Below are 144,179 nucleotides of genomic sequence, written 5' to 3'. Positions count from 1 at the left end.
TGTGAATGTACCATGACTAGATGATTGTGTTTAATAGGCAGCACATGAAGAAAAATCACCAACAACGGTTGCTTGACAGCAGTAACCAGCCCACTCGTTACACTGGAGAGCACTGGGAGAGTCACTGAGTCATTCAACATCCAGACATGTGTTTTACAAACTGGTTTCATTTTTATGTGGCAAGCCCCAGATGGATTTGTATCCCTTTATCTGGCTGCATCCAGATTTGGTCACACATTAAGTTGATCTCTGCATAGTGCATGAATCCAGGGTGTAAGAAGTGCCATACAATCCCTTTAATGCCGGTCTGCACTGCTAAACTTTCCACTGATGGTGTATCTCACCCTTAAAGACAGAAATAAGTGTTTTTGGTCAACCTGACACATGGGGAAATCATCACCGATGATGGCTCACACTGCCGCGGAGAATTGGCAACCGCGTTTCGCCCCACAAATTATACACTTTAAAATATATTCCTTATAGCGCTTTGAGATGTCTCAACATCATGATAAGGCGCTGTATCAAATGTAAGGATTACAAGCCAGTACTTAGAATCTGGGTTCAGGAACAAGTTCACATATCCAGGAGTTGGAAGCCACCTTGTTTGACATGCGGAGAGATAAGCATTCGCACTTTCAAATAGTGTAACCACCGCTTAATGTTCAGGGACGCGTGCCTGAGCTGCGGACGGGAGGCTGGGGGTAATTCTCTGATGTATTTCATGCTGAGCTGTGCTCGCAGGAGTTCCTGCCACCTGCCATTTATCGAGTATGGGCTCAAACCTGCACTGGCCAAATGTCAAGCAACCAACTGGTAAGTCTCTCCTTGGTGGAGATGTTCTTCAGGACTTCTCCTTTTACTCCCATTATGACAATCTTTGTGTTCGTGAACTCTTATTTTTCACGATTCATTTTCTCAAACCCTTTAATTATCTTAAACAGCTCCATCATATCACCCACCCCTCAACCTTCTCTGCTCTAAAAGGGGAAGAGTTCTGATTTTTCTAGCCTCTCTTCATCGATATATCCTTTCATCTCCGGTATCATTCATGTGAACCTACGATGCACACTCTCTATAGTTATAACATTCTTTTCTACAATGTAGAGCCCAAAACTGCACACAAAATTTTAGCTGTAATCTCACTGATGTCTTACACTCCAGGCTCCATGACCCCAATCACCTCACCCTCGTCCGGCTCCACTGGCTCCCCATCCCCCAGAGGATAGAGTTCAAAATCCTTGTCCTTGCCTTCAAGGCCCTCCAAGGCCTTGTCCCTTGTCCAATGCCTCTGTGACCTGTTAACCTCATATGAACTGTTCACTCTCTCCGCTCAGCGGACTCCGGCCTGTTCCACAATCCTCGCCCAGTCCCTCTGCTTGGGTCCAAATCCCTGACTGTCCAGTGCCTTGGGACGTCCTCCCGACATGAAAGGCGCTATATAAATGTAATGTTGTATTGTATTGTATTATACAGATTTATCATCCCTTCCTTACTTTTGTATTCAGTTTTCTATCTGGCTCCCATTTTTAATAGACTGTGTATCTGTATTTCCAGCCCCCTCGATTTTGATCTAATGATTATTTTTTCTGAATAACAACTATGTCTAATTTCTGAAGCCCGAACGGGTAGAGTGGTCCGAGCTGGACAAGCAGCGAGAACGTTTACCAGACAGTGATATCAAAGGCAAGCTTGTGTGGTTTTAGCTGGTCAGTCTCCAGCAGTTATTCCAACGCACGCTCTGGGGTTCCCGAGCCTTGGCTCTTGCCGACCTGCGCCTAATACTTTCCGGAATTAGGTAAGTAGGAAGTGTCCCTCCAGGGAGAGAGAGTGCACCCTACCCATTAGGGCTTTGGCTTGCGGGGTTAACAGGAGCTGAGTGGGATGTCTCTTCGCTGGGTGACTAGTCTGCCGTTCCAGGTACTTCCGATGACCCAGCCTTGGTGTGTTGACATCGGCAGTGCCCTGGAACACTGTAGACCTGTCTGGTTGTCTACGTCAGTGCCAAACTCCTGCCTGTTGCAATCTATCGCAACACGGATCATCAAAGTGAGTTTGGCGGCTCTCGGTGGGGGGGGGGGGTGCGTTGGAGACACTTTTGTAAGAAGATGTCCCGTTTAACATCTCCACTGATCGTGTTGCGGGTTCTCGTGTATCGGTCTCACCGCTCCCTCTAGTGGTCAAACGGAAAAAAAGCCGCAATACTTTTCCTTTTTACGAAAAAAAGACCTTTGTAGGTGATTTAACAGTTTCATTATTCAAAATGCAAAACTTCAAGACCTGCAGACGTTGTGGGGGGTAGGGCCGGGGGTGGGGGGTGGGGTGAGGGAGGGTCAAATAAGTTCAAATCCTTGTGTGCGGTGAGTTAGCTCCTCTCGCTCGTTTTCAAATCCCTCTGTGTCCCCCATCGCACCTCCCAATCGATCCGATCTGCTTATCGCTCACTCCACCACCCGCTCGCTGCCCCCTGCTCGGCCGGCTCTGGCCTCCTGTTTGTCCCTCCCTCGTCCCTGTTGTTGGTGTCTTAGTCGAGGCAGCAGTTGAGATAAAACATTAGCCTGAATGACCCAGGACGATGGGGCGGGAGGGTGAACCCACTGAAAAGTGAGACGCAGGGATCCAAACTCCTATTTTAGCGGCTGATCTCATCCTTTTGTGCACTCGTGATGCTTTCTCCTTTCTCTTTCCTACCCTTTTGTTTTCTTCTTCCGAGCCATGGCAGACCCACGGCGTTCTTCTTCGACACTCAACTGTCCTTTAAACCCCACATCCCTGCTCTGACCCATTCAGCCTTCTCCCACCTCCGCAATATTGCTCGCTCCAGCCATTGCCTCTCCCCCTCATGCTTTTATCACATCCAGGCTAGACTATGCTTACTCCCTGCTCACCGGACTTCCCTCCACAAACTGCAATCCATCCAGAAAGTCACCATATCAATGCACATTATTATTGCTTATTATGCTGAAGGCGGATGCCAGCCAGATAGCTGATGAGGAAATTCTGAGGCTTGGGGAGACAGCTGCTGGAAGGTGTTATCGGGAGTCCAAGATTGTGAACACACGTTCGTACGTCCAGTGCCTGGAATCCCCTCGATTGGCCTGAGGAAAGGCCAGCAGCTGCTGCTTAGACTCCGCACTTCCAGTTGGTGGAACCATCGCTCAATGTGCCCGAGCTGCGGATAAGAAAGACGGTGGCAATTCTCTCACGTATTTCATGCTGAGGTGTGCCGCTCGCCGGGAAGCTCACAGGGAGTTCCTGGTATCTACCATCCACCTATTGAGGGCTAAAATTCACGCTTGTTGGATGTTGAACAACCAACTAGTGACTATCCTCCTTGGGTGGGGGTGGGGGAGGAAAGTAGAGTCTCCTTGGATCTGAACTGGCTCCAGGTGACATGCCTGGCAATGGATTGTCGGAATCAATCCAACTCTCTGTGGCGGTCTCGGTAGTCTGGTTTTTGAGCCAAGCGGATCCACAGTATAATAATAATAATAATCCTTGCATTTGATATAGCGCTTTTCACGTCGGGAGGATGTCCCAAAGCGCTTCACAGAATATACTGTAAAGTGAATTGACTGTATATTTGTGGGCAAACGCGGCAGCCAATTGCACACAGCAATGTCCCACAAACAGTCGTAGATTGAAAATGACCAATTTATTATTGTTTTTGGTTTTGGAGGGATTATTATTAGGCTCTGTGTGGAGTAAGGAAACTTGCCCAAGGTTTCGCCCTCTGCCTGGAATTGAACTCAGGTCTCTCACTTGCAAAGCGAGTGCTCTAACCACTGAGCTACAGGACTCCACACACCTCTGTTTACCAAGCAGTAAGTAGGAACCCGGTTGTTAGTTGATGATGTAGTGATAATTCCCCAGACCAAATATTAAATAAAGTGGTCACTCAATCCACGACTGTTTGTGGGACACTGTGGTGCACAAATGGCTGCCGTGCTTTGCCCACAAAATACAGTCAATCCACTTTACTGGATATTCTCTGAAGCGCTTTGAGATGTCTCAATTATGTGATAAAGCGCTGTATCAAATGCAAGGATTATTATTATTTTTATTATTATTAAGAGATAGCAGAAGAATCTTGAGCCTTGGAAGAGACCCAAACTTCTGGGTTTTGAAAATCTAACTGGTGCCTTCATCTCCCCTCTCGACTCTCTACCCCCTCTTCGCTCCCTCCCTTCCCTCCCCTCACCCTGACCATTTCCCCCCAATGCTCGTGTCCTGACCCAATTGTCCAGCGCCTTGGGATGTCCTCCTGAAGTGAAAGGCGCTCCAAAAATGCAATCTTGTTGTTGTGGTGGTGGTGGTGTCTGTCCTGAAATCGCCCTTTGCAACCCTAAACCTGGGTCCTCTCGTTCTACCATTTTGGTATATCCTGAATTGCTTACTTGTTCAATCGAATTTTTTTACGGTTAAGTTGGAAGTTGGTCAAACAAAGTTTGTTTATTCTCACTTTGAGGTGGTGGGTGAGTCCTACATTGTCAGAAAGCGCGATTCATTTTAGCAAACTGGTTAGATCCAACGTACCGTTAACAATTTAGTAGTGGAAGTGTATTCCTCTGCATAGGGTGAATCGAGTGGGTAACTAAACAATGAAACTAGTCACTGTCAGTGGGGGTGGCGGACAACAATGTTAGCTATCGGATTTTTCCACAGGATCCACACAGGAGCTGTTCATTACTTCAGCCAGTCAACCAATATCGTCCTCGTTGTAACTTAGCTCTTTGCTTCAAAGCAAAATATATTTTCATTTGCTTTATTTGCTTTTGGTGATTCTAGTTTGACTCCTCTGACATCCTTTCCCACATAGACTTTATTAATGTCAACAAGCCCACCTTAACGTGAGCCCTTTGCCCTTCCTTTATATATTTTTCATTAAAACTGGTAGGATTCTTACATATATATTATGGATTTAGTGTATCTTGTGTATTTAGTCTGGCAAGCGCTCCGGGACGCATGAAGGGCATTATATAAATGCGAGTTGTTGCTGTTGTTAGTCTGGCAAATTGTTTACTCTCACTGTTTCTCTTCTGCTCCACATTCTTTACCTCATGTGCAAGTGGGAGTCCGTAAGATGTCGTCCATAGATGGTTCTTGGGTGTGCAAAGTCCAGGAACAAGAGGCGAGTTGGATTTGTGGTGGGGTGAAAGCGCTTGGGTTGGTGAAGGGGTGGGGGCCGATTGCCCAGGGAAAACACGGATCTGCGGCCTCACTCCCTCACACAAACACATGATGAGGAAAGGAGGACTCTGATCTACATAGACTATTGCACAACACCTTGGAAGTGGAGTCGGCTGCACATTAACTTGCAAAACAACTTGCATTTATATAGTGCCCCTCACACAGCGTAGGGTCGCAGAGCACTTGCCCCTTACATGAAGAACTGTATTTTGCCCACAAAATATACAGTCAATTCACTTTACGGTATATTCTGTGAAGCGCTTTGAGACGTCGCAAAGACGTGATAAGGCGCTATATCAAATGCAAGGATTATTATTATTATTATTGGATTAATCAGTTGGTGTTAAGTAAACCTGGTCCTGTGACATTGGACCTGAACATCAAGCTGTCCTGTAAAGATCCTCCATTGCACCGAAGAACAGATTACAACAACAACTTGCATTTATATAGCGTCCCTCAGGCGGGGTAGCGTCCCAGAGCGCTTGACAGTGGTGGAGTCTGACACCGAGCCGGGGGGGAGGAAGAGGCGGGGGAGGTGACGAAAAAGTACGATCGAAAAAGGAAGGTCTTTAGGTGGGATTTGAAGGTGGGGATGGAGGGGGCAAGACTGAGGAATTGAGGGAGTTCCAGAGCTTTGGGGCACAGCGGCAGAAGGCACGGTGTCTGGCAAATAGCTGATGAGGAAACTCTGAGGTCCAGACAACAGCTGCTGGAAGGTGTTACTTAGCGTCCGGGTTTGCGAACGACGTTTTCATACATCCAGGACTTGAGGCAAGTTTCCTTAACCCACACGCCTCTGCTGACCCTAGCGGTGAGTCGAAACCCTGTTAAAAAAAAGTGGTCACTTCAGTCCACGACTGTTTGCGGGACGCTGCTGCGCGCAGTTGGCTGCCGCGCTTCGTCCCACAAAACACACGGTCGCTACACTTTACAGTATATTCCGCGAAGCGCTTTGAGACGTCTCAATGACGTGATCAGATCAGGCTGGTGAGGATGATGATGATTATTATTAATGCTTTGATTGGTTTGCCAAAGGGGGCACAGAAGCAGCAGCTGCTGCTGAAGTGCCAACACTTTGTTTGATTGATTGCATTGATTGCATTGATTGAATTGATTGATTGATTGATTGATTGATTGATTGATGCATTGCATTGCATTGCATTGGTTGGTTGGTTGATTGATTGCATTGATTGAATTGGTTGAATTGATTGATTGCTTTGATTGACTGATTGATTGATTGCATTGATTGACTGATTGCATTGATTGATTGCATTGATTGAATTGATTGAATTGATGGATTGCATTGACTTGGCTGTGACCTCCGCAGCTCTGCCGTACAACAAGATGGCCGCGCCCTCTGGGGACGGGGGGAGTGGTCTCAGCGCGTCGAGAGGCGAGGCTTCCGGTGACGCGCATTGACCTTTGGCCTCGCGCTCCCCCCCCCCCACGCCCCGCCTCCTTCCCTCTCCCTTTCCGGTGACGTCGGCGAGCAGGTATGGCGCCGGTGGGAGAGCGCAGTCGGTGTCTGTGTGAAAAAAAACACAACCCCTTCCTCCCAATCCGCCTCCATCCGCGCCCCACACCGACCGCTGGGCCCGCGCTGCCCCCGGGGGCGGCTCGACCGGGTCCCGATGGCTGACGGGGCGGGTGTATTGCGCGGTGTCTCCGGTCGGGATCGAGGGCAGAGCGGCGCCAGTCCCCGGGCCCCCCCCACAGGGCCTGTGTGAGGGCCTCACTGCCCCCCCCCACAGGGCCTGTGTGAGGGCCTCACTGCCCCCCCCCCCCCCACAGGGCCTGTGTGAGGGCCTCACTGCCCCCCCCCCCCCCCCCCACAGGGCCTGTGTGAGGGCCTCACTGCCCCCCCCCCCCCCCCCCCCCACAGGCCTGTGTGAGGGCCTCACTGCCCCCCCCCCCACACAGCGCTGTGTGAGGGCCTCACTGCCCCCCCCCACAGGGCCTGTGTGAGGGCCTCACTGCCCCCCCCCCCCCCCCCCCCCACAGGGCCTGTGTGAGGGCCTCACTGCCCCCCCCCCCCCCCCCAGGACCTGTGTGAGGGCCTCACTGACCCCCCCACAGGGCCTGTGTGAGGGCCTCACTGCCCCCCCCCCCCCCCCCCCGCCTCTCGTTGCTTGTTTTGTATATATGGGGGTTGGGGGAGGCAGTGAGGGGGTGATCCCGGAGATCTGTATTTCCCCCCCACCGGGCAAACCTCCCCCCTCCCCCCCCCCCTCTCTCCTCCCCACCCCCCCAGTCACACAGTGGGTACAGTCCCAAGTTCCTCGTCTTCGCCTTCAAAGCCCCTCCGTGGCCTTTGCTCCTTCCTTACCCCACAGACCTGCTAACCCCGTATATCAACCCCCCCCTCCCGCTCGGCCCCGGCTCGGTCCTCCCAACCGTCGGCAGGTCAGGCCTTCAGTCTCCCTGTCCCCGCTCTTTGGGACATTTCCATCCCACGTTCCCTTCGCCTCGCTCCCCCTCCCCCCCCGCCGCCACCTCCTTCGAGGCCCGTCTCAAGATCCTCCCCTCCGAGCATGCCTTCGGCCGCCCTCCTACCCCTACACCCCCCACGCTCCCTGATTCCAACCCCCAGCTCGAGTCCAAGTCCCCGACTGTCCAGGGCCTTGGGGCGTCCTCTTGGCGTGAAAGGCGCTGTACAAATGTCATTTTGTATTGCACTGTGAAGTGTAGTGACTGCATTTTAGGGGAACCCGCTCGCCAGTTTACACACAGCAGCGACCGGCAAACAGCCAATGGAGTGAGTGACCAATTTATCTGAGCCAGGAATACTAGGAGGAACTCCTGTCTCTTCGATTTGTGCCGTAGGATCTTTTCACATCCAGCTTGACGGGTAGATGGGACCTCGGTGTAACGCGTCCTTGCCATGGATGGTACCTCAGATAATGCAGCACTGCAGTTGAGCGTAGATCTGGAATATGAGCTCACAACGTAGTCAGACAACAGCATAATATAACCATAGAAGTGATCACAATTATGTGGAGAACAGGAATGCCTGAACGGGATATAGAGTAACACAACTCCCCAGATTTTTTTTTGACGAAACAGTTTTCTTTTCTGTACTATAACTTGTCATGCTGTTGTAGCTCTTTCAGCGGGTAACTATTAGCTGAACTATTCTTAACTCTTCTTCTGTTCTATAAATTCTCTAAGTTGCATTAGAGACGATTTTACTATGGTGTTCTCTAGGCAATTGTGTGGTGGGTTAACTCAGGATAAAATTTGTGTGATACAAAACCGCATTGGTTTTATACATTGAATATGTCTTGTTTCATTTCAGACATAAAAGATGGTTCAGCGCCTGACGTACCGTCGTAGGTTGTCCTACAACACAGCCTCCAACAAGAAAAGACTGTAAGCCTTGCAAATGTTTCTTTTTTTAAAAGCAGTTTGTGTTTTTTTTTTGGACAGCGCAGTAACCCTTTTATCCCTTTATTGTAAAGGTCCCGTACCCCTGGTAATCGCATTGTGTTTCTGTACACCAAGAAGGTTGGCAAGGCCCCAAAGTCTGCATGTGGTATTTGTCCTGGAAGACTCCGGGGTGTAAGTACCGACATTTTCCTGCCCTACATTTCCAAAGATGTTGACTCCTTGATGTGCTGTGGTTCGTCTGATAGCTCTCAGTCCCACTCTGTTATTTCGCCTCCTTGATAGTATTTGTATTTGAGTGTTATTGGTGAATATTGGCAATCTGATTGTCCATGTTGGGCATCATATCCAATTCTATCCCGGCCATTTGTCTAATCTGTACTGTGGCTGCTATTTGAAGTGGAATATCACTTTTGTTCATTCTGCCTGATAAATTTAAAAATGGTGAGAAACATGAGGTTAAATACAGTATAAGGTGTGTTAGAAGATGACAGGAACACTACAGTGAAAGCATTATTGATGCCAAAGCATAGGACTAACCTCAGAGAGTTTGATCCATGTGTTTCTGCTGCACTGCCAGCAGGAGGAAGCGAGGTCATAGCATCTATCACTAAAGTGAAGACTTTATTGTCTACAACTATATGCTCCTGGTTTTGGAACACATTCTAAAACAAAAAATAACCAAGACTTTTGCAAATTTTTTTTAGAAATAAGCTTAAGATTTTAATGGAGGTGTGCATAAAAAATGATTTTATTGTTACAATCCTGGAAATTGATTGAAAAAGCTACCAATTCACGGTGTCATGAAGCGTGAAGCTTGTTGGCAATGTTCGGCTATTGGGTGAGGTAGAAAATGTTGTTTTGTTCCTTATTTTATTAATAGTTGTGCTTTCGATATAATAGGCATATTGGTACATATGGTATTAGAAGCATTCCAGAGATTTAAATGTTAAATGGAGTCCTGTAGCTCAGTGGTTAGAGCACTCGCTTTGCAAGTGAGAGACCTGAGTTCAATTCCAGGCAGGGCGAAACCTTGGGCAAGTTTCCTTACTCCACACAGAGCCTAATAATAATCCCTCCAAAAACCAAAAATCAATAATAAATTGGTCATTTTCAATCCACGACTGTTTGTGGGACATTGCTGTGCGCAATTGGCTGCCGCGTTCGCCCACAAATATACAGTCAATTCACTTTACAGTATATTCTGTGAAGCGCTTTGGGACGTCCTCCCGACGTGAAAAAGCGCTATATCAAATGCAAGGATTATTATTATTATTATTATTATTATTATTATTATTATTAAATAACGGATGTTTGTACAGCCACTTGCTTTAGAGAAATCATCCTATTTTTTTCTTCTCAAAGCCTCTATTGGCTGGTTTAGGTTTAAGTCACTGGCAGCTTAGTACTGTAGTAGTACTATAACATCCGGTGGAACTTTTTTTTACAGTGGCACTGGTGCCATTTTGTATTTTACATTAAGTTTTTATCCGCAAAGAGTAAGCCCATCTCATATTAGTGCAGATAATTGTAAGTTAGCTGCCGGTCTTCATCCACAAAAAATACACCTTTGCATCATTTTGCAGTATATCCTGTGAAGTACTTTGAGATGTCTCGACAGCATGATAAGGAGCTATATCAACTGTTAGGATAATTATTATAATTGGCTCTATACTCTATTCCCAATTTTCTGCTGTTTCCCCATATCTTTTTATACTGTTCTGCTTCAAACATTTTTCCTATTCTCTTACATGTTATGGTCTCAGCCTCAATAGCCACTTTGGGAACATTTCTGATAGATGTTTTTCAAAATAATTTTGGTGTGTGTTTTTGCCCGGTGCTGAGGTTTCAATTTAGTCTGATTTCTAAATCACATTTATAACCTAGTTTTTAGCAAAAACAAGGAGATGTAATGAAAATTAGAGTTAAACTGATTAAAATTAAAATCAGAAAACGTGTCTTCCAAAGGGTTATGAGAATGTGGAATGCACTGTCCTCCTCAGTGCAGTTTTGATTGGAATATTTAAAAGGGAGGTGGGTATACGTTTGGCAATAAAATGGGATAAATAAGATACGGCACAGGCTGGGGGAGGGGGAGAGTGTTTGAATGGCCTCCTATTCATTACTTAAAAGCTTCTTTATAATGCTCCCAAGATATTGTATGTTTAAATCATTAAACTGGCTTGGATGATCCAAGATGATCACAATTGATCACAAGAGTTGTCTATGTAAAGAGAATTTCTGGTAGTATTTAGAAGCCTGCATTACAATTGCCTTTTTTAATTAAAAAAAACATTTTTACAGCTCTTTATGAAAATGCCACTTTGATATCCTAACTGTAGTCAAATTAAATTAAAATTCACCTCCCTGAATATGTAAATGCATGTACTGGGACTGGTGCCATGTTTTTCAAGCTGTAGACTTAAAAACAGTTAACTTAATAATTGAATCTTTCAATTTTACATAGATCCGTGCAGTTAGACCGAAGGTCCTGATGAGGCTGTCAAAGACCAAGAAACACGTCAGCAGGGCTTATGGTGGATCCATGTGTGCCAAATGTGTGCGCGACAGGTAATCTAAATCATCAGCTTGGTGGGATTCACCTTCTATTGCTTTTATTTGTTTCCAAGTTGCAGACTAACTACAATATTTGTCATTCTTAGGAAAGTTAGTTGCTCAAGCTCCGCGTCCCTCTGGGTACACTAATTAACCATTTTAGTTATGTGCTGAAAGCATTAAGATACTTTCGCTTTGGCTGTCTTGATATTGAACGATGCCCACCTGAGAATTTGAATTGCACAGTGCTTAGTGTAGCTGTTACCTAACCCAGAACAAATGACATTGGATATTCTTTCACCAGCCAATTTCTTCCCTTCCCTCTCCTAAAGACAGATTCATTCTGAGTTATGGTTTGGCAGTTGTTGGTTGCCCTTCAGTAACTTGCCCAAGTGGCCATTCCTCATGCATGAACCTAGAGTATAGTGATATCATTCTTTTTTTTCGGTCGGCTAGATGTTTGACATGTGCAAATGGAGTATACACTCTTGCCCTTGGAGAAAGATTCCTGCTTACGGTATTCCGGAGAGTATCGGGTTCAGGTTGGCAAGAACCAAGGCTTGGGTACCCCAGAATGTATCTTGGGGTATTGCTGGAATCTAACCAGGCTAAAACCCACATAGCTTACCATTGAAAGTTCTGTGACAAGCTTTCGCTCTACGTGCCAAGCTGGGACCACCGATCCTAGAGCTTTGGTTTGCAGGGTTAATGGGAGCTGAGTGGGAAGAGACCCTGCTACCTGCCCCTCCCAAATCCTGCTGATGAGCCAGGATGGCTGTGCTGTCATCTGCAGTGGCCCGGAGGACTGCGGACCCATTTGGCTCAGGAACTGGACGAGGGACTGTCCAGGAGCGTGAGCTCAATTCTAACCTCAGTCACCTCAGTCGAGTCAGTTCAGTTCCAAAGGGGACCCTACGTGTGGGAGCCAACATGTGTGTGCCACAAGTGTACTGCACTCCCAATATTGCTTCAGATGTATACCAAATATGTGTGTTCTAGTGGGATCCAGCTGTGCGTGTGTTATAACATATGTATTTAATATGCAATTTATGCTTTCCAGAATTAAACGTGCATTCCTCATTGAGGAACAGAAGATTGTTGTGAAGGTTCTGAAGGCACAAGCACAAAGCCAGAAGTCAAAGTGAATTGTCTAAATTTATTTGTACTCTTGGAAATAAAGAACTCACTATATTTTGCTTGAGTTGGTATAAATATTTCTACAAAATATGTAAGGTTGTACAATACATTTGCTGACTTGAATTTAGTGCACATACGTAATTTGCCACGTTTATACTGTCGAGTTTGATTCGGTTCCATTACTGCTAAGCGGTAGGAACTTGTCAGTTTGTGTGCCACAAAAGTTATCCTTGCATTTTATACAGTGCCGTATCATTTCAAAGTAAGAGTTTTTTTCTGAAGTGTTGTGACTGCGTTTGTCGGTGAACGGGGCAAGCAATTTGCACGCAGCGATGCCCCACAAATAGCCGTGAAGTGAATGACCCAAGTATTTATCTGCCGTGAGTTGTTGGCTGGGACATTTGGAGGAGTTCCCCTCTTGGAATAGTATCATGGTTCGATAATGATCCTTGCATTTCGTACAGCACCTTAGATCATCGAACCTTAAGTCCTTCACAAGATTGACTAGTGTCTGTGCATTTGTAGATTAAGCTGGCAGCAGGCTTTTGCAGCACTGTTTTGCAAATAGCTGTGAAGTGAATTACTAATTTTAACTGGAAGATTGTTAGTCAACAGGTCCGAAAAAATAAGGACTATTCTGTGTAGTTAAGAATCTATGCCACACGCTATAAATCCACTCTGCGATTTCAAATGTCCAGCAGCCCCCACGATGCCCACAGCTTGCCCCTGGTTGGTTTAGCTGTGGGCATCAACAGCTGTCACGCGTGAGTACTGAACAATTTTTTAAAATTTATCTGAATTCATTTTTAACGTCAAGAAAATAAAGAGTAAATCTCGAACCACTTTGGAATTCAGTACCCTACAGTACTGAAGCACTGCCGGATATCAGCTCAAGTTGGATTGAAAATAATATGAAGTATAAAAATGTTGAAGTGGACTGTCGAATTCCTGTTCCATGTTTTGGAGCTGGGGCTATGCCGAAGTCATATGTGGTAAATACAGTTGCGTGGGGGGGTTTATTTGGAAAAGAGAGTTGATTGTTGTAGAAACCACTATCATAATTTCTTGCCTTAAATTAATGCGGTCTCTTTTGGGGACTTTTTAAAAAAAGATATTTTAAAAATGCATTATTTTGACCTGTGCATTTCTCAACAACACATTTGAGTGGTATTTACAGTGACAGCAACAAAGCGGCTTATGGTGTTGAAAACGTATATGCCCGAAGTACCTTCATTTTTTAAACAAATTCTTTACCTGGTTAGTTAGTAAATGTTCCGAGTCTTTGTTGTAATGCACCGAATCATCCTTAGACTTTCTTTGGGTGTCCACTTTGGTGGTTTCAGTTTATGCATTGAAACCAGCATAGGCATAATAAAGCAAACCAAATATCAGTCGTTACTTTCTTTAATATCCCATTGTATTTAATATCCTTCTCCTCTCTCCCCCGACCCCCAGCTCGGATCTGAAATGCTGTACACCGTCCAGCACCTTGGGACATCATCCCGATATGAAAGGCGCTATACAAATGTAATCTTGTATCTTTCTTAATTTGGGAATTTTTTAAAATCTTACCTCGACATCTCATTTCTCCGGACAGAAAGGAACATTAATCAGAAGTCTCAAAAGGACAGCAGTTTGCATGAGCCGTTGAGTCAATGTATGAGCCGTTGAGTCAATGGTCCACACGTGGAGGCGAACACAATATGGTGTATGAAGGTCCCAGATTTGCTGGTATGTGCTGAGACTGCAAGAGATCCCAAATTTGCCTCTGTCCTCGGGTTAGCGGAAAATTCAACTGGATCACTCCTGGAGAATACATATTTTCATATTGCTCCCCCACCACCCCATCCTTTACTAGTTCGCTAATTCACTGGATTGTGGCAGCGAGAACTGAAAAGCAAATGAATTATTTTTGGTGTATAGGAGGAATTACTTATTTTGAGATCAGATAACGAAACACTGAGATGGTGCACGTGAATTACCGTATTGTAACTTTCCCTAGTTTGAAACTATTTCTCCATTGCTCACTGACTGGGCTGTTTACTCTGGGCCTGCGTTGTAAGTTTCTAAAGTGGTAGGTTGCGTTTCCCTAATCTCAGTCCGCAGAAAGAAGCTTGTACGTTCGCTGCGTAAGTCGTCTTAACCTCAATAGCAACTACAAATAGCTACTTGCGATTTAGATGCGTACAAAGCATTACACCGCAAGGCAAGCCAAGGCTGGCAATTTGTTACCCGAGTCTAGCCTGAATATTAAATGTTCTCCATATTCTGCCATAGAATCATGGAAAAAGAATCTTAAAACAATAAGTATGTGTTGATCTTCCTAATTTTTTTTAAATCAATATCCCTTTCCAAAAATATTTCAGCAGCAGCACATTCTTTAACCAAGCCTCCAGCTGATGCCTTGATGTATTAAGATAAATTGACCAGACATCAGACTACTCACATCACATTTAGAATCTTATTAATGTCTCCAATTTTTAAAAATTCACTGTCTTGGACTCCACTTGAGTGGAGTCCTGTAGCTCAGTGGTTAGAGCACTCACTTTGCAAGCGAGAGACCTGAGTTCAATTCCAGGCAGAGGGCGAAATCTTGGGCAAGTTTCCTTACTCCACACAGAACCTAATAATCCCTCCAAAACAATAATAAATTGGTCATTTTCAATCTATGACTGTGGGACATTGCTGTGCGCAATTGGCTGCCGCGTTCGCCCACAAAAATAGTCAATTCACTTAGTGTGTTCTGTGAAGCGCTTTGGGACGTCCTCCCGACGTGAAAAGCGCTATATCAAATGCAAGGATTATTATTATTAAAGAAAAATAATTGTGTGGAATGTTCTAGTTGTCTTGGACTTAAATGTTGAGTAAGAGACCCAGCTCATTGGTCTGTCTAGGGCTGAGTCCCAGGTTCAAATCCCAAACGAGCTGAGTTTAAAACTATCGTTAGAGAATTATCTCCTGATTGGAGATTATAGGCAGGAGCAATATAAAGGATTCACTTAGTTTTTTTTTATTAAAATCTGATGCCTATTGGGGATAAGGCATGGCATGTAAATAGGACCGACAGGATTACTCTTAGAAAAAGCCAGCAAACACAATGGGACAAATAAATTTCCCGGCCTATCATTGGAGGTTACTGGATCCGGGACTTTTCCCACTGGAACGAAGAATGTTGAGGTCTTAGAGGTCTTTAAAATGATGAGGGGTTTTGATAGTCAATAAGAAGGCATTTCTAGTCGGTCACTAACTGTAGGGCATCAATTTAAAATTAGTGTCGCGCAAATTGGGAGAGTTCTCCTTGGGAGAGTTTTCCCCAAAGAGTAGATAGGAAATGAAGTGCCCTATCAGGAGCAGTGGTTGAGGCAGAATCCATATTGGGCTTCAATAGAAAACATGACAAATGTATTGGGTCAGTTTCGGGGGAAAGGGTAGGTAAATGAGACGGAAAGATTGCTCTCGAGGGAGGTGACATAGAAACGATGAGCCAAATTGTGACGTAAATTTCTGTGGTCCTGGGTTCAGATATGTAATCTTGAGGATCTCGGATCCCAATGAAGACACTGTTAAGAACATCAGTCATCAGGGTTTCAGATTGTCTCACTGAACACTCACTTTTACATCCAACGGTGATTTGACAGACAGCATAATTTAAGGAAAAAGTGAACTGGCGAGGTTCAGTTTTAGTACACATGTAGTTAGCCAACAAAATGCTTTGATCAGTCACCAATAAATTCTCACAAAACAATCCTACAACTGTTATCCAGTCAAAATGTATTCAAGCGAACCCAAAATAAAACAAACAAATCCTCAAATGTCAAACAAGAGTGACACAAATCAGCATTTCACTGGCCCATCCAGTAATCCAAGTTTTCATGAGCTGTTGAAACATTTAGCAGGTGATCACATTGTGGAGTTTTAACAAAATCAAATAGGAGCCAGGTCAGTTTTAAAACCCAACAGAAAACCATAATAAAAAAGTAAACTTTAATCACAAATTAAAAATACTAAAGGAATTTCAATCACATTTGCCTTCATACGGTCAATTTGTTTTTATACAACTTGTATTCAATTGACAATGTTGGAAGAAGTCAGGAGAAGTAATACGAAGTAATAAGACACTACACAGCAGTTGTTCAACTAGCGAATAAGTTCCATGGAGCAAGCTTAAAGCTCACCATTAATGCTAGTTACAGATGTTTGTGTGGTGGTGATCTTGCCTACATTTTAAAGTTACATCAGCCCACTAGCGTTTTAATACATGCAAGCACTCTTCCTTCAGGCTGCACAAGCAATTCATACTGGACTACTTCTCTTCACACCACTGATTTTCCTTGCGTACCTGAGGAAAGGATTCAAAAAATTGTAATCAACATAAAGTGGAATTACTTTCATCATCCCTAGACCTGATTTCTTAATTTCTTAAACATTGTCCTCACCAGGTCCCCAGTTCCCTCTTCAAACAAGCTCCAGCTCATGTAGAAGTGATACCAATTCCCATCCTCACCAAGCTTCATTGGTTCTTTGTTCATCAGGAGATCTTTGTCTCAAGATCTTTGTCCTGATTTCAAATCCTTTCTTACTTTCATCCCAGTTCTGAAATCACCAACCCCACCATCTCCACTAATTCAGGCCTACTGCACACTCTGTTCCATCATCAGCAAATCAAGCACTATGGAATATGTCTGTCCTGCTATCCCTATAAGCACTTGGAGACGTTAATATTGATATAAGTTGTCCTAAATCAAAGCTATTGCTCTACAAGTGCTTGTTTTCAAGTGAATATTGATGAGCCATACTTCAAATCTATGTCTGTATAAGACTTTTGCAAATTTTGGACACTTACAACTGCTTTCTATCTGGACTGAAACTCTGCCAAATCATTTGCGTACAGACAATGCACATTTGGTGAGTGAGAGGGGGGAGGGGGGGGGGAGGAAGACAAAACAAAAATGAATACTAATATCTACTCTTGATTTTTACCCATTGCAATAATAGATGCCGAGATTGCAAATTAAAAATGCACATTTCAAGAAGCAAATCTGCACTTTGAAATAAATTTTCCAAATGAACAGCTGACCATTCAAAAAATAATCATCCAGTACCTGTGCTTCCTCTTCCTCAGTGAAGTCATTTTTTATGTTGAAAGTTTTGCGAATTTCTTCAGGAGTCTTTCCTTTAATCATATTCGCCACGGTTTTGCAAGTTACATCTAACAAACCCTTTATATCCAAGTAGTTTGCTGCCTATTTAAAAAGGAGGAAATCATTGAAAGTGAATTAATAATAATAATCTTGGCATTTGATATGGCGCCTTATCGTGTCTTTGAGACATTTCAAAGCGCTTCACAGGATATAATGTGAAGTGAATTGACTGTAGATTTTATATGCAAAATTAAATAGCGTGAACGATTAACTAAAATATAAAAACTTTTTTGGTTCTCCAATAAAATGTGTACAACTTGAAAACAAGCTCAAATATTATCCAGTTCAAGTTCCACACAACAGTAAGAACATACGTCTTTCCCTCAGCACCTCTGATTCCAATCTATATTGTGGTGATAAACTACAATAGCATACTAAACCGTGGTAGACACAACGTTAGAATTCCAGCGTTGCATCACCTAGGACTTTTTAAGGCACAGTTTGTTTTGAGGTCTAAATTACCACAACATTCAGATACATGTGGTTAATTCACTTTTTGAATGGGGGGGGGGGTGGGGTAGGGGGGAGAGAGAGAAAAAGGAGAAGAAACAATAATTTATCTTGTTTTATAGCTATACCCAGGAAGCTCTTAGCACAGATAAATGGTCCAACTTGCAAACTCTACTGACAAGCAGGTAGTCCAATGAGAGTGTAGGATAGGTTGATGTACAGGTGAATGGTTCAATATGAGCGCATATTCACTGAAGTTATTAAAAGTTGGGTAACTATAAAAGGTTGAGGTTTCCACAATAAAAATCAAGGCCTGCAATTTTCTTACAGGCTTATGAATGCATTAAAGTCTCAACAGAGGGAATTAGTAAACTATTTGACATTGACAGACATTCTGTTCTCACCTAACACCACCAACGAGCATGCAATTGTCTTGCAATGATTTCTAGATCGAAGCCAGGAGCAGGAACTCTATTCAGATAGGGCACCAGGACCAATTATAACAATTATACAGGATGGCCAAAAAGTTTTATTTTTCAACTACCCTATTATCCAAAAAATACATATGATCATTTCTTTAAGACCGTAATATTAGACATTGTAATGGCATCATTACTTTTCGGTCACCATGTAGATGATATCAACAAACAGCAAAAATGTAATTTGTTGGTAAAAGTCTTCAATGATGACGCCATAATTTAACCGTCAATCAAAAATTGTCAGGGCCAGCTTTCAAAATGATAAATGTCAATAACTCAAATTAGCCAAAAAACAAAAGATCTACTGAAGGTCATGCAACCTTAAGAATGCAAAGGATTGAAATGAATACTAACCAGAATTAGTTCAAAGAGAGTACCCTGGTCCACCTTGAGAAACTCTTGATCCCACACAGGTATATCATCGGTTCTCTTCTCTTTGTTTTCATCATCTTCTGGTGGAGGAGGATCATCTCTGTGATGTGTGCACCACTGGATCACCTAAAGCAAAAAAAAAGTTAAGATTAATTCATAGTCAATTTCGTACTGCGGCTGAACGATATTACTCTACTATATTACCAAGAAGCTACCAGATCACCTGTCAAATAATTGCTTTGGTGGAGCACAAGAAATTCCAATTTGACAGGCCTGCTTTAGCTTTGCAAACGTACCTTTTTTAGGATTGCAGCATTTACATTTGGTAATGGTACCGGATCATCATCGCCTTCATCATCCATTCCTAGATCTGATTTGAAGAGCATGAAAGGACATCATTAGAATTGATATTACATACAGCGCAGATTTACCAGCATCATTCAGATTTTAAAAAAAAGAACCATTTAATTCAAAGTCCTTGTTCCTGCTAAGGTAGTAATCTTTCGCAATTGAAGAAGAGTTCATAGATCACAAATCAGTCACTAAATGTATCAATTTCTGTTGTCCTGCCTGGGATTGAACCCAGGTCTCTCGCCTGAATGTAGGCAGGGGTGAACTGACTGCCACTTCAGCAGAACCATTTTCCCTGAACAATATTTGGTACTGATAAATGATTCAGCGGCAAAAGGGCTTTACTTGGAGGCCTCGCTATTGTGATTGTCTGTGTGTGCGTGAGTGTGTCTGCGTGTCGCTCTCTCTATGCGTTTGTGAGTATCCGTGTCTGTCTCTCTCTCTATGCTTTTGTGTGTGTCTCTGTTTGCAAATGTGTCTCTCGGTTTGTGAGTGTGTGTGTGTCTCTCTCTGTCTGTCTCTGTAGGCGATGATGGATCCTGAGAGCTTCTGTAGCCTTGCTGGTGGCGTACCCCCTCCCCCAAAAAATAGGCCACCCAGTTTTTTGTTAAAGAAGCAATTCATCTTTTTTTCCCCCACAGTCTAATATGGTTTATTTCCTCATATTTAGATTTTATCGATAATAAAGTGAACAAAATAATAGTTTGACAGTAAAATGTACCTCAATAGCCCCAGTCAAACCCCCACATGTTCTGAGACATTTGTCAAAAATCTCCCTGCATCTCACCACAAAAATTGCAAATCTCCCCACAATTTTGGGGAGATATTTCGCACTTTTCTATTGGTTATTACTCCCCACCCCCTCACCCAACAAGTAAAACAAACCCTCAGAAAGACACGTGCATGTATTAAAAGATTGTTCATGATGTTCTTATTTATAAACTGATTCTCATGTTACATTTGAATATTGAAAGAGTTTCTTACTCCAAAACAGCAGTCGAGGCATATTTAGCTTATTCATTATGCAATCATATTATTCCATTGAATACACGCCAGGTCTATCAATAGTATCCATGATGGCAATGCACCCTGATAATCCCTTGCCGCATTTAGCATTGCATCAGCAAAATAAATGCTTTTCCCTGGTCATTGTAAAATGTAAAGAGCAATACTTTTTTTAAAATTCTAATTTTCTAATTAGAAAATAAAGAGGATTTGTAAGCACTTTGTCCAATAAAACACAGTCACTATGCCTTCCAGTAAATCCTGTGAAGCATTTTGAGATGCCCATTTGACTTCAATGGCGCCATATCAAATGCAAGGCTTATTAGAGTAAAGGAAAACATATGCATGATATACTGCAAAATATATACATACACATGTATTTATCAACATAGGAAAACAGCAACAATAAATCGTTCAAAATCTCTCCATCTCCTATGAAATCGTCAACTTGCAAAATATCCTATACAGGAAGCATACAGGTCACATAAAGAGTGAATAAAACAATCTGAATTCATATAGGTCTCTTCACACAAGGTAACATCTCAGAGTAGTTGAAAGATTAATTTCTCTCAACAACATACATGGTAAGTAACTTAAATTATTGACATTTTATACACTATCCATTTTACTAAAGGACAACTAATTAGGCTTAAAAGTCTAAAATAATAAGACTATTTAATATCAGGAGGGAAAAATAATAGAATTGAGGATATCGGTCTAAAAATCACGCGTCATCCCAGATTCCTCTCATTAACTAACCTTCCAACATAGTCTTGATTGTGATGGATTGCTTTGCTATTTCTACATCCACTTCAAAGATTTCTCCATCTGAACTCTGCAGTTTAATGACTGGCATCTTCTAAAATTTTGTAAAAAAAAATTAAATGTGAGTAGACTAAAACATTCATACTACAACTTATTTGGAATATACACCCTCACAAGAATTCAATTGTCTAAAGTATCTTATTTTGTTTACAAATTGGCTCTGGTGCAACAGTAGAAATGTGAACATAACCTCATTGGAAGTCATGCCACTTAGCTTATGCATGGATAGGGGCATGGATAGGGAAAAATATAAAATTTATTGGGAGAAAAACATTTGACCATGATCCAGCTCAGCTCAACTGCATCTCCTCCCAACAAATCGTTGTTGAGCATGTAGGGAAGGGGCGTGGTGCATTAAGGGCAATTTTGAAGATTGCGAAGAGTTTTTATGCATTCTGAAATGACAGAAATCACAAAATGAAGCTTCGGCAATCTTTTAAATGAACTTTCCTAGGTCACCAGAAACCCTCGTGGGAGTTCCAGCGGCTCAAGGAATCAACAGCAAAAAAAACGATAAAGCAACAAAAATCAATATCCAGCTCTGCAACTCCCCCACCACCTTCAACACTTGCCTACTGCAGCACTTAGAAATAAATCACAAAGAGCATTTTCCTACCGGCAGCCCTCGTCCCTAAGGGCAATTTTGTCACCCAGGATTCCCCTGGCAGTGAAAGGCAGGAAAGATATATTGGCCCAGGAGGGGGCACAGGGCAATTACCAGAATGATACCAGGGCTTCAAGGGTTAAATCATGAGGACACATTGCATAAACTTGGTCTCTATTCCCTTGAGTTCAGAAGGTTCAGAGGTGTTTTTAAAATAATAAAGGGATTTGATAGGTTAGGTTCAGACAAACTATTTCCAGGCCATTTAGAAGTGAAATCAGGAGGCAGTTGTACCACCCAAAGGCTCAGTGGTACATCTGGACCTCCCTGTCCCCCCCAAAGGGCTGTGGACGCTGGATCCAGTCACATCAAGGCTGAGGCGGACAGATATTTGTGAGGTCGGGGTGTCGAGGGGATACGGGGGCAAAAGGGCAGCCATCTGGGAGTTGAGGTACAGATCAGCCATGACCTTACAGGATGGCAGAACTGGCTCGATGGGGTGAAAGGTCAACTCCTGGTCCCATGTTCCCCACCACCTTTTCCTTTGGGCAAGTGCGCACGCGCGGGAAGGAGGGGGGGGGGGAGAGGGGGAGAGGAGGAGAGCAAGCGGGGCGACGACCAGGCCGGCGCGCACGCATTGATTGTGACGCGGCGCGCACCCATTGTGACGCCGACGCCTCTCACCCTGTGGTGGCGCCGCCGCCGCCGCCTTCTGTTCCCCTTCTTGCTTCGCGCTCGTGCCGACCGACCGACCGCGAGACCCTCGCGCCGCCGCCGCCGCCTCCTGTTTGTGACCAGCCACCCAACCGCCGCAGTGACGTCATAAGCGGGCGCTGCGCAAACACTGACACCTCCCCCCACTCCCTCCCGTCGCTAAAAAAAACCTTTCTGCGAATCACCCACCGCCTGAAAAACATGTCATCACATCATATGCACACATACACCCCCTCTCCCCATACACACACACACAGCAAAACAAAACAAACACCGACCCCTACCCCCTCCCGCACTCACACCCGGCCTGGCCTCCGCAAGCCGCACGCTTGCGTTTTCTTAAAAAATAAAGCAAACAACAGCTTCGCTTCACACAATAAAACCGACACGACTGCCTCCTCCCTCCCACACCCCGAGAAGGATATCACCCGACAGCGTCTGGGTGGGTGTGGGTGGAGGCCATTTCTTTTTAGGCAAAGCTGCGAAAACACCGATTTAACAGGCGGCAATGGTCCGGCGGACGCCGTGTGGCCCGTGTGTGTGTGTGTGGGGGGTGGAGGGGGGGGGGGGGGAACTTTCCTCACCAAATCCAAATCAACCCTCGTCACGCACCTCCACACAACACACACGCAAACGCGGTGTAAGTGGAGTAAAGAGGTACCTTCACAACGAGATAGATGGCGGCTGAAAGCAGCTTCCGAAAATTGTCTGTCTGCCTGACAGCCGCGGGTCAAACCGGTCGAGTCAGTTGGGGCCGCGCGGAGTGACAGACGCGGACAGCGGCGTTGGCGGGGCGGGCGGGCGGGCGGCAAGGAGACGTTGCCTGTCACGTGACTGAACGCTGGGCGTGCGCAATGGCCGAAGCCGCACCCGCCGACTCTCCAGCTCGCACGTCACTTAACTGAAAGGGGGCGGGTGGAGAGCGCGAATGCGGGGTGGTCGCTCGCACGCACGCGCGCACGCGGCACGCACGCTCTGACGCACGCACGCGGCAGCTGTTGCTCAGGGCGACACAAGGGGCCGCGGCCACGCACGCGCTGCCAACCCCCCCCCCCCCCCCCAAAAAAAAATTCAAACCTCCGCGTGCCGGGTGGGGCGGTTGGTGACGTACCCGTTGCCCATGGTGACGGGGGAGAGGGGGCATGCGCACCAGGCCTCGCGTTAGCTCAGGGAAGGGGAGGCGGACATCTCCCTCGAGCCACATGAGCAGCTTCCATAAGGACTATGGACGGGGACTGGCCGCAGGTTGGCCAGAGCCAAGGCTTGCGGACCCGGCTGGCTCCGAGGAGCCCGACTGGAGGCCATCGCCGGGCTCCGAGACGCCGTCCGGGCGCGAAGGACGTTAGATAAAACACAAGTTGGTGTTGTGCTATCAGGGGGATATTGAGAAGCTGGAGAGATTTTACACTGTGATTGCTCAAAATTGTTATGCTCTCGTTTCCGTAGATTTTCTATTGACCTACAGCAAAAATCAACTCTTTGCTGTGATGGTTGGTTGTATATTGGAAAGCTGCAGTGCAGGAGGAGGACGTTGGACCTATTAAGCCTCCACCGGCTAACGTTGATTAACTAACTAACGTTAGTTTTTTTTTTAGTTGTTTATTATAATTCATCTCTTTTGCATCCACTTGGTGTATGATTGCTAAATGTAGCTGTGAGGGAGGTACTACGTACTAAAATGATAATCCCTCCAAAACCCAAAGCAATAATAAATTGGTCTTTTTTTCAATCCACGACTGTTTGTGGGACATTGCTGTGCGCAATTGGCCGCCGCGTTCGCCCACAAATATACAGTCAATTCACTTTACAGTGTGTTCTGTGAAGCGCTTTGGGACGTCCTCCCGACGTGAAAAGCGCTATATCAAATGCAAGGATTATTATTATTATTGCATACAATGCAGAAGAAACAATTTAACGTTGGCCAAAGCTACCTTTGCCTTTGGTACTTGTCTCAGTATTCATTCCTAAAATCTATTAGAAAAGGATCGAGGGAGCTAGGGAAATGTTTTAACGTTTTGCAAGGAGTTTTCCCAACAATAGTTGCCGAACAACAAACACCTCTGGAGGCGTGGTTCGGAGATGTTAGTAAGTGAAGCCGGGTGTGTCCTTTCAGGAACAAAATTGCACATCCCATCCCATCCCATGCACAGGGAATTTTTCATGCCTCGGTGGCCATGGTGGATTCCATTCCTGCTGCTGCGAGGAGGTTGGCCTATATTTGCATGTCATTGAGGCACTGCTGATGACAGGACGAACGCGTGCATGAGTGTTTCGGCTGCGTTTGGGGTACGGTATGGTCAGTAGCCGAGGTGAAGGAAAGCACTGCTTTCCGAGTTAAAACATACTGATGAAGGATTATAGCAAAAAGCCATGGCGCGAGTGACCAATTTTATTTCGGGGATTGGTAGCAAGGTACCAGAAGAAACTCAATTCGTTTTTCAATTTGTGCCATTGGACCTTTAAAGTCAACCGAGACAGGCAGACAGGGTTTCACATCTTATCCAAAGGATGGCACCTCCAACGATGTAGCACACCCTCAGCACTGCATTGGAGTGTCAACCTAGACTATGAATTCCAAGTCCTGATGTGGGACTTACATCCACAACCTTCTGACTCGAGGCGAGAGTCCTACCAACTGAGCCAGGCTGACATAGCCAGTTTTTCTTAGTATCCTGGCCCATAACTGTCCTATTAAAGTTGACTTCATAAATGATTGCGAGACAGTGCTGTGTGCATATTGACTGTTGAGCTGCCCACCAAATTCACAAATTCAAACATTTGCACTTTACAGTATATACCATGAAGCGCTTTGAGGTGTCCTCCCTGCCTTAAAAGGTGCTGTATCAATTATAAGGATTATTATTAATAATAAAAAAACCTTGATGTCAGTATATTTCTTGACCTTCAAATCTGCCTTGAAGAATTGCTTTTTGAAGCATGTTTAAGCAAAGCGCCGAGGAGATCCTGCTTATTGTCCTCCACAGTCCTGACCCAAACCGGCCCTGGGATATTTTTAGGCATCATACTGATTGATGTGGAAAGAGTGAATTCAAACAAAGAATCTTCCAGCCTCAATTCAACTTGACCAAGCTTTCTTTGTTGTTCTAGGATAGAAACTAGAGAATAGGAACTCGTGGAATCAATAGAAGTTATTATGGCCTTTTGTGCGTTCACTTAAACACTTGGAAATAACTGCCACTTGTTGGTTGTGATTTCAGCCAGGTGTCTTGACACATGCAGAAATCAATCGAGTTAATAATAATAATCCTTGCATTTGATATAGCGCTTTTCACGTCTTCTAGACGTCCCAAAGCGCTTCACAGAATATACTGTAAAGTGAATTGACTGTATATTTGTGGGCAAACGCGGCAGCCAATTGCGCACAGCAATGTCCCACAAACAGTCATGGATTGAAAATGACCAATTTATTATTGTTTTGTTTTTTTGGAGGGACTATTATTAGGCTCTGTGTGGAGTAAGGAAACTTGCCCGAGGTTTCGCCCTCTGCCTGGAATTGAACTCCGGTCTCTCACTTGCAAAGCGAGTGCTCCTGACGTGAAAGGCGCTTTATAAATGGAATCTTGTTGTTGTTGTTGTTGCTCCAACCACTGAGCCTACAGGACTCCATGTATCCCACCTACACATGGAAATTCTCAAGATATTTATTGCAATGTGCACTTTCTCCCTGGAAGGATTGAACCTGCTAATCTAATTCCAGAGAGTACGAGGCGAAGGCTGTCAAGAGCCAAGGCTTGGGGACCTCATTATTACAGGGACCCCAGTGTGTGCATTGGGGTAATGCTGGAGTTCAATTAGCTTGCCACTGAAAGCACAGTTTTGAGATGTTCTTCCAACAAGTTAAGGCGCTATACCAAATGCAAAGATTATTATTACAAGCTTTCCCGCTGCTTGTCCAGCTAGTTCCACTTTTTTTTGTTAGGGCTTTGGCTTACAGAGTTAACAGGAGTTGAGTGGGAGGATTCCCTGCCACCAGTCACTACTCTACCCTTCCAAGTCCTGCCGGTGAGCCAAGCTGGCAGATCTGTCAATAGCAGTGCCCTGGAGTATTGCAGAACCGCCTGGCTCAGGAACCGGACTGCTGTGACCACAGAAGGTTGTCAAACATCTGAGAGCATAAGAATTAGGAGCAGGAGTAGGCCATTCGGCCCCTCCAGCCTGCCCCGTCATTCAATAAGATCATGGCTGATCTCACTCCACCTACCCGCCTTATCCCCATATCCCTAAATCCCTTAATCCACAAGAAATCTATCCATCTCAGTCTTGAATATGTTCAAGGACTGAGCATCTACAGCCCTTTGGGGTAGAGAATTCCATAAATTCACTACCCTCTGAGTAAAGAAGTTTTTCGTCAACTCAGTGCGAAAGGGCTTACCCTTAATTTTAAGACTGTGGCCCCTGGTTACAGTTTCCAACCAGGGGAAAAATTCTGACGTGCCCCTTAATAATCTTATAGGTTTCTATAAGATCACACCTCATTCTTCTATATTCTAGAGAATATAGGCCTAAATGTCTCAACCTATCCTCATAACTCATCCCCCTCATCCCTGGTACCAACCTAGTGAATCTACGCTGTACCCCCTCCAAGGCGAGTTGCACGTCCCCTATGTACCTTGCGGCCAAGGAGACCCTGCCTTACCTTACCCCACCCCAGGAATAGTCAGGAGTTGGCTCGTTTGTCATCCCACAAGCGCAGGTTTGAGGCCTCTCGCTCGGCAGGTACCAGGTACGCCCTGCGAGCTTCCTGCTAATGAAGCACAAAGTGTGTGAGTGTGAGAGCATTGCCAAAATCCAAGCCTTCCTTGCCCACAGCGTGGAGTCCTGTAGCTCAGTGGTTAGAGCACTCGCTTTGCAACCGAGAGACCTGAGTTCAATTCCGGGCAGAGGGCGAAACCTTGGGCAAGTTTCCTTACTCCACACACAGCCCTAATAATAATCCCTCCAAAACCAAAAACAATAATAAATTGGTCATTTTCAATCCACGACTGTTTGTGGGACACTGCTGTGCGCAATCGGCTGCCGCGTTCGCCCACAAACATACAGTCTTTACAGTGGGTTCCGTGAAGGCGCTTTGGGACGTCCTCCCGACGCGAAAAGCGCTACGTCAAACGCAAGGATTATTATGAGTATTATTATTAGCTCAGACACACATCCCTTCCCATTGAGCGATGGCTGCCCAGTTGGAGGAGGTGGAGCAGTCACGATGGGGATGGGGTGGAGCACTGCATTCTGCGTTGTATGTACCTGAGGCTACATAGCTCGACTGTCTCTGCCCCGTGTGGGGCTCGGGGGGGGAGAGGGAGGAGCTAACGGCAGGGCCCTGGGCGGACGGCCCAGTCAGTGTGAGTGCGTGAGAGACAGACAGACAGACAGACAGACATGTTGTGAGGGCGGTACAGTACAGCACAGCGGCGGCGGCGGAGTGTCAGTCAGTCTGTGCTGGAATGTGAGCCCTGAGCTCGCGCTCTCATCGAGGCCTGAGCGGGGCGGCGGCGGCGCGGCGGCCTCGGGCAGCTTCAGCGGGTGAGGAGAGCCGAGCCGAGGCGAGGCCGCCGCTCTGTGCCGGGGCTGTGGGCCGGGCCCGGGCTGGGCCGGGGACCCCGGGCTCTGACCTTGCGGCTGGGGACACGGGGCGTGGGGTGGGGTGGGGTGGGTTGGTGGGGTAGGGGCGGGGGGTGTGGGAGAGTCGTGCGGCTCGGCCCGGCCCGGCCCGCGAGCCTCGGCCGTGGGTCCCCCTCGGGCCCGAGCCACAAAATGGTTTTTCACTGCAAATTCCCCCACAGCGGGAAGTGAAGGAGTTCGAAGCGACAGAGAAGGGGGGAAGTCAACAACAAACAGTGACCAAACCACATCAGTCAGTGCCAGAGCCCTGCGCCCTCCCTCCCCCCCTCTCCCTCCCCCTCTCCCCCTCTCCAGGACCAAACCGTTTTAAAGAAGTTTTAAAAAAAAAGTTTTGGGTGTTCGCTTCGGGTGAGAACGGGTAACTTTCTCCCCCTCCTCTCCCCCCTCCTCTCCCCCTCTCTTCCCCCTCTTCTGCGCTCTCAACGCAGATCCTGCAGCAAAGGGCAGCACTTCGGTATTTCAGTAAAATGGCTGCAAGCACATTTCTTCTTGGGAACTCCTGTAAATGTTTGGAACTTTTCACCAGGAATATCTTCCTCCCCACACACCCCACACCCTCTCCCCCCCCCCCCCCCCCCCCCCCCCCCCCCCCCCCCACACCCAAAAAGAAAAAAAAACCCCGCCCGAGGTGGCGAGGTTCAAGCCACCACCCCCTCCCTTCCCCCCCCCCGTCCCGTTTACGCGCAATTTATAATATGTCCCCGGGCGTTAATCCGCTTTCTCAAAGCAAAAAAATGTGATTGCGCCGTTGTCTTTTATTTTTCAGGTGAATTTCAAAGCGCTCCCTTCCTTCTTGTCAGTCTCGGTGCCATGCGGAAACGGCGGTGACGGCAGACACTGACTGACGCAAACGTTGAGCTGGAAGTTTGAGATCCAGAGCTTTCACAGACGCTGCGCTCGGCTTAACCGGGGTGTCAAATCCTGGTAAATATTGCTAACGCCGAGACGATTTCATTATTTTGTCGCGGATGGCGTCCATGAATATTTGCGGTTAAGTAAATTGTTTTTTTTTCATAGGCACCATCGTTCTCTTCAGATCGTTAAAGATGGCTGCACAAGTCCTGGAACAGTCCAGTGGAACCAGTATGTTTTCTGCCTCAAACATTGGAGTATCATCAAACGAGATTTGTGGCCTCAATTACCTCTCCAAGGGTGACCTGTCAGCAGCGCCACAGCTAGTTATGTTAGCAAACGTTGCTTTAACTGGTGACATTGGGTGCTACGATTGTCAGGAGGACCGTCTGATGGCTGAACTGAAAACTGTAGATGATACTTTATCAGACAACGGAGAAGAATTGGGAGCTGATCTGCCTGATGTTTTACAATCTGAGAGGCGAAACACGGAAAACCAAGCCATGCCAAGAAATGAAAATAAAGATGAATCTTTGACTGTTTCTCAGAACATTTGTGACTCAAATATTAATTCATCAGAAGTCGTGACACCAGAGTGCTCGGTTGATAAAGGAAAAAAGTCCAAACCGTTTCGTTGCCGGCCCTGTCAGTACGAAGCAGAGTCTGAAGAGCAGTTTGTGCATCACATCAAAGTACATAGTGCCAAAAAATTCATTGTGGAAGAAAATGCAGAAAAGAAAAACAAATCCAAAGTTGTAACTGTTGATTCTGAAGAGATTGACATTTCTAAAGGGCCTATTCGCTGCGATAGGTGTGGATATAACACCAACCGATACGATCATTATCTGGCACATCTAAAGCACCATGAAAAAGTTGGAGATAATGAGAGAGTTTATAAATGCACCATCTGCACATACACTACAGTCAGTGAATACCACTGGAAAAAACATCTGCGGAACCATTTTCCTCGGAAGGTTTACACATGTTCGCAGTGCTCCTATTTCTCTGATCGGAAAAACAATTACGTGCAACACATGAGAACACATACAGGTATGAGATTGTTTGGTTGATTCGGATGAAGGCAATTTGAAGCGCTCTGAGATGCCGTCCGGCGTGGAGGGCGCTATATAAATCCAAGTTGCATTAAGTGCGCATGCAGCGACAGGTCATGGATACATTTCCCATTAATCCTGGAGCCAGTGGATGCGGGAGTAATGGAGGGTAGGGGAGCAGTGTTACAAGTTAGGAAGTGATTAATAGGAGTAGTGCAAAGAAATCTGTAAGCGATTTTGATAGGAAACTGAATGGGACTCAGGTGAATGTACCAATAAGGTGATTATACAATTTATAAAGATAAGACTCATGCGAGGTTTACTGTATTGCAACCTATTTTTAAGTTTCAAATACTTGCGAGCGGATTGATAAGCAAGTGGTAAGACATGTATGTTAAAACTATCTAGGCACCTTGTATACTCTCCGAGCAGTGCACATCTGTAATCAGATTTCTTACAAATAAAGGGTCTGAGAAATTTAAGGGGATGAGTTGAGGCATTTTATCGAAAGATTGTTGGGTGCATGTGCGTGAGGGTGCCAGGGCAGCTTAATTTGTTTCACTTGGAGCATGGAACTTTGCGATGTGCACAACTGGATTTAAAATGGGATAGGCGCTCCATCGTGAAAACCACTGGGCAGGGCATCCTCTGAAAATAAATTATTTCCATTTGCTTTTTTTTATAAATGAATTTTATTCAGGAAAATTTGTATGAGCAATTTACTTTGAGCAAAACAAAATTATTTTTGGCCCCATGTGAAGTATTTTGGATTTCTAATCTGCCGTTTATAACTTTTAATGATCCTTACTCAGGTTACACAATTTGAACTCAATAGTACAGTAAACAGCCCAATCAATATCTCTACTAATTGATTGGCCTATTACAGATAGTAATAAAGTGGAAAATTCATTTGTTGGGCGTGTATCTCTTTTTCTTTCTTTGCCTCCAACATCTTGCATTATCTGCTGAATGGGTGCTGCTCTTAGCACTGCCACATCCTGGTGCATTTAAATTATGATCCTGGGACTCCTGTGCATGCATGCAATGTAAAAACTTTTTGTTTCCACAAAATGAACAGTCAATTCACTTGACAGTATATTCTGTGAAGCGCTTCCAGATGTTTCAAAGACATAAGGCGCTATATCAAATGCAAAGATTATTATTATTATTATTTATTATACAAATGTCCTGATTTTAGACTATGTTGTATGAAAGTCCACAGCAGAAGAAGGGCAAAAAAGTTACTCTTCAAGCAATTGTTCGAGGGGAGTTTTATTTAAAAAAAAGTTTCATAATAATCCTTGCATTTGATGTAGCGTCTTATCACGTCATTGAGATGTCTCAAAGCTCTTCACAAAATATACTGTAAAGTGAATTGACTCCATAATTTTAGAAAAATAAGAGCCAGTTAGTTGTACATGTCAATTGTAGGTAGGCTACTTGAGAATATTCGGAAAAGATGGAACTGATAACGGGAGGATCATGGCTGACTAATTTGAATTGATTCTTTGAAGAAGAAATATGGATAAGGGAGATGCAGCAGATTTGGATTTTAGGAATGTGGGCAATACGATACAACAGAAGAAGCTTTTGACCAAAATGAAGACTCGCAGAACCGATAAAAAGACAGCAAAGTGAATAGAGGAGTAGTTGAATGGCAGAGTGGGAATTGAGGGATATTTTTCCGGTTGAAAGAGAGTAGTTAGTGTTGGTTCCTCAGAGATTGGGGTTATGACCTCTCTGTATCCTCTGTGCACAGGGTAACTTCATATAATATGGCTCTCTAAGTCCAGTATTTTGGAGGCAGAACTGTAAAAAAAAAATTGCTGACCTACAGAAGATCATTGTTGTCACCAATTCCTGAGTGTCGCATGCAGCACATGAGATCAGTGACGCTCGCTGTGCGTAGTGCATATGTGTGCAACATGTAGGAAAATTATGTTAGTGACTTAGATACAGGCCATTTTTTTAGAAGCCAGGTTTTGGTTAACATGAGTCCACAGGACACCAGCACTGTAAGCAAAGCCATGAATATTATATGGGGGTGATGTACTAGGGTTGCCCCTATTAATGATCTGGATGGCAGGTCGAGAGACTTGTAATTTCCAGATTACAACAGGAGGTATTGTCAAACGATGAAGAATGCAGGAAGGACGCTATTGGAGATTAATTATTAAGAGATTAATGGATTGGGCAGATTTGTGGAAATTGGAGTTAAAATTTAAATATGTGAAATGTTGCATTTTGAGAGAAAGAATAGGGAAGCAGAATTATAGTGGAGGCACAGAGGGATCAGGGGAGGTAAGCGCGATTCTGGGCTTATTTTCACACAGATACATTGGATCCAAAAGTAAAGAAAATGATGAATCTGTATCAAAACATTGGTGAGGCCACAGCTGGAATATTGTGTGCATTTTGGACGCCACGTGTATAGAAATGATATTGGAGTTATTGAGAGGGTGGAATGTAGGATCACAAGTAAAATACTGGAACTGAAAGCATACAATTAGGAGAGGCGAGAGAGATTAGGATTCCTTTTGGTGGAACATAGATATTTTAGAGGCGTTACGATACTTGAAAATGTTTGAAAAAATGAATCACAAAAAAACTCTTTCCTGCAGCAGGGGATTTGAGAACAAGAGAGAATTAATTCAACATTGAGACTAGAGGAGTAAAATGAGAGGTTCGAACAAACACTCTCTCTTGAGCATTGACAGGGTAAGGAATGAATTGGCCGGAGAATTGATTAGGGGCATTTAATAGAGAATTGGGACAAGCACATGCAGAGAAGAGTATTGGAGGAAACTGGGAAAGTACAGGGCATTGGCACTTGGATGGATGGATGGATGGCTCGGAGGAACAAATACTGAGGAAAAAATGCGCTATTCAGAGTTTCCTCTGGTGTCCTGTTCGAAAATCCTCCAGATGAAATTATGATTAACGTCATAGCTGTTTGTGGGACATTGCTGTGCATAAATTGACTGCCGCTTTGCCTATAAAATCCTCAGTCCCCACATTCCATAGTAAAATCCTTTGAAGTGCTTTTTGACATATCTTAATATTGTGATTAAAATGCTATGTCAAATGCAAGGATTTCCCTGCTCCTTTTCACCAAATCCTTTGATAACCTTGCCTACCAATTCTTCTCCTCCAATATCTCACTTGACGCAATATTTTAATCTTCTGGATAACTTTCTCCTGTTGAATATTGACGAGACAAAGGCTCTCCCGCTTGGCTCCGGTCAGGACTTTCTCACCTCGGGCGCTGACAGCATCAAGCTGCATGGGCGTCACTTCACCTCGCACAGCCTCTGCGGAACCTCGGTATCTTGTTTAAATCTCACGGTCCTTAAAACTCACATCTGTGCCCCCGCCCCAGGGGATCCGTGCCCTGGCTATCTTACGGGCTACCGCCCCCACCTCCCTTGTCTTGCGAGCCACGACTCTCCCTCCCAGACCAACCCGCCAGCCCTGTGCCCCCCCCACCCCACTCTGGCCGCTTGTGGATCCAAATCTAGGTGTCAGGCTGGCTCAGTTGGTTGTACTCCTGTCTCCAGATCATTGATCCAAACTCCAATCCCGTTCCTGACGACTATTGCATTGCCAGAGGTGTCGTCTATCGGATGAGTTGTTAGTTCCATGTGCCTGCTTGTGTGGACGTTAAAGAATACCTGATACTGTTCAAAAAGAGAGGGGCGTTTCTGCTGATGTCCTCCAGTTAAATTCGTCATTCGCCTCCTGGTGACTGGTGCAATTCTATGTGAAAATTGGCTGCTGTGTTTGCCTACACATATCTCACTGGACTTTACAGAAAACTGTGAAGTACTTTGTGACGTTTTGATGTGATAGGTACTTTTTCAAATGCAATTCAATAACCGCTATTTGATAAGAATTTAGCACAGCTAACGGAAGAGAATGAGCAGAACTATAATAATAATAATCTTTGCATTTGGTATAGCACATCATGTCTTCGAGACGTCTCAAAGCGCTTCATAGAATATACTGAACAGTGAATTAACTGTATATTTTGTGGGCGAAATGCAGCAGCCAATTGTGTACAGCAGTGTCCCGCAGTCATGAGTTGAGTGACCAAATTATTATCATTATTTTTATTTTTCTGAAAGGATTATTAACCCCGGAAAAGCAATCCACCAATCAACTAACAACCAGGTTCCTACTTACTGCTAGGTGAACAGAGGCATATGGAGTAAGGAAATTTGGCCAACGTTTCACCCTGGGTGGGAATCGAACCCAGGTCCTCTCGCTTGCGAGACTTGTGCTCTAACCACTAAGCTACAGGACTCCACTTGAAGGATTGCTTGAAGAACTCATGGTGCCACTATTAGTCCAAACTTATAGTGGTACAACTGCCAAAATGTGCTTCAAAATATTCAGTTTGATGTAGAATAATTGAACTTTCCACCTTCTTAAATGTAATACTTTTCAATATTGTAATTGTACTTCACAGGTGAACGGCCTTACCAATGCCCTCAGTGCCCTTACTCAAGTTCACAGAAAACTCATCTGACAAGGCATATGCGCACACATTCAGGTTGGTATTATCAGTATTAAGGGAGGTGAAAGAGTCATGTTAATGTTATAGAAGTTGCTTTACAGTAGAACCTCACAATGCTTATTTTCCGATACAATAATATGCTTCAATAATGTTGCTAGTTGTGTTAAATTTCCATGAGAAAAGTTACTTTTTCAGTGATTTTGACTCATGTAATGCAACACTTGAAAGTAGACCTAGAATGGAAAATAATAATAATCCTTGCATTTGATATAGCGCCTTATTACATTTTCGAGACGTTTCAAAGCGCTTCACAGAATATTCTGTAAAGTGAATTGACTGTATATTTGTGGGCAAAGCGCAGCTGCCAATTACGCACAGCAGTGTCCCTGCTTTGTGCAGGGACGAATGAAATCCTTCCTGCCATAAATAGCGTAGGGCAATGTTATAAACACATCTGTTCTTTGGATGAGACGTTAAACCGATGTCCCGTTTTCCTGTTCAGCTGGACATTAAAGATCCCATGGCACTATTCAAAAAGAGAATGGGGTGTCTCCTGGTCTCCTGGCCAACAATCCCCCAAATAAAATTGTTCATTTATTTTATACCTGTTTATGGAAAATGTGGTGCACAAAATTGTCTGTCGCTTTCACCCACAAATGCACAGTCACTCAATTTGGGACGTTCTTTCCCCACGCGAAAGGCACTATTCCCAATGCAAGAATTCTTCTTATTAGTAGAAAATTATTATTTGCCCGAATAGAGCATTTTAAAGCCTTTTTTACAGACGTATTTTCAAAATTCCCCTTTTAGCCTCAGAGTGATTTGTGAAGCACAGATGGATGGGGATGCGGTGGCATGGACGATCCTCCCTCTGCCTCACCGTGATTGTGATTGAATTATATTGAATTAATATTGATATTTTCTGTCTTTCACTTGGCTGCATTGTTGGCATTTCAGATCATAATTTAAAGTTGATAATTTACAATGAGCCTACAGTTGAAGGTATAGCTTTTCAGCCAGACCCACTGGTCCCATCCCTCAGAAGTGAACATCTCTTTGCTCATTCACATCCCCACCCTGCTATCAACTCTCCAGGACACTCTTAAGTCTCTTCCACATCGCTCTCCAACATGTCCACTCTTTCTAATAAAAGCTGTCTCACCATCCACAACCTCATCCTAGATTAAAACATCGACATTCTCTGTGTCATTGAAACTGTCTTACGTTTGAATACACCTTCCCCCTCACTGAGCTCACCACCCAACACCTCATACTTTTTTCATTATCCACCTCAACTTACCTTCACTTTCCTCTCCGACCCCCCCCACCACCCACTGCCTGCTCTTGGCTGGCTCTAGCCTCCTGTTTGTCCCTCGTTCCCTCCACAGTAGTGAACCAGCACTGGGCCTTTATTTAATCATCTTTGAAAGAGCTATCAACTAGTACCACTCCCCCGTTCTTACTCCATAACCCTTTTTCTTTTGTAAGTGCCCATCCAGTACCCTTTTGAAAGTTATTATCAAATCTGCTTTCACCAGCCTTTCAGGCAGTGCATTCCAGACCATAACAACTATGGGTTAAAAAACAAAGTTTCCTTGTCTCCCCTCTGGTTCTTTTGCCAATTATCTTAAATCTGTGTCCTCTGTTTACCCACCCACCTGCCAGAGGGAACAGTTTCTTCTATCTATTCTATCAAAACCCCTCATAATTTTGGAAACCCCTATTATATCTCCCCTCAACCTTCTCTACTCTAAGAGGAATAATGCCAGTCTCTCAAGTCTCTCCACGTAATTGTAGTCCCTCATCTCTGGTATCATTCTTGCAAATCTCCTCTGCACCCTCTCCAAGGTCCTGACATCCTTCTTGAAGTGCAGTGCCCAGAATTTGACGCAATATTCCAGCTGAGGCCGAACCAGCGATCTGTAAAGGTTAAACATAACCTCCTTGCTCTTATACACCATGCCTCTATTTATAAAGCCAAGGATCCCATATGCTTTTTTTTAACAGCTTTGTCAACTTGTCCTGCCACCTTCAAAGATTTGTGTATGTGAACCCCCAGATCTCTCTGTTCCTGCACACCCTTTAAAATTGTACCATTTATATTGCCTCTCCTCATTCCTCCTCCCAAAATGCGTCAGTTCCCACTTCTCTACATTAAATTCCATCTGCCATGTGTCTGCCCACTTCACCAGCCTGTCTATGTCCTACAGCTCAGAGCAAAATATGTTCTGATTGGTACCGGACTGGTGAGTATGTCATCCGTTATGGTGTGAAGCTGTATCAAAGCACCAAGGTTCATCCAGCTGAAACCTTCATGAGTTACTTTCTCTTAGTTAATAATTGTCTGATTTGCACTAATATCTCTGATTTGGGTGACCTTTACATAAATATTTGAGTTAATGTTTCTGTGTAAGATTATTGGCCTCGTGCCCATTATGGTTAAATTTGTAGCAATGTCATAATGAAGAGAAAAGGTAGACCTTTTTTGTATTATGTGTATTTGATGTTTGTCTGACTCGAGTGCTTAAGGCTACTATTCATAAAATATTGATTTCCATTTTTCTACAATGCCTTCATTGGACCAGATGTCTTATGATTCCATACTGTTATGGCAAGTGTTTTCTGGTCAGTATCGGTAGGTATCAGTATTTAGTTTATAATAATGATTATCTGGCATGGTATGTTTTTTAAACTGTCAGATTTTCATATGCAACCAGATATCAGAATATCCAACATACAAAGATCAATTTAACAGCAAGTGTATTACACTAATGTAAAATTTGTTATATTTTAAGTATGGATGGCAGTTTGAATATGAGATAGTAATGCTAAAGAGTACAAAAACTTTTTTTGTAAAGAAAAAGGCACATGCACACAATTAATAAGTGATTCAAATATTCCAAGCGACCTGGTTGGTTTGAATCTGGTGGGTCCAACTGACATATGAATACCCTGAGGCGAGGAGGGGGAAGGGAGTGGAAGAATTATAGGAGCAGCTCCGATAATATGTCTCAGTCCAGAATGCCCAATGTGTAAGTGAACTAACCAATCCTGCAAAATCCCACATTCATTCATGCCTTTGAGCTGCATTAGATGATTGAATCGGGATACCTTCAGGGGAGCTGGAATAACTCACAACTCCCTGGGTTTGGAAGTGGGCAAAATCATCCAAGGTTTACTTGATTGTCATTGAGTGACTTCCTTTAGGAGGTCTGTGTGGGATGTCAGGCTGGAGTAAGATGTTCCTTCATGGTCGTATACCAGGTGCTGACACTTACTGTGAAAAGTGACCACTTTGGTGCCTGGAGGCAGTGGTGATTTAAAAAAAATACATGTGTTGGTCTTCCCCCTCCCCCCCACCCCCCCCACCACTGAATCTAAACTTAAGAGATACTTTAGAGCAGTAACATGCTAAAATATTTTGCAACCACTTAAAAATTAAGGACCAGTAGTAACTGGACAGCAAATAGCACGTGAAAAAATTGAGCTCCATCTATCGTTCTTTTCATTTAAAATAAATCCTTTTCGATGTATTTTTAACAGGGGTCTGGCAGACAAATTTTAATTGTGCAGACATACATTTAAAAAAAGTGTAATATTTTTATAAACTTTAACTTCAGTGACCCCATTGTATTGCTGTGAGAGACACTGACTGATATTTAATTTTCTTCCCTCCGTGCATCGTGATGTAATGATGATCAATCGATATATATTATGTGTATTGCCAGTGAAATAGTATGTGTGTTTCAGTGTGAGTTGGACAACATGTGTAGACAGCTTTTTATTCCTGTTACCAGCGGAGTCTTGTAAGTTTTATTCTCTTATGTAGTTTCACATTATTCTCCCATTTTATCTTGAAATTCTGTAATATCTTAGTATGGGCATAAAAATGGGGTCAATTTCTAGAACAGAAAACCTGTAGTAAAAGTAAAATCACACACCTGTGAGGTATTTCATGGGTCTCTGTTTGTTTCTATATTTGTGCGTATGTGTTTGTCTCTCTCTGCTTCTCTAACTGTATCTGTGTGTGTGTGTGTGTCTGTCTGACAAGCGCTCCGAGACACTGCCCCATGTGAAGGGCACTGTATAAATGCAAGTTGTTGTTGTCTGTCTCCTGTGTCCTCCACTTTTCTGCTGGGTGGGATCTGTTTTTCATGCTGTTGGTAAGTTCTCCATTTAAATTACAGTCCTGGACCTTGCATGCATGCATGTACACAACTTTTTAAAAAAAAACAATTTCCAACTTCAGAGCCTCATGTGGTGTAACCAGATTCCACACCAGCATATCGACTACAATGAAGGTTCTTATGGTACATACTTAAGCTGCAATGTATAGTAAACTAAAGCAAGGAAAATGCAGTAATACACTTGAATTTATTTTTTTAGAGAGTGAATTAGGAGCACTAGGCCATTTGTGTAACTGTCTGGTAGATCAATGGACATTTTATGTGGCATATTGTACAGTAATTAAGCATTTTCTATTCATATATTTTTAATAGGTGAGAAACCATTTAAATGTGATCAATGCAACTATGTTGCGTCAAACCAGCATGAAGTGACTCGGCATGCCAGACAAGTTCACAATGGACCCAAACCGTTAACTTGCCCTCACTGTGAATACAGAACAGCTGACCGAAGCAACTTCAAAAAGCATGTTGAGCTCCACGTCAATCCACGTCAATTTTTGTGTCCTGTCTGTAAATACGCAGCTTCCAAAAAATGCAACTTGCAGTATCATATAAAGTCCAAGCACCCTCATAGCAGTGATATTACCATGGATGTGTCCAAGGTTAAACTACGCACCAAACGACTTGAAAATGACATCCCTTGTGCCAAAGTGAGCAAGAAAATGTCAGAAAAGCAGCCACTGAAAGTAAGTGAAACTCTAGCTGACAAAATTACTACCAAGGTTGAAAAAAATACGCCCGCTTCAAAAGAGAAAAGCTTGAAGAGTTGGAGGATGAAAACCCGAAATTATGTTTTAAATGGCAAAGTTTTAAAAAGAAAAAGGGAAAATGACGTGGAAAAATTAGTAAAATTCAAAAGTGGCAAAAGAAGGAGATGCTCAACAGTGATGGCGTCGAGCTCACTGCTGGAACCAGCAAATGAGACTCGTACAAAAATAAAAAGGAAGAAAATTCAGAAAGCGAAAGAATTAGCTGACCCAGAAAAACAGCGGGGGAAAATTGAGTTGAAACCCTCAAACAATAAGTACCTTAAAACCAAACAAAAGAAGAAGAAAGACAAGAAAAACAAAAAAATTAAGGACACGATTGTACTTTCTGCTGGTTGTAGTTCGAATGAGGATACGAAATGTAACCACGCAGAGGAACAACCAACTGTGGATTTGCAGAGAAAGGAGGAGTGTTCCAGAAAATCTTCACGTCGTGTGCCTTCTGAGGATGTGGGCAGAAGTCAAAACCTGACTTCAGAAGCCTTCACAAATGCTGTGATCGGTGAAAGTCAGGTTGAAGCTGTTGAACAAAATGAAAATCCTCTGGTGTTGAGGTCTCCAGAAACATCCTTTGCGGTGCCAATAGTGCCAATCGGAATGGGCGAGACCCAGAGATCTTCCGACCAGGTAATGAGTTCTGAATCTGAGGAACAAACAACTCACAAGGTTGCAAACAAACTTGAGAAGTTGCCTTGTGTAGGAAAAACTGCTAAAACATGCATAGAACAACAAACTGAGGTACCGGATGGTAGCTTAGAGAAAGCAGAGTGTCCGATTTCACTGGCGATCTGTGAAGACCTAAAATATTCAGATGCAGTGGAGGTGGATGGCGAAATTGGCGTCGCATCTGTTGTTGAACAAGCAAGATCTTCTCAGGTGAGTGATACTGAACTGATTTCGGAGCCCTCTCGATCAAAAAGTCCAAATAACTTCCAGGATGATAAAGGCAAGGATGAAGATAACAAAAAACAGGAAAAGGACCAAGCCAAGAATGACAAGGACCAAGGCAAGGAAGACACAATGGAAATAGATGAAGATGAAGGCATTCACAGCCATGATGGTAGTGATATTAGTGATGATGTTTCAGAAGGAAGTGATGACTCTGGTTTGAATGGAGCAAAATCCACTGCAGGTGACAAGATCAGGAAAAGAACACTTGATGAAGGTGTGATTAATGCTCCAGAGAGTTTTGTCTGTATATTCTGTGATCGGGTATTCAGTGAGAAAGGAGACTATACCAAGCACCTTAATCGCCATTTAGTGAACGTATACTATCTTGAGGAAGCAGCAAAAAGCCAGGAGTGAGTAAAATCTCATCAAATGTAATGGTATCTGTTACAAGTGACACCAATCACACAAATGTGATGTGACATGGAGCTTCCATTGATTCTGCCTTTGTTTCTCAGAGCTATTTGTTGCTAACTGCTTGTATTCTTCACTGACTTCAGTTTCTTATTTCTATCGCGAGGTTGTTTATCACACGTGAGGCTTGGTAGCGGTTTAACCAACCACTGGTTTTGAATTTTCATTGCACTATTATTGAAGAGAATATTTGTCTACTACAGCAGTTCCATTTCTGTTTCATCTTAACTGTAAATATTTTGTTACACTGGAACACAGACTTTTTTTTTTCTTTGTAAATGATCCAGGGTTTAAGCTGACCTACGCTAATTAAACTTTTTCACCCCTAAAACCCTAAGCTAACCAGTCATCCTATGAAAGAAATCAAACGCATGATTTGGAATGTTTTGCTTCAGCAAAACTGAGAGGCAGAAAATCCATTTTGAGTTGATGAGCTTTCTTTAACGGGCATTTGATCCTCTTGTGCTCAAGTTGTGTGTTATCTTGATGCGCAGTGCATGAGATTTTAGCCCACTTTCATCTATTTATGTTTTAGACAGTACTTCATTGAAAATTAGCGATTTTATTTTTTAATCTTATACGGACAGCATTTTCTGCAAAACTGCTTCAAGATTTTTAGACGACTTTTGTAAAGGTTGATATATCCTGCTTTTGCTTCGAATCACAGAAGTGAGCACTTTGCAAAATACCTATTCATCACACCTCCAGTAACTACTGTTACAATCCCATGATACCTATTTAGGAGAATATATAGCAAATATTTCCTGGTAGCCACACTTCTGTTTCAAGAAGAAACTGTTCAGTATGATGGTGCTTAAAGAGCTTATAAGATTGCACGATTTATAGGTGATCAACTATGCAATTTAGTAATTACTGTAGCTGTAGATTTGTTTTTTTTTCTGTATTTTATATTATTGTGTTCACCAGCAGATTAGGATTTGACACTTAACTGAACCACTGTGCAGCAAAATGTAACTAATTCAGGAGTTTCTCTATGTACAGAAAAAATAAATGTTATACCATCTGTTCTAAACCGTGACAGTTTTTACACCTCCAAATAAGCCGAGGTGCAACGATCCTTGTCTTTATCCACTTTAGTTTAAGGGTGATCTAGAGTAGGTGCTCGTACGTCAGGCGAGTACTACTGTGCACTAATGTGTATATCCTCTAGTGATCCAGGATTTCCCAGCAGTCATATAGACTTGTGTATCGAACTGTTTGGACACAATTTGTATCCTTAATTTGTCTCTAATCGGCGTTTTGGCCATTTTTTCATGTTAAGATTTTCATGTAAGATTCTACAGTAGTGGATGCTACTAAAATGCATCCTGGATACTTGCTAACAAATGATTTGAATGCAAGGCTTTGAAAGATTTGCTCACATCTTAAAGCTTTAGCTAGGGAGTTGGTATGGCCAAAGAACGTAAATTACTGTGATTTTTAGTTTTATTTTTCCCTTTGACTTTGTTTTGCCTTTTTGACTCGTGTTCAGTATGCTTTGACAATCATGTTGGGAAACTCAATGTACATTTATGATGAAATTAAAACTCATGTTTACGTGGATGTGGATTTTTAACTAATTTTCTCAACTATAGATTCTGGTGCCCTTTTATTAGTCTGAATATTTCTGCAGTAAATTATATTACACTGTTGCATTACAGTTAAAATCTCTTGACAATACACTTTAGTTAAACACCGTAAACGATCCGGAAATCATTGCTTCGTGAAGCAGGCTTGTGCTTTTTTTTTTCAGTTCTTAAGTATGAATGAATACGCAGCATTTATATAAGCTTTCGCTACTAAATTTTTTAAATGGCTACACCAGCAGTACTGCATTTTCATAGATTAGATACCGCACAATTATCGAGTGAATTTTAAAAACAAAATTTTGATTTTATTTTAGGAAGTGGCATGCGTTCTATATTTCAGCGTTTCACCATTTTCTAAAAATGAGGCTTAAAACCTCTGTGGGAAATAAGTTAGGTTTCTCAGTTTATACATGACTTTGCATTTTATTGCAAACTTCTGTTTGGTGCGACGACAGCAATACACCTTTTCGTGAAACAAGGATGGAATTGTTGCTGTCACCAGTTAGCATTGAATTTTTTGTTCAATTTGTTTTTGACCTGCTGTCTAGTGATGAGAACCAGTCTAAAATAACCCAGCAATTGTGCTGTAACTTTTCATTTATGGTGTTGTCACACTTACCAGCACCATAAACTGGCAACAAAATCAAAGTCATGACAACATATGAAAACAGCATTGAATGAAATTGGTAACACAAAATACCGCTAAACTTCTAAACCTGTTTTAAATCATGCTATGTGGCCGTGTGTTTAAAAACTAACTTCCCATATTCTATGTAAAATATTGTTGATTAACCAAAAGTATCTTTCCATCATACTTCATATTTCAGTTTATATTTTAAACATAGCCCTTGTTCGGCTGAACATTCTCTATATATCACCACAGCAAATTTGCAGAACTTTATCTTTATCAAAAGATTCAAGACCTGCAGGCTAAATAGTTGTTTTGAATGTTTTTTTTTAAAAAACAAATTATTAAAATTATCATAGCATGCAAACATTTACATTTTTTAACTGGATTTTTTTTTTTAAAAAAAGTAAATTTCTGTAAGTTTAGCTACCACATAGAGCTCTCCAATATAAGCGTTCCGAGACTCTGCCCCACATGAAGGCCGCTATATAAATGCAAGTTGTTGTTGCTTAGTCCGCCATTCTCCTTTACGATTGAACTTAGTATAAATTTACTCTACACAGCACTTCTTCCACCCAGAGCTTTAGGTGACATCCTAAATCACAATCGCATAAGTCAAGTATAGTACTCCGTGAACCTCTAAAGCTTAATATGAAATATTTGCTCTTAGTATAAGATTTTATTTGTTGTAGAGTGTGCTGTTCAGGCACTTAATGAATTTGCTTATTGTGAGAGAATGCAAGTGGTGTAGATCGGTATAGTTACTGCATTGCTATTTGTTCTGGTGGTTAGAAGATTGGTTTTATTTACAAGAAAGAATGTGTTGGATTCAGTGACTAATCTGAACTTTAATGAATTGTGCAACTGCATCAGGAAGAAGAGCACAGCTATAAGAGTAATTATAGTAACTGATACTGTTATTCTATAAACACCTTGTGTCAGGCACTACCAAATACATATCAGTGCAGTGTCTGTCAACAGATTAATGGGGAAATAGCATGCATCTTCTTGTGCTGTTGTTTCAATTTTATTTTGTTTGCCAGGTCTGTAATATCATTGTAATGAATAATAAATGTGCAAAATTGAGAGAAATGGAGTAATCCATCATTTTAGTATATCCAGCTCTATTGTTGTTTACTTTTGCCTTAGTCTTTAGTCTTGGCGAATTTGACAGCTGCAGCGTTGTGTGCAACACAAACAAATTATTCAACAAAATGCTGAAGAAACATTTCAGGAACTTACGATAGCTTAAAGAATTTCAGGAATAGATGGAATTATCAGTCACAAAAATAGCCCTGTCTGTTAATACAGCTGGTTTGCATTTAGCATGCAGAGTAAAATGGTTAGTAATGAAGAATATATGATCCTATTGTTATTGATAAGACGTCTTGTGACAGCAAACTGGAACCCCACAGGAAAGTTGCTGCAGTTGCTACAAACTGCTGTAAAATGGATATCTGCCAAAGTGAACGTTATAGGTGTAATAATAAAAAAAACTTTGTACAACACACCAAGAGGCCTTGTCTACTTGTAAGTGTTTAGTTTAAAAAGTATGTCAAATTATCTAAAATGCTATAACTGGTGCTGGTTTTCAAATGCTTGTTGTTCTGAATTCTTATTCACAGTATATATCTGTGCAATATACTTATCCTGTTTTTCTAAAATGCCAAAGTAAAAATCCACTACTGTACTTGTTTCTATTTTAATATTTACCCGCTTGAATTTGGTTTTAAGAATCAAAAAAATGGCTTTTCATAATTGCCTTTGGAAGTGAGAAATTGGGTAACATTGTCATGGTTTAGTACGAGAACTGTTTTAAAAAATGTATATTCACAATATTTGCCTTTTTGTTAATTGAAGTACAAAATACTAATCTCTTCATGTAATGTTTGAAAATCATAAGAGTATTTAGCTAAAACGTTTTGCTGGATTAAAGTTTTGTATGCTGAATTACGTGTGTCTTTTGTTCCAGACTAGTTGGTGTTCAGTGTTTTTCTCCAAAACAGTTTTTTTCTATTAACAACGCATTATCTGGGTTTGTTTCTTATTTTAATAGTTGTGAATGAATTCAACCGTTAAAGTTGTCCACAAAAGATAAATCTTAGAACTGGAGTCTTGTAGCTCAGTGGTTCGAGCACTCGCCTCGCAAGCGAGAGACCTGGATTCGATTCCCAGCAGGGCGAAACGTTGGTGAAAGTTTCCTCACTCCACACGCCTGTTTACCTAGCAGTAAGCAGGAAACCCGGTTGTTAATCAATTGGCGGATCGCTTTTCTGGGGGTAATAATTCCTTTTTTAAAAAAATTGGCCACTTCAATTCAGGAATATTTGCGGGACGCTGCTGTGTGCAATTGGCTGCCATGTTTTGCCCACAAAATATAGTCAATTCACCTTACAGTATATTCTGCGAAGCGCTTTGAGACCTCTCGAGGACGTGATAAGGTGCTATATCAAATTCAAGTTTTATTATTGTTAGAACCACTTGTGCCTTGTACCTGCTGCCATCCTGGGAATGATTATCAGTCCTCAGATACGTGGGCAGTTTTTTTTAAAAAAGAGGGGTGGGTAGAAATTACTATCTTAATGTTTATCAATTCTTTTAACACTGCAAAACTTTATCTGATTTGTTGTTATTTTGCTGTTTATTGGGGAATGGTGCTGATGTTTTATTGGAAGATGGTAACTGGTAGTTTTTGGCAGGAGTTCTCTAGCTGTGGCCTATGGTCACTCCTCACCCTCCGCCACTTGTTTCTATGAACCTGTAACAATTCCGGACTTGGGATCATTGGGGATTGCTGCAGCCTGCATCATGTCAGATTCAAAGTCAACTTATTCATTTTTATAGAGGTTATGTGCCACGGTTTCCTCTTAACGTTTTGCTGATCACTCACCTTGCTAAAGCTTAAGAGGTTTGTCTCATTGTAGTTGAAGTCTTTGGGCAAATTCACTGCTTCAAATTGGGAGCTGTTTCCCAATAGTGAACCCCCCCCCCCCCCCCCCCCCCCCCCCCCCCCCCCCCCCCCCCCCCCCCCCCCCCCCCCCCCCCCCCCCCGTTGTAATTGCCTTGTAGGTTTTAACCACCATTTAACCAACATTATTAAGTATTCATTACTTTTCTTGAATGGAAACCATTTCCACCTTCATAAATTAACTACAAATATCAGTTCAGTAAGGAGCGGGTCCTGTGATCAACTGGATATTTACCTCCAACCTCTACCCTCCCTGCCATCCATCCCTTCCTCCCGATCCCAAACCCCAGCTCAGGTCGATATCCTTGACTGTACAGGGCGTTGGGACGTCCTCCCAACGTGAAAGACCCTGTACAAATATTATTGTTATTCTTCTCGTTGAACATGTTGGAAGAAGCAGTGCTGGTTGATCTCAAACATGCATCAGATAGAGGTCAGATTTATATTAGATGCCGCTGAATGTCAGCCATAAGCCCTTTAATGTGTTCTGCTTCACAACGCTCATCCAGAGAACTTAGGAGGGGGCGATGTGGGGGGAAGGAAAGAGAAAAAGGGCATAGGAAAATAAATTCCAGCTTTTGGTTTGAAGTCTAGAAGAACGTGCACAAAGTTCCATTTACAATGTTGAGTAAAATGCCTTAAACAAGCAGATCCGTGGTGTCCTGTAGCTCAGTGGTTAGAGCACTTGCCTCGCAAACAAGAGGACGAAATGTTGGGCAAGTTTCCTTACTCCACACGCCTCTGTTTACCTAGCAGTAAGTAGGAACCAGTTTGTTAGTCGATTGGTGGATCGCTTTTCCGGGGGTAATAATTCCTTCAAAAAAAATTGTTCACTTCAATCCACGACTGTTTGTGGGACACTGCTGTGCGCAATTGGCTGCTGCGATTCGCCCTCAAAATATACAGTCAATTCACTTTACAGTATATTCTATGAAGCTCTTTGAGACGTCTCGAAGACGTAATAAGGTGTTATACCAAATGCAAGGATTGCTATCTGCAGCACAGCTTGATGAGCGGAGAGGTCCCATTAGCTTTGTGTTAATGGTTTGGAAATCGAGCAAGTGCAGCTTTAGCTAAAACTTCAAGAGAATAACGGGCAAAAAAATGGAGCTGTTACTTTGAGCACGGCCACTTGTGGATGAACACACAATGTTCAGCTAAAAGCAATCCTACAAACCTTTTTAATGCCTTTCACTTCATGGAGACCAGCACTGCAACAAGGAGCGGCAGCAACATGCCAAGTAATGAGGGGAATGATCACTGCTGAGACCCTTAGCTTCTCACACGATTCTCCAGTATAGCTCAACATGCATTGCACACCACCCTCTCATTCAGCATTTCGCTTTCTCCACGTATGCTGCACATCTCTAGCAAACAAGAGTCCAATGTCTTATAGTGTTTTCCAACACCCTGTTACATTTGATGCATCATTTTGTTCACCGGTAGGGGTCAGTGTTGCCATTCGATGCTGAAGGGAGGAGATTCCCAATGGAGTTGTTTTGAGTATTATCACATCACCCTGAGACTTTCACTTTGGAATATGGTAAAAATTGGTGAGAATTTTGAGAGTTACCCGGTTTGGTGTTGAGGGTTTTGGAGCGCTTGATTTAAAGTCATGGTCAATGCAGTTCCCTCCAGGTTTTATCATATGGAAATATAGCAAATAAAGTTAAACATTATAGAACCATAGATATTTACAGTTGGTTACCATGTGGCTCATCACATAAGTTATAAGTTTGTCTTATTAACACGTGGGTTAATATCCAAAGTTAGAGCTGTTTGGACGTTTAAGTTAGTCAGGAAACTATACCTTGTCTGTTGTAAAACAAGTGACGTTTCATATAAAAAAAGACCATTTTATGCTCAGATTTGAGGGAATTGCACTTTTGACCACAGATTATTGATTTGCAAGATTAATTAAATGTCCTTTCACAAAATATATTTGAGCTCAAACATGGTGGTATGAAACAGAGAAATAATTCAAAAAGTTGACCAAAGGCAGTTTTTGGAGGCAAGAGAAGCAGCGAGCCAAAATAAGTGTTGGGAGTTCCAGAGGGGACATGCAGACTGGATAAAATCGTACCAATGGGAAAAGCTTATTGGGCCAAGAGTCAGAAGAGAATAGTCTTAAAAGGTTGGAGAAGATTGCAGAGCTAGCAATTGGGGCAGGGGGGGAAGAAGCAGGCTGGAAGGATTTAAGACCAGGATCTTAAAAGTATCTTTGAAAGTATTGGGGAAACAGATGTATGGAATCAACAAGGAGGTTGAAATGAAATGAGTGGAGCTAAGGGATCAATTCACTTTAAAGTCAATTCACTTTACAGTGTGTTCTGTGAAGCGCTTTGGGACGTCCTCCCGACGTGAAAAGCGCTATATCAAATGCAAGTATTATTATTATTATCCTGACAAGAGTCTCTTTAAGGTAACTAAAGGATGGATATGAGTGAAGTGGATAAGATAGATAAGAGTAGGGACAAAGCTCATGTTCCAGCAGATACCAGACACCACCCGTTTCAACCTGAATGACGAGTCAGTAACTATACTTAACAATTATACCTGAAAGACCATCACTGTCCTTGCTTTTATAACCTCCAGCCTTGACTTTGCTAACTCCCGCTCGCCTGACTTACCAACTTTTCCCTTCAAAAACTACCGATTCTTCAGAACTCTGCAGCTCGTATTTTTGTGTGGTCCAGAATGACGCCAGATTTTGAGCTGTCTTGACACAGGAGGGTTCGATATCAGAAAGTGTGTTGCACCAGGGAGACTTATGCAATGTTAAGGAGGTGAAGGATTTTTTTTAGTAGCTTAATAGATGTGATGAGATCATATTGAGCAGAGGACCAGCGTGGGGAAGCCGAGGGTAGATGGTCTTTGGGTCCCACCTGTCCCTGAAATACATGAATTAAAGCAAGGTTAGAAAAATCTAATGTGTAGCAGACTATGAAATATTTTTTTAAAACCCTCCAGTTCTTTGCAAAATATATTTCCTCTAGATATTAGTCTATTGTAAAACACTTAATCTGCAAAGTGTAAAATTCAGTTCTCGAAGGGTTTAACTATGGATGTGTTTTGAAAGTACAGCAAAAAAAAGTCATTCACATCACTGTTGCCAGTAAATATATTGTGGCTGACATATACACAAGGTGTGATGATTTGCAAGTTGAGGCTTGTTAGTGTCTAATGCTCAAAAACATATATCTCTGAGGCTTTGTAATACACATGGGCATGTGATTCAGAAACCCCAGTGCCATACTGGAAGAACAAACAACAATGGTGTGTTTTCCCCACCAGGCAGATTTTGAATCTTTATCCAGTTAATTCTTGAATGATTTTTTTGAATTCAGAAACTTTGCTGAGTTGGCGCATCATAGGCCGGACGTGAGAGCTATAAGAGTCGGAGGGTGAAAGCTGACAATCCATTCTGCTGCCGCCAGTGTCAGCTTCTGTTTGTGCTTACTGTGAATTGGGTAAGTTGCATATCCTAAAATAGCAGAGGAGCTCATGGTTTTATCCTGGTGAAGAATGAAATGATGTTGTACTACATTTTGTATAGGTGCAATAGTTTATATCAATGCTGTAAACATGGTGTACATCTTTAGTATAAGGTTAGATGGAACACCCATGTGAGAACTCTGGGAGACAGATGCTTGTATCTGCTTTTAGATGGTATGAATGTACTGTCTTGTAGGATGCAATTTTTGTTCTGATGGTCAGCCTGGTGTCTGACACATGGGGAAACGCATCACCGTGCTAAAGAATATCCAAGCCAAGCTGAGAATTCCATGCAGCCCACCGCCACATGGAAATCCCAGTGATAGATTGTTGGAATGGATGTACACTCTCTCTCTGGAGGGACACATCCTGCTTACCTAGTCCCAGAAAGTATTAGACACAGGTTGGCAAGTGCCGAGGATTGGGGACCCCAGTGTGTGCGTTGGGGTAATTGCTGGAGTCTAACCAGCTTGCCATTGATATTGCTGGCACGTTTTCCTGCCGATTGTCCAGCTAGGACCACCAACCTGTTAAGGTTTTGGCTTGCAGGGTTAACAGGAGCTGAATGGGATGACTCCCTGTCTCCAGTGACTGGTCTGTCCTTCCAGGTCCTGCTGATGAGCCAGGGTGGGCTGTTCTGTCGGATGCATCATACAGTATCACAACCTGCTAATTGGTAACATGTACAAGAGCACTTATCTGTAGGAGTGCAATCAATGCAACTGTGACTACACTGATCAGCAAATAGAAAGGGAAATGTTTAAACTGGAATCGAGTAGCTCATACTCTGGGATTCCATGGATGAATCAAAATATTAAGAAATGTAAAGAAGCATTTAGTGCTTACGGGGCAAGATACAAGGAAACCCACTGTTAAGTGCTCTGAGACGCTATCATGCGTGGAGGGCGCTATATAAGTGCAAGTTGTTGTGTGTATCTCTCTCTGGGTGTATGGGTGTCTAAGTGCAGGGATGGGGTCGAGGGAGCAGGTATGAGGCATATTTTCAAAATTAATTTGCTAACATATATAGCCTACAAATACAGTTACAACACATAACATTGCATCTCGTAAATCTCACTATCGAATATCTTGACGATGTGATAAGGCATCATATCAAATGCAAGGACTATTATTATATTAGTGAGAGGAACTGGCACGGCATGGTACTGTAGGGACCATATAACTCCCGACAGAACAACTTTTCAGTTATCTCTGTAGGCAATTTGCATTTTGCAAGATGTCCAATTCTCCCCATTGTTTGCTTATCCACAAAGGATCCCAATTAGTGCAGATACTACTCTCTACTGCGCAATGTAGCACTCCCACCTCTGAGTCTGAAGATTGTGGGCTCGAGCCCCACATCACGTAGTCTTCGGCTAAAACTCCAGTGCAGTGATGGGATGTGTGGCAGCATCAGAGGTACTGTCCTTTAAGATGAGACGTTAAGCCAAGGTGCTGGATCCATTCACATCTTCAAGACTGAGGTGAATAGATATTTATTAAGTCAAGTTATCAAGGGATTCGGTAATTGCACTTGAGGTACAGATCAGCCATGATCTTATAGAATGGCAAAACAGGCTTGATGGGCTGAATGGCCTACTCCTGTTCCTTTGATCCTATATGTCCTGTCAGCCTCTTCAGGTGGATGTTAAACTTCCCAAATCACTACTCGAAAAGAGAAACGAGTTTCTCCCAGTATCTGGGGCAACAATCCCCCAAATAAAATTAGCCATTCCTTTATTGGCTGTTGACAAAATTGGCGGTGCGTGGGACATTGCTGTGCACAACTGTGCTGCCACCTTTGCCTACAAATACAGTCACGCTACTTCGCAGTAAATCTTGCGAAGGGTTTGAGATAACAACCTGATTTGAAACGTGCTATACCAAACGTATGCAAGGATACTCGGATTCAAACACTCGCATGTTAGATACCGTGATTCAAACACTCTGATATCAGGTACTTGGACTCAAACGCTAAAAATAAATACCAACATAAAATGTTATTGCTAATATAAATGTCTTCTGAATGAAAACATTTTCCTCTCTCTTGTCCTCTTTCTGGCCTGACTAACTATTATTACTCCCTTGCTCCCCTCCTCAAGAAATATTTGTCTCGACCCTTTACCTCGCAGTCAGTAGGAACACGGTTATTAGTTAATTGGCAGATCACTTTTCTGGGGGTAATAATTCCTTTTTTTAAAAAAAATAATAAATTGGTCACTTCGATCCACGACTGTTTGTGTGGACGCTGCTGTGCGCAACTGGATGACGTGTTTCGCCACAAAATATACAGTCAATTCACTTTACAGTATAATCTGTGAAGCGCTTTGAGACGTCTCGAAGACGTGATAAGGCCCTATATCAAATTCAAGGATTATTATTATTATATCAAACGCAAGCATTATTCATATAATAATAATTTAACAAGAAGAATACTTGCCTTCAGTTTTTGTTATTCAGAATATCCGATTCTTTCTCGGTGATAAATAAATTTCTTTGCTTTGCTTTGTTGAGCTGTAAGTTTAGTATGGGTACAACTGCCAGTGCCAGCCAGCAACGTGTGCCAACCGCTGCCCAGCCAAACTCTACCATTCACAAACCGTCTGCAGCTGCCAACCAGTCTGAGGATATCAGTACTACTGCGGGCAAAGCAAAATCCATCATCACCAACAACGTATCACCTGTTGTGATCACGTGAGTAACTGCTGATGTCTTCAATTAATAAGGAAAGAATATTCAATTGAGCAATATGTTTGATATCTATCAAACTGGATGTGTTGGGAGCAGACTCCCCAGTGCCAATTCTCCATGGCAACATCTGTGAAACTCATGGTATTGGAACTTTACAGTTTGAGCGTAAAGAGCTGATTTCTGCCGGTTTGGCAAAATAGCCCAATATTCTGTTTGCCTTTTTTATTGCTCCATCAAACTGTTTGACATGGCGAGCAACAAGTTAACCGCACACGTTTGCCTCAACCCATGCAGGGCAGTAGAGGCCAAGGTATTGGAGTCACTTTACAAAAACTCGGTTGCTACAACGGAAATATGGTGGGGGTTGTCTTTGGAAGCATGAGATGACAAACTTGTATCTGTTAGGATAAATATGAAACAAAACTACGACCAATTTGCATATCATAGTATTCATGTTTAGTTAATAAATTATATTAATCTCACATGTTCTGCCTATTATTAGGTACAATTTGAAGGAAGAATTTCAAATTCATGATGATTTTCTTAAGGCCCATTACATTACTGGCAGGATAAATGACAAGTTGCCTGAGCACTTCCTTGTGCAGGTAAGTACAAGAACAAATTGCATTTATACAGCACCCTTCACATAGGGTTATGTCAGAGTGCTTAATTAGTGGCAGAGCTTGACACTGAGCCGAAGAGAGGGGAGGTGACTGTAAGCACAGGCAAAGAAGAAGGTCTTCAGATGCAATCTGAAGATGGGGAAGGATGAACAAGGCAGAGGCATTGAGGCAGAGAGTTCCAGAGTCTCTGATCGTAGCAGCTAAAAGCACAGTCGCCGATGGTGGAGCGGAAGGGTCAAGAGACGTGATAAAGGCCGGAGCCGGTTGAGTGTGGAGACAAGTAGGGAATCGCGGTTCTGCTCGGCTCAAGACAAGTTATAGTCTTGAGGGAATTGATTGGAAGATACGAGGGAGGCTAGTCCCAATTGTTGATTCTTATCAGTACCTGAGGGCTGTGGCCGACACCAACTTTTGCTTGGACACTGTCCTGAAGGCAAAGGAGACTCTGGTTGTGCTTGTCTTCCTTCAAAGAGACCGAGGACCCAGTGCAGGTCAAGCTTGTGGCATATAAGACCTGTGTGCAAACAGTCCTTCTTCATGGATCTGAGCTCCTGGCAGATAGACGTGCCCTCTGAGGACAATAATAATAATAATCCTTGCATTTGATATAGCACTTCTCACGTCTTCTCGACATCTCAAAGCACTTCACAGAATAGACTGTAAAGTGAATTGACCGTATATTTGTGGGCGAAACGCGGCAGCCAATTGCGCACAGCAGTGTCCCACAAACAGTCGTGGATTGAAAATGACCAATTTATTATTGTTTTGGAGGGATTATTATTAGGCTCTGTGTGGAGTAAGGAAATTTGCCCAAGGTTTCGCCCTCTGCCTGGAATTGAACCCAGGTATCTCGCTTGCAAGGCAAGTGCTCTAACCACTGAGGTACAGGACTCCGCAAATAGGACTCTACACCAATAGGTTTATAAGCATTTCTATATAGCTTTCGTTTTACTGGGCCCACAGCCCTAATAATAATCCCTCCAAAACACAAAACAATAATAAATTGGTCATTTTCAATCCACGACTGTTTGTGGGACATTGCTGTGCGCAATTGGCTGCCGCGTTCGCCCACAAATATACAGTCAATTCACTTTACAGTGTGTTCTGTGAAGGGCTTTGGGACGTCTAGAAGACGTGAAAAGCGCTATAACAAATGCAAGGATTATTATTATTATGGTTTTCACTATAAAATATCCACAAAGTACTTTTAGAAGATATTTAAGAGAAACGGGTACACAGTTAATTAGCAAATATATTCAACAGAAATTGGAATAAACAGATAATGGCATAGGGGTGTAGCAGTAGGGATGGAGCTCCATCCTGGAGTCCATTTGCCTCACCCCTTCCCTTGCTTCCTTCAAGGTCTGTCTTTTACGGCATCCTCACTCATCTTCCCATCCCCACCCTCCTTGGCCCCCACCCCTCCTGAATCCATCAGATGCAAATACAGGCTGTCCAGCACCTTGGGACATCCTTGCGACAGGAAAGCCTCTATATAAATATAAGTTGTTGTTGTTTGCTGTTGATTAACTTCGCTCACACTGAAGAGTGCAAATTACTTTAAAAAGGAAAAACAATGTCACAAAAAAAACTAATTGTGACGTTTATCCGGTGAAATGTTTTGCTGTTACTTTTTTTTTAAGCGATGAATTATATCCTTTCAGGGGAAGTACTTCATGGTGAAAGATCTGAATAACACAGCTGATGTCCTCCTTACTCTCAGTAATTGTGGGGCACCAAACTTTCGACAGTCTCAGGGTGATTATCCAGTGTACGGAATGGGACAACCAACTGTGAATGGCTTCTGCCAAGTTTTACACACGCTGAAGGAGGCAGGATACCAGGTAGAAAATATACTCGAAACGTTAGATCTTAAATGGGAAATTCATTAAAATATGGTGACAAGTGTTCTGGCGGTTACAGCTAAAACCATTCCTGGAGCTCTAGGTTCCCGAAGCAAGATCCACCTGTCCTATTGGGGATCAAAAGAGTCAGATAAGACAGACAGGCGATCTGCCTGTCGACTAATAATAATAATAATCCTTGCATTTGATATAGCGCTTTTCACGTCGGGAGGACGTCCCAAAGCGCTTCACAGAACACTGTAAAGTGAATTGACTGTATATTTGTGGCGAACGCGGCAGCCAATTGCGCACAGCAATGTCCCACAAACAGTCATAGTTTGAAAATGACCAATTTATTATAGTTTTGGTTTTTTTTTGGAGGGATTATTATTAGGCTCTGTGTGAAGTAAGGAAACTTGCCCAAGGTTTCGCCCTCTGCCTGGAATTGAACTCAGGTCTCTCACTTGCAAAGCAAGAACCGGGTTCGTAAACAGAGGCGTGCGGAGTAAGGACGTTTGACCAACCTTTCGTCCTGCCCGGGAATCGAACCCAGGTGCTCTCGCTTGCGAGGCGAGTGCTCTAACCACTGAATACAGGACTCCACCGACGAACTATAGATAAGTGACTATATAAACGTAAACGTTATAAGTTATTGTTATTTGCACAAAGAAATGTCTAAAATTATGTTTCTTTTTTTTAAAAAATCTACAAAGGAAATCATTTGCTTCAATGTGCGAGAGGATCCTGTACTTTTTCTTCCTCAAGAGGATGATTTTATTCCTTATACTCCACGTGATCGGAATCATTTGCAGGAAAATCTCTACTATCTGTGTCCAAGAAATCAATAATAATAATAATAATAATAATCCTTGCATTTGATATAGCGCTTTTCACGTCAGGAGGACGTCCCAAAGCGCTTCACAGAACACACTGTAAAGTGAATTGACTGTATATTTGTGGGCGAACGCGGCAGCCAATTGCGCACAACAATGTCCCACAAACAGTCATAGTTTGAAAATGACCAATTTATTATACTTTTTGTTTTTTTTTGGAGGGATTATTATTAGGCGTGTGAAGTAAGGAAACTTGCCCAAGGTTTCGCCCTCTGCCTGGAATTGAACTCAGGTCTCTCGCTTGCAAAGCAAGAACCGGGTTCGTAAACAGAGGCGTGCGGAGTAAGGACGTTTGACCAACCTTTCGTCCTGCCCGGGAATCGAACCCAGGTGCTCTCGCTTGCGAGGCGAGTGCTCTAACCACTGAATACAGGACTCCACCGACGAACTATAGATAAGTGGCTATATAAACGTAAACGTTATAAGTTATTGTTATTTGCGCAAAGAAATATCTAAAATTATGTTTCTTTTTTTTTTAAAAATCTACAAAGGAAATCATTTGCTTCAATGTGCGAGAGGATCCTGTACTTTTTCTTCCTCAAGAGGATGATTTTATTCCTTATACTCCACGTGATCGAAATCATTTGCAGGAAAATCTCTACTATCTGTGTCCAAGAAATCAAGTGGAAAAATTGGAATTAACAATTAAAAGGGAGGTAAATAATTCATATTGTCCGCCTTTATTTACTCAAACGGCTTAATTCTTGCCATTATCTCAAAGTTGATTGCCACTTTTAAGATAAACCTGCTATATTATATTTCTATTTTAAGTATATAACTTGATCATGGCTCTTCTCAACTTCGTTTCATTCATGCTAAGCTCCAAAGTCGCTGTCTTTGATGCTGTTCCTTTTCACGACTTTGAAATCGAACTGATCACATCTGATTTATCTAATTTTCCCAGGAACTTGAGAGCATATGACTTCTTACCTGCCTCAGTCGTCCCTATCTCTAACGTTCTTCTGCCTTTTATTAACTGAGTTTGATTTGATCTAACCACTGCTTCTTAATTTGTCACGTCTTGTCTCCTGGCCTTTCCAACTGTTTTAATGTTGGTGTGCTAGGCTGGCAAAATTGGGAGAAGGTTGGGGGTTCAAGCCCCACGTCAGCACTTGGAATTCATACAGTCTTGACCAGGGTGCTCCAACAGACAGCTCGCGGGCTGCATCCAGCCCAAGACCATTTGCAACATTTCCAACTACCCCTCCCTCCCTCCCTCCCTCTCTGGTGAATGTCCTCTCAGGGCAAAGGCAGGAGCCAGCAGTTGGGGGGGACACAGCTCTGAGAGTGGAAATAATGCCGGACACTATCCCGTGTGAAAGGCGCTATATAAATGCAAATTGCTGTTGTTGTTGTTCGTGTCTGTACCCGAGCTGAGGGAAAGCAAACATGTCTCCTTATCTACTATGTCCTTACCAACCGCCGGCTCCTGCCGCTGCAGATAGCTGAGGTGGACAGAGCAGGGGAATGGGGGAAAGAGAGGGGGGAGAGACAGGGGGGGAGAGAGGAGAGGGGGCAGGGGAGGGAGGAGAGACGGGGGAAAGGGAGAAAGGAGAGAAGGGGATGGGGGGAAGGGAAAGGGGGGAAGACAGAGGGGGAAGTGGAAGAGAGAGATGAGGGAGAGAGAGAAAGAGAAGGAAAAGAGAGAGGGAGAGAAAGGGGAGGGAGAGAGAGGGGGAAGAAGTGGGGGAGGGAGAGGGGAATTTTTTTTAAAGGGATTATTACCTCTGGAAATGCAATCTGCCAATCGAATAATAATCGGGTTTCTACTTACTGCTGGCAAACAGAGGTGTGTGGAGTAAGGAAACTTGCCCAAGGTTTCGCCCTGCCCGGGAATAAAGCGCGGGTCTCTCGCTTGCGAGGCGAGTGCTCTAACCACTGAGCTACAGCACTCCAGAATACATTGGTTGAACGAGAACGAGAACGATCCTATGTACCTGGCAATCTCCAGAGGGTGATGGGTGGGTGGGTGGAGTTTGACATGGGTGGTGGAATTTTGAAGCTGAAGAATGGTGGAACAAGGGAAAACAGCGAGAAGTCCGTTGAGAAGGTCCAGTCAAAAAGTAACACGGGTGCGAATGAGGGTTTGGGTGACATTTGACTGAGATACTGGCCTGGGTGTCGCGAAGGTGGTCCAAAACAAAAAAATCAACCTTACTATGTTGTGTTATATTTAGTTAATGGATTTTGCCATTCTGCAAAACAAAACCTGCTTTGTCTATCAAGATATTGAACAATTTGTTGATGAGCCACACGTGTACAAGATTCAGCATGAAGAAGATGTGCATGTGTCGGAGGAAGTCTATAGACCCCACGCCTTTACACAGACATCCTTCAGGTACTTTACATTTCAGATTGATACCTGGTATTTGGAAGCAATGTGCATTGCTGTTTTAGTATTTCCATTGCGGTTGCTGGAGATATGAATATCTCCTGCGATTAACCTGTCACTTCGCTGTGAGCATCTGTGCTCGATGGTCATTCTGTAACAGACTAAAATATTAAAACAAGTGACACTGGGAGCCATCATCAATCTAGTTCAATCTGTAGCGCTCTCTCCTTTAGATCAGTGATAGAACCGTAGAAATTTACGGTACAGAAGACACCATTTAGCTCCCCCCTCCCCCAATTCTCCCATTTTGATGCAACACTACTCCACACAGCAATAACTAACGCTAACTCTGAGAACCTCGCTCACTCTTAATAGCGCTATTCAACACAAAAGGCTGGCAAGGAGACACATAGCAACAACAACAACAACAAGATTGCATTTATAAAGCGCCTTTCACGTCGGGAGGACGTTAGCAATAACCAACATTAAGCAATCTGATTCTTCAGCTCACTCACTCCCCTCCAATGCTAGTCAAGGTGACAGGTACACAAGGAAGCTTTATAGTGCAAAGCTCAACCTGAGCAGATAAAAGAACTCGAACCTTTCACACCCCATCAGTGGAGTCCTGTCGCAAGTGAGAGGACTCGGGTTTGATTCCTGAGGAAACCTTAGGCAAGTTTCCTTACTCCACACGACATTTACCTAGCAGGAAATAGACACCTAGTTGTCAGTTGACTGGCGGATCAGTAATAATCCCTTTAAAAAATAATTACAATAATAATATTTGGCCACTCAATCCACGACTGTTTGTGGGACTCTGCTGTGCGGAATTGGCTGCCGCATTTGCCCACAAAATATACAGTCAATTCACTTAACAGTATATTCTGTGAAGAGCTTCGAAGTGTCTCAACGACGTGACAAGACGCTAGATCAAATGCAAGGATTATTATTATTATATGTAGAAAATGCAGGGAAATGGAATGAAAGAGCTGCAATAGACTTAAGCAGACTTGATAAGCTGAATGGCTGAACTTTTAAAGAGAAGGAACAACTGCCCCCTTCTGTACAAACATTTTAAGATTTCTATGCGAAAACTAATTCTTGCACTGACGGAAACTTGTGCACCTTCACATGAACAAACTAGAATGGGAAAGTATCCGTAATGGTTAGAAAGGACTGCTGTACGATGTGTTTGGTTTCTTAGATACAAGCGATTAGCCCTACCAATTGATGGCTCTCCAGAAGAAGCAGATTTTGACACCTTCATTAGCACGGTTAGGGTAAGTGTTGAATAATATCAGCAACTTCAAATATACTGATTTGTATTAATTTGATGTCCAGTAAAAGTAGTTCAGATATTATTGACTGTATGTTGAGAAGATGTAGTTTTCTCTCAGGCCCCCTTAACTGAGATGGCAGACAAATGGTTTAAAAAGAAACCCTGCAAGTTTAGGTAATTACTGAAAGAAAATATTTTTAACACACAGAGTGGTTGGAATCTGAATTTTCTGCTGTGAACATTAGTTGAGTTCACAGGGATCAAGAGATATGGGGCAAGGGCGGAATTGAGGTCCAAATCAGCCATGATCTTATAGAATAGTGGAACAGGCTCGAGGGGCTGAATGGCCTACTCCTGTTCCTATGTTCCTATTCTTTTGAAAGTGCTTGAAAAAGATGATAACTTTCAAAAGGGAATCAGATAGGTTCTTAAAACGGATATTTGCAGGGCTGGCTGTGGGGTAAGAGCGAGAGAGTGGGACTAGTTGGTAGCTCCTTCATAAAGCTGGTACAGGCACACTGGGCCGAATGGCCTCCTTCTGTGCAGTAATATTCTATGATTCTATGATTATGAAGTGTCCGTGCATCTCCTTTACGAGCGCTAACCTTATTTCTGAAAATTCAGATGGATTGTAATTCTTTGTTGTTTGTCTTGTTCTCTTTGATATGTTCATCTTGATGTTCTAGGAGAGCCCCAGTCTCACCTTCAGGGACAGTGTTAAACCACCTCCGGCCTTGGTGTTTAACTGTCAAAGTGGAGTTGGACGCACCAATTTAGGAATGACACTTGGTGCACTGATAATGGCTCATAGAACAGCATTTCCTCACTCAGAAAAGTAAGGTATTCAAAATGAATTTACTCTGAATGGAAACATTAATAGAAACATACATCTTAACGAGATGACATTTCATAATGGATTCATAACTATCACAACAACAACAACAAATTGCATTTAAATAGTGCCTTTCACGGGAGGACATCCAGAAGGTGAGGGACAGTCGAGAGGTGGCTTCAAGAGGGGAGTTGAATTTAAGAGGGGTGGGGAGCCAGGGGGATGGGGGTGGGAAAGTGACCGAAGGGACAGTCAAAGTGGAAGGACTTGAGATGCACCTTGAAGGAGGCACATTCACATAGAATCTGTTATGAAACTTCGTACTTGACTTATAATCTGCTTCATCAATTCTCATGAAATTAGGTGTGAGAAGAATAAAGGTCCTTTTCAGATTGTTCAAAACTACATCAATGCTTTTCCAAATGGCAGCAGAATCGTTACGCAGGTATGATATTTTTTGTGGTTTCCTTTGAAATAATGCCAAACATTAATCTTATGTTGGTCCTTTTTATGGGAAGGTAAATGTTCCTGTGAAAAATCTGTTTTCATTTTATTATCAATTTATTCTAAAGTGGCAGTGAACTTTCCAAGCTTTGCAGTATCACTATCACCAACAGTGTAAAGCATTGTCCAAGAGAAAGGTTTTAATTGCAGATTCATAAAGTGATGTAGTGGTGAAACTGGATGAGAGAATTGAGATCCTACGATGCGTATGGTATTAGGAAATTGCCTATTTCCATCAACTTTGTGGGTCTTTGATGCTTTATGATAGGACCTTTTCCAGTATACTTTCCTCTAAGGTTAACACCTCTAGGAACTAGGTTCGAACCATTTCTGACTATTTGGGCAAGTTTGCTGTTTGAAAGGACCATACATGCAATCATTTCAACAGATTTATAAAAGTATAAGATCAAGGAGGTTATGTTGAACCTTTCAAATCGCTGGTTAGGCCTCAGCTGAAATACCGTGTCCAATTCTGGACACCACACTGAATGTCAGGGCCTTGGAGAAGGTACAGAGGAGATTTACAAGAATGATACCAGGGTTGAGGGACTACAATTATGTGGAGAGACTTGAGAGGCTGTGGTTGTTCTCCTTAGAGCAGAGAAGGTTGAGGGGAGATTTAATAGATGTGTTCAAAATTATGAGGGATTTTGATAGAGCAGATAGGGAGAAACTGTTTCCTTTGGCGAGTGTGTCTGTAACCAGAGGGCACAGATTTAAGATAATTGGTAAAAGAACTAGAGGGGAGACAAATTTGTTATTTTTTTTACCCAGAGAGTCTTTACGATCTGGAATACACTGCCGGAAAGGCTGGGGGAAGCAGATTCGATCATAGTTTTCAAAAGGGAATTAGATCGGTACTTAAAAAGGAAACATTTGCAGGGCTATGTGCTAAGAGCCGGTGAGTGGGACGAGTTGGCAGCTCTTTCAAAGGGCTGGCACAGGCACGATGGGCTGAATGGCCTCCTTCTGTGCTGTAAAATTGTATGATTCTATGTCAAGTGGGTGCAGTTTGTGGCTCAGCGCCTCTGATATATACTTACTCTGAAATAAATTGCTCAGTTAAAAATTACAATACTAATAATATTTTTGGTGCATAACATTTAAGATGTTTTGCTTTACAATTTCAGGTTAATAGCATCATCAGCATGTGTTCGCAAATGCATGACTTAAAGGAATCTATTTCCTTTTACAAAAATAAACTTGAAGGCCTCGGAGAGATGCAGAGAAACCAGGTACAAAATCCTGCTTCAGCAACACTTCAGATGACATTTTCATTGTGGGCGCAAACATGATTTGAGGGTGAATTTAGAAACCATTTTTGAATGAATTGAATATTTAAAGCTGCAGAAGGCTTGAATTATGTCATCTAGACATTAATTACTGTACAATATAACTGGACAACTTAAGTAAAAATTGTCACTGCTTACAGGCTGCAGATTGTCATACAAATTACATAGTTTCCACTGAAGCAACAGCCATCGTCTCATCGATTTTGGGATCTAATTTGAAATATTTCCTCAGTAAAGAATCAGAGTGACACAACCGGAGACACAAGTGTTGAAAGTGTGTGATGCTGACCTGTAGGAAATCTCAGACACAATCTATTTCTTCATTATTTAATACAGTCAGAGGCTATTCAGCAATTTTTTTCCATGCCGGTGTTTGCTCCTCTATGAAACCATCCATCCTAATCCCAATTCTTGCTCTTTTACCATCCCCTCTTATGCTCTCCCTCCGTAGCTTGGTTTTAAGGTTTCAGCTGAAGGACGGTGCCTTTGACAATGCAGCAAAAAAGAAATTGTTCACTCAATCCACGACCGTTTGCAGGACACCGCTGTGTGCAATTGGCTGCCGCGTTTCGCCCACAAAATACACAGTCAATTCACTTTACAATATATTCTGTGAAACGTTTGACTCATCTCAACGGCGTGATAAGGCGCTGGATCAAATCAAGGATTGTAATTATTTTCTCAGCGCTGTATTATATAATAATAATAATTATTAAGTATTAAAGTATTATCTTAAACTATCAATATCTGACTTCACTTCTGGTTACTGGCAGAATCACTAATAGGGTCTCAGACACTCCCATTCTGAAGAATCACACTTTAAACTGATAATTAAGTTTGTGAATTGTTCTTTTTGTACAGTATTGTCAACGAATATCTGATTCTAAGGGAAAAAAATGAAACTATGGATTTCTATTGAATCCTGCTTGATTATTCAGGGGTTTCACGTTTGAAAGAATGCACATTTTGACTAAATAATCATTTAGCAGTTATTGTATAATTTATTTTACATTATTTTAGGGACTGCATCCTCGAAAACAATGGATCAAAAATGCCTTTCGGATCCTGGAGCGTTATTTTTACCTTATTGCATTCAATAGCTACCTTTATGAACAGGTCAGTAGGTGTTTTTTTTTAATGTATCTCAATGTGTGTTGAGCCATTGCAATGGGCTTTACATTAGTACAATGTTGAACATCCATATCATCAGTTGTTAAAGAGATTTATAGACTCCATATCAGACAGTGAGTCTCTACGTAGCAAAGCATACTTCAGTTTATATTGAAGATTGTTAAGCACAGTGATGAGTTTCTGTGTGAATCAGAAACCTGGCTGACCAAGTTCACACATCTGGTCATTTCCTCAAATAATTTGGTCAAATTGGGCAAACACAACCCTGTGGCAACTTGGATACTGCTCTGTTTCTAAAGCCTGTTTTGAAGAGGTCAAACCTTTCAACCATAACAAAAACGTACATTTATACAGTGCTGTTCATGCTCATAGACTAGTCTTCAGTCTACCAGACTGGAGTCTGTTTGCCAGTAGTCAAAGGGTTGGCAAACTATCCTGTTTTATCAGTATCTTGCTTATTCCTTACTTTCTCACTTGTCTTACTTTTCATAGGCAGCTTAATGTGACAGTTGCGTTTCTTGTACAAAAGGGCAGTGTACTCTTAAGAATGCACATTGTTAATGAAACTTTATTTAAATCTATTTTCAGTATCCACTGGCTTTCACAGTTATGTTCAGCACTTGGATGAGGCGAAACCCCTTCTTCTACAGACAAGTGTGTGAAATTCCCATCAGTGAGATGAAACTACCCATTAAACTTATCAGCAAACAACTCTGTGTTCTGGTAGGTTTTTATGTCCACCTAATTCAGTAAGTAAGCCTGAGATATTTTCAACACAAATGGTCTGTATACCTACAAACTGCCCACTTACGTGGACCTACATGGGTTCTGTTTAAATACAGTGCAGGGTGTCCTTCACTTTGTGTTTACGTTCTGTTTCTCTGCATAGCTGTTAATCTGGTGCTTGTCTGCACATATGTATTCACAACTCGTGGGGATACCTGCCTCTTGCTGTACTTTTTTTAAAAATTGAGAATGCTTAATTCTCTGAACATAATAATAAGAATGAAGACATAATAACATCGAGATAGTCTGTAAAAAAGACCGCTATTCCATCTTTTCATTGAAATCTGCAGTCTTGTAGTGGAACTCCATTTGATAGCAGCAGTTTAGATTGCCAGTAGATTTCTCTTTGCCAGTAACGAGAGGGTATTTCCACTGGTCAGTGAGCCAGTAACAAGGAAACAAATTTAAGTAATTACTGGAAGACTTAAGGGAGAGGGAAGAAAATATTTTTAACAAACCGAGTGGTTGGACTCGGAATTTTCTGCTGTGAACCACAGTTGAATTCACAGATGTCAAGGGATATGGGGAAAGGGTGGGTTGAGGTACAGATCAGACATGATCTTAGAGAATGACGGGAACAGGCTCGAGGGGCTGAATGGCCTACTCTTGTTCCAATGTTCCTATTCCTATTCTTTTGAAAAGGAATTAAGTGCTTGAAAAGAAAAAGAGAAATGAGTGGAAAAGTGGTATTAGACCAGGTGGCTAATTTGGAGAAAAACACCAGGATTTTCATGATGAACTGAATGGGCTGTTTCTGTGCTACTACAGTTTATGAGTTCTGTAGCTCAGTGGTTAGAGCACTCGCCTCGCAAGCGAGATACCCGGATTCAATTCCCGGCAGGGTGAAACCTTGGGCAAGTTTCCTTACTCCACACGCCTGATAATAATCCCTCAAGAAAAAAAAACAATAATAATTTGGTCACTTCAATCCACGACTGTTTGTGGGACGCTGCTGTGTGCAATTGGCTGCTGCATTTCGCCCACAAATATATTCACTTTACAGTATATTCTGTGAAGCGCTTTGAGACTCTCGAAGACGTGAAAAGCGCTATGTCAAATGCAAGGATTATTATTGTTATAAATTATACCTTTGCTTGCAACCTACAGGTTGCTGATGATTACCTGGATCTTGATGAAATGAGCTCCCAGAGACAGATGAAAGTGTCAAACTTCAGAAAAGTTTCCAAAATGCCAGTGTGTGGAATAGCCCAGCCCAGCACAGAGGTCAGCAGTCAGATTATGACACTCTGGGACGCTACCCTGCATGAGGGGCACTATATAAATGGAAGTTGTTGTTGATCCCAGCACTCAAAGTACTATGGGTCTCACTTGGTTTGCTTTAAGATGGAGACAACTTGAACGCATTGATGCTGGTTGTCTTGCCATGTGCAGTGTGCTGCACAGGTACATATTCTAGATGTTTGTGTATCTGGAATGTGTGCAGATTAATCGAAGGAGCTGTAACAACATAAACAGTGGAGTCCTGTAGCTCAGTGGTTAGAGCACTGCTCGCAACTGAGACCAAGGGATCGATTCCCTGGCAGGGCAAAGCATTGGGCAAGTTTCCTTACTCCACATGCCTCCGTTAATCTAGCAGGAAGTAGGAACCCAGTTGTTAGTCGATTGGCGGATCCCTTTTCCGGGGGCAATAATTCCTTCAAAAAAAAATTGGTCACTTCAGTCCACAACTGTTTGTGGGACGCTGCTGTGCGCAATTGACTGCTGCGTTTCGCCCCACAAAATATACAGTCAATTCACTTCACAGTATGTTCTGTGAAGCACTTTGAGAAGTCTCGAATACGCGATAAAGCGCTGTATCAAATTCAAGGATTATTATTATTATATAATCAACTATCAGGATAAAGTATGATTTGGAAAACTCCAGGATGGTCTGATTACAGGGACTGGCGCAGTTACTGTCCTACCTGACGGATGATAAGAGAAAGTTTACCAGTGTGTTGTGTGTGAACCTGCGAGAGGAAGCTGTGCTGGCAGCAGATGAACAAATGTACTCACTCAGGGATGTTGCCAACCTCCAGCAGGAGACGATCATTCCTGCGGCAACTGTGGAACAGCTGGAGGTAATGCAATTTTATTTCCAGGCACAAAATTCTTTGATCAACGCCAGCACAAACTATCCCTCAGGTAAGTGCTTTCCTCCTTTCCAGGTCCGATGGTAGGAGGTGGATTCCAGACTCCGGCACCAATGGCAAGGCAGCTGGTGCGGACGGTATCAATGATTAGTTCCTAAAAACTGCTCTGAGGAAGGAGATGGAGAATGGTGAGGATGTTACAGGTCCAAGCCAGGAACCCCCAACTCGCCTTAGAGCCACCCTCCTTGTGCTGGTCAACAGGACTCTCTCTGAGGCACGGATCCCATCAGTGTTCCAGGATGCAATTGTGGTGTCTATGCACAAGAATAGTGACCCTAGAGAGACCGATAACTACAGATGGATCTCGCTGATTTCAGTGGCTCTTAAAGTGGTGTTTCTGGTAGACACTGTACATGTATCACACGCATTGGAGGCTTGCTTTTGATCACATTTGATCAAGAAGGAGCAGGCTGGCTTCTCTTTCCATGAGGAACGTGTAGGACAGGTTGTAGCTCTATCCTTTAGGGCTTTAGCTCGCAGGGTTAACAGGTGAATGGGACTGGTCTGCCCCTCCAAGTATTGATCTGTCATCAACAGTGCCCTGGAATACTGCAGACCTGTTTGGCTCAGGAACGGTGTCACCGAGACCACCACAGAGGTACAACTTGACTCTGACATTCCATTGCCAAACACATCATCATGAAGCCAGTTCAGCTCCAAAGCTCCATTTTCCTGCCCTGGCCTTCCAGGAGGATAGTCACTAGCAAGTCATTTGACATCCAACAACGATAGGTTTGAGGCCTTGCAGAGGTATTGAGAATAACATCTGGAACATGGAAAAGAGAATACATGGAATTATGAAAAGTCACAGCCTGGTATGACATGTTTTTTTTTTGTATGAGATTTTAAACCAATGTTTATCTGTTCAGGAGGATGTTAATGAATATTTTTTAATAAAAAAGGGAGTTTGTCCCATTGTCCTGGCCAACATTATTCCAGACAAACTGGTTACTCACTTCATGGTTGTTTGTGGGATATCGTTGCATGGAAATTGCACCCACATTTGCCTAGAAATACATTGGGATTTTTTGTGTGTGATACAGAAAATTGAGAATGCTGCAAAAATGGATATCCTGACCTGTAAGACCACAATTGAGGTGTGGCAAGAGGACAAAAAAGAGATGAAGGTATTCAGCTCATGCCTAACACTCAATGATGTCTATAATCAAATGGCTCTGCGATATTCCCAGCTTTATTACCAGCGCATTCCCGTTACAGACTGTGCAGCTCCCACGGAAGAGGTAAGTTTGACTCTTGCCTGCACATGATATTTAGATGAGCTGATTTTTTTTTTAGTGTGGTTCTAGTTCCTCACCCTGTGCCAATCCCAACTGCCTTTATCCCTTCTCCGGAGTACTTGAAGATCATTTGTGAATGCTAACTGAATAGTTTTTTTTGTTTTAGAGGTAACGGCAAACAAGCTTAATTCCTTTTATTTATAATATAATAATAATAATCCTCACATTTGGTGTAGCGCCTTATCACATCTTCAAGGCATCCCACAGCACTTCACGGTATATACTGTGAAGTGATTTGACCGTATATTTTGTGGGCAAAATGCGGCAGTCAATTAGGCACAGCAGTGTCCCAAGAGCAGAGAGGATTGAGAGGGGAGACCTGACAGAGGTTCTTAATTTATGAGGGGTTTAGAATTTGTAAAGGGAAAATGATTTCCATTGGTCAATGAATCAGAAACTAGACTGTATAAATTTAAAGTCATTCCCAAATGAGCCAAGTTAGAAATTGGGAGGATTTTTTCACAGACAGTCAGCCTCTGTCAAGCCCTCTGGGGCACTACCCTACATATAAATGCAAGTTGTTGCTGTTGGGTTTCGAGGAATCCTATACCTAGAATGGTAGCATAGGTAGAAACCATATTATTGAGCAACAAGAGGAATAGTTAGCGTTCTTCAGTCTTGAGAGGAAACTCCTCAGAAGGGGATCTCATAGAGGTGTATAACATTTTAAATGGGATCGAAAAAGTAAACCCAGATCAATACTTTAGGATGTTTCAAGACAGTAGAACAAGAGGACATCAGTTTAGAGTTGTAAAGGGCAATTTCAGGACAGACACCAGGAAGTTTTTATTCTTTACACAAAGGGTAATCAACAACTGGAACAAGATTGCCAGGAAAGGTGGTTGAGGTCAACTCACAGATGAATGCCAGGAACTGTCAACTAGTCTTGCAGCTACTCTTCTCAGAATGGTCAATAGGACGCTGTATGAGGCCCCTATACTCTCAGTATTTTAAAGTACAATTGTGGTTTCTATCCACAATATGGTACTTTCTAGCGAGCCTGAGAACTGCTGGGGAATCTTGCTGATTTATATGCGGTGAATTCTGCAGTATATATTATTATTATGGTGTTTTGTATTCATAGGACTTTGACTCCTTTCTGAAGCTAGTGAGTTCAACTTTAACCACAGATAGCAATTCAGCTATTGTCCTAAACTGTCATGATGGCAAAGAAAGAACCACGGTTGCCATGGTCATCTGTGTGCTGATAACTTGGCATATAAAGGTAACTTATAATTCTTTTTGCAATTTGTGTCTTGCTTTGCTGTATCTTTTATGGTTTGTTGGCTTTAAATTATAGTTTACAACAACAAGATTACATTTGTATAGCGCCTTTCACGTCGGGAGGACGTCCCAAGGCGCTGGACAGTATACAGCATTTCAGACCCGAGCTGGGGTCAGGGGGGAGAAGGGAGGGGAGGGGAAGGGGGGTGGCCGATGGCATGGTCGAAGAGGAGGGTCTTGAGGCGGGACTTGAAGGAGGTTAAGGAGGGGGTGAGGCAGAGTGATTGGGGGATGGAATTCCAAAGGTTGGGGGTAGAGTGGCTGAAGGCTCTCCCGCCAATGGTGGGGCGGGTGGGTCGGGGGACGTGGAGCAGGCCAGAGCCGGCTGAGCGCAGGGAACGCTCAGAACAAGAACCCTCCACAAGCTTCAACTCATCCAGAATTCCACAAGCTGTATTCTCTCCCGCTCTGTTTGCCCATCGCACCATCCTTGCCAGATCTGAGTGGATCAATAATTGTTGAATGGATGTTTGTTGAAAAATGAAGAAAGCTTAAGGTGACAGCTTCTGGGATCCATTGGCAAGCCTCCGAGTTCACGAGCACAAACTCTTATATTTGGATGTTTGTTGGTTACACTGAGTACTATTCAAAGTGCTAAGCAACTAGTTACTATTCAGTGTAACGAACACAAAATATACAGTCAATTCACTTAACAGCATATTCTGTGAAGTGCTTTGAGACATCTCAAAGACATGATGAGGCACTGCATCAAGTGTTAGGATTATTATTATTATTAATTAGAGCTAGTTTCACCCTTTCCCACTGGTTTGATGAGTCAATTCCTGGCTGTAGTCTGGCACTGTTGTGTTGATCAAGAGAGTGCTTATGCAGGCTATGTGTTACCAAGAACTTGCTACTTCTTGAGGAGCAGTTTATAATTATCTTTCCTGGGAAGACGGTAATTAGATTTCCCTGAATGGAGTTGAGTAATCTTTCTGTGAAGGAGAGTGTGAGACAAATTCTGAGGCAGCACTCAGAGATGTTATCCTACATGAAGGACGCTGTATAAATGCAAGTTGTTTTTCTTCCTTACAAAAGCAAGAACTCATATTTTATAGAGCTCTATCATATATTAATACCTAATTTAAGATTTAATACCAAGATATTTATAAAGTGCTTCGAGACATTCTCCCATGTAAAAAGCAAATTGTTGTATATAGAGTCCTGTAGCTCAGTGGTAAGAGCACTCACCTCACAAGTGAGAGACTTGGATTCGATTCCCGGGAGGACAAAATGTTGGGGATGTCTCCTAACTCCACACGGCTCTGTTTACCCAGCAGTAAGTAGGAACGCGGTTGCTAGTCAATTGGCATATCGCTTTTCCGCGGATAATAATCGTTCAAATAAAAAAACAAGAATAATTTGGTCACTTCAATCCACGACTGTTTGTGGGACGCTGCTTTGCGCAATTGGCTGCGTTTCGCCCACAAATATACAGTCAATTAACTTTACAGGATATTCTGTGAAGCGCTTTGAGATTTTCAAAGACGTGAAAAACGCTACATCAAATGCAAGGATTATTATTAATTATTGTATTTGACTAAACATGGTTTTATCTTTGCAAGACAACCTTGTTATTCATTTCAGAAGAAGGTTTTAAGTTAATATTGTCAGACAACAAAAATTCTGATCATACTCAATGCCTCGTTGATGATCTGCGTATGTGTAGATGATTAAATCTCCAATTGGTGTCTGTAGGGCTTTCCAGAAGCACTGGAGGAGGAGTTGATTAGTGTTCCCGATGCCAAGTACACAAAGGGAGAGTTTGAGGTAAGAAACTGTTGGAAAATGTTGGCAATAAATATGGTGTTTGAAAATCAGTTGTCATGGGGGAAAAAGACTTTAAAATGTCACTATTGTAAATACTTTTGTCAAAGATTTAACACACCCAGTGAGTGGAATAGCATTCAAATTCTGGGCAGATACTGCAACCATTATTAAAATGTTGAAAGGTATAAATCTTGAATAGATGGCACGACATTTATTAAAACGTCACTTCTGTAAGTTGTTCCCTCCACATCAGATCAACCCAGGAAAACAAATACTCAACAAAAAAAAAGCTACAAGCCCTTCTATAGTTTCGCCCGTCAGTGGTGGGGCCAGAGTGAGTTGGGTGCCTGAACAGTTAATTGGTTGCTGAGTGTAGAGAGTAGGGTTACAGTCGGTTACAGAAGTAGGATGGATGGAGTGAGGCATTTGGAAATGAGAGCAAGAATCTCGACTTCAATCCACTGTGGGATGGGAGACAGCTCCTTGGAGCTGAGCCAACAAAGGTAGTGGTGACGGGCTTGTGGAGCCTAATGTGGTTGAGGACGGCTCTTCCACATTATCCATTGCCAAGGTTCTACTGTCATTTTGCTCAGGCCATTCTTCAGCTGGTCCGTATTCTTCCCAATGGGAATGAGATGAAGAAAGAAGTGGACAGAGCCCTAGATGCTGTGAGCGACTCAATGACACCCATGATGCACCATCTCAGAGAGCTCATCATCAATATTTACAGAAAGGTACAATTCAATTCTCTCTCACAAAGCCAGTAATAGTAACTCACAATGTTGATATAGCACCTTACGTCAAAGGCGCTTCATAGGATTTCACTGCAAAGCGTGTTGTGTGTTTGTAAGCAAACGCGGCAGCCAATTTGTGCACAGCAATGTCACACGAACAGCCGTGAAGCTAACGACAATTTTACCTGGGAGATTAATGCCAAGAAGGAAGAACTCCCTATTTTGAATAGTGCCGTGGGTCCTTTAATGCATATGTCGCATTTACAACAAATTGCATTTCTACAGTGACTTTCACATCGGGAAGATGTAATCAGGTGCTGGACAGTCCAAGGGTTGCACCCAAGCTGGGGGTTGGATTTGAGAGGGGTGGAGCCCCAGGGAGGGGGTTGGGAAGATGACCAAAGACACAGTCAAAAAGGAAGGTCTTGAGAAGGACTTTGAAGGGGGGAAGGGAGTCTGGGATGGAGTTCCAGAGAGTGGGGGCGTCTACTGTCAAAAAATTTCAAGGAGCCAAACGTTGAAAGAGTTAGTGTCAGTTTATGAGGTTTTTGGTGCCAGCTGAACAACGCTCAAATATTCCAGACAGGCTGGAAACTTGGGAATGCAGGAAACAACTGCTCAAATGCCAATCACATGCGAGGAGAGTTCTGACTGGCCAGTTAGTGAGATTAACAAGATCCTGTCTACTACCAATGACCTACAAAAACAACGACAAAATTACATTAAAAGAGCGTCTTTCACGCCGGGAGGACATCCCAAAGCCCTGACCTACGTGAGCAGCTACCAAACGCCCGAGATGGAGTTATTCAATCAGCCAGTAACTGGAGTCCGAGCATCAGTTGTTACTTTCAGAAACCGTGCTCACCAGGGCTCACCATGCTGGTGCTGTTTCGGAATCCCTAGATGTTAATGTCCCAAATCCCAGAATCCCTAATCTTACCTCGTCCGGGACTCTTAAGCATGGTGATGAGTTTCCGCACGTGTCAGACGACCCCCCCCCACCCCCACCACCAAAAAACAATTAACAGGCAGACGGGAAGTCGGTTTAATGTCTCATCCGAAGGATGGCACCTCCAGCAGTGCAACAAGCCACCCCCCCCAGCATTGCATTGGAGTGTCACCTCAGTCTGTGAGTTCAAGTCACGATGTGGGATTTGAACTCAACACAACCTTCCGACTCAAGAGGCGAGAGAGCTACCGCTGAGCCAAGCCGTGGAATGCACAGATTTTCTGCCCTATTTCTTTCACTTTGAATTTATCGCACTTTATCTGTCATTGAGGCTGATGAATACTAAAACAAACGTTTGTTAATCTCACCTTTTGAGATTCAGAGATGCTTCCTGGAAACGGCCAGGTGCTGGAGCTCTTTGAGACATCCTCCCGAAGTGAAAGGCGCTCCACAAATGTAATTTTGTGGTGCTGTTGTTGTGATTTCATTGTTGCCTTTGCATGCAAACTGCTCATACTACAATGATCATCTGGCTCACACACATTCCCTTTGGTGGGAATCTCTGAACTTGATCTTGAAAGGATTTCTCTCAAAGTTTCTCACACAAAGCATTACATGAATCAAATTACCGGCCGTGATTTAGATTTAACAATGGAACAGACCTAATGGATTAGCGGAATCAGGGTCATCAAGATAGAAGTGTTGGAAAAATGTTAGAAATGCACCACAAACAATTATTGGGGAATAATAATATTACGTTAGTCAACTGGAAATCCAGAGGCTGTGGATTTGTAATAAGAACAAAAAATGTAGGTGCGAGTTGGATGGTTTCTTTATCAATGGAGGGTGGGGGGAGGAAAGTTCTCATTTACCAGAGGTTTGTAATCTATTATGGTCTCGTTTTTTTTGGTCACCTAGGTTCCTGACAAATGCGACAACCTATCACCATGCTTAACAGTATCCAAACCAAACTGAGAATTTCATGCATCCCACCTATGCCCTGGAGAGACACATCCTCCTTATTTAATTCCAGAGAGCATTAGGCACAGTTGGCAAGGGCCAAGCTTTGGGGATCCCAGAATCTGTGTTGGGGTACTGCTGGAATCTAACCAGACAAAAATAAATTGTTTGCCATTCAAAACACTTCCTGGCAAGTTTTCCCACTACATTTCGAGCTAGGACCACCGCTAGGCTTTGGCTTGCGAGGTTAACAGGAGCTGGGTGGGAAGAATCCTTCCTCCCAGTGACTGGTTTGCCCTTCCAAGTCCTTCCAATGAGCCAGGCTACCCGGACTGTCGTCAGCATTGCAGACCCATTTGGCTCAGGAACCAGACAATCAAGACCAACACAGAGGGTTGGCTCACTTCTGACAATCCGTTGCCAAACATGTCACCCGTAGAGCCAGTTCAGCTGTAAGGTGACATATTCCCTCCCCTGCAAGGAGAATAGTAACCAGTTGTTTATGCCACATCTGACAAGGGCGGGTTTGAACCCTCACTAGGTGGATGGCGAGTACTTGGAAGTCTGTGTGAGCTTCTTGGAGGGGAGCATAGCTCATCACGAAGTGCACGAAAACATTGCCACCATCTTTCTGCCCACAACGCAGATACACATCCCTTCCGATTGAGCGATGATTCCACCAGTGGAGCTCGAGCAGCACCTGTTTACCTCTCTGCAAACCAATCAAGATGAAATCAAGGTGCTGGATGTACAAACTCCTTCCAGCAGCTGTCGCCCCAAGACTCAGAGTTTTTCTCATCAGCTATCTGCCGGGCATTTGCCTTTCAGTGTGATAGGCGGACATTTACAGAATAGCTTGTAACACATCAACCATCTTGATGTTGTCGAGGTCCAAGCCCAATGCCGGGTACCAGGCTTACTCGGCACCAGGATTGTGCTGTTGAAAGAAGCCAGGAAAAGCGAACTGCAGAGAAACTGGAATTTCCACATTGGTTAGTCACTTCACAAAACGTTCACAGCAGACTCCAGAATGTCGGGTCAACAGACTACACATGTGAGTGGGAGTCAAATATGTGATCAGTCATAACATCAAGGATATGGCGGAAAACCAAGGGAAGAGTATTTAAGTAGGTTGCACAAGAGGGGGAAGCGAGCTCCAGCACAGGCAAAGTGGATAGGATGGCTTCCCACAGTATCCTGTCAAAGATTCTATGCCAAGTATTGGTCAGATTGTGGATCATTCAGATGACTGCAAATTATCCTAGATCAATTCTTCCTTCTCAAGCAGTCTTGTTTGTCCAACTGATTAAAAACTGTAAGGGTGACTTTTGGGGACACGATGTCTGAGTTGAAATATTGTACTTTTCGTATTCTGGTTTTGATTTTGATTTCGAGACTGCGCTCCATTCGTTGTGAGATTTCGCATCGAAATCTTTCTGCGTCCTTTGGCTGGTTACCCTGTTTGAATAGAACAAAGATGGTTGATTCTGCGACATATATTTGTACATGTAGGCCTTTTTCTAATTTTTATTTTAGTCAAAATCAGCGAAGAACCAAGATGATGGTGCACGCTTACACCTACGCAGTCTGCAGTATCTTGAACGATATTTTTACCTAATTCTCTTCAACGCCTATTTGCACCTGGAGAAGCAAGGAGGATGGCAAAGATCCTTCAAAGTTTGGATCACTGAGGTACGAGACTGAAACTATTTCAGCACTCCGACATGCTGAAGATGTTTGCTACACGCGCAAGTTTTTGTATTTCACTCAGACGCAGAAATAGCACTTTTTTAAAAAAAGAAAGTATTGAACGTTTGAACCCCTATTTCAAGTGGGAGTGTTTTGGGGAACAAAATGTGACATTATGTCATCACAGCACAATTAATGTCATACCTAGCAGGACTTTACAGGTAAGCATCAGAATGAAAGTCCAATGATAGCCATGTTTTACTGTTTCCAAAGCTACTACAGCTACTGGAAGTACCAAGATGATGGATTTTGTTGGTGGTGGTACTTTGGAAAGTTTGATTTGTGAATTGGACAGAAAGCTAATTCCTCTTTATGCATTTGGTCAGAGCAGATAGAGCACTCGCCTCGTAAGCAAGAGACCTGGGTTCGATTCCCGGGCAGGGCAAAATGTTGGGCAAATATTGGGAAGAACAGGACAAAATTGATGATGCAGCTTTACATTTGTCCCCTTTTCTTCTTGGATTCCACTTACAAACAGGACTAGTATTTTGCTGTTATGGCTTCACAGTGTTAGGTCTGGTCCTAATAATAATAATAATCCTTGGGAATCCTGCTGGGAACCGAACCCAGGTCTCTCGCTTGCGAGGAGAGTGCTCTAACCACTGAGCTACAGGACTCCACTAAGTCTAATACTCACAGTGGGGTTTGGGAGCATTATTCAGAGCAACCAAAGGTAATTAGCAAATGAACCTTGCCAGACAAATGATCTTTTCTAGCATTGTACATTCCTTTGTTTGTTTCTGTATTCCCTTTTTAAATACAGGGGATTTAGCTCCAGAGGGGGAGGTTTTATACGCGAATAAAATCAGCCAAATGACCTCCTAGGTTGGAATCCGTGAAACAGATCCGTGTATTCCTGCTCATCACATTATTACACTGCTTTAATTGTCCTTTTCACCATCCAGTTCTTGTTTATTGCAAATACTTAGACCTAAAAGTGATTGGTCTTTTTTGTACGACAACTAGAAATGACAATTTGGTTTCTTGTTTTAAGATGTTCGATATCTGTCTGCTAATAATAATGATAATAATCCTTGCATTTGATATAGCGCTTTTCACATCGGGAGGACGTCCCAAAGCGCTTCACAGAATATACTGTAAAGTGAATTGACTGTATATTTGTGGGCAAACGCGGCAGCCAATTGCGCACAGCAATGTCCCACAAACAGTCATGGATTGAAAATGACCAATTTATTATTGTTTTTGTTTTTTGGAGGGATTATTATTAGGTGTGTGGAGTAAGGAAACTTGCCCAAGATTTCGCCCTCTGCCTGGAATTCAACTCAGGTCTCTCGCTTGCAAAGCGAGTGCTCTAACCACTGAGCTACAGGCTACACAATACCTGGCCATTTTTATTTTGATGCCATGGAATTTTGGTCTTTGCTACAATTTTGTGTAATCTCGCTTTGAAATGACATATACTTGTGCTCCTGCATTTAATTTAAAAGCGTCGTCAACACCCAAACGTTCTCTTTATCTTTGACTTGCACTTCTACTTGCACATAACATTTCTCAAGCAACTTTTCTTTGGCAGTTTGTCTTTGATTTTCATCTGTTTTGTGATTTTCAATTTCCTTTTTTTTTTACATATTTTGCCCAAAGGCTGTCCAACTTTTGAAACCACAGGATTCACACATTTTTCTTTACTGGATCCTCTTAGTCTTTGACTGATATTTCGGATTTCTCATTTTGACTGTTTCTTAACAAATCTTAGTAATGATCCTCCTCGAGGAAGGTAAGCAACTTATAATTATTTTCCTTTTTGGGTGGGTTAAGTTTCAAGGAGGCTTCCATCTGATACACTGCTTATTGCGTCCTATATAGAGACGAATTCACCTGGGTTGAGGTTTATTCTATATTCTTAGCTTTTCAGAATTCCAGATTATGGTAAATAGTTTAATTTGGTCCTAAATATTGAAGTTAGTTTTCTAGAAGTTCTTTTGAAAACCAGCTTCTAAATTAACAACTTGTCAAATTCCATATGCTCCAAATGTTATGAAAATAGAACAAATGTAGACACAGCTGGAATTATTATCCCATTGTACCTTTTAGCTTTGAAGCATCTCAAAGTTCGTAGCAAACTTGGTTACTACAGCTGTAGTTACTAAACCTTAGAGATTGTGTTTCATGGGTCATTGGAGGGAAATTATGCACCCATCTTCAAGGAAGGGGAGATGGTTAATCCAGGTAATTGTAGGAGAGTTAGTCTGACATCTGTGGAGGGAAAAGTAATGGAATCTATAATCAGACTCCATTACCAATATTGTTGATGAGGAAATTATAGTTAGAGAAACTTGTGGCTACAGTCAGGACATATGGAAAGGGAATACAGCCAAATGCATAGTGTCCCTTTGCTTTATCCCTTCCATTGCCTCCTTCCATCTCAAGGTCTTTGTCTCTGACCAGGCCTTCGGTCATCTTCCCACTCGCACCCCTCTGGCCCCCACCCCTTTCGAATCCAACGCCGGCTCGGTTGTAAACTCTCGACTGTCCCAGTGCCTTGTAATTGAGTTGCGAATTTTGAGCTCTTTCTGCCTTGTGATTCAGATGGAGCCGCTGTGCTCAAAAATATGTGGAGTCCCATTTTCACAATTACCTTGGTTCTGTTCTCCTAATTGAACCTGTCCTCCCAAATGTCATAGATACACAGATGGTACAGCCTTAAAACAGGCCTTTCGTTCCAGCTGGCCGGTGCTTATACTCCTATCCTTAGTTAATTTGGCGGCATGCCAGTGTCCCATATTCTAGCTCTGTCCCCATATCTCTCAACTTCATTTCCTCTCCATGTGTCCAGTCTGTTTTGTATGTGCACACGATTACCACTCCAACAGCTGGCTACACATTTCCACACTCCCACTAACTGTGTGAAAACATTCATCCTAATCTCCGTTCACCAAGCCTTTCCCTACAACTGCAATTCCTCATTCCAGGCAACAACCTCCTCTGTTACCAGCTTCAGCGTTTTACATCTTTTCTGCAATGTGGAGCCCAAAACTGCACACAGTATTCCAACTGTGGCCTGACCTTCGTTTTGTACGGACCATTTCAAATCAATTGGCTGTTATTGGTTATTGCTGGCACCCATTAGCTGCTGTGTTTGCCCGTACAATAATAATACTTACATTTGACATAGCATTGAAGGTAAGTGACGTCACATTGTTGAATGCGTTTCACAGGATATTCTCCTGTGTACGATAGTCACTGTAGATCTGTAACGCTTACTTTATTTTGAGTCAGTTTTATATATTGTAGATGAATGGTGCTACATAAATGTAAGTTATTATTATTATTATTTCTATTATTATTGGCTGTTCGGCTACTGTTAATGTCAAAACCAGATTCCCATTCTTTGTACTGTCGTGGTGGTTTATCCGTGATACAATGGCGCTTACCTTCATGTACACAAGATAGTGTGTCAGCCGGGCTCAGTTGGTAGTACTCTCACCTCTGAATTGGAAGGTTTAAAGTTCAAGCTCCACATTGGCACTTCCAGATAGCAGTTTAAACTAACATTGCATTACTGGAGGTGCGTCGTTTGGATGAGACGTTAAACCAAGACCACTCAGGCGTCTGCCTGATGAGGTGGACATAAAAGATCCCATGGCACTATTCCAAAAGGGAAGGAAGTTTCTCCCAGTGTCCTGGCCAACAATCCTCCAGATAAAATTGTTCATTCACGTCTTGGCTGTTTCCGGGATATTGCTGTGAGCAGATTATTTCTTAATCTGGTCAAGAAATACCACAAATTAGACTCTATAAATTCCTAGAAAGACATTTTGACTATTAGCCTGTGATGTTACGGTTACTTTCTTGGCATAGTGCCTCTTTAACCTTTCATTTCCTCATTACATTTTCTACAGGTAGCTGCCCCAGCAGGTGTGTTTGAAATTTTGGACAAGTTGGGATTCTCTGAGTTCGAGGACCCAGAAGATACCCCAATGTGCAGAATGCGCTACAGATGGCAACAGCAACACGGACAGAAAATTCCCTGTTGGGGGAAATTATTTTCATACACTGAATAATAAACTAAAACCTATTTCACATTTTATTTTAACTTTCAAAGATTAGGCATTTAGCCCATTGTTTCCCCATAATTTTTCATTCCAGTACAAAACGTTCTCAACATTGAATTGGAGTTATTTGTAGAGAAAGAAGAATTGGTCATTGATATTTTACAAATGGGGTGAAAAATACATGATAATTATTATGTGTCACATTTTTCACCCCATGACTGAAAATGTATTTCTTTGTTTGGAAATAGATACTGGTGTCTGACCGGTGCTTTTTATTTTAATTTTCACCTCATCTAGAGCAATGTTTCCTATGATGTATTCTATCACCTGAGTCCCATCCCACAGAAACTTCTACGTAGAGGAGAGTGACGATATATAAGGAAAGAGCAACAAATATAATTAGGATGGATAGCTTCATTGGAGGAGCAAAACAACAACAACTTGCATTTATATAGTACCTTTGTGCTTGACTGTGGCGGAGTCTTATCCAAAGTCGGGGAGGTGGGGGGTGGGGGGGGGAGGGGGTAGGTGACCGCCAGCACGATCGAAAGGGAAGGTCTTCAGGCGGGATTTGAGAGTGGGGAGAGAGGAAGAAAGTTTCAGGGCATAGTGGTTGAAGGCATGGACACTGATGGTGGAGTGGAGGGGATGGGTACAGACAGGAGGCCGGAGCCAGGTGAGGGGAGAGTTAGGGTTAGGTAGCGAGGTGCGAGGGCATGAAAGGATTTGAAAACGAGTGAGAGGGTCTTGAAATCGATCCGTTCAGTAATTGGGAGCCAGTGGAGCTTGGCTTTGGAAAGGTGCAGCCGGGAAGTGACTAAGGCATGGACGAGGGTTTCAGCGCAGCTCATTTTGATTTGGGAATCGCGGCTGGAGGAGGCGAAGTAGATTTGTGTGTCAACCGCATACATGTGGAAGTTTACCCCGTGTCTGAGGAGTACATCGCTGAGAGGGAGCACATAGATAAGGAAAAGAAGAGGGCCAAGGATGGAGCCCTGGGATACACCGCAGGTGACCGGGCGTGGGCCAGAGGAGAAACCATTTGCTGAGTTGAAATGCTGGCGGTTGGTTAAGCAGGACCCGAACCATGCAAGTGGGTTCCACTAAGGTGGATGAGGGAGGAGAGGCGGTGGAGGAGGATGGTGTAATCGACTGTGTTGAATGTAGCGGAGAGATCCAGGAGGACGAGGAGGCAGAGGGAGCCCTGGTCACAGAGAGAGAGAGGACGTCACTTGGTACTTTGACGAGCGCTCTCTCTCTGCTGTGATTCCCGCACTTTGGTTCCCCCTCCTGTGTGTTTTTGCTGCGAGTACCTCCATCCACAGGGGGCAACAGAAGCCCTGCATCTCCTTTCCTAAAGATATGTCTAACTGGACCAACAGCTGGCTATTCAAACACATGGAGGCGTTTTGCTGGACCTTGCTGTGCGTGAATGACTGCCACGTTCATCGACAACTTGAATTTATGTAGCGCCCTGCACTTTTACGTGGGGCAGCGTCTCAAAGTGCTTAACAGTGGCTGAGCTGGTGGGGGGTGGGTTGGGGGTGGAGGGCGTTGGGTGGGAGGGAGGAGGTTCACCTACAAAACAGTCACTCCACTTTACAGTGCATCCACTGTGAAGCACTTTGGGCCATCCAGTGTGAAGAATGTTACGTCAAATGAAAGGATGATTATGATTAAAGCTCGGAAATTCACTCTCCTCAAGGCACTGGACTCTGTTGGGAGTGTGATGCGATGTGTTTTCTTCAGAGACGGAGCGTTCTGCTTATTAATTGTTTGCAGCGGTTGTGTTCCACCCAATACTTCCTTGTGAATGTTTTGACGGCACTGCAGGCAATATATTTGCCGTGTCCGCACCCTGTACTGGTGAATCACAATGGAATGTGCTGCAGAATGCAGCAGCAAGAGCCAATGTTATGATCTTACTTATACATTGCAATTGGAAGCATTGGCAGTGATGTTGTCCAGACACAATGGGTCAAATGGATCCCTTCTGCGCTGAAGTCTGTGCTTATTATAATGGACGCATCATTAATTTACTCTTTCTATCTCTTTTTAATTTGGCAACATACCAGCCACACTGTGCGTTAGATCACTCAAATATTCGATCCGCGTATTCTATATCAGGAAGCACATTAACCGGTTAAGTTTTGGATTGTATCTCACGAATGTCACTTAATTGAGGAATTATTTTGCACAATCCATTGCTATCGTTGTTTGATGTTCAAGTACAATCGAATTTACGTTGATATCACGCCTCTTACACTAGAAGGACATCTCAAAGCACTTGTCAAGCTGGGGGTGGGAGCTGAGCGGTATGCAGAGGCAAAAGTCGTTGCTGAACTTTTGGCATTGGTGCAGGACATTAATTTAACCATTAATAAATCCAATACTGCATCGGAGCTTGAGCCAAGACTACTTGAGTTGAAATTCCCAAGGACTTGAGGCTTGAACCCACAACCTTCTGACTCTGAGGCGAGAGTGCTGTCAACTGAGACGGGCTGACATCTAAATAGGCCGCGTTGTCATTTTATCTCAGGTTAGCGAGCCCCCCGTATTTTCTATTGTACAAGAAAGTAGCTGAATGAAGTAGAGTCTGCACGTAGAATACATTGTTCGCTCGAGAGATTATTAGAAAGGAAAATTGCGCTACTGCTGACTCGGGTTGTTGTTAACCAGGGCAGGACCTCTCTGCTTGTGTGCTCAAACATATGCCGGGAACGCAGTTCACCAGGTGACATTGCTAACGATCAAAAAGTACACCCGGATTAAATCCTAAGCTTTGAAACGCCAGCTGCACACGGTTTGCCATTAGGTTACAGTGAATATAAGCACGCGCTGTTTCAAGTGGATTCATTATCAACACTAAACTGACAATAAAAGTGTTGCTGAACTTTTGGCATCGGTGCAGGACATTCATTTAACCATTAATAAATCCGGCCGCCCACCCCTACAGACACTCTTTCTGTCTGATACTGTCTGCAACATGTGAAAGTTGAAGATAAAATCCCTCTTTATGCCTGTAATTTATTTTTATTTGATATTTAAATAAAATAAATGTTATTGTAATTTATTTCATTGACAATTGAATGCGTAAAATTGTCATTCTAATAATTTAATTGATTGAAGGTTAAAAACACCTTTAACCTTTATCCAAATTCACCCACCGGGACAGTCTGTAACAAACACCCCACCGCACCCCCCACCCCCACCCCACCACCAAAAGTAACCTATGAGAAGTGTCAGTCTGCATTTTGCACTCGAGAGGAGCAGAACTTAATACATCACTGGAGCTGCAGAAAAGTGAAAACATGTGTTTTTTTAAAGAAACTTTCACTCTACATACATAGGGGGTGTTGGGGGTTGGGTGGGGGGCGTTGGAAATCCTTCTGACAGTCGTGTGTGTGTGTGTGTGTGTGTGCTGTGCAGCTATCGAGCTACCTTTGCTTGTGATCCTGACTGTTTATGAGGCAGAGGCAAGGCTCTGGCTGTTTGGCAGCTGTGTGTGAACATGTGGTTGTACTCTGAGCCCTTGACGTCAAGCACTGCTGGCTGCTGGGGCTGTGTGTACGAGCAGAGCTGAAGCCACCACACACACAAGCAGCGCAAATGCAAACATCCTGCCATCGCAGCAGCTCTGAACGCACTGCACCGCACTGCACTGCAGCGAGAGCAGGGCTCACCTCCCAAGAGGAAAGGTTTTTACCGACCAGTGGATGATGCGTAAACCTACAGCCCTGTCACTGTGGCTGACTGCTGGGACCTTAGTCAGTTTGGCTGCAGCGCAAGTATGTTTAGCTTTACCGCTCGCTTGCCTTTCGGGCTCTTCTTATTCGATGCAAGAAATGTTTTAAAAAAAAAAGTGTCAAAATGGCAAATTGAACGTTGCTGAGTTATGATGGATTTCAGAGAAGCCTGGGGCTGGGAGGGAGGGAAGGAGAGAGGGAGGGAGAGAAGGAGGGAGAGAGGGATGGAGGTTTTACAAGAGCACCTTTGTGTAAACTGTTTTTTTTTTTCTGTTTTAAATCGTACGTTTTGACTTCAGTGCTCAGTTATACTTTTTTTTTATTCATTCCCAACAGGCTGCAGTTCAAGTCACTGACAGCGGAGGAGGTACGTGGAACATTTCTCCCTACTACTTAGTTGTGTCTGATTTATTCTTGAGACTTCATTTCTGTGACCAGATCTGAGAGTGAAGCGAAGGTAGATTTGCGGGCAGTGTGATTTGCGCTGAGTCAGGCTGTGTCTCACATTGGGGGGCGCAGACGGACACACAGACTGTCAGACGGACACACAGAATGTCAGACAGACACACAACCACAACAACTTGAATTTATATAGTGCCCTCCACGCCGGATGGCGTCTCAGAGCGCTTTACAGTAACGGATGGCGGGACCGAGCCGGGGGAGGGGGGGGCGGGAAGGTGACCAAAGGTACGGATGAAAACAAAGGTCTTCAGCAGAGACCTGAAAATGGGAAGGGAGGGAGCGAGACGAAGGGAGTGAGGAAGGCAGTTCCAGAGCCTCGGGGCTTAGTGGCTGAAGGCACAGCCGCTGAGTGTGGAGGACTCGGGGGACAAGAAGGAGGCCAGATCCGGAGGAACGAAGGCAACGGGTACTGTGCTGAGGAGAGAGGAGGTCAGAGAGGTCGGGGGGTGCAGAGCAGTGCAGGAATTTGAAGACAAGGGTGAGGATCTTGAAGTCGATCCTTTCTGGGATAGGGAGCCAGTGCAGTCTGGCGAGGACTGGGGGGATCGGGGAGCGGAGTTTCGTGCGGGTGAGAATGCGGGCGGCAGAGTTCTGAATGAGTTGGATTTTATGGATGGTAGTGGATGGGAGACCAGCGAGGAGGGCATTTGAATAGTCCAGCCGAGAGGTGACAAAGGCATGGACCAGCGTTTCACACAGAGACTGTCAGATGGACACAGAGACTGTCAGATGGACACACAGACTGTCAGACGGACACACAGACGGTCAGCGTGTTGCAAGGCTCTGGGCCTCAGCCTTGACGGCTCACAGCTGCTAAAGTTGGAAAGTCTTTGAGACGTCTCGAAGACGTGATAAGGCGCTCTATCAAACGCAAGGACTATTATTATTATATCATTATTATTGTACCATCCTCTGACTGACGTGGCATCTGTCTGTTTTGACTGCAGCTTTGCGGAGGTTCTCAGAGCGGCCGGGGGGGGAGTACGCTTTCATCCGGCCGCTCCGGACCGACTCCCGGGGCCACTTCGTGTCTCATCTGGTGTCCGGCTCAGGCGGGAGGAGGAGGCGGGAGAGCAGCGGGGAGCAGGAGCCCCCCTCCAGCACTCTCTACTTCAACATCAGCGCTTTCGGCAGGAACCTGCACCTGAGCGTGCGGCCCAACCAGCGGCTGGTGGCACCGGGAGCCACGCTCGAGTGGCCCCGAGATGGGCAGAGCCAGGAGGAGGCAAGCAGCTACCGGGAGCCCATCCGCAGGGGCTGTGTCTACACCGGGGGCATCACTCATATCCCATCAGCGACTGTCGCCATCAACAACTGCGACGGACTGGTGAGAAATAGCACTTTAACTGAACCCCAAACCTCCCCCGCTCCCCTCACCCACGCACCACCCCACAGTCCTGGGTTACAGAGCTTCAGCCTGGCATAGCAGCGGGTATCCATCCAACTGTGAGTAGGAACAGGAGGCCAGTTAGCCCATTCAGTCAGTTTATTAGAATAGATCATGGCAGATGTGTTCCCCAACCCTCCATCCTCACTCACATCGCCCTCTATCTCCCTTAATTCTTCATTTCTTAGGGTTATACTGTGGTTAGCCTGGTACTAAGCCAAGAAAAGTTGTAAGCGGTGAGGAGGATGGCAGCAGACCGCAAGAGGACGTAGACAGACTGGTGAAATGGGCAGACATGTGGCAGATGAAATTTAATGTGGAGAAATGCAAAGTGATGCATTTTTGGGAGGCAGAATGAGGAGAGGCAATATAAACTAGATGGTTCAATCTGAAAGGATGGTTCAATCTTAAAGGGGATGCAGAGAGACCTGGGGTTCCACAAAAGCAAATCTTTGAAGGCAGGTGGCAGGACAGGTAGATAAAGCTGTTAAGAAAAGCTTACGGGATACTCGGTTTTATAAATAGGGGCATAGAATACAAAAGTAAGGAGGTTATGATATTTGGGACAAATTTGCAGGGCTAATGGGAAAGATTTAGGGAGTGGGATTAATTTGGACGGCTCTTTCAAAGAAACGACATGGACACAATGGGCCGAATGGCCTCCTTCTGCGCTGTATAATTCTATGATTCTATAACTTCTTAACTTGGGGCTCCTGAAACAATACAATACTCCAAATGAGGTTTGATCAGTGGTTGGGCCACAAAAAACTGGTTAGGCCTCAGCTAGAGACGGTGTTCAGTTCTGGGCACCACACTTTAGGAAGGATGTCAAGGCATTGGAGAGGGTGCAAAGGAGATTGACCAGGATGGTACCAGGAATGAGGGACTTCAGGTATGAGGAGAGGCGAGAGAAGCCGGGATTATTCTCCTTGGAGCAGAGAAGGTTAAGGGGAGATTTAATAGAGGTGTTAAAAATTATTAGGGCATTCAATAGGGTGAACAGGGAGAAACTGTTTCCACTGGCGGGTGGGTCAGTAACCAGAGGACACCGATTTAAAATAGTTGCCAAAAGAACCCGAGGGGAGGCGAGGAGAATTTTTTTCACACAGCGATTTGTTCAGATCTGGAATGCATTGCCTGAAAGGGCGGTGGCAGAACATTCGATAACAATTTTTAAGAGAGAAGTAGATAGCTATTTGGGGAGGACAAATTTGCAGGGCTATGGGGAGAGAGCAGGCGAGTGGGATTAATTTGGACGGCTCTTTCAAAGAGCCGGCATGGACACGATGGGCCGAATGGCCTCCTTCTGCGCTCTATAATTCTATAACTTCTTAACATGGGGCTCCCGAAACAACACAATACTCCAAATGAGGTTTGATCAGTGGTTTATGTAACATGAGTAGCATTCCCTCACTTTTATATTCCAAACACTTTATATTAAAAGCCAATCGTGTTACTGTGTTAGCGTAATTGATTGATTTCTGCCCTGAAAAACTAGCTTTTGAACTACTTATGTGCCCTAAACATCTGCTCCTACGTGCTTGCTGTTTTCAATATATTCTCACCTGCAATTTGTTTGCCCAAAGTCACCTTCTGCCAGAGTTCTGCCCACTCACTTTCTCTGCTGATTTCCTTCGGCACTGACCAGATATTCTGATTTAGAGTCAGCAGAAGCAGGGCCAATGGAAAATTGCGGAAATATTTGCCAAAAAATGCAGGGAAACTGGAACTGCACATTGCGGGTTGCTGATCAGTGCTATTGACAGGCACATTTTACTGTTAACCTACATGTTTGTGCCTATATGATTGTTTGGGAGGAGGCCAGAGGTGAGGGAGGAGGCCAGAGGTGAGGCCCCAAGCCTGGCAGAGGAGCGAAAAGCCGAGTGAAGCGGTGGCTGGGAACCTTGTGCTAATGTAAATGTCTCCCCCGTAGTGAACCGGGTGGCTTCCGCGACCAATCTTCCTCTGTGAGTCCGGGTTCCCTCTTCTAAGGTGTAACTTCGATAACGAGAGTCAACACGACGACAGGTTCTACCACTGCTTTATGTAAACAGCAGAAGCGTCCGCCAGACTCCTGTGTCACTAAAGGACTGTGACGTAGGCTCAATCTGCGTATGAAAATCCCCCTCCCTCCTGATTTAAACGGAGAAGCATGATTAAGTAAGCTCAACAGTATTTTATTGGAGCTTCTCACCACCCTATGCTTTACTTATACCTCCCGACAAATCGGATAAAAATGACGCAACGGGAATAATAAAATGCAAAAGGCACAACAATATAAAGGAAAGCAGGTCAATGAACACAAATAATAAGGTGACAAAAGCAAGTTGTTGTGTGCTAAACACAGGAAGAACTGCTGACTACTTTGAGAAGGAATTTCTTATACCTTATCTATATTTTCCTTGTCTTATCACAGTCAAAAGCATGTTATTTAAGCTTATTTTTTTTCCCCTCAAAACACACATTCACTGCAGTTTGCAGTATATCCTGTCGAGCGCTTTGGGGTGTCCTCCCAATGTGAAAGGTGCTAAACCAAATGCAAGGATTATTATCATTATTTATTTTTGACTTAATGCCCTTGTTAAATCAACAGCATTCTACTTTTCAACCCAACAGCTTTGTTTTGATTGGAACAGACTGATAGAAAGGAAAAGCACAGAAGATGGAATTGTTTCAAAAATGCTTCACTGAGAATACAAAATAAATATATACCACAAGGAGAGAGTTGCAGCAGAGAACGGTGGAAAGTAATGTGAGAACAAACTAGGGGAAAGAATAAAACCAATCTTCCCTCTAAGATGACTACAAGTGGAGAGGAAATTAAGAGACTAAGGGATTGCTGAAGAGAGCCAAAATATAAATGGTGATTAAGATAGTAGGGAATGTAGATCACAGCCAGAAAGCTCTTGCCATAGCAAATATACAGTTAAAGAAACAATAGAGCCCCTTTGATTCCCGGAGTGGATATGATACCAAATTTTGTGGTAATTATACAGTGGAACAATGTTAGAAAATGCTGTCTCACAAGCTGAATTTCCTTATAGGGTGTATGTGTATATAGGGTGTTTATAGGGTTCATGTTGCAACAGGGCGTTGCTGAACAGTAACTGAAACTATAAAAAGGAACAGTTAAGAGGGATCATATGAAACTTTATTACGTTGTGTCCCAAACGTGAGGAGCTCCTAACCAAAGAAATGTTTTGATTGGAACAGACTGATAGAAAGGAAAAGTCATTTCCTTTGGTTCATTCTATAGAAATAACAAATATAATAATAATCCTTGCATTTGATATAGCACCTTGCATTTTGGGATGAGATCTCGGAGAGCTTTACAGGATTTCTAGCGACTGTATTTTATAGGCAAATGCGGCAGCCAATTTGCAGACAGCAATGCCTCACAAATGGCTGGAAGGTGAACAACAATATTGTTTGGAAGTTGTATTGTGTGTGATGATGATTTTTCAAAATCTCCCACTTGAACCAATGGCCAAATTAAGTGATATCATTTCTGTGCACCGGTTTCAAAAATCAAACTCGGTATAGTTCTCTTTTTATATATTAGAGTAACCGAGAAACAAAAGCTAGCATTTAATTATTTAGTTCTCAACTATATAGTAGACTTAAGAGGCCAATAAATTCAAGAAATAATAGAAATAGGAATCAATGGGAATTAATAAGAGGCAGGTGAGAAAACCTAACCGGCTTTTTTTTAAAGAGTTAAACTTCAATCAGAATGGAATACTTTGTGCGTTGCAGAAGTTGTGAGATGTTTGCCTCCCAGCTCCAGGTTATAAGAATAATAATTCTTGCATTTGATATAGTGCCTTATCCATGTCTTCTAGACATCTCAAAGCGCTTCATAAACTATACTGTAAAGTGAATTGACTGTACATTTTGTGGGCGAAACGCAGCACCAATTACGCCCAACAGTGTCCTACAAACAGCCGTGGATTGAGTAACCAATTTATTATCATTTTATTTATTTTATTTTTGAAGGGATTGTTAGCCCTGGAAAAACAATCCTCCAAATGACTAACAACCGGGTTCCAACTTACTGCTCGGTAAATAGGAGCATGTGGAGTAAGGAAACTTGCCCAATGTTTTGCTCTGCCCCGGAATCGAACCCAGATTTCTCACTTGTGAGGCGAGTGCTCTAACCACTGAGCTAATGTGAGGCGAGTGCTCTAACCACTGAGCTGAAATGGTCAGTCTTAGTGAGCGACTGGCCAAGCTTCAAAGTATTAGGGAGGATGAAATTTGTATAACTGAGGTATTAGAGGAGGCCGTCGTGAGGTGCAGAGTAGGAGCGGAATCCCCAGTACCGAGAAGAGGTGGGTGGGTCTTAGATATAACTCTGGAAGTTGTGGTCAGATAACGAAGCAGGAGAAGGCGTCCCTGGTGCTCTCAAACAATTTCTCTCCTCTGGAGAGAAACGACATGGAAACCGAAGGGCTGACCGAAAAAGCCAAGGATGTGCCATCCACCGAGACAATCCAGCAGCTTGTCGGAGAAGGAGGGGAAAAGAGAAAGAAAACCAGACACGTTGTGTTGCTTGGGGTTTTGATGATTCAGTTCACAGATAGAATTCTGGGCAAACCAGACCCAGAAAATTGGAATGCTAAATTGCTTCCCGAGTTGAGGATCTGACGTCCCAGGTTGACACAACCTGGAGGGAGCAGGTGAGGAACCCATGTGGGAAGAAATAACATAGATAGAAGTAGACCAGAAGTCCCACATGCTAAAATACAGGTCGTTAGGAAGGAAGCTTAAGGGAAAGACCTCAAGTTGCTAGTGAGGAGAGATAGAGAGCAATAAGGCAGACCAATGCGTGGCTAAGGAATTGGTGTAGGAATCAGGTTTTAAATTCCTCAGACAGTGAGGCGTCTTTTGGAAAAAGGGCACCTACACTGACCAGATAAGCTCCACCTGAACAAAACGGGAGGGTGGACCATTCTGGGTTGTGAGAGGCCTCGGTACATAGAACTGGGAGGTGAGATTGCCCTGGCACACCATAATCCACTTGAAGATTGAGTTCAAGGTGGACTGCATATCAATGAAATCAACTTGACCCCTGGACGCAAAGTCTTCAGTGAGAACGGGAATCACAACACCATTCAGTTTGCCACAGGCTTCTGGCACTCCTCATAGAGAGACTTGAATAGTTCCAGCGCTTTGGTTGTGACATTGGGCGTTTTTGCATTGTAGCTCTTTAATCATCCCATTACTCTCCCCTTGTGATTCACGAATCGCAAAATCCCTGAAATTTCGATAAAATTGTGAAACCAGGGATTTTGTGATATCATGTGATAACTTTACCGTAACGTATATAAACTCCAGTATTGAGGCACAAATGAGAGAGGATATAAAAAGAGAGGAGGGCAGCCTCAGAATCACTTTGGGTAGAATTAATAGTTGGCAAAAGAGGTAAACTCTTGGGGGTTTGCTATAGACCCCCAGGCCAGGGTGATAGCCTTGATCTGGAATTGTGGGGTGATATAAGGAAGGTGACGAGCAAAGGACCAATCATCGTAGTTGGAGATTTTAATTTACCAGAAATTGATTGGGATAAAGATGGGTCTATTGGTAAAACAGGGAAGGAATTTCTAGAGCAAAAGGAAGAGTGTTGTGTGACTCAGTTTGTAAAGGAGCCAAGAAGGGGAAATAACATCTTGGACTTGATTACGAGTAAACAGGGACAATCACATCTCCAACACAAAGTTGGGTGAGGGATTAAGTAACAGTGATCACATTTGGTATCACAAGGATTTGTCGAGGTTATAAAAACAAAAACGAAACTGTCAAATTTTAAGAAGATCAATTTAATGTGCTTGGGAAGTCTTGTCAGAGTAAGCCTGGCAGGTTTAAACATGACTAACGGAGCAGAGGAACAATGGAGCTTATTCAAGGAGGCGATTGGGAATGCAATGGATCAATTTGTACTCGTGCAAAGCAAAGGTACCAACCTTTTTCTCTTTGACCGTGCCTTCAGCTCCCCTCTCGACTCTCTCCTTCCCTCCCCTCACCCTGACCATTTCCCCCCAATGCTCGGGTCCTGACCCAACTGTCCAGCGCCTTGGGATGTCCTCCCGACGTGAAAGGCGCTCTATAAATGCAATCTTGTTGTTGTTAAAAGCACTCCTGCCTGGTTGGACAGTGCCACATAGCAACTTATAAAAAGGAAAAAAAAAAAGGCATTTAAGGCCATGGACTAAAATGGCACAGAGGAAAGACAGACTCATTACTCGAAGGCGAGAAGGCATGCCAGGATTGTAAAAAAGGTATCAGAATTGGAAAGAATTTTTTTGAACTGAAGGTGGCAAGAGATCTGAAGGACAACGATAAAGTTTTTTTTAGTTACACTGAAAGAAAACGAAAAACAAGGAATGGAATAGGGCCATTGTAGGTGGGATCGGGTGAGGACATGACAAAAGATGCTACACAAGCTGCAGAAGTATTAGATAAGTTTTTTTTTTGCCACAGATTTTAGTAAGGTGGAGAGGGGAAATTTATTGGATCTGGAAAGAGAACTGAATGGTATTGCAGACACTATACGCTATATACATCACTACCAGCATGGTTGCTGTACAACTGTGCGACTGAAGGTAAACAAATCCTACGGGCTGGATAAATTGTATCAAAGGTTCCTTAAGGAACTAAGGGAGGAAATTGCAGGAATTCTGGCACAAATCTGTCAGAAATCATTGAATCCTGGAGACATGCCTGGGAACTAGGGAAAGGCAGATGTTACTCCTCTATTTTTTTTACAGAAAAGATTGCAAAAATGACCCAGGAAACTCCGGACCAGTGAGTTTGATGTCCACTGTGGGTAAAGTTACGGAAACTCTTATTAAAAATAAAGTCATGGAGCATCTGGACGGTAATAAAATGATTAAAGATCGCCAATACGGGTTCATGAAGGGGAGATCCTGCCAAACAAATTTACTGTTTTTCTTTGACTCTGTGACAAAGGAACTCGATAAAGGTAAGGCAGTGGATGTTGTATATCTGGATTTCAGTAAGGCCTTTGATACAGTTCCTCTTGAAAGGATGGTACTGAAACTAAAGAAAGCGGAAATCAGAGGAAGTATCTTGCATTGGATATGTAATTGGCTGACCAATAGAACCCAGAGGGTGGTGGTCCAGGGAATGTCATCAGGCTGGGACAGTGTTACCAGAGGAGTTCCACAGTGGGTCTGTTTCGGGACCTCTTTTATTTAACATCTTCATAAGTGATCTGGAGCTAGAAGTCACAAGCACATGGGCTAAATTTGCAGATGACACAAAGCCAATGAAGGTGGTGGACTGCAAAGATGAACAGGATAGGATACAGGAGGACTCGAACAAGCTTGGGAAATGGGCAGATCGATGCCCATGGGAACAAAAGATCTAGGAAGAGACTATTATTTAAATAGAAACAAAGTACGTATGGCAAATGAAAAGGACCTGGGTCCTGCTTAACAATAATTTTAAGCTGTTGCAACAGTTCTCAGTGACAGTGAATAAGTGGATCCCAGTTGTTAGTCGATTGCAATTGGCTGCTGTGTTTCGCCCACAAACTATGCAGTCAATTCACTTTACAGGATAGTCTGTGAAGGGCTTTGAGACGTCTCGAAGATGTGATAAGGCGTTACATCAAATTCAAGGATTATTATCATTTATATATGTGTATATATATATAATGATGAAACACTGAGGCCCCAGTGCAGACACTTGTGGTATACCACTTGTCACTTTCCGCCAATCATTTATCCCTGCTCTCTGTTTCCTGCCAATTTCCAAGCCGTGTCGCAAGGTTACCTCCAATTCCATGTGCTTTCGTTTTTGCTAATAACCACTTGTGTGAACCTTATCAAATGAGTGCTTCTTGAGGCTGGATCAATATATTTCATTAAAAAAATGTCGAAAAGCACCTGAGACCTAGAATCTTTGAGGGATATGGGAAAAGTATTGCAAAGTGGATTTACAGTAAAAATTCACGTAAGTCGTATCAGTCGGGACTACAAAATTTAATGTGACTTATGTGTCAAACTGGGCAAAAGGGCAAACTTGTAATAAGTCGGATTTTATGCTAGTTTATTATCCAAATACCTAGTTTTTCGTGCTTGTTTCAGCAGAATATATTGTACTGTACTGCGTATACGGTACTTCATTACTGCACTTGGTAACTGTGCATGTGGTGACGGCAAGACTTTGGTTCCTGTGCTCGTTTCAAACATAATACTGCGCACATCTACTTCACATGGCAAATGCAGGAGCTAAATTACGAATTCGGGGATTTAGGATTATTTGGGAGCAAGAAACCATTACGATTCAGTCGTTTATCTGATTTGTAAAATCTGAGAATTGCAATAAAATCTGCAATAAAAAGTGTTTTTTTGGTAGGAAACCAAAATAATTCATCATGTGGAGACGACTCAGGCGAGTTTTATTAAAGGAAGTTGTTAAAAAAAAAACACAGATAGCATAACACAGACACAATGGCTGAAGGGCTTCCCTCTGTGCTGAAAATGTCTGTGTTTTTATGATTCTCGGGTATGAAGCTAAGCCGGTATTCAAGCTACTCTTCAATATCTATTTTTGTTTCCATTTTAAACTGTCAGCAACCAAAATCCCAAACTCACTAACAAGGGCAAAATTGCCCAATCTGTTGACTGCCCCCAGTGAGTGTTCAAGGTAAATAACAACAACAACAAACTACATTTGTCTGGCGCCTTTCATGTCAGGAAGACGTCCTAAGGCACTGGACAGTCAGGGATCCTCACCCGAGCCGGTGGTTGGGATCTGGAGGGCTGGGAGGGAATAGGGGTAGGAGGGTGACCGAAGGCACGGTCGAAGAGGAGGGTCTTGAGACCGGTTTTGGAGGAGAAGAAATAACCTCATTGAGAGGGGCGTAGAAGTTCTGAAATGGCACAATGACATAGGAGAGATTCTGACTGAACCTGGAAACGAGAGAATAGTGAATTAAAAACCTAAACCTTTTAACAGTATTGTGAATGGCTGTGTGTGTGCGTGTGTGTGTGTGTGCGGAGTGTGTACATGTGAGTTTTTCCAGTGCAGAAGTAGGCAAATGGATGATAGGCAGCATTTTGGGAGTTAATTGTGAAATTAAATTCCAGTTGTTTGCCAACTGTTCAGTATCACCAGTTTTATCTTAATTTTGCTAATAATATAAACGCAGCACTCTGTTTTAGTAATAATTGTAAAATTGCGTCTTCCTGCATTGTCTCGGTTCCTGTGTCTAATGTAACCTTATGGTTGTTATATCTTGATTGTATATTGTATGGCTTTCGTGAGAGAGTATTTTCACCCCAGTCTTCATACTTCACTTGCCAAAGAATTCTGACTTCTCAGGGGAAAGTGGGCGAGAGGATTTGGTATGTTATTGAAATAGTAGCAGTGAAAGGAAAGTGAGGCCTCTTAATTTTACTTTATGCAATGGTTTTCTCTCCTTATCTTAACACTAGTTTTCTTTGTATAAAGGCCTCTTTTTTGTGGGATTATTGGTTTGAGCATTATTGGGACGTCCTCCCGACATGAAAGGCGCTATACAAATGTAATTTTGTATTCTATTATTGATGTCTGAAGAAATGATAGTGGCTTGACAGCTATCTTGTAATGATGTGAGATGATACAAATTGGTATTTGCTTCTATAGACCTATTGTACAAATGCCAAATCATAGCTCATCCCTCTTTACATCGGATATCGGTCTAATTGCTTTGCTTTGTACCGTCTCTAGCACTTGAGCTTCTGTGTCACTTAAGGAGATCTGAATTTAACTGATTTGGATATATAATATATAAGTCAGTGCCTGATCGGAGAGGGAAAAAAATAAGAAGAATTTAGTCACACAATCTACGACTGTTTGTGGGACGCTGCTGTGCGCGTTTCGCCCACAAAATATACAGTCAATTCACTTTACAGTATATTCTGTGAAGCGCTTTGAGTCGTCTCGACAATAAATTCACAGAAATAATATTCTACAGTAAACCTCGTAGAAGTTTTATTAGTTGGGACCGAACATTTAATATGACTTATGAGTTACGTGAAACTCGTGTAAGTCGTATCATATATGACTTGTGGAAACGTATGTATAAGTCGGGTCTTATATGACTTACAAGTAGCAAATACACAAGTACTGAACTGGCTGATGACATTAAGGCAAAGTTTTCTGTCCCATGCTGAACCCATGCATATTAAAGCTATTGTAGCCCATTCTTTCCACGTACAGAACTGCACCCCATGTGCAGGAAACATGTGCTGTCCAATGAATGGCACAACCAACCAGGTTTCAAGACAGAACTCTTTTATTAGATATAAACGCTTAAAAAGAACTACAGTATTAACACTGCAACTGAATTATTAATCACTTTTTTTTAAGGAAAAGTTAAGTCAGACATAAACCCTCAATTGACTCTGCCTGATCTCCGGCAATCAAAGTCTGTGGTTTCAAATGAAATTGGGAAACAATGTCCTTTTTCATTTCAGGATTTGCCGGGCAAAGTTGGAGAATCAACTGATAGGTCACTAATTTGCCTTTAGTTGGTGACATCTGCACTGCCTTATGTCATGATGTCTGGTCAAATCCTTGTCTTCCGTACTTGTTCCCCGTTCTGTACTGTTTTGTTTTAGTCTTTCGGCATCGCTGCCGGTAAGTGTGCGAGACGGGTCGGGACTTAGCTTCCCGCAATGGTCTCACTCAGAGCTCTGCATCTGCTGCTTCAAGACTGGTCAGTGTCCATGAGTTGAAGGGTCTCCACACAATCAGACATTCTTCACCCCCTCCACGTGATGACCTGATGCTCTATCTTCTCTCATCCACCCCACCCCCGACCCCTCACCCCCCCCGCTGCCGTGCGCGATGACATTGATGTTACACCTCGAGACACAAGGCACGGAGAGTGTCAGGTTGCGAATGTGCGGGGTTTCGTTCGAGTTAAGGCACGGGAAGCAAAGTTTTGACCCGACATCTGATAAGTTTGCTAGCGGCAAGTGCAGTCGCGGCGTGATTGTGAATACGACTGGTGCAGACAAATTTTAGTGGATTTAATACGAAATTCAACGGGATCTGGGCAGACATACGACTTAAGCGATTATATGATTTATACAGATCATGCTTGTCCGAGTGCAAGTTGTTGTTGTTGTCTTACTGTATTGACTTGCAACCTTTGGGGCTAATGGACGGTTAATCTCTTTCTGTTCAGTGGTGTTGACCCCGAGAGGAATCGGGGGATCTGCCTTGGGGCACATAAAAAGGAGCTGTCTGTTTTCAGCGAAACCGTGGGTCATGTCTCTCACAGACAAAGGATGCTTTTCCATTTCTTCCCTTTCAGAAATCAAACGGTCTTTTCCTTTCGCGAGAGGTTTCCTTCTGCTCAACCGTCGCCCGGTTCAGAAGTTAACGCCAAAGAATGTCATCCACAGGTTTTAGTTCAACACCGAAGGCGAAAGGTGCTCGTGTTTAAATTGAACTGATGTTTGTCAACGCAGTTCCACTTTGTTAGTAAATGCACATCTTTAGACCAGCTTCTTATAAGGTTTAGACTGAACAGTCATCTCTTGAGAGCTGGCCCCTTCAGCTGATTCTCATATGTTTGTCTTGGCAGCTGCAGTGTCTGTTTGGCTGACACTCATTCTGGGACGTTAAACTGGTGAAACACAGAGCTCTTGATCCTTTTCAGAATCGAATTCTATTTAAAGTTAGACGTTTTCGACCTTGGATCTTGAGCACCTGCAATTGTCATTGGAAGGATAATATTCTTTGCAAACCAGCGCTATGAAAATGGCTATTGCATTTCGAGGAAAGAATGGAGGGAAATAACAGGACCTGAAGCACATCATCATCATCATCATCATCACTGCTTATATTCTGTGTTTTATTTGTTTTAGTAATAATGATACTATGAGTGTATATAACAAAGTCGTTAAATGTCCGCATCACCATGAAACTCTAGCTGCATTTTGTTTGGTTTTCAACGGGGTGTTGATCTTCACATATATGTTTTGGCAAGTTTACTTCTGGCACTCTGATTGCCGCTAGTCTGTGACACGATTGTTTTGCAAGATTTTCTTTTAACAAAGAGAAAATAGATAATTTAAAGCAGTTGGATAATCCAGCTGGATGAGTCTGCGAGTTAAAGTGAATTACAAGGGCAAGTTTCCATAGGACGCTAAGAGTAGTCTATCTCAATTTAACCTGCAAGATTCAGTCTGGCATTAAACTGCTGTAGGAATTGGTGTGTTGTGTGAGATTTACAATGAAATTGAAACTCAGTGCTCGGGAAAAAGCTGTTATAGTCAGACTTATTTAATTGGTACCGAATGAAATATAGTCAACGTGAAAATAAAGTATGTAGAAACGCAAGCATGCAAATTCACAACAATAATTTACATCACACAGCATCTTTCAAGAGATGGGGAAACATTTTAGTGAGATTCCTCAAGACCGAGTGGGAGTGCAAGTGGCAGGAAACCCCCCTGAGTGGATCTTCACGCAGGATTCGAAAGCAGAGAGAGGAGGGAGAGAAAAATGGAAGGTTTTCGGAAGAGAGTTCTAGAGGACGGGGGCAAAGTGGCTGAATGCTTGCCACCGATGGTAGGACGGAGTGAATGGAGGGCAAGAGGCATGACGGAGGTGGCTGTGTGGGAGGGAGCGGTTAGGGGAGTCAGGTTCCAGGAGATCACTGAGATACTTTCAACTCTTGGTTTAGTCCTAACCAGCACACTATTACTGGTTGGAGCAGTCTTGTCCTAACGCTACAAACCATAAAGAACCACAGAAACGCAGACGGATTGATCGTCACAGCCCACACGTACCCTGCGATGCCGTGAGTCAGGATCCTTCCAACGTGTGAAGCTACTATATAAACGTAAATTGATATTTTGTTGTGATGATTCGTTATTCGTTTTCACTTTCCCTTCAGGCTGGCCTTATCCGCACAGATCAAGACGAATATTTTATCGAGCCTTTAGAAAAGGGCAAACAAGAGGAGGAAAAGGAAAGAGGTCGAGTTCACATAGTTTATCGCAGGTCAACTTTGCAGCGCTCAATTCCTGAAGCAGTTCATGACTTCCATCATACAGGTGGGTATCCAATATAGAACTTGGAATGCTTCTAAGTATTGGTCAGGACTTCCTCCTGACGCGAAAGGCGCTATACAAATGTAACTCATTGGTATTTTGATGTTGTAAAGAAGGACCTCGTTAGAAGCCGCTTCACTAGAGCGAGAGTTTGCTTTAACAGGGGTTCCCTATAGACCCAGATTACTGGTTGTGCAGTACATGTCCCACACGACCTACTCACCTTCCCACAGAGCGTACGGAAAGCCACCCAGTCAGCCGCGACTGCTACAACAATTGTTTTGAGACCCGCCAGGCCTGTCCGGCCGGCCTCCTGTGCGCATGTTCATGAAAGCAGACCAGCCCGCGTAGTCAGCTGGAGGCGACGTGAGCGATGATCCGATGACCAGGACGTGGGATTATTAGCCTTTTTTTTTTCTCTCTCCGTGGGCCCATTCTAACATGGATCTGAGGCACCGAGTTACAAAGGAGTCTCTCTCTCTCTCTCTGTACGTCAGCAAATAAACAGCAGGCATTCTGAACTTACTCGAATCAAAGGAGTTGTTGGCTTGAAGTAGTTAAAAATAGCTACAGATCTGGGGATGTGAGTTGGCTTCCTGCGCGCTAAAACATGACCACCATTACTTCCAGTGTACAGCAAGCATGTGTAACGCATAGTAACTAACATCAGCCCCTGCTTAACAACTAATAATTCTGCCAATTTTCATGTTTCGTTATGCACTGGGCCTGAGAAACTGGACTCAGACGACTGTGTTATAAGTGGGGTTGGATGCTATTGGGAGGAAGAGGACTGTATGTACAGACCGGTGGTGAGAGAACAAGAGGACATGGATTTAGAACTGTAAAGGGCAATTTCAGGACAGACAAATTCAGGAAGTAATTAATGATTGAACAAGTTGCCAAGAAGGATTGTAGAGGTCAGGACACTTGATTCATTAAAAAAACAGCTATGGGAGTACAATGGGTAGGGTGTTCTGGAAAGATGAGATGGGCCAAGGGGCCTTCTTTATCCAAACCAATCCCGTGATCTTGTGATGACTTCTGATTAGTCACAGTGGATAATAATTATTATTATTATTATTGGTCACAATGGAGCTGCACGATTTGGAGCCTTGCTGCGTCTAACCTTCAGGATTGTGACACCAGCACTTTTCGAATGTCACCGTTAACTTTCCTAGCCCGGTGCAACGTTTGTGTAATGGAATTCGAATCTCCCGACAGCAACGGATTATTTCTACTGCTCGCTCATCGAGTCAGTAACAGCAAGGCACGGGGTTAAGAGAGTCACAAGAAAAATTAAAAGGAGGATGGAAAAAAAAAATCATTTATTTACAGAAGAGCGTGGTTTGAATGTGGAATTCTCTGCAAACAATAGTTGAAACAAAACTCAGCAACTATTTTGCAAGTTGCTTAATTTTGCAAGGTCTCTCAGGGGCTCATTTAGTTGTTTCTTTGGGCTATTCTATTGACCCGACTATTCCCACTCCTGAAGTGAGCGAGCTTGTCAAACCCTGTGTCAAACAGGTCCTCCACTGGCTGAATCACACTCAGCTAACACCAACTGTTCAAGATAGCAACTGAGCAAATGACATTTCGTTTAAATAGTGAGAAATCTGCAATTGTGTAATATATGTTAGGTTTAATCAACAGCATCCTCTCACCAAAAGTCCGTTCAGAGTCCTCTCACAGATCCAAGCATTGAATATTTATTTGTTGGTCCAACTGTAAGGAGTGCAGCTTAAAACTGAAATGATATCTTCCAACCTGCTGTGTGAATGAATATCTGTGGTTGTCTGAGAGGGTGTAGAAACTTTAACCTTCGGTGCTTTTCTCCCTCTTTATCCGGCATTATTTGGTTACTTGTTTTGATCAAAAGGTAATGCATCTAACAATGGTCACTTTAAAAGATTTTGTTTCTACTGATTGGGGGTGGGAGGGTGAGGGGTGGAGGGAGAAGGAGTGAAACAGGGGAGGAAGTAGTCTTGCTAACCTTAAACATGGAGTCCTGTAGCATATTGGTTAAATCACTCGCCTCGCAAGCGAGAGGTCCTGGGTTCGATTCCAGGGCAGGGCGAAATGTTAGGAAAGTTTCCTTACTCCACACGCCTCTGTTTACCTAACAGTAAGTAGGAAGCCGGTTGTTAGTCAATTGGCGGATCGCTTTTCCGGAGGTAACAATCCGTTCCAAATAAAATAAAATAATAATTTGGTCACTCAATCCATGACTGTTTGTGGGACGCTGCTGTGCGCAAGTGGCTGCTGTGTTTCGCCCACAAAATGTACAGTCAATTCACTTTACAGTGTATTCTGTGAAGTGCTTTGGAGACGTCGCAATGATGTGATAAGGCGCTATATCAAGTGCACCGATTATTTTCATTTATTATTATGGCATTGGTCGAACAACGACATCGAGGTGATAAGTGTCACGGGCCTGATGTATGTAAATGCTAATTCCAATGAGAAATGGACCAGAACTATGGTCTGAGAACTGTGACTTCAAGTCTACGAGAAACCAGAAGAAGACCAATGCTCAGCCTTAGCAAACTGCTTGACGCGGGCAGTCATGGAGTTTAGAAGTACTGCCAGCATTAGGGGCTGTAGTCAAATGAAGATGTGGGTCAAGATCATGTCCCAGGTCAATGCTACCAGTCCACTCTTACCCAATGGACCCAACCTAAAGGTGAAGAGGGCATTTCAGGATCTCAAGAGGAGAGCAAAGGTAAGATCCACAGAACATTTTGTTCTTTAATTGCATTCTACATTTCAAATAAATGCACGTGATTGCATCAACCTCCCAGATATAGGGCCGAGCACAAGGCAGAAACCTATCACGCGGCTTTGTTTCTCATCGTAGGAAAGTTATGCACAACAGGAAGGAATGTACGGGGCCAGGAGAAGGGGAAGAGCTGGAGCTGACGGTGAAGGAGGAGCTGATAGAAGGGGGCTCCTCTAGTAACCACCGCTGGGCTGGAATGATGTGGAATACAAACCCGCCAGATAGAGGAAGGTAACGATTTGCTGACCATCAGCTTTCTGTAGCACGTGGAAAATACATTGTGTGGTTTTTGTCTCAGTAGGAGAAGTATGCATTTCGCCCACAAAATATACAGTCAATTCACAGTGTATCCTGTGGAGTGCCTTGAGGCGTCTCGAAGACGATATCAAATGCAAGGATTATTATTATCTCAGAGGGTGAGGTAAATGATGGGACTGCACGTGGTGAACACAAGCACAGCAGAGGGTGAGGAGGACATATAAGGTACAATAAGGCGCATCGAGGAAGGGTTTCTCGAACTGCAGGAGCATTGTGGTACTGACTGGTTGGAGCTGTAAGTGGATGAGATGTCGGCCTTCACCTATTCCACCCACCCCTTTACCATGAATGGATCGTCAGGGATATCAAGGTCTGTCTGTTTCACAAAGCTTTCAAATGCACAGAGTCGGTCTGGTTAACGTTCAAGGAGAAATCCTGGGGTTGGGAGCTAAAAATAGGAAAGACACATCATAGCACACTGATGACAGTCACGCTGTTAACTTTGTAAATATGTACATATTGTGAAACACTTTGATTAAAATAATTTGTGTCACCCATTCTTATCCTGAGTCTTTCCTCTATTATTACGTAGTCCACGGATATAAATTGTACAATGTTCCTGCACATCCATTAATTAACACAAGCTGTAGTGCACACAGTTATAAAGAACTGTTTTTTTTAATATGTTTTGATATGTTTTAAAATATATTATTTTAACTGTTTTTATATGCGAGTGACTATTTATTAATTATATAATGATGTGGTCACTCAATCCATAGCTGTTTGTGGGGCACTGCTGTGCGTAATTGGCTGCCGCATTTCGCGACAAAATACACACAGTCACTACACCTTGCAGTGTATTCTGTGAAGCGCTTTGAGACGTCAAAGCTATCAAGTGCAAGGATGTTATTATTATGTTTCCCGAATTCCTCTCAAAATGACACGAGCTTTAAGAAAATCCTCCAGAAATGTGTAAGTTTAAAGGCTTTTCCGTGGGATCGCTCTTCAGAACCCAAAACCCTTCATTCCTGATCCAATCTTCTCTGCTGCACCTTTTCTAACCTTCCTATGATGGAGTGTTTAAACCTGTACACAATAGTCTGAAATGTCATGTGCAGTTTGAATATCACTTTTACACTTTTGTATTTCACGCTTCTAGATATCAATGAAAGTGTCTGTGTGCCTTTATAATGACTTGAAAGAAGAGGAAGCGAGACTTTTAGACTTTTAAAAAGTGGAAGGGCAATTTGACAAATCTACAAACAATGTTTTAAATAAATATGTTTTAAATATCATGCGTTTCAAATAAAATCAAAGAGGTAATACTCAACCTGTACAAATCAATGGTTTCGCCCACAAAATATACAGTCAATTCATTTTACCTTTGAGACGTCTCGAAGACGTGGTGAGGCGCTATATCAAGGACAAGAATTATCAATATTATTAAGCTTGAGTTAGAGTATCAGATGTCAAGGCTATGGAGATGATACAGAGGAGATTCATTAGGTTAGAGGTTTTAGTTATGAGGAGAGACTAGAGAAATGGCTGTTTTCATTAGAATAAAAAAGAGCTGATAGAGGTGGTTTTTTTACTAAGGTAAATCCATTCTTACTCTAGTTTTGAAGTCATCCCTTTGTTTTTTATTGGAATAGTTAGCTTATAGGAGATAGAACACAACATTAATAACAATAATATTAATAATAATAATCCTTACATCTTTCATGTCGAGAGGACGTCCAAAAGCGCTGCATATATTGTAAAGTGCAGCGACTGTATTTTGTGGGTGAAGGCGGCAACCAAATTTAATCACAGCAATGTCTCGGAGAAGCAGCAATGAAGTGAATGACCAATTTAATTTGGGGGATTGTTGGTGACGACGCTGGGAGAAACTCCCTTCTCTTTTCGAATTGAGCCGTGGTAACTTTCACATCCACCTGAACAGCCAGTTGGTACCTTGGTTTAAAGTCTTAATCCTCAGGAGGGCATCGCTGACAACCATGTAATACACCCCAGCACTGCATTGGAGTGTCATATTAGATTATATGAGTTCCAAGTCCTGATGTGGGGTGTGAATCCAGGACCTTAAGACTCAAAGGCAACTGACACAACAGGAAAATGAGCTGAAAAATCTACTATTGTGCTAAATTTCTATAATTCTAGGAGCACTGAATGCTACTTCCATCGTAGATGCATTAAATTAGTTCACAATTCAAAAATCCTACGTTGGTCATTCCCCATGGCTGTCTTTGATACATTGCTCTACACAAACTGTATGATGCATTTGCTTACAAAATCTTACAAAATCACGACGCACTACAGTAAATCCTGTGAAGTTCTTTGAAATTTGCTCTTGAAATGAAAGGGGCTACATCATCAAATGTAAGAATTTTCTTTTCCTTTTCCATTTGTCTCATCGCCTGGCATGCAAGAGGCCTGGGTTCGATTCCCGGCAGGGCAAAACCTTGGGCAAGTTTCCTTACTCCACACGCCTGATAATAATCCCTCAAGAAAAAAAACAACAATAAATCGGTCATTTCAATCCACAACTGTTTGTGGGGACGCCGCTGTGCACAATTGGCTGCCGCGTTTCGCCCACAAACTATAGTCAATTCATTTTACAATATATTCTGTGAAGCGCTTTGAGGCATCTGGAAGACGTGAAAAGCGCTATATCAGATGCAAGGATTATTATTTTAACATCTTCGTTTAAATGAAAAACAAGTTTTGTTATAATACTGTCTGGAAGGGTTAATATGATGGGCACCGGTTTTATAACTAAACAGATGTGGAAAAACACATAGTTTTTCTGCTGTGTGCGCAGTAAAGTGTCATGGGAGTGAATAGGACAGTGAATGGTCTTGTTAGTAAAGCAGCTGGTTCTAGAATTCCTTAGCTTTTCTGAAGAGTTTACTACGTGGTGTCACTGGATGCTTTGCATAAAGTTTAGGTCAGTGCAAGGGTCTTTGGCTTTCTCACAGACCCACGTTTAGTCTATTTCCTGTGGGGAAAAGAGTAGAGAATTATTATTTTTTTTCAAAAATGCTTGTCTAACACTGCAGGTAGAAAAGCTAGACTGGAAAATCAAGTTCGGGTTTGCCTTTAAAATATTATGCACTTAAACTTTCTCTGTAAAGAGTTGTGAGAAAAGAAGAAAATACATTATTTGACGAGGAAATGCCTAAAATGCCAGGTTTTGTGAAATAAGTGTTTGCTAAATAAACATTTTAGTGAATATAGGGGGCAAAAATTCTGTAGCTCACAGGGAATTATCTATGTATACAGCTTGCTGGTGCCTACCATCCACCACAAACGCTCAAACCCAAGTTTGTCGGTGTCGAAAGACCAAATAGTGACTATACTCTTGGGTGGGGGGCAAGAGAGGTCTCTGTGGCGGACGTGGAAAGGCAGACCAGTTACTGGGGGCAGGAAGCCATCCCACTCAGGTCCTGTTATCCCTGCAAGGCAGAACTCTTAACAGGTAGGGTGGTCCTAGCTGGACAAGAAGAGGGAAAGCTTACCAGACAGCAATATCAATGGCAAGCTATGTGGTTTTAGCTGGTTAGACTCCAGCAATTACCCCAACGCGCACTGTGGGGTCCCCAAGCCTTGGCTCTCACCAGCCTGCACCTAAATACTTTCCGGGACTAGGTAAGCAGGATGAGTGCCTCCAGGGAGAGAGAGTGCGCATTCTATTCCAATAATCTATCTCTGGGATTTCCATGTGTAGGCGGGATGCGTGGAATGCTCAGCTTGGTTCGGATAACCTTAAACACGGTGATGGGTTTCCACATGTGTCAGACATCTGGTTGACGAAAACAAAATCCTCACTTTTGATGACCGCCTACAGCTCCCCATCCCCCCCATAAGTCACCCCAGCTCGGGATACCAGTCAGCTCTCTGAGCTCCGTGAGACATCCTCCCGACATGAAAGACGCCATAGAAATTCTTGTTGTTGGCCTTGCCTCAAAGTAGTGATTTGTAGAAATAGTTTCTTACGGAAGCTGCGAGTTTGGAGAGAGAGAAACATGCGCGAGATTGTCAAGACCTATGGGCTATTATTCACACTGTTATAATAAATGTTAACGGTGCAGAAAAGTCTCCTTCCTAAAACTCCTCCATATCTGTAGGTTTATTACTCACCAACAATAGAATGTGAATCTGTCTAAGCAAAAAGACTTCTGTGTAGAGGAAGATTTGATAAGACATCTGGGCGCATAAATCACTTACGACCATGGCAACAAGGTTTATGGGTGAAAGCTGAAAAGCCGATGTTTATTTTAAAGGAACATGTTCCCCTTTGTACTCGCTGTCCAATCTTCTGAGGTGGTCTCTTTCCAGCAGACAGTAACACGCTGGCACCAACACGTAGCAGCTGTAAATCAGCAGTGCTCTTACAGCAGCTTAAAGCAAAACTAGTCAACTAACGCTGGTTTGCACAAACTCTTTAACGACGGTGAATTTAAGATTTTTACAAATGAATTTTGGCTGAAGTTTTACGCAGATTTTAGCACAGTTTGTGATATTCTCCGGGATGCTACCCCATGTGAAAGGCACGATATAAATGACATGGGACGTCCTCCTGACGTGAAAGGCGCTATACAAATATAATTTGATGTTGTATTCTCTAAATTCCATTATTATCTCTAGAAATGTTTTGCCCCAAATTTTTCCCCTATCTTTCTTAAAAAAAAAGCTCCCTCTGCTCAATGCTTGACTGTTCACCATGTGAATTCAAGTGAAGAGATTTTTATGACTTTGAAGGAAAGGGCTGTTTGTTTCATTGCATGAGCCATATCTTCACACAGTTTTCCTTCAAAACTATCAAACAGATTTTGGCGACGACAGGAGAACATTCAGTAGTCATGGTTCATGTAGGAATCAATGATGTTGCAAAGAGTAGGTTTTGTGCCCTGCACAGAGATTTCTGGCAATTAAAAGATAGATTGAGGTGTAGGATCTCAAGGGTTGTCATCTCAGGATTGCTCCTCGTGTCACTTGCCAGTCAGTATATTAACACTAATATAATAATAATCCTTGAATTTGATATAGGGCCTTATCATGCCTTCACGACATCTCAAAGCGCTTCACAGAATATACTGTAAAGTGAATTGACTGTACACTTTGTGGGCGAAATGCAGCAGCCAATTGCGCACGGCAGCGTCCCACAAACAGTCGTGGATTGAGTGACCAATTTATTATTTTTTTTAAAGGAATTATTACCCCCGGAAAAATTTAGATTCTTAGGACATTGAGATCATTTTTGGAGCAGGAATGACCTACAGGGAATAGATGGAACAAAGCTGGCACCAATCTCGCTGGGAAAATACCTGGGCTGTAACAGAGAATTTAAACGAATATTGCATGGTGGTGGGAACACACATGTTGCAATCCTGAAGGAGAGAAGAGACTAGGGACGTGTAAAACAAACAAATACTCTTAATGTAATGATTGGTAGAGCAGAGAGAAGGTGAGCAGAATTTAAATACCCAACAACAACAACAAATTGCATTTGTATAATGCCCTTCACGTCAGGAGGATGTCCCAAGGTGCAGGGCAGTCAGGGATCTGCATCCCGGCTGGTGGTTGGGATCAGGAAGGGTAGAGAGTAGGGGTAGGAGGGTGACCGAAGGCATGGTCGAAGAAGAGGGTCTTGAGATGGGTCTTGAAAGAGGCGAGGGAGGGGGCGAAGCGGAGGGACTGTGGGATGGAGTTTCATAGGGTGGGGACAGAGAGGCTGAAAGCCCACCCGCCAATGGTGGGGCGGGCGAAGCGGGGGAAGTGAAGCAGGCAGAACCCGCTGAGCGGAAGGAGCGAGCAGGCTTATACAGAGTTAGTAGGTCATGGAGGTAGAGAGGAACAAGGCCGTGGAGGGCTTTGACGGTGAGGATCAGGATCTTCAACTGTATCCTCTGTGTGATAGGACGCCAATGGAGCTGGGCAAGGATGGGGGTGATAGGGTCGTGGAGCCTGGTGCGGGAGAGGACATGGACTGCAGAGTATTGGATGATCTGCAGCCTATGGAGGGAGGAGTTGGGGAGGCCGACAAGCAGGGAGTTTGCGTAGTTGAGCCTGGATGGGATGAATGCGTGGATGAGAGTCTCAGCAGCCTGTGGGTGAGAGACAGCGACTGAGCTGGGCAATGTTGCGGAGGTGGGGACGGCACAGGAAGGGTCGTGGGGGAAGCACTGGGCATAGTGCTCATGAGCTTCATTTGTATGTTAGAAAAGAGCCCAATCTAATAGGGTTTGAGAGAGGGGGGGGAAAAAAAGGAAAGATTGAGAGAGGACTGCAAGGGAAAGAAGGGAGATCGCGGGAAAAAAAGGCAATGAAAAATGATCTTGGAGGTGGCAGTGACGACACACAGCGGTTTCAGCCGTCGGTTGAGGCGGGAGATTTTGAAGCTGCTCTTCTTCACGCCAAGTCCAAGGAACCTGTCCATTGCCTCAATAGATTCATATTCCACTTCATTATTCGAACGAATTCACTAGAAATATTCAGCAGATGTGTCTTCATTCTATTGAATGAATATGAGAGGCTCGAGAATTGAGTGCAAGCGAGAACAGCGCACTAAAGATACTGTGTTTGTCGGCAGGGTTTGATTTTGGTGGAGCTGGCAACCTGGGCGACATGTACACGCACATTGACAAACAGCTGAACGAAACTCAAAGGCGACGCAGGCATGCAAAGGAAGAGGACTATAACATCGAGGTGCTTTTGGGAGTAGATGATTCTGTGGTGCGGTTCCATGGCAAAGAACATGTCCAGAACTACCTCTTGACCCTCATGAATATAGTAAGTGTCTAAGTTTATAACAATCCATCATAATCATAATCCTTGCATTCGATATAACGCCTTATCACGCTATAAATAAAGTAAAGGTTTCCAATAAAGTAACTCCCACACCCCCCACCCCCACACACACGCGCACAATTTTCTTGCTTATATTTGGCGGAAAAAAATAAAAAGTATAATATGGTAATTGTAGAGCAAGCAGCCTATCAAGACCAAGCCTCCTTTGGGGGAAGATAAGCGAGAACTCCTTGGAGCTGAGCTTGGCAATGAATGTCAAATTGAGTTAACCCCCTGTGATGGTCTCAGTCATTAGTTCCTAAGTCAGGCCGGTCCGCAGTTCTCCAAGGCACTGTCAATGACAGTCCAGTCAGCAGGACTTTACTGGGGGAAGGGATTCTTCCCACTCGGCTCCTGTTAACCCTACAAGCAGTGAGAAAACTTGCTTTCGACGCGGTCTTATCTTTTGAACTCCAGCAGTATCCCAACGCACACCCTGGGATACCCAGAGCCTTGGCTCTCAGCAACCTGGCATAACACTCTCCAGAATGAGGTAAGCAGGACCAGGGAGAGAGTACGCATTCCATTCCTGAATTTCTCTCTCTATCTCTATCTGTCTCTAACCCTCCACTGTTCTTGAAACAGTTTGCTTATACGTTTGCATTGCCAGTTCGCAGTCACGCTGTGCGGCTAAACCGTTAACCCAATAATTTCCTGCGTTCACGCGTCGCAGGCCTGATTTCACTTCCACATCAAAGGCAAATTGGAGACTTACTAATTTTAACCGATTTTGTAAAAATTTTATTTTGTAAAAATCTCCTGACAATGAAGTTCTCAGCTTTGGTCTTTGAGCAGTGCTAATAACTCTGACTGGAGTCCATATCAATTTTGGAGCCTTTACTTGGCCCAAATTGTTCAAATAACTGACTATAGAAGGTAGAATGTTAACAGAACGGAAGGAGGCTATTTGGGACATGCTTCAGCACCCTGGGACGTCCTCCTGACGTGAAAGGCACTATACAAATGTAATTTGTTGTTGTTGTTGCTGTTGTTGTAGCCTAGGCTTCCCCATTGGAACCGTGTGCCCTGAACATCCTATCTCCCTGAACGTGCGCTTCCATTTCACAGCCTGTGTCAAACTGTTTTCTTCAAGCAGGAACTATTTAATTCCAGATATAGTTGCTATTTCCCATTTCCATTTGGAATCGTTCAGATTTTTTTTATATGCTCTGCTTGCGTACATTCCAGCGATGAACTTAATCTCGTTTTTCTCTGCCGGCAAATTTCCACAGATATGTTTTTCTGCGTTAATGCTATTTTATTTGGCAGCAGGATGCGCTATTGGGCACTGCTGAGCAAATATTTATGACTTCATTTAAATGAACTTCAAATGTTACTTTGCATTAGTGATCTGCAATTTCAGCAAGACTGGCCCACTCCTTCTCCAGTCGGAAAATGAGCTCACATTTCAATAGTTGAAAGATGTTTGAACATTTTGGTTGGGATTTTTCAACCGGAAACTATATAGCTGTATCAAATTGCAAATGTTTGATCTTTAGGATCTCGGTTAGTTTTCAGATCACAGTCCACGTGCCGTAACATCAGCATTTAAAAAAAACTCTTCATTCATTGAAGGTATTTTGTCAAAATACACAGTCACTACACTTTGCAGTACATCCTGTGAAGCATTTTGAGATAACCTCCCAATGTGAAAGGTGCTTTATCAAATACAACGATTATTATTATTATTATTATGTTTCAAGAGCCTGATGTTCACAGAGGGTCAGTTAACAACTAACTAATCCTCAAGTAAGAAACAAATTAGTCTTGTTCCTTTTCACATTCCTTGTGTAAATTAGCACAAGTAACTGGTTAAGCAACGGTGAATGTTTACCTGTGAATGTGTTTAGGAATACTGATTTTCATGTCCTTGTTTAGAACGGCTTTAAGACTGTCTGTTTTCTCTTTTTTTATTAGGTTAATGAGATTTACCATGATAAATCATTAGGGGCCCATGTAAATGTTGTTCTGGTGCGTATGATCATGCTGGGATATGCAAAGGTAAGATTAGAATCAGCGATCAATTTATCAACTTCCAGTTTCTATGTCAGAAGTTGCGCAAAAGTCTAGAAGGAAAATGACAATATTTCGGAAGTCTGGTATTTATTGCCTATGTGAGATTGCAAGAGCATTAACTTTAAACTGTGCATCTCTGAATTTTTAATTTTGCCCTGTTTGCAACGAGCTGCATTTTTTTGCGTGCGAGTTAGAAACGAGTTAGAAAAGAGTACTGGCTCAGTGAATATTCGTTATCAAATGCATTGGCAATTTTATCTTGTTCTCACAGTGCTGTATTCGCTGTGGTATATAAATCTGAGACTGTTTTGAGTGCTGGTTTAAAAATTAATATCTGGGTACAGCTTACATATTTACTGTAAAGCTTGTAAAGCCACTCTGTGTTTGTCCAGATGGACTACATTGAACTGTTCTTGTTCTCTATGTTTTTCCAGCAAATCATATTTTATACAGCTGTAAAGTTGAGTTAATAAAATCTTAACTAAACTAAAAGAACAATGATTACTGCTCCAGGCTATACCTTGGTCCCAGTTAAAGGTTTATGTTTTATTTTAGCAGGAATACCCTGTAAAACAAACTTTTACCCTTTAAAAAAAAGCCTAAAAACAGAAACAGATTCGCAATTCACACAAAGTAATTCTCCATCTACTCTGTCTCTCAAAGGCAGAGCACCGATTTGAAACCAGGATTTTCAAATGAGAGAGCCAACACATTTTCAAACGACAGGAAAACATCTCGTGTTGTGACGTCAATTAGGAACATAGAAATTGCTAGACAAAAGAAGACCTAAACAAACTTCATCCAGTTTGCCTTCTATCAGACCTGCTGGTTGCATGCTACAATAATCATGGCAATCAATCTCAATCAAATTATTGAATAATTTCCTGCTTTTTCGGATCTATTGCCATCATCAATTAATTCCATACCTCGTGTGGTGAATGGATGCAAAGTAGTTCACCATCTACTGTGTCTCTCAGGGGCAGAGCTCCAACTTAGAACCAGGACTTTCAAATGAGAACCAAACCATAGAAGGAGCATAAAAGGAAGCCCTTTGGCTCATGCATAGAATATTACAGCACAGAAGGAGGCCATTCGGCTCTTTGGAAGAGCTACACAATCAGCCCACTCCCCCCGCTCTTTCCCCATAAACCCTGCAATTTTTTTTCCTTTTCAAGTACCTATTTAATATCTGAGAACATCTCTGGGAAAAGGATGAGAACAACATTGGTGAACTTGAGAATTAAGATTTTCAGAACAGCAATGCGTTAGTGCTCCTTATGAGCAACCTAGCCTCTGTTTAAGAATAAGTACTTTTCGTAACAAATAAAAAAATGGTATCTGAGAACCTATTGGATGCATTGACTATCTAATCAGTCCATTAGCTTGATTGAAAGAGGAAATCCATCCAAAAGTTTGGAGAATGTCTGCCGCTGGGCGCACTTTCAGCAAAAATCGGATGCTGAACACTCAGAGCACCATGACCATGCCATCTTTTTAACAAGACAAGATTTCGGACCTGCGGGTATGCAAGGTTTGTATCATACAAACAAAATGCAGGTAAAGCAAGCTCAATGATTTTTTTTTCGTTTAACACGCAGAGCACCACGTCCGAATTCTAACTTACCAGGAAGATAAGCACATGAGGAGCCCATTCAGCCAATTAATCCAGTTCTGCACATTGTTGTTAACTGTTAGGAGGAGTAAGCAGGAGAATGGGATAAGTTGGAGTCCTGTAGTTCAGTGGTTAGAGCACTCGCCTCGTAAGACCTGGGATTGATTCCCGGCAGGGTGAAATGTTGGGCAAGTTTCCTTACTCCACACGCCTCTGTTTACCTCGCAGTAAGTAGGAACCCGATTGTTAGTCGATTGGCGGATCACTTTTCCAGGGATAATTATCCCTTCAAAAAAAATAATAATTTGGTCACTCAATCCACGACTGTTTGTGGGGCAACGTTGTGCGCAATTGGCTGCCGCGTTTCGCCCACAAAATATACAGTCAATTCACTTTACAGTATATTCTGTGAAGCGCTTATATTATATTATATTCGGGGATGTATGGTCACCCTATCTTATATCAATTGCGAGGTAGGATTTTATTTATATATCCATATATGTTACAGTAAAATCGTGAAACCAGGGATTTTGTGTAATCCCTGAAATTTTCAGTAAAATTGTGAAACTAGAAATTTCACAAAAACTCTGAAATTTTTAATGACATTGTGAAACCACTGAAATTAGGAGCCAGGAACATCCTTGGCGTTATCATTAACAGAGATTTAGACACTGACCAGTACAGGATAGCAGTGAAGGCTGGCATCTTGAGGGGTCACTAGTCCAGGAACCAATTTGCCCTCTGCCCACAAAAATTGTTAACAGTGACCTACATCAACCAGGAGAAGTCAGTGTCACTCTGTGAAGCTGGTCACAGGCTGTTTGTGGTGGACAAGGCTTTACGAAGTGTGACCGCGGTCAGAAGAGATGTCAGACCGACTGTTGCAAACGCTTCAAAGCAAAGCTGAAAGGTGTCATGCATGGAAGGCTCATCAGTGAATGAAAAGTCCCATGAAGCTGATGAATAAAATATTAATTTTCATAATGTGTTATTGTTTTGTTGATAATGCTAGCAAGTGTCAAGGCAAGGTTATCAATGTAATCCTTGCATTTGATGTAGCGTCTTATCATGTTCTCTAGATGTCTCAAAGCGTTTCACAGAATACACTGTAAAGTGAATTGACTGTTTTGTGGGTTAAATAGGATGAAAGGAGTACTTTTTTCACAAAAACCCTGACTTCTAATTTCAGTGATTTCATGGTTTCACAATTTTACTGAAAATTTCAGGGATTTCGTGAAATCCTTCGTTTCACAACTTTACTGTATAAAATATATATATATAATTATCCAGGCCCAAGGTCTCTGGGATATTTCATAAAATGTTGGCAAATTTTCACCCCTACTAGTCAGATAACTCCTGCAAAATATATATTAAAAAATACAATAGACAAAACAATGAACTGTCTCTTAAAAATGGATAAAAAGATGAATGAATGGATCTGAAAATGAACAAAGCATTCACCAGTGTGTATGTGGCCATCTAGCGGTCAACAGTGCAGGACAGTGTTAGTTTGGAGTCAAACTTCATCCAACATGATTCTATTAACCTGTAACCAGGCTGACGTTTCAGCGCAGTGCTGGGGTGTGCTGCTTTGCTGAAGGTGCCATTGAATCGAAGTCTGGTCTGTCCATTCAGGTGAATGTTAAAGATCCTAAGCACTGTTCAAAAACAGAAGGGAGTTTTTCCCCGGCGTCCCAAGTGGAATCACCCATTCTGTCGTAGCAGCAGCAATTAATTCACGACACAACAGAGTACTGCTGCCGAAACAGATTCACTGTTCAAGCTATTCGTAATACAATGCACAGCATTTTGACAGCTCCTGATGCAGTGTTAGACCAGCTACTTCGCGAGGCTTGGTACACTTTGATAGAAGTTTTGCAATTCAGCTCAATTTCATTAAAATAACCTTTTCATCATCAAGATCAAGATCAAAGTCCTGCCAGTTCGCCTCGGCAAGTGCTAACGAGTGTAAACAACCTACGCTTAATCGAAGCAACCTTTTTTTTAGAATCGAGATTGCATTTCTGCAGGTCAGCTCGACGTGAGCTAACAAGCTTAAGACCTACTAATGTAACTAAAACAACAATTTTTTAACCATCCGCTCCTGATCTGATCACAACACTGTTGGTCTGTTTTACTGTTTTCTTTCCCAATCTCCGGCAGGATATGCTCCAGTGACCGGGATGTGTCACTCAGTTCGCAGTTGTACGCTGAACCACGAGGATGGCTTCTCATCAGCCTTTGTGGTTGCTCATGAAACGGGCCATGTGTAAGTTAGAACACTTTACTGCGTGAGCTACAATGTTTTCTCAATGGTAAAGCAGAAGGGAGAGGGGCCCCAGGTTCACGGTTGCTAAGGACGCATTTAGGACAAATACCAGGATATATGTATTTCCGCAAATATTAATTAATAGGCAGAACAGGTAGGAAAGGTGGTTGAGGGCAGGGCACATTCATTTAAGAGGTTGGAATGGGAATATGGTGGTGGTGGGGTGGGGGAATTCTGGAAGGATGAGATTAAATGGCCTTCTTTATTTGAACCTGCCTATCCTCCTTGGGGTGGAGGGGCACAAGTTGGGGTCCCATTGGATCTGAGTTGGCTCCAAGATAAAATGCTCCAAGGGGAAACAGAATATCGGAATCGAATCATTTTTCTTAGACGGTCTCGGTAGTCAGATTCCTGTGCTCTGGGGCACTGTTGATGACAGCCCAGCCAGTCTGGCTTGTTAGCAGAACCTGGAAGGGCAGGTGCTCTTCCCACTCAGCTCCTGTTAACCCTGCAAGCGAAAGCCATAACGGGTAGGGTGGTCCTAGCTGGACAAGCAGCAGGAAAGCTGGCCAGACGGTAATTTCAATGACAAGCTACGCAGTTTTAGCTGGTTAGACGCCAGTATTTCTCCAACGCACACTCTGGGGTCCCTAAGCCTTAATTCTTTGCGTGCCTATTTCTATCTAGAATTAGGTTAGCGGGGTGCGAATTTTTTTTTTGGTAGGTCAGGTGTCTGACACATACGGAAACCCATCACCGTGCTTCAGAATATCCAAAGCAAGCTGAGATTTCCATGCTTCCCGCCTACACATGAAAATCCCAGAGAGAGATTGTTGGAATGGAATGGTCACTCTCTCCCTGGAGGGACACATCCTGCTTCCCTAATTCCGTAAAGTATTAGGAGCAGGTTGGAAAGACACGAGGCTTGGTGACCCCAGAGTGTGCGTTGGGGTAACTGCTGGATTCTGACCAGATAAAATCGTGAGGCTTGCCATTGAGAGTACAGGATGGCAAAGTTTCTCGCTAGGAACGCCCTACCTGTTTTGCCCACAAAATTTACAGTCAATTCACCTTACGGTTTACTCTGTAAAGAGCTTTGAGTTGTCTCAATGACGTAACAAGACCCAATTTCAAATGCAAGGCTTTCCAGCTGCTTGTCCAGCTAGGACCACCCTACCCGCTTGAGCTTTGCAGGGTTAACAGGAGTTACGTGGGAGAATTCCCTGCCCCATTGACTGGTCTGCCCTTCCGGGTCCTGCCAATAAGCATGGCTGGCTGGGCTGTAGTACTGTAGATCTGCCTGGCTCAGGAATTGGACTACCAAGACCATCAGTTCAGCTCTAAGGAGACCCCACTTACCTCCTCCCCAAGGTAGATCATCAATGTTTGGGGCAGAATCCATATTAGCTTTCAAAAGTTAACACATGACTAAAATTAACGTGTGTCAGCCTGGCCCACTCTCGCCTCTGAGTCAGAAGGTTGTGGGTTGAAGCCCCACATCAGGACATGAACTGACATAGTCTAAGCTGACGCTCCAATGCAGTGCTGGGGGTATGTTTCATTGTTGGAGGTGCCATCTTTCAGATGAGACGTTAAACCGAGGTCCCGTCTGCTTTTCAGGCGGATGTTAAAGATCCCATGGGAATTGTCGTGGTGTCCTGGCCAACAATCCCCCAAATAAAATTGATCACTCATTTCATGGATGTTTGTGGGATGCTGCTGTGTGCAATGGTGCTGCTGCATTTGCCTACAAATACACAGTCACTCCATTTCACAGTAATTCCTGTGAAGCGCTTTGAGATGCATTTCCAATGTGATGAGGCGCTATACCAATTGCAAGGATTATTATGACAGATAGAGAGATATCTAAAAATATCTACAGGGGTATGAGGCGGTAAATGAGACTGAAAGGGTTGCTCAGCACAGACACTATGGGCTGAATGATCTTCTTTTGTGTTGTAAATTTGTATAGTTCTAAAGGCTGTGTTTGGTGGTGTTTTGATCTCAGTATTCTCAGGATCTCAATATCCAGGCATATTGTGGGTATTCGATTCTATTCTATTCCGTGCAATCTTTTTTCTTTGGCAAAAGACAATGTTAGAAGTTGGTCATTTTTCTTTGAATCAAGCATTATCGCAACTGTTGTAGGCTCGGCATGGAACACGATGGTCAAGGCAATCACTGCGGGGATGAAACCAGCATGGGCAGTGTCATGGCACCATTGGTCCAAGCTGCATTTCACAGATTTCATTGGTCTCGGTGCAGTGGGCAGGAGCTCAAAAGATATCTTCAGTAAGTGCTTCTGTTTGTTGCAGTAGCCCCACTGATTCCAATGCCCGTGTGTGTGTCGAACTCCACTAACTGACACTAAAATGCAGATGAACCGTAACACTATTGAAGACCTTTGTGTATGGGATTAAACAATCAAGACATCTAGCATCTTTCTCTGTCTAAAACATTATTTGAAGTGCCATCAATTGTTAATACCGCTAAGATCCTTCTTAACATTGGAAACATCCTCAGGAACTAAACCCTCGGCATAACGATTCTAATGAAAATTCTAGAGAGATTCAGTTTCTTTTTTTGTTCTACCCACAGCTCATACGACTGTCTCTTGGATGATCCATTTGAACATAACTGGCCCAACCTTCCAGACCTCCCAGGAATAAACTATTCAATGGATGAACAGTGTCGCTTTGACTTTGGTGTGGGCTACAAGATGTGCACAGCTGTATGTCTGGCAAAACAAAAATGCATAACTACTATAAAAGAAAAATGTTAAAGATAAAAAATTTTCATTTAAGATAGGATTTAGTTGGAAACAAACTTTACTGACTGTTTTGAAAGAGGGGACCTGATAGAGGTGTTAAAAATATAAAATGGTTTTGATAAGATTAGAATAAATAGGCTGTCTCCACCGGTTGGGGAGTCCGTAAACCAGGAACACAAGTATAAGACCATAACCAGGGGATCCAAACAAGAATTTAAGAGGAACCACTTCACACAGAGGGTTTAGTGATTGCGGTACTTGTCGTCTGAAGCAGTGGTTGAATCAAATAGTGTAGATGCATTCGAGAAGGAGCTAGACCGTACCATGAGAGGGAGGAGAATAGAAAGATATGGGAGGAGGTGAGCAATGGATGGAGACTCGTGGAGTGTAAATGCCGGCACAGACTGGTTGGGCCAAGTAGCCTGTTTCCTTGCTAAACATTCTTTGTAAATCTTTGTGAATCCCATTGACTGGATGATTAGATCAGCAACCATGTTATAAGAAAAGAGCTAAAAACGTCCAACTTCCGGGTCATGTCATAAGGAAACTCTTCCTGCACAAAGTGCTTTCCGGCACATAGGACATGTGTACAGCTGCCAGGAAATGACAACAACGAGAACCACAGTTTGCAGGAAGTGTCAGGTGTTTTCTGCGCATTGTGCATTATGTGTGCAGCAAATAATATCTGTGGAGACCCGACAACCAGGAAGTGATCATTTAGTATTTTCAGTGCCAGAAGCAGATTGTAACCATGATACAGTTTTGTGTGCATAACAGTGAAGCCACTATATTGGGGTTTCCAGACAAGCATTGTAATAGGGAATTCAACAAATAGCGATGTGAACAATTTGCAGAGAGAGGAAAATTTGCTGATATGACGATAACAAGCGATGATAACAAGATGAGACCTGTTGGGGTGATGTTATGGAGGTCACTGTGTTGGGGTGATGTGATCAGGGTCACTGTTGGGGTGGTGTTGTCCGTAGTTCCGAGTTTTAAGGGGAGACGGTAATTAGTTTTGTATCCCCTGGGGCATCTACCAAATGATTGAAAGTTAGAGAGTACGGCATTATTCCAAAGAGAGGAACAGACACGTCACAAGATCAATTGTGGATGAAGTGCTGGAATTCATCATCAGGGACAGAGTAACTGGTTTAATGTGCACAAATCAGGGGGAGTGAATCTGGTTTGCTGAAATAAAGACAATGGGAAGAAAATAGCTGTGTTTCATAAAGTGCTCCCAGTGATCATGTTATTAAATGAGCTAATTTCTTCCTGTTTGATCAGTGTTACCAGGCTGCACTCAACCTGCAACATGACTATCTCTGCAAGTTCTTTGCCGACACCTTGGAAAGCCACGGCTGCTGTGTTGTTTGATCCGCCAATCTCCGGTCTGATGTGTCCTCGTGGAGGCAGATTTTCAGTAACTTCAGTCAGTTGCCTGCTCTCCTGCTTTGAAATGGTCCTATTTTGGGCGACAAGACGGAGTTTGAGAGCGGGATCCCTTTGTACCGTTGTGCTGAGGCCAGGAGAGATGATGCTTATTTACTGAATATCTGCTTCTATGATGGCAGATCAGACCAGAGATCGGTGGATCAAAAACCAGGATGATGGCCTGCTCCCTTGGCATTTGCAAGCAGCTCAGAGGTGCAGCTGCGATGAAAGGTGAGTGCAGGCTGGTGAAGCTTAACATGGGGAAGGAATTAGCAGCGTTTCGTAACTCATTGTTGTCTTAATATCACAAACACCTCAGATTGCACCCTCACAAACCGATTTGAGTTCCTCAAAAGAACCACAGATCAATGAATGTAAAATTGCTATGGAATTTCACAAGGCATTTGATAGCAGGTGGAGATAATATAGAAACACTGTGGATTGAGATGAGAACATTAATAGGATGAAACTAACTTTTGGGATCTGTCATAAACCTAATGGGAAGCAGAAACGTTAGACCTGAAACTGCACTCTCGAATAAGAGAAATGGAGGGGCATTAGATACAATTATTATGGGTGACTTCAACTTACCAAGTGTAAATTGAGATGTTGATAACAAGAGTAAAAAGAATTAATATGTGTCGCAGGATATGACACTAGACTGTTATATAAAGTGCTCGTAAAACCTGTAAGAGAGTACCTATAATAGGTAATAGGTCTGATTTTATTTAACAATTATTGAACCTGTAAAACAGGCCACAGTGAGGCAGTAAGTAGTAACTAAATTCTATATGATTCAGGTTAATATCAGGTTTGCGATAAGAAAAATTCAACACTTTTGAAAGGCAATTTTTTTNAGGGGAAAATAAAGGAAATTAGAATTCTTTCAAAAACAGTGAAAATAAGTAAGAATATAGCTCTTGCGAGGACATGTTCAAATATTAATTCCCAAATATAAGTTTAAAGGCAGAAGACTGTATAAGAATGTAAGTTAATTGGTATGTGCTTGTTGGACACTACCCAGCAGAAGAATCTGAGAATACTAGTTGAGAGCTGTTTGAAATCTTTAGCAAAGTGAGTACCAGCAAAAAAGGAAGGCAGAGAAGATGTTAAGGTGCCTATGGGGACATCATTTGAGTTCTGTGCAAAGTATTAATATGTCTTTATTTATAGTATTGTGTACAGTTCTGGAGTTGAGACTACAATAGAGACATGCTAGCATTGGAAAAGGTGCAATGATGGAGACATAAGAGCATAAGAATTTGCTGGGTAAAAGAAGACCAAGGTCCATCTAGTTCGCCTTCCACCATCCTGGCAGTCGCTTGACGTGTCACGCCCCAAACTATACACTGTATCCCCGGATATTATTTTCTAGCAGAAATCTATCTAATTTGTTCTTGAAACAAATGACATTTCCTGCTTCCACTGTCTCCCTAGGGAGCGCGTTCCATAAGTTTACCACTCGCTCACTGAAGTAGAGTTTCTGCAGATTTGTTCTGAATTCCTGAGAAATAAATTCAGTTGTAGGCTGATAGGGGGGAAATAAATCAATACATGGGAATAAATGCCATAACTATGAGGAGAGATTGCAGAAGCGAGAGATCTTACGTTGAGAAGGGACAAGTGAGGGGTGAGCGCTTAGAAGGTTTTTAGAGCCGACAGGGATACCCTGGACTCCAATGTTATCTTTGGCACGCTCAGGAGATCCATAATTAACGATCAAGGTCGCAAACTCAGTTAAGGGACAGTGAATAAATAGTCTTATCAGCTTTAGCTAATTTGCACAAAGAACAGCCAGCATGTGGAACAACACCATGAGTTTTCCCAGGGAGACCGTAGACACAGAATACAGTCTGTGCAATTCCAAGAGTGAGCTGGATTGGGGTATGTGAAATAGAGAGAAACATACCCTGCGCATTTCACATACCCCATATTTGGTGAATTCTTTTCACCAAATATAAGGACACAGAAATGCACAGGATAGGACATCAAAACGGGAATGGGCTGATGGGCTATCATGTTTTTTTCTGGTCCTGCGAATCCTGTGCACCTGATTTGGTGAAAGGAATAATTAACCAGTATTTCTATTGTGTAGAGTGGTGAAGCACTAAGGCTACTTGTTTTACTACAGAGGTCAGTTGCTTGTTGAAGACGTTTAGTTAAAAAGCCTGAATTATATTGTCTTGTTACAGTTCAGCACTTTCGATCCATGCAAACAATTATGGTGCAGTCATCCTGACAACCCCTATTTCTGTAAGACAAAGAAAGGTCCTCCCCTGGATGGAACTGAGTGTGACCCTGGAAAGGTGAGCTGATGACTGAACGATTTGTATTTGTTCAGACACAATCACTAATACATTAGACGTTGTGATTCATGCCCATTGGGTTATATAAAAATAAATAATCCTTGCATTTGATCACTGAGACATTTCAAAGCACTTCACGTTTCATCACCTGTCTGCTTGTTCCACCTAACGGGCCGACAGATTGTACGATTTACCATAAATATCAATATTGAGATACAAATACCATACAAAATTACATTTGTATAGCGCCTTTCGCGTCGGGAGGTCTCAGGGGGGTGGTGAAGGGAAGGAGGGTGGCCGAGGCTACAGTCGAAGATGAGGATCTTGAGACGTGCCTTGAAGGAAGCAAGGGAGGGAGCGAGGCGAAGGGACTGTGGGATGGAGTTCCAAAGGATCAGGGGGCAGGGAGGCTGAAGGCCCGACCTCCAATGGCGGGGCGGGCCTGGGCGGGAGATGTTAAAGGAGAAATAAATTCCAGATGGTGAAAGTATTTCATTTGAATTTTCAGTGGTGTTACCAGGGTCACTGTTTGTGGGCGACGTCGAAAGCTTTGAGGCAGGACGGCAGCTGGAGCCCCTGGAGCAAGTTTGGGACCTGTTCTCGAACCTGTGGCACTGGAGTTCGCTTTAGATCCCGGCAGTGCAATAAACCAGCGTAAGTTTCCTATTTTAAGGTAACAATAAATGTTTCGGAAAATTCAGAAATAAGAAAAGACCATTCCACCTCCCATCGCAGGCTGAAACATATTGTAAATCATATTTTCATATTTCTAATTTTGATACTGTGACGTGTTTGCCTCTTCTTGGAAGATTGTCATAAACTTTTATCACTGATTAAAATGCGTTCACTAATATCTGCTGCAAAACTGGTTAAGCGAGATCTCCTTGGAGCTGAACTGGCTCCAAGGTGACAGGCCTGGCAATGGAATGTCGGAATCGAGCCAGCCCTCTGCGGCGGTCTTAGTAGTCCCGTTCCTGAGCCGGATGGATCCACAGTATTCCAAGGCACTGCTGGTGACAGCAGTGACCTGGATCATGGCAGGACTTGGAGAACACACCAGTCCCTGAGAGCAGAAATTACAGATATCCCAAACGCGGCCGAAACCCTCATCCATGCATTCGTCACCTTCATCTTTGACTGTTCAAATACCCCATCCCAGGTCTCCCCAGCTCCACTATCCACAAAATCCAGTTAATTCACAAATCTGCCACCCACATATTCACCCGCACTAAACTCTATACCCCCATCACACCGTTCTTGCAGAATTTAGGCGGAACTGCTTCACAGTTATGGTAGTGAGATTGTGGAACTCGCTGCCTGAAGCAATGGTCGAATCAGATAGTGTAGATGCATTTTAAGAGGACACATAGACCTTCACATGCGGGAGAGGAGAAGAGAAGGCCAAATGACCTGTTTCTGTGCAGTACGTTCTTTGTAAATCTGTCTGCTGTAAAGACTCCAGAAATTAACCACAAGCTAATGTGAGGAGACCTTTAGATAATTAAACTTTTGTTGTCTTAAGATATTTATTCCGCTGTTTGAAATATAAATTATAACTTTGTTTTGGGCGCTTCTGTCTCAGACCTGCAAACGGTGGTCAGGATTGCCCCGGTGTAAATTATGACTATCAACTATGTAACACAGACGATTGTCAACGGCATTTTGAGGATTTCCGAGCACAACAGTGTCAGCAACGTAATTCGTACTTTGAGTATAAGGACATGAAGCACCACTGGCTTCCATATGAACATCCAGATTGTAAGTCTCCAAATCATATATTCAGAAGGACAACTTCCAGGTTTAAAAAGGTTTTGAAGCTCCCAAAAGGCCATGAGTAAAAATACTTTCTGCTGTAATATTAATAATAACAATAATAATTCTTGCATTTGATATAGCGCCTTATCACATATTCGAGACGTCTCAAAGCGCTTCACAGAATATACTGTAAATTACTTTATATGTTGTGGGTGAAACAATTTAAGCCTTAGATTGCTGGTTCAATCCCTGATCTATACAGAATGAACTGAGCTTCACCTGGGCCAGCAGTTTGTGTTAGGCTAGAGACAAGGAAAGATCAGGTTGGTTTCCCACTCCTGGTCAATACCCAGTAATCACTAATGGAGAGTCGGCACATGTTCCCTTTAGATGAAAGCAAGATCAGATGAGCAGGTGAAGAACCTGACCACACTCGCTGTCTAGCTCACACATAAATTATGGCCATTAAAACGTCATTAAAAACCGTGCCCCAGCATGAGATACCCTGAGAAAGGGAATCAAAGGGGAAATCGGAGAGAGAGTGAGGGTTGGTTGGGTGGTTGGTTGGTTGGTTACCTACCTACCTACTACCTACCTACTTACTTACTTACTTACTTAGTGAGAGAAAGATTGGATTTCAGAGCAGTATTAATTTCCTATTCAAATTTCACCTTTTCTGAGGTTTTTAATGTTGATGCAAACACTGGTTCCATTTAGTGTTAATAAACTACAGTCTACTGTCCATGTCGATATAGACAGAGCGATATAGATTCTTTGGTTATAGACGTATAAAGGGATAAGATGAAACGTCAGGACTTTGAGATTAAAAGATCTGCCTTGATCTAATAAACTGGTGGAACAGGTTCAATGGGCCTAATGGCCTCCTCTTGTTCCTGTTTTCCAAGGTTTCTAAATCTTTGTCTACCAGAATTTTAAAGAGAGCAAGGGAAAGCATGTTCGAGAGGAAGATAATCAGAAAAAGAGAGGAAAGACAGGCACAGAGTGGTACCATAGTTATGGTTTTATGCCATAGCCATTCCTGATGCAGTACATTTCTAGTTGGGCCTGTAGCCAATTTGTGATGCACAGTGATGTATTATCCATATTGTTTCCTTATCCACATTAGGGCAAATAAATCCCAGTTAGTGCAAATTAATCAGCTACTTTGTGTATCTCGGTGACACAGATTCTTTGTTTTTAGCAAGAAAACGATGCCACCTTTACTGTCAATCTAAAGAAATGGGAACAGTGGTCTACATGAAACAATTGGTCCATGATGGTACTCACTGTTCCTATAAAGACTCGTACAGCATCTGCGTGAGAGGTGAATGTGTGGTGAGTATATATTCAAAATTATATATTCAACGTGGTGGATCGTTAGTGATTAGACATCTAATTAGTGTTATATTTGCACACATTAAATTCTGCCTAAACTCTGTCTAAGGAATTGTTTGAGTTCTTTCATAAGTTGTCTTAATTATCTGTAATATGTCTCTCGGCTCAATGCATCAATGAATCCCTGACTCATACGACATATGTGAGTTTTACCACATCCGGGCGTTCTGGAGGGCAAGGAAAATCCCAAATATCCTCTGTAAATTGCCAACTCCTTCCTATGTCTTTGTGTCCAAAGAAATTATCAGGAAGTGTACTAGTGTAGCAGTGATTTTCCAATAGTGCTGGTGTGTTGTGAATTTTATTACTATTTGAGTGAAGACTTTTCTCCACAGAAAGTGGGTTGTGACAAAACAATTGGTTCAAACAAAGCAGATGACAAATGTGGAATATGTGCTGGAGATAACTCTCATTGCAGAACAGTGAAAAGAACATTTACTAGGACACCAAAGAAACCTGGTAAGAATATAACCTATGAAATAGATTGAAGAGTACCTAAGATGCACTCGTTTCACGTTCATGGCTTCATACAAGTATAACCTTAGTTTATCCAAATTTAACAGTAAGGTAACAACCCCTCCCAGGGCACATTGCTGACAACTGGCTTCCAGTCAGTCCTCCCTCCCTATGTACTGGCGGTGACTTGTCGCTTCAGTGGTATCTTCATCACATGGTGCACCTACACAACAAATGCCCACTTGTGGAGACCTGTAGTGTGGTGGTTATCACACTGGCCTCGCAAGTGAGTGGAACCGGGTTCGATTCCCGGGCAGGGCAAAACCTTGGGCAAATCTCCTTACCCCACACATCTCTGTTTACCTAGCAGTAAGTAGGAACCCGGTCAATTGGCAGAGTGCTCTCCCTTTTCAAAATAAATAAATAATTTGTTCACTCAATCCACGACTGTTTGTGGGACACTGCTGTGCGCAATTAGCCTCCGCGTGAGCAGTGGAAGAATTAATTTTGTCTAATCAAACCGCAGTTGTTAAATTTCAGATCCATCAATAAGATTTTTAGGGATTTGTTAAGGACTGATTTTTATCCTATATATGAACTCAAAATATAAGAAATTGCTGCTGTATTTTACAGTGAAAGAGATCTAGAAATTAAACATTTATGCGACGTTCATGTAAGAGCACAGTAGGCAATGTTCCTTGTGAGTACGTGAACTTGCAGTAAGATGGAATTTTCTACAACAGCTAACCACTACTCAAACTCTTTCAACAGGCACAAAAAAATAAGCAAGAGGTGCTAAAAGAACTTTAGCAACTAAAGAGCTCTTGGAAAAATAAGTGAGTGAGCTGCGGACAGGAACGCTCTCATGCACTATAATGCATGTGTCGCTGAACTGGCTCCAAGGTGACATGCCTGGCGAAGGAATGTCGGAATCGAGCCAGCCCTCTCCGGCGGTCTCGGTAGACTGGTTCCTGAGCCAGGCGGGTCCGCAGTACACCAGAGCCCTGTTGATGACAGACAGCACAGTCAGGCTGGCTCATTGATAGGACTCGAAAGAGTAGAACGATTACTGGGGCAGACAATCCAACACACAAGCCAAAGCAGGGAAGACTCAAGACTGAGATAGATAGATTTCTTATTGCAAAAGGGATTAAGGGATATGGGGATAAGGCAAGGTCAGGTTATTAGCTGGAGTTAGATTAGAAGATCAGCCATGATTGAATGGCGGGTCCAGGCTCGAAGGTCCGAATGGCCTACTCCTGCTTCTGCATGTTATGTTATGTTATGTTAAGCCCTAACTGGTAGGGTCATCCTAGCTGGACAAGCAGCGGAAAAGCTTGCCAGAAGTATCCTGTCTGGTCAAAGCTGAATGTTTTTCTCACTTTTGATTTCAGCAAACATTATTTTTATTTACTCTTAATGAATACGTTCTTTAATAATGATAATCCTTGCATTTGTTATAGCGCCTCATCACGTCTTCGAGTCGTCTTAAAACGCTTCACAGAATACACTGCAAAGCAGATTGACTGTATATTTTGTGGACCAAAGGCCTTGTTAGATGCCTTGTTCATATTGGATACAATCCAGTGATTATTACTGATTGAAATTGAAGTCATTTTTAAATTTGTGAATGAAAATGAGTCGATGAAAAGAAAACTTATCAGTGAACTGATGAAATCATTTTGTTTAAGGGAGAACCAAAGCAGCATTCATTTTACCCAAAGGAGCTAGAAATCTTGATCTCTCTGGATTAAGCCAGTCTAAACATGTGATTGGTAAGTGAGAGCAGAAGAAAGGACATCGGGGACACCTTTTGGGTTATTTTGCAACAATTGCTAGATGATCCAGTCCATTGATGGATTCAAAGGTCCACTTGTGGCTAACAACATATCACATCGTAACCTGAATCATCAATGACAATGTGTTTTTCCTCTTTGCTAGAGGAAAAAAAGGATTCAATAGTATGGGTGTAGTAGATCATAAGCTTGGTTCTGCAGGTGACAAGAATTTGCAAAATATTCCGTGTTTCATTGATGTCCTCTTCGAGACAATTCATCATGTAAAGCTATATTAACTAGTGCTGTTTTTTTTCGTTTTGCTTCTTTCACCTTAACACGGGTAAAGGCTATATAAAGATGTTTGATATCCCACCTGGTGCTAGATATGTCTTCATCCAAGAAGATGAGGTTTCACCTCACATTCTTGGTAAGTACTAACCTTCTCCTCCTATTGAGGCATGAGAATTTTTGCTTAAAAATAACCAGTGAAGTGATAAATTATATTGTAACCATTGCTCAAACCACTAGTTACTGACAATAGCATGAATCTGAATGTAGTATCACTTTTTCCTATAAATCTATATGTTGAACCGTGTATTGTAACGGCTATTGTGAAGAATTGCCTTCAATGTATTTTATTTGGGAGCTTTGTTAGATGGGTGTACCTATGGCTGCTATGCTCTGTGCAATCATGGTATTGCAGTGCTTGGCAGAATGGCCCACCATTCATCTCTGCACGATTTGTGATTTGCGTTGCTTTGTGATAGCTAAAGTTCCCAAATACAACATTTGAATCTGGTTAAACAAAACCCGTCAGATGTTGCTGACGTTGATGCTGTGAAGTTAGATGGCTTGAAATTCAGCGTTACCTAAGCACTATAGCAAGTTTAAGAGGTTCAGATGTGTTTTTTTCTGTATACGTGTATATCCCTAGATAAGCTCCAGTGTATGCAGAACTCTGAAACCAGTATCCTTTATCGTAAACAGGCTCCATGAGTCTATCACTCTTATCCTCACCAGACTCTGTTTCATCTTAAAATCTATTCTTGGCATGGAATACCATTTTGACTTAAAAATTTAAAATTGCACATAATGATGGAAAATTCTTTAATTTAGACTTGATTTGGAAACAGAACCTGCTTCAAAATGAATGGACCAAATATAAGAATTGCCATATTTTTACGTAATCTTAAACTTTAAAAAGTGATGTTACAAGACAAAAAGGTGAAAGACAGTTCTCATTTTTCACATTGCATATGTTGAAGTTCTGCCTTATACGAATGCATCTTCATCCTCTGTATCAGCTATCAAAAATCAGGCAACAGGCCATTACATCCTAAATGGCAAGGGGGAGGAACCCAAGACAAAGGTTTTCATTGACCTGGGTGTGGAATGGAAATACACCATGGAAAGTGACCTAGAAACTCTTCAAACAGATGGTCCTTTGCATGAAACTGTTGTAGTTCTGGTGAGTTATTATAACAATCCAATACAAATTTACATTTACGCAGCATGTTTCACATCAGCAGGACCTCTGGCTTGACAGCCGAGCTGGCGGTGGGAGGTGAGGGCGTGGGGAAGGGAAAGATGACCAAAAGCTTAGTCAAAGAGATAAGACTTGAGAGGGAGATTGAAAGAGGTGATGGACGGAGCAAGTTGTAATTCAGCTTATTTAAGAACTATAGCAAGTTTAAGAGGTTCAGATGTACAGATGTTTTTTTTCTGTATACGTGTATATCCCTAGATAAGCTCCAGTTTATGCAGAACTCTGAAGCCAGTATCCTTTACCGTAAACAGGCTCCATGAGTCTATCACTCCTATCCTCACCAGACTCTGTTTAATCTTGAATGATTTCAAGATCTTCATTCTATCTTTGAAACACCTCCAATCCCTTGCCTTACCCTACCTCTGTGATCACTCCAGTATGACTTCCCTGCCCACTACTATCTCAGGAGTGATGAATGTCCCACTTCTTCCACCCTACCATCAGTGAGCTTGCAGTCACTTTTCCCCCAATCTCTGGAACTCTTAAAATCCATCCAATTTACACTCTCAAAAGCATATCAACCTGGCATAGTGGTAAGCACTCACGCCTCAGAGTCAGAAGTTGTGGGTTCAAGCCCTACGTCAAGATTTGGAATCATATTATCTAAGTTGACACCCCCCGCCCAAAATGCAGTGCTGGGGGCTGTTGCATTGTCGGAGGTGCCATCCTTTCAATGAGATGTTAAACCGAGGTCCCTTTTCCCTGTTCAGGTGGACATTAAAGAGAAGGGATTTTCTCTCTCCCAGTGTCATGCTCAACAAATCCCCCAAATACAATTGGTCACTCATTTTCAGGCAGTTTGTGGGACATTGCTGTGTGAAAAGTGGCTGCCACGTTTCGCCCACAATATAAAGAATCAATCCACGTTACAGTATATATCCTGTGAAGCACTTCGAGACATCTCGATGATGTGATAAGGAGTGGTAAGACGCTACAGCAAATGCATGTTATAAAACCCGGTTTCAGAACTCTTCTATCTCTTTGACTGTGCCTTTGATCATCTCCCACTTACCCCTATCTTATTATTATTATTATTATTGTCATCCTCCTTCCTGCTTGGGCTTCCGCTCAGTTTCTGTAAGCCATGTTGAGATGTCTTCCTACGATATGATACAATACAAGTGAAAGATGTTGTCGTAGGTAAAAGAAAGAAATACTATTTGGTTTCTGAGATGGTGTGTTTAGAGGTTAGATTATTTTGTTATAATTATGGAAGAGGAGAATATTTAGGTTCCAATTAATATCTGGTTACAACAGTGCCTGTTGTGAAGAGCATTTTGTGTGATATGTACCTGCATATAACTGTCAAACTTTAGTAGTTGTATGGATGGACGGGGTGTTTGCAAAAATATTTTTCTCGTTTCAGATTATCCCTCAGGATAATAGCACTGACTCTAAACTAACCTACAAGTATATTATTCATGAGGACTCCTTACCAATCATCAACAATAATAATATACTTCAAGAAGAAACAAATGTATTTGAGTGGGCTTTGAAGAACTGGTCTACGTGCTCCAAATCTTGTGGAGGAGGTACTTAATTTAAAGTAAATTGTGAACATATGATTCACACTTATTATCCCTAAACCAAGCATCTAAACAGAACAGTTTGCATTATATCTCTATTTTCCCTACTCAAAGCGAGTCAGTGGGACTTCAGGAATGGAACTCCAGAGAGCCAGGGCAAAATGGCGATAGTGGAGAAGATGTCCGAGTTGATAGTCTGACTGCCATGTGTACAACTGATTCGGTCATCGGGTCATGTCTACATCACCTCCTGCGTTCGGCACACCACTTATAGTGGGAAGTGACCTATTGGCCCAGAAGTCGTACTTTTTTGAACACAGGGACCTAAAGTGGCCGACTTCCAGACCATTAGGGTTCCCCCAGTATCACTGCTGGGTTTGCACATTCAGCTGGATTTGTTGTCAACTTAACAAACTGGAGGTTGGGCATTTCAGTGTGAAAAGTCGGTAGGTACACAGGAAATGTGTGCAGTGATCCAGGTCCACATGGCAACCACCTGATAAGAGAATCCGGCTCCATTGAAGCTCGCTGTATTGTACTGTACACAGTTATATCACACATTTTTGTAAATTCAAAAAAAAAAACTGGAAATGGAGCTCAAGATAATATTTCTTTCTCCGCACCAGGTTTTCAGTACACAAAGTATGGCTGCCGCAGGAAGAGCGCCAATAAAATGGTCCATCGAACCTTCTGTGATGCAAACAAGAAACCGAAGCCCATTCATCGGAAGTGTAGCCTGCAGGAGTGCACGCTGCCTCAGTAAGTCCCACACGAGTAAAGCGGTTCACTCTGTCTCTGTACAATCAAACCCAAACGTTTCCTGTGACAAGTCAACCCATACCCGGTCACTGCTTCCTGTTAAACGGCACTAGATTCTCTTTGGTGTTGCTCATTCAATGGGTTGAATGGAATTTATTGTGTCGTTGATTTCAATTGTTGTCTATCTTAATTCTGAGTCACTAATTGAATTTATTTTAAACAATTTATTTCAAGCATGAACGGACCTGCCATGTGTTACTACATGACTTTGCACTCAGAGCTAATACAGCACAGCATTGCTGCCAGGACTACTGACAGCTCTCCGTCATTGAGTTTGAAGGCCGCACGTAATCTAGTCTTACATTTTTTTTCATAGGAATATACTGGATTGGAATTTTTTTTTTTTTTTACAGTACTTTATCTCTCACACCCTTTAATCGATTTCTAATTCCTCTTGAAAATTGGTCAATCTGCCTGTGCCACATCTGTGGCGCATTTCGAAGATTCACCGTTCTCCATATAATTCCATGTAATAAATAATCTGATCTATCCTTTCCTGTCAGCTTGAGTTCAAGTGCTTTTCAATAAGGAATGTGATTCTATGAACTATTAAAAGCATGTTTGTGAATTTCCTTCAAACAGTTGGATAGCAGAAGAATGGGAACACTGCACAAAATCCTGTGGAAACTCTGGGTACCAGATCCGTACTGTTCGCTGTGTCCAGTTGCTCCACGACGGCACAAACCGCTCTGTCAACAGTAAATATTGCAGTGGAGACCGTCCAGAGAACCGACTGTCATGTAACAGAAAGCCCTGCCCATCAAAATGGAGAACAGGACCTTGGTCAGAGGTGAGGCATTAGAAATTCTTCATATAAAAATACCTAGAATTTTAGTTTTCAAAGAATTACTTCTCGGACGTCACACTGGGTAAAGAACAACGACTCCTGGTCTAAAGGCAGTTAGTTGATATAAGCGTTACTTATGCAAATAACGATGCAGAAATTTTCGGCATACAAGGGAGGTATTTGGTCTATTCTGGCTGTTCCAAGTAGCCGGTTTTATTTTCTCGTTCTCCATCCCTTTCCCCGCATCTTTTAATGTTTTTTTTTATTTGCTCAGGCGCTTAACCAGTTCTCTTGTGAATCATTCTTTCGATCCAGTCGTGATCAAAAATGTCAGTGTCAGCCTGGTAGCATGCTCCCCTCACTCACTCGTGGCTGTTTGTGGGAGTCGAGACTGCCATTTTATGGGTGAATTAACTGCCATTGTTCACCCATAAAATACGCACAATCACACCACTTTACAGGATATCCTATAAGCATGAAACATCTCAACAACGTGGTAAGACTCTGTATCAAATGCATGAATTATTACGATACTCTCCTGACCAAGAAAAAAGTTATTCCCCTTGAGATTGAGGGTCAAAGAAAGAAAGTTGAAGGTGAGAGCGGGAACAAGACATGGCAGGGGTGGGGGAAAGGGGGGGGAGAGAAAATGACTCAGGGTAAGAAGGAGACGGTGAGGGGTGGGGGAGAAAAAGGAGACCCCGAAAGGAGAGAGAGAGAGAGAGGAGGGGAACTTTGAGACAGAGAAAAGAGTGAGAAGGAGAGTAAATGACAAAGTCTCTTCTGCAATGTGTTTTTTCAAAGCTGAAAATCCCCAGCTTATCTAATCATTCCTTGGAGCAAAGATGATTCCAAGAGTCACTGGAACCATCTTTGTTGCTCTGCTCCGAAATGAGTCAGGGCTTGGACAACCCAGAACGTGACTTTAGGTACCGGCTGACCAGTTCGCTCTACAGCTTGAGCACGACTTCTGGGGTTCTGAACTCGGGTGATTTAGCAGTGTAACCCAACTCCCATAAAGTTATTACAATTTTTTTTTTGAAGGGATTATTACCCCCGGAAAAGCAATCCGCCAATCGACTAGCAACCGTGTTCCTACTTACTGCTGGGTAAACAGAGGCGTGTGGAGTAAGGAAACTTGCCCAACGTTTTGCACTGCCTGGGAATTGAACCCAAGTCCTCTCACTTGCGAAGTGAGCGCTCTAACCACTGAACTACAGGTGGAGTCCTGTAGCTCAGTGGTTAGAGCACTCGCTTTGCAAGTGAGAGACCTGAGTTCAATTCCAGGCAGAGGGCGAAACCTTGGGCAAGTTTCCTTACTCCACACAGAGCCTAATAATAATCCCTCCAAAAACCAAAAACAATAATAAATTGGTCATTTTCAATCTACAACTGTTTGTGGGACATTGCTGTGCGCAATTGGCTGCCGAGTTCGCCCACAAATATACAGTCAATTCACTTTACAGTGTGTTCTGTGCAACGCTTTGGGACGTCCTCCCGACGTGAAAAGCGCTATATCAAATGCAAGGATTATTATTATAACTACAGGACTCCGCAGGTTTCCTGGCCAACATAACAAGATTGGTCATTGGTGGCTATTTGTGGGTCATTCCGTGCACAAACTGTGTTCACTTACAAATGCAGTAAAATCCTGTAAAGTGATAAGTTCAAGTTCATTCATTTCATATCCTGTAAACTTATCACTTTACAGGATATGAAATGAATGGATTATTTATTATGATCATGTAAAAGAATTTTCATTCTTTCCATTTATATTCTTTACAGTGCTCAGTTACGTGCGGTGAAGGAATTGAAAAAAGACAAATTGTATGTCGTGCAAACAACCTGTGTGATGGAAAGAAACAAGAAGCCGTGAGAGTCTGCAGGCTTCCCCCTTGTAAAGGTATGAACCTGTGTCAATCCTCATTCATCAGAACCTAAACACTAAACCCGAAATTAGTTCAGTTGCCAAATTAGGGAGATCGTCAATAATTTAGTGTAACATTACGTGGTGCTTTCAGTAACCGTATTTTTTTTTACAGATACGCAATGCATTACTTCCCTCATGTGTGGCAAAGAGTGCCTATAATAATAATAATAATGATCCTTGCATTTGCTATAGCGCCTTCTCATGTCTTTGGGACGTCTCAAAGCGCTTCACAGGATATACTGTAAAGTGTAGTGACTGTGTACTCTGTGGCCAATTATAGTTGTGATTTATGCAGTTTATTCATTTCAATTGCATCCGTGAAAACATGCGATGCGATAATTCAAACCTGTTACGAAACGTTGCGTATTTATAACCATTCCTAACGAATGGCTGCAGAACTTTTTCCTTTAGCCAGAGCATAATTAATGACTGGAACGGGTTGCCCAGGAAGAGACACTGCATTTATGGTGGTCCGTCATTATTACTAAAACGTTTCATCTTCATTTTTCGTCACCCCTCAGGTGAGCCATGTCTGCGAGACAAGTCCATATTTTGTCAGATGGAAGTGCTTGCACGATATTGCTCTATCCCGGGTTACAAAAAACTCTGCTGTGAATCTTGTAGGGAGCACAGTAGCACGGTGCCTCCTCCTTTCATTAATGGACCTGAGATGCTTGAAGCGAGCCATGTACCAGGAGCTAATGTGTCACCTACTCACCAGCCCAACTCCACCACAAAGGACAAAGGCCACGCAGACAAGAAGACCAAATCCACAGCAGGAATTCTTACACGGGACAAAAGAAAACCCGTTCATCCTTCCCGGATAAAAGATAATACGGCAGACAGCTAGCTTTTAACATTGTTGGCTTCACAAGCTTCAGCTCCATCAAGGCACTGCTCGGTCATCGGAAATCTTCCTTCTGGCAAGAACGACAGTTCAACAGTACTCTTTATTCAGACGGCGCTACTACGTCAAGTCAAGACAGATAGCTTCAAGATATTCTGTGGTCGAAACATCAAGGAAAGATGTTGCCATCAGACGTTTTTAAAGGAATGACTATCTGAAAGGATTGTGGACGGTGTGTCGCACACAACATTTTGAAAAAGAACCCTCACAATTTCAATTGAATTCCTAAATTATCAGCAGTTCCCCTATTAACAAAGTTCTAAGTGCTGGTGCACTTTCCTATTTTGGTTCTTGTCAGTTGATGGGCATAATTCTGTTTTTACTGGGCCTCTAGAATACAGGCACTAAAGTTGTTTACGGCGGGGCATGTAGCTGGACACGTTGGGTTGATATGTCAACCATTAACCATAAGATGTAGGAGCAGGAGTAGGCCATTCGGCCCCTCGAGCCTCCCCCGCCATTTAATAAGATCACGGCTGATCTTCTAACCTAATGCCATTTACAAGTTTCATTCAAAACAATATTTTAATGTTGCTAATATTATTTAAGTCCATTTGCAATTGTGTGCGTGTGTGTGTGTAAATGCAGTGCATGCAAAAGTCAGTATCATTTTTTTAAACAAGAGTTTGTTCCATGGGATTTGTTTTATCATTTGTAATTACTTCTGAATATCTTCTTTTATAAAAAAAACCGCCTCAATATATTCCACAAGCCTGTACTTCAGACCATTGCAGTTTTAAGAGGGAAATACGGTACCCTTTAAAAGCACAAAGTGGCAGTAGTTATGTAGAGATTGTATTCTCAAATTAGGGAATTTAAATAGTCAGACTAAAGCTCCTTTACCTTATTTCCAGCCTAGATGTGGTGCTCTAGAGTCTGACCCATTCACACTCCTTTTATTCACAGTAAAGTGCACTGCTGTCTCCAGAAAACAAAAAGCTGTCAGTGATAGCGACAATCAGTTATCCTTCTAATGTTCGTTCAGTCTTTCTCTCCCGTGCGTTGCTGTGGATTATTTAATAAATACCTGTTCCCGTAAATATGGACCTGAAAGTATCAGATGTTTATCGAATGTTGATGTTTGGTTGGTATTTTGTGTACCAATAGCGGTGACTGACTATCCTTTTGCCGGTGACTAATGGAATATTCAAAGCTTGGGACAACTCACAAGGCAGTGGGAGCCACTTCTGGTGGACACGTCGGGATTGGCCATTTTATCCGGCTCAAGAGGCGTTCCGAGGCGAACCAAAGTTCTTCGGGGGCGCCTCCTCCCTCCCCACTGCCGTTCCCACTGGATGGGAAGGGGATCGATTAGCGGTGGCTCCGAAGTGATTGGCAGCCCGTGGCCACTCCAGCCATTCCCAAGTGGCTCCAGCTGTCAATCAATCACATTTTTGACTCCTCCCATTCCCTCTCTTGTTTCTTTTCCGTCCCCCCCACCCCACACCCCCCATCACTGATTTCAGCCTCCCAGGGGCCGCTTGTGAATGGCCGGAGTCTGTTGTCCGTCAACCGCAGTTTGACTACTCCCGTCTTCACCTCAGAGCCACTCGTGGCTGAATGGAGCGGTCTGAAACACAACAACAACAACTTGCACTTATACAGCGCCCTCCCTGCAGGGTGGCGTCTCAGAGCGCTTAACAGTGGCGGAGCCTGACTCCGAGCCGGGGTGGGGGGGGGAGGTGGCCGTAAGCACGATCGAACAGGAAAGTTTTCAGGCGGGACTTAAGAAAGGGGAGCAAGGGGGCAAGGCGGAGGGATTGAGGGAGAGTGTTCCGGAGATTCGGGGCGTATTGGCTGAAAGTGCAACCTCCGATGGTGGGGCGGAGGGTGCGAGGGACGAGCAGGAGGCAGGTGCTAGTCAAGCGGAGGCGCCGGTTCGTGGATCGGGGAGTGAGGAGGTCGGAGAGGTGAGGGAGGTGCCGAGGAGTGGAGGGATTTGAACACGAGAGTGAGGATCTTGAAGTCGATCTGTTCGGTGATGGGGAGCCCGGGCCAGAACTGGTGAGACGTGGGGGCAGAGTTTTGAATGAGCTGATCTTGTGAATGGTGGAGCTGACGGAGTCCGCAAAGGGTGGCGTTTGAGTAATCCAAGCGGGAGGTGACAAACGCACGGGCGAGGGTTTCGGCTGCATTTGGGACACAGAGTGAGTTGACGCAGAGGCGACGATGTTTTGTCCAAATTAACCGGCCTGTTTAAAACGGGTAAGATACAGCTCCTTATCACGTCTTTGCGATGCCTCAAAACGCTTCACAGAATATAATGTAAAGTGAATTGACTGTACATTTTGCGGGCGAATGGGGAAAGGGCAGGCAAAATGGATTAAGATCTTAAACGAGCCAGCACACGATGGCTCTGTCTATACTGTCAATTTCTATGGTTCTTTGCCTTTGGTTAGGCTTTTGGCTACAGCAGACGAGACCACAAGGGGGCAATATATCTATTATCTATACTAATAAAGACAAAATGTCTGTCTGTGTGTCGATAACGCAATAACCTATTGATGTAGAATCATAGAATTATACAGCACAGAAGGAGGCCATTCGGCCCATCGTGTCTGTGCCGGCTCTTTGAAAAGAGCAATCCAAATCAACCCCACTGCCCCGCTCTCTTGCTTAACAACTATTGTAAATCGGTGTCCTTGGGGTACCGAAATGCCACCTTCAAAGATTTAATTACATGAAGCCCCAAGTCTCTCTGTTCCTTGACCCAATTTAAGATTCTACCATCTATCGTATACTGCCTCTCATCCTTCCTTCCAAAATGCATTACTTCGCATTTATCCACATTAAACTCCATCTGCCACGTGTCTGCCCACTTTACCAGTCTGTCTATGTCGTCTTGCAGTCTGCTGCTATGCTCCTCACTGCTACTTTTCCGAGCTTACCATCGTCTGCAAACCTGGGGTTTAGTCGGTCTGAGCAGGTCCTGGAGACATGATTTATACCTCATTGGAAAGGTCTTGCGTGGGGGATGGTCACGGTATCACGGGCCTATTTTTTCTCGGGTATCTCCAATCGTTGATGAGCTACATTAAAAAATGCTTTAATTAAGCCCCAAAATATGAGGTGTGTGTGGTATTCTGCAACGAAGTAGTGACAGGGGAAAATCATCCATCTTTCTAGAGAGATACATCGGGATAGGGACAGAGAGGGGGAAGGAGGGAAGAGAGTGGTGAAAAAAAATTGAATGCTACATTTTTAAAGTTAAATCTCTCCCCTCGCGCCTACCAACAAAAATACACTGAGTCCCATCATTTCTCGAGGAGGTGAGAGATGGTTTTTTGGGGGTGGGAGGGGGGAGAGGGAAAAGGTTATATGAGTGCATGTGTGAGTGAGTGAGTGTGTAAGTGAGTGTGTGTGCGTGTGTCAGGAGGGAGGAGAGAAGGTTAAAGTGAAGCCTGAGGCTTCCTCAGACTTACTAAGCACCAGGAGCCAAGAGAGAGAGATGGCAGCACAGTTCACACGCCGCACGTGTGTCTGTCCGCCAATAACACAATAACCGACTGACGTTATATACTTTATACCTCATTAATTTATACCTCATCGGAAAGGTCATGCATGGGGAGTGTCATGGGCATATTTGGGGGGGGGGGGGGGTGGAAAGGATCTGCTATCATTGATGAGCTATGACCTAAACAAGCTCATCACACATGTATTGCTTAAGGTGTACACACACAGTGTTGATGGCACGTTGAATGGTTTGTGAGTGCTATCGCTGAAATCTACATTCCGTATTGCAAGCAGAGCTGCAATAGGTACACCTCACCCGGTATCTATACAGAAGGAGAAGAGGGAGGAAAGAAAACAGTAATGAGAGTGCCAAACAAGACAGTGAAAGCAAACAATGTGATCAAGGTTCATGCAGGAAATCAGATTTGTATGCAATAACCGATCCTGCCAATAGTTGTTGTTGTATATACAGGAACGTATAAGGGAAGGGCCCTGTTGTGCATGCAGATATGTATACAGATCATCTTGAAATTCACAATTGCTAACAGAAAGAGCTCCCAGTCTAGGCTGACAATCCAATGCAGTGTTAGGGAGCATTGCATCACTCCCCTCACCACCAAGAGAATACCTGAATTTTACCAGAGACGGGGTGGGCCACACTGCAGCAGCCTCCTCTTCCTCCAGTAACAGGTATAGCAATTCTGCTCGGCCGACATATGCCCTTCATTCCACTAAAATCACCCCCCTGGAAGCAGCAGCAGGCGTGTATTGGTGATGAACGGGCCTTGGATGCACATCACACTCCTGAATCAAGTCAACAAGGTCCGCTGAGCTACAGGACTCCACCATGTGGGGCTTGAAGCACCATTGGGGATCAAACGTTGCTTTCTTTTCAGGTGTGCGTTGAAGAAATGCTTTCTGATCTCACTTCTAACCCACTTTCGCTCTAATTTTAGGATTTTTGCCTCTTGATTTGGATCCCGCTGTCAGAGCAAAGAGCCATCCCTTGCCTAGGAGTCCCGTAGCTCAGTGGTCAGAGCACTCGCTTTGCAAGCGAGAGACCTGAGTTCAATTCCAGGCAGGTCAGGGCGAAACCTTGGGCAAGTTTCCTTACTCCACACAGACCCTAATAATAATCCCTCCAAAACCCAAAACAATAATAAATTGGTCATTTTCAATCTACGACTGTTTGTGGGACATTACTGTGTGCAATTGGCTGCCGCGTTCGCCCACAAATATACAGTCAATTCACTTTACAGTGTGTTCTGTGCAGCGCTTTGGGACGTCCTCCCGACGTGAAAAGCGCTATATCAAATGCAAGGATTATTATTATTATTATTAGCTTAACTCCCTCCATTATTTGAAACAGCAAAGGACAAGTGCCAAAGGAACAGTGACCGTGTGGAATGAACTTGACTGCTCATGTAGAGTACAAGCACTGACAGTGAGATAGACAGGTTATGTGACATTTCAATATTGGCCTAGTGTTGTCCTGTGCTGACCTTGCTCTTGACCAGTTATTTGCACCATCACTGGTTTTATTTAAAATTTAACTTGGACTTTTTTTTNCACAAACAATGTTGAAATGCTTCTCTGGCAGCGTTGCTTTTCGGAGTAGGCTTGATTTAAAAGTTTCCAGCTGAGACAAAGGTGTTCTAAAAATAGATGCTGTCCGTCCCTCACCTCATGTTCGAATTGGTTGATCTTGCTTGTGAGCATCAGAACCTGTGAGAACGTGTCAACCCTTCGCCTGCTGTACAGCTGTTGTTAATTTACATGTGCGCACAGCAGTGTCCGACAAACAGTCATGGATTGAGTGACCAAATTATTATTGGGTTTGTTTAGGGATTGTTAACCCCGGAAAAGCGATACGCCAATTGACTAACAACTGAGTTCCTACTTACTGCTCGGTAAGCAAAGGTGTATTGGAGTAAGGCAACTTGCCCAGCGTTAAAGATCCCTTGACGTTAGTCAAAAAGGGAAGTGAGTTTCTCCTGGTGTTCTGACCAATATTTCTCCAGATTTAAAAAAAAAGGTCATTCACGTCATGACTGTTGATGGACATTGTTGCTCACAGTCTCCTCTATATCAGGGAGACTAAGCGCGGATTGGGTGACCCATTTGCAGAACACCTCCGTTCTGTACACAAGGTTAACCCTGATCTTCCGGTCTCCTGCCATTTCAACTCACACTCCCATTCACAATCCGATCTCTCCATCCATGGTCTTCTACGCTGTTCCAATGACCCACGGCGAAAGCTTGAGGAACAACATCTTATCTATCTGCTAGGGACCCTACAGCCCTCTGGCCTCAATATTGATTTCAGCCACTTCAGACCGTAACAGCTCACCTTCCCCCACACCACCCCCCGCGCCCCCTTTCTGTTACCTTCTGGTAGCAGAAAGTTATCTTCTGTTATCATTACAGTCATCACCCCAGACACACTTTACCTCTCTCTGGTGTATTGCCTGTTCTGCACCATTAATACCTCTTCTCCCCAGTTTTGTTTCAACCCCCTTTTGTTGTACAAACCCCCCCCATTTTTGTTTTACGTCACTATCACCTCTTTCACCCATCAACTAACACATTCTCTCCTTTGTCTTCTTTTTTGTCTTCTTTGTCGTCCTTGTCCTGCCTCCCCCCCCCACCCCACCAACTTGTCCTTAATAACCTCTGCCTCTCACCATACCCCAGTTCTGACGAAGGGTCATGGACCCGAAACATTGACTCACTTTCCTTTCCCTTTAGATGCTGCCTGACCTGCTGAGTTTTTGCCAGCTCGCTCTGTTTTTGTATGAAGTGAATAATCTCATTCAGTGAATGAGGGATTGTTTGCCATGCAGTCAGGACCTCAATTTACCGAAAGACGGCACCTCCAATAACACAGCAACTCCCAGCACAGTGCTGGGGTGTCTGCCTAGACTGTGATTTCAAAGCCCGAGGTGGGGCTTGAACCCACGACTTTCTGACTCCAAAGTCAAGAATGCTACCAACCCAAACACAAATGTAGCTCTGCTTATCCAGCGCATGACTCTACCCATTTGTGAAATAATGTAATATACTTAGAGATGTTTTACAGAATACAGAGCCTTACCAATCTACAGTACTGAGTTTATCATTTGATTCCTTGTACAGAAAGTCTCTTCCTTTATATTCTCTTAAATCTCACCTCATGCATCCAGTGTTTAAACCATTTGCCAAGATCCACACACCTTCAGTGACTGTTTTTACAGCCAGTGAAACTCTATAGACCTTGGCACCACCCTGGCACACATAATTCACGTGATGGTGCTCAGTGGAAACTTTGCAAAACCTACGTGACAAAGTACCTTTATCCTCCGGCCAACGCTTCAATGAACCCTGTGACTTATAATAAATGTGTGCACAAAGTTACTCCAGGGAAGCCATGTTGCACATTCTTATGTTAAAACATTTCATTGCAACAGAAAATATCTCCAGTGTTTGTAACTTAATTTCCAGTGTTAAATTGCAGATTTCTTTTCTCTCTGTTGTCCCCCTGATTTGGTGCACACTGAGGCTTCTTATTCGTATACTTGAGTTCTTTTCACGGCAGGTTTAGACATCAATAGCTTTCTGAGATACTGGAAGAACCAGAGGTCATTGCTATGCATATTTGCTCCCATTTGTCTATGGTGAAATATATAAATACCTGCGGTTTTTTTTTAAACTGCTCTTCTTTTTCTAACTTGCTCTTATATAGCACAAAGGTTTATTCTGCCTCTTTGCTTCGAATCTCTCCCAATAAAACCTGACCAACTGTGCATTCCTGAAACTGATGTCAAAACCCTCCTCTCCCGGCACCTTGAGACAGTTCAGCTCCTCTGGATGGAATCCGAGTTCCTTCTACACAATCTTCCTGCTAAACTCGAACCTTAGCAAAGACATACCATCTTCCTTCTTTAAACACAGCTGGACTGTGTTTACTCTGTTTACTGAATGAGGCCATCTTCTTATCGGGCACGACAGCTACAAGCGGGTAAACTCACCACTATTGGTGGTAGTGTGGGCGTGTGGATATTCTTGGGTGGCAAGAGCAGTTAGAGATCACCAGGCCCTTTCCCAACTGCTTTAAAATCTGTCTGTCCTAAGAGAACTGTGTTTGGTTGTCTTTGTTTTAAATGAAATTTATAATATGAAATACAATTTGTTATAATGATATATATATATAACTGTAATGGCTCATGATCTCGCCACATCATTCTCCTATGAAGAGCTTTGCGATGCCCAGACGATGTGATAAGCATTTTATCAAATCTAAGGAATTTTATTCATTAGCATAAATCGTGCTCTCTGTGTTTTTCTCTGCAAAACTATTTCTCTAAACAGGGCTCTGGGTCACTGCCCTGTGTGAGGGGTTCTATCTAAATGCTAGTTGTTGCTGTTGTTCCTCGATATTCCTAATACGACTCCTGTCTAACCTGAATAAGCACATAAGTCCGAGAGATAAGAAGCATTGCTGAGTTCTAACCTTTCCTTAATGAAGCCAAACAACAGCTGTGTTTTGAGCTGGGATTGTGAATGTCAAACACAGAAAGGGATGACTATTTACAGAGTGCGTTGGATATTTTTAAAATGGCAGAACATACATTCTAAAAGCTTAACATAGTGGTTTGATCCAGTTAGTCTTCATGTCTGATTTGAAAGTATGTGAAATATAGCATCCACACTGCTCACTTGTTCTTCACGCACTCAGTGTATTAAATCAGTCGCCAATTTGTGAAGTAATTAGCTTTACTCTTCGGGCTGAGGTTTCCAGGAGACATTTTACTGATACTTATATTTGAGTCTGTTCTATGACAAATTATTTTTTTCTGACTGTAATTCAGTGCATCACTGATGGTGTTGCAGTTGGAATTGTGGAAACCAGAGATCAGGCCAGTATCTGAATCAACAATCTCTTATGACCTTCAATAGCATACTCCCTCTATTACCGTCATTCCCATGACCAAAAAATAATATCAGATTTCCCTTAAGGCTTCCAATTGCTTCAACCCTCTTTGACTGACAGGATTCATTCAGGTCATCGAACTGAAACCTAAGCTCACGCACCTCTCTCTCCATGGATGCTGCCTGACCCGCTGACTGTTCCCAGCGACTTCTGTTTTTATTTCACCTGTCCAGCATCTGCAGCATTTTGCCTTTTGATTGAAGTTAATTATCGGGTTCACTCTTTCCAAAATGCTTCCGAAACAATAAGAAAGCAACCCAGATACCATCATTGGTTTAACATCTCATCCGACAAATCAGAGCTCCCCCCGGCACTGTGCTCGCGCATCAGCTTGGACTATATGAGTTCAAAGTTCCAATGCGGGGCTTGAACCTACAATAACAAATAATAAGCTTCGTATCCGGTTATAGCAACTTATTACGTCAGAAGGACATCTCAAAGTGCTTCACAGGATTTACTGTGACATGGAATGATTGTGTATTTGTAGGCAGACTTGGCAGCACTCTTGCGCACAGCAGTGTCCCACAAACAGCCACAAAACGAATGACCAACGTCAGCCTTGAACCCACAATCTTCGGACTGAGAGGCAAAAGAATCGAAGGTGAGGGCCTCTATTGTTGTAAGAGGAGGAAGAGCAGTTAGGTTCCGACCACCATTCCTCCAGTCAGATCGGTCATTCACAAAATTGTTGTTTTTCGGACCTTGCTGCGTGCAAACTAGATGGTGTGGTCCTGTAGCTCAGTGGTTAGAGCATTCACCTCACAAGCGAGAGGACCTGGGTTTGATTCCTGGGCAGGGCAAAATGTTGGGCAAGTTTCCTTACTCCACACGCCTCTGATTATTTAGCCGTAAGCAGGAATCCGGTTTTAGTCGCTTGGCGGATCGCTTTTCCGATGGTAATAATCAGTTCCCCCCCAAAAATCTCATACCTGTAATAAGCTTCAGTTATAAGCTTGAATATGAAGCTTTTGTAGCACAATGTGACTTCACGTTATGAATAAATAACAATAATTTGGTCAGTCAATCCACAACTGTTTGTGGGACGCTGCTGTGTGCAATTGCGTTTTACCCACAAAATATACAGTCAATTCACTTTATAGTATATTCTGTGAAGCACTTTGAGACATCTCGAAGCATGATAAGACGCTGTATCAAATGCAAGGATTATTATATATTAAAATGTGTCTGCCTACAAATACAGTAAGTATATTTGTCAGCAATTGCCCATGAAGGACTTTCAACATTATGGACTGTATCAAATGCAACCAATATTCTTAACATGCAATCACCCTTCAATTATAAGGTACAGCTCCAGAAACTTTGCTTTAACAACGTTTCATGGACTGAATTTAAGTTTTGTGGCTACCTGCCTTTTTGGTGATATTTTATTTATATTGCAGTTAATAAATGTTGAAAAGTGGCCTCGCTACCAACCTTGAGTAGTAAGAGCACATATAGTTCAGTTCCTTCTCAATTTGTTGACTTTATTTTGTGGTGCCACTGAGACACACAAAGGTAGACACTTAGACAAACACTGACACAATTAGTAAATGTTTGCTTCTCAGTGACCCAATTGCATCTCCCAGGATAGAACTGGATCCGAGAGCAGGAAAGTCTTTGCTTGGGTACCTATGTATGTGCTGTTAAATGTTAGCTAAGCTCAGCCAGGCTCACAGTAAGATCACTACAATTGTTTTATCCCCCACCCCTCCCCTAGGACATAATTCACATTGATTGCAATCTTTTGTGATCGATGCTGGAAAGATTATTCCAAATTAGGGGAAATATCACACCAAGTTGGAAGGAACTGTGGAATTCGAAAAGGTTTTGCAATGACAGCTTGATAGGATATACACGTCAGATAGTGAATGACAATTTAAGTTTAACACAAATAAATGGAAACTGCATATAAGAAGTAAAAAAAATAGAAAATAAAAGTACTCGCTGGATGGGATAAATCTGCCAAGAGGGGAAAGCTGAAAGAGACAAGGGGTGCTAGTTGAGTTAACTTATAACTTATCACCTACCATGTCAATACTTTGTGAGGCATTTATAAATAGAGCTAAACAAAACACTTGACTAAACAAATGTCCTCGCGAAAGGTCATTGAACTGAAACTGTTAACTCAGTTTCCTCTCTCCATGGATGCTGCCTGACCTGCTGCGTGTTGCCAGCGACTTCTGTGTTTATATTGAAGAAGATGTCCTTCTTCAACTCCAAATTAATCTTTTTATAATGCTTTTATCTGTCAGAATGACTCAAAGCATCACCAATAAAAACTTGCATCTATCTAACCCCCATCAGACAGGGTAGCATCTTAAGCGCTTAACTGTGGCAGAGCTTGACACCAAGGCCAGAGAAAGGGGAAACATGATTGCAGAGACGGTCAAAGAGAAAGGTTTTCAGGTGTGATCTGAAGATGGACAAGGAGGGGGCAAGGCTGAGGGATTGAGGCAGAGAGTTCCAGAGTCTCAGGGTACAGCGGCTGAAAGCATGGTTGCCCGATGGTGGAGTGGAAGAGACGAGGGACATGCAGGAAGCCGGAGACAGCTGAGCGAAGGGAGCGGGTAGTGGAGAGGAGTCAAAGGAACATAGAAACATAGGAACAGGAGTAGACTATTCAGCCTCTTGAGCCTGTTCGACCATTCTATAAGATCATGGCTGATCTGTACCTCAAGTCCAATTACCCGCCCTTGCCCCATATCCCTTGATACCCTGACCTAACAAATATCTGTCCACCTCAGTCTTGAAGATGTGAATGGATCCAGCATCCACAGCCTTTTGGGGGAGAGAGTTTCAGATTTACCACTACCCTTTGGGTGAAAGAATGCCTCCTGATTTCACTTCTAAATGGTTTAGGAGACTTCCGCACACTGGCCATCCACCCATCTAATTAGTGCTTTGCCCCTTGCTGGCCGACACAGTTAACTTGTGTGTGCGGAAGTCTCCAGGATGTCACTGTGCAGTGTAATCGGTCCTGGACCTGAAGAACATCAAGGTGGCTGGCACGTCACAAGCTGTACTACAAAGGTCCTCTCACCTCACTGAAGTAAGACATCCGCCAACTGAACTGGCTCCAAGGTGACATATTTGGCAATGGAATGCCAGAATTGATGGCACCTTCTGTTAACTCTGCAAGGCACAGCCCTAATGGGTAAGCTGGTCCTAGCTGGACAAGCAGAGGGAAAGTTTGCCAGCTAGTGCTTTCAATGGCAAGTTATGGGGTCTTAGCTGGTTAGACTCCAGCAGTTACCCCAATGCACACCCTGGGGTCCCCAAGCCTTGTGTCTCGCCAACCTGCGCAAAGTACTTTCTGGAATTAGGTAAACAGGATGCATCCCTCCAGGGAGAGAGCGCGCATCCATTCCAATAATCTGTCTCTGGGATTTCCATGTGTAGGCGGGACGCAGGGAATTCTCAGCTTGGTTCGGATACTCTTTATGCACAGTGATGGGC

At 43.0% G+C, this 144,179-nt stretch overlaps 5 protein-coding genes across 8 annotated transcripts; 4 read left to right on the top strand and 1 right to left on the bottom strand.

The window, feature by feature from the left end:
* The first annotated feature begins 6,657 nt into the window (after positions 1–6,657).
* rpl34 (ribosomal protein L34) lies at positions 6,658–12,315 on the top strand. Its single transcript, NM_001292228.1, is given in 5 exon segments — positions 6,658–6,680; positions 8,483–8,556; positions 8,646–8,745; positions 11,039–11,142; positions 12,188–12,315. Coding segments are annotated over 4 exon segments (354 nt in total). The 5' UTR covers positions 6,658–6,680; positions 8,483–8,491; the 3' UTR covers positions 12,273–12,315.
* A 3,699-nt stretch (positions 12,316–16,014) lies between these two features.
* On the bottom strand, positions 16,015–23,086 carry LOC103182116 (S-phase kinase-associated protein 1). 2 transcript variants are annotated; one of them, XM_042334106.1, is made up of 6 exons: positions 22,927–23,086; positions 20,882–20,981; positions 19,063–19,136; positions 18,749–18,892; positions 17,367–17,507; positions 16,015–16,603 (listed from the first exon to the last, which is right to left on the bottom strand). In XM_042334106.1, exons 2-6 carry the CDS (start codon positions 20,976–20,978, stop codon positions 16,568–16,570), a joined length of 492 nt encoding a protein of 163 aa, XP_042190040.1. In that variant the 5' UTR covers positions 20,979–20,981; positions 22,927–23,086; the 3' UTR covers positions 16,015–16,567.
* A 4,608-nt stretch (positions 23,087–27,694) lies between these two features.
* On the top strand, positions 27,695–42,204 carry rest (RE1-silencing transcription factor). 2 transcript variants are annotated; one of them, XM_007898977.2, is made up of 5 exons: positions 27,695–27,806; positions 28,672–28,829; positions 28,942–29,807; positions 34,278–34,361; positions 38,825–42,204. In XM_007898977.2, the coding sequence occupies exons 3-5, from the start codon at positions 28,952–28,954 to the stop codon at positions 40,582–40,584; spliced, it is 2,700 nt and encodes an 899-aa protein (XP_007897168.1). In that variant the 5' UTR covers positions 27,695–27,806; positions 28,672–28,829; positions 28,942–28,951; the 3' UTR covers positions 40,585–42,204. The 2 variants fall into 2 exon arrangements, with proteins under 2 accessions (XP_007897168.1, XP_007897167.1); XM_007898976.2 differs by having other exon boundaries at positions 28,923–29,807.
* A 9,644-nt stretch (positions 42,205–51,848) lies between these two features.
* Positions 51,849–78,447, top strand: LOC103182162 (paladin-like). The gene is made up of 19 exons (XM_007899044.2): positions 51,849–52,015; positions 52,515–52,617; positions 54,300–54,479; positions 55,864–56,028; positions 57,550–57,710; positions 58,909–58,984; positions 59,670–59,818; positions 60,179–60,260; positions 61,450–61,554; positions 62,632–62,727; positions 63,331–63,465; positions 64,636–64,752; positions 65,430–65,609; positions 66,725–66,922; positions 68,064–68,204; positions 69,962–70,033; positions 70,627–70,767; positions 74,213–74,368; positions 78,286–78,447. Exons 1-19 carry the CDS (start codon positions 51,849–51,851, stop codon positions 78,445–78,447), a joined length of 2,586 nt encoding a protein of 861 aa, XP_007897235.1.
* A 3,598-nt stretch (positions 78,448–82,045) lies between these two features.
* On the top strand, positions 82,046–132,745 carry adamts3 (ADAM metallopeptidase with thrombospondin type 1 motif, 3). 2 transcript variants are annotated; one of them, XM_007898979.2, is made up of 22 exons: positions 82,046–82,226; positions 82,521–82,551; positions 83,594–83,973; positions 96,956–97,115; positions 106,739–106,938; positions 108,913–108,996; positions 110,386–110,542; positions 112,787–112,892; positions 115,041–115,184; positions 115,491–115,623; positions 119,289–119,402; positions 119,911–120,056; positions 120,985–121,160; positions 122,359–122,492; positions 122,888–123,011; positions 125,133–125,213; positions 126,091–126,254; positions 127,699–127,864; positions 128,485–128,617; positions 129,260–129,467; positions 131,250–131,367; positions 131,916–132,745. In XM_007898979.2, the coding sequence occupies exons 1-22, from the start codon at positions 82,155–82,157 to the stop codon at positions 132,242–132,244; spliced, it is 3,360 nt and encodes a 1,119-aa protein (XP_007897170.2). In that variant the 5' UTR covers positions 82,046–82,154; the 3' UTR covers positions 132,245–132,745. The 2 variants fall into 2 exon arrangements, with proteins under 2 accessions (XP_007897170.2, XP_007897172.2); XM_007898981.2 differs by lacking the exon at positions 125,133–125,213 and having other exon boundaries at positions 82,104–82,226.
* The last annotated feature ends 11,434 nt before the right edge of the window (positions 132,746–144,179 follow it).

The sequence above is a fragment of the Callorhinchus milii genome, unplaced genomic scaffold, assembly GCF_018977255.1.
Source record: "Callorhinchus milii isolate IMCB2004 unplaced genomic scaffold, IMCB_Cmil_1.0 Scaffold1, whole genome shotgun sequence".
NCBI classification, from domain to species: Eukaryota; Metazoa; Chordata; class Chondrichthyes; order Chimaeriformes; family Callorhinchidae; genus Callorhinchus; species Callorhinchus milii.
This window is presented reverse-complemented; position numbering and strand designations above follow the sequence as displayed.

Bases quoted from the DNA above. Each gene is read 5' to 3' on its own strand.
- LOC103182162 (XM_007899044.2), top strand. From the start codon at position 51,849: ATGGGTACAACTGCCAGTGCCAGCCAGCAACGTGTGCCAACCGCTGCC. The intron at 59,819-60,178 runs GTAAGGTATTCA...TCATGAAATTAG, and splicing joins GCATTTCCTCACTCAGAAAA to GTGTGAGAAGAATAAAGGTC. The intron at 70,768-74,212 runs GTACAATTCAAT...TTTTTATTTTAG, and splicing joins TCATCAATATTTACAGAAAG to TCAAAATCAGCGAAGAACCA.
- LOC103182116 (XM_042334106.1), bottom strand. From the start codon at position 20,978: ATGCCAGTCATTAAACTGCAGAGTTCAGATGGAGAAATCTTTGAAGTG. The intron at 18,893-19,062 runs GTACGTTTGCAA...TTTTTGCTTTAG, and splicing joins ATGCTGCAATCCTAAAAAAG to GTGATCCAGTGGTGCACACA. The intron at 16,604-17,366 runs GTACTGGATGAT...TCCTTTCCTCAG, and splicing joins CTGAGGAAGAGGAAGCACAG to GTACGCAAGGAAAATCAGTG.
- rest (XM_007898977.2), top strand. From the start codon at position 28,952: ATGGCTGCACAAGTCCTGGAACAGTCCAGTGGAACCAGTATGTTTTCT. The intron at 29,808-34,277 runs GTATGAGATTGT...TGTACTTCACAG, and splicing joins ACACATGAGAACACATACAG to GTGAACGGCCTTACCAATGC. The intron at 34,362-38,824 runs GTTGGTATTATC...TATTTTTAATAG, and splicing joins GCATATGCGCACACATTCAG to GTGAGAAACCATTTAAATGT.
- adamts3 (XM_007898979.2), top strand. From the start codon at position 82,155: ATGATGCGTAAACCTACAGCCCTGTCACTGTGGCTGACTGCTGGGACC. The intron at 128,618-129,259 runs GTAAGTCCCACA...TCCTTCAAACAG, and splicing joins CAGGAGTGCACGCTGCCTCA to TTGGATAGCAGAAGAATGGG. The intron at 129,468-131,249 runs GTGAGGCATTAG...TATTCTTTACAG, and splicing joins GAACAGGACCTTGGTCAGAG to TGCTCAGTTACGTGCGGTGA.